We start from the raw sequence: 138,226 nt of genomic DNA on the forward strand, positions 1-138,226 counted from the left end.
TATATATTTTAGGTACCGGGCTGAGGCGTGTTGTGCTGGAGGGTGACAGATGACTGGACAAGGTAGTTTCCTAACAGCACATTTGCTGCAGAAACAAATTATTTCCACCATCCCCCCACTTAGCAAAGGCAGCTCCCTCCAAGGCCACTCTTATTTCCCATATTGTGAAATAGTTAAGTACCATTATAGGGCCTATTTTGAAATCTTCGTGTGCGTGAATCTCCCATTAGCAATAATCGGACTTGCACACAGTGTGTGGTGGGTAGGCGCGACTCCTTTGTTTTTCAATCAGCTGCAAGCTTAGGAACGTTTTAGTGCTCTTTCAAATAAAAGGAATAAATATCTCTCTAACCAGTGGAGGGAGAGCTCTGTTCCCGCTGGGTCGGTAATTCAGTCTGCTGTTAGCAGCAAGGTGAGTATTTAATTATGGGCCAAACTTTTCAGTCCTGCTGCTCCTTGTTTGTGCGCTTGCTTTCTCTCAACAACAATGCGAAGCCATATGGTGCTTCCAGCACTGGGATTGCAGCCATTGGGACAACAGATGCAAAACGGCCCCTGACAATAGACTGACGAGTTGGTCGGTCTGTTTTCTCTCTGGAAGAGCTGAGGATAAACAGGCCTAACAGAAAATATGCAACATGCATGATGAATTAAAGTCTGGATGGAGGAAAGGGTAACATATCAGTGCCCCGTGGGTGAAGCTTAGGAGAATCAGAGGCTGCTAGTCCGGCGATGAGAAGGGGCAGTGAGATGCGGGGTCATGAGCCCCGTTTCCTTGCAGTGTGAATACAACACAAATGGTTTGGGGGTTTCCCCCCAGAGTAGTGCCACATGCTCAGAGCTGGGTGAGGGTCTCCTGGGAGCTATGGGCAGTACTCGACGTGGATAAGGCTGTGTTTCCCCTTAGGGACCCCCTTCCCAGACATGTCTGCTCACCTGTGGGCCTGCTCCAGTCCAGCCGTGGCGTAGCAGGAGTAGAGGAGCAGCACGTGGTCGGCTCCAAGGGTCGGAGCTCGGTTTCTTGGTCTCCCTGCTCTACCATCACAGCCTCGAGCAGGCATGTGTGTGTGCAGCTGTCACAGCACATTGCTCTCCATTGACATGGCAGAGGGGGCAGAAGGACACAGGGAACCCACAATGCCAGATGTAGCCTAGGGCTAGGCCGAGAGCTCCCAGCTTGGTGCGGAGGACCAGGGAAAAAGCCAGTCGTGACCCGCATTGCAGCTCCTCCAAAACAGCCCGCTGCAGCTGCCGGCAGACTGGGGCACTGGATCTGCCATAAAGAGCTGTCTGTCACCTGCGATACTTCCTGCAGCGCCGAACGGGCTCTGGGCCGCAGGGTATTCGCCGCAGGGTGCTTCTCCATCACTGCCTCCTCTAAGCTTTCCCGCTCCCTGTCCCCAGTGGCGAGGTTGGCTGCCTTGGAGGGCAGCCTGCTGGGCTCTGAAGAGACTCCTGCCCTGCTCTGCTCCTTCTCACCGAGCAGTTAAAACCCTGGAGATGCTTGGGGAAACCCTTCTTGTAGCCCACACAAGGGCTTGCCCTTGGAGCCACCTGCTGCAACGAGCTCGGAGAGCCAAGGAGCACATGCTGGATCCAGCATCGCCAAGGGGCATGGCGGGGCTGGCCAAGCCTTCTCACCACAAACGCTGCCCTTGGCATTGTGGGGCAGCTTAATTTCCAGGCCTGGGCCACTTGGCCCCTTTCCTTTTGTGGTCTGTAGGTCCCGAAAGCAAACAGGGCAGTAGGATGCAGCAGCTGAGGTCCTGTGTCGCAAAGAGCAGGTGAAAGCTGTCCCCAGGATGCTGCCTCCGGCCACCCTGTTGTCACTGCTCTGCCTGACTCGTGTGTGGCTGATGCTGCTAATTAGGAAAGACATTACAAACGTGACTTACAAATGATGCCACAGTGCTACAAATGTCGTTTGCATCGAACTGTTATTAGTTTATTGATTGTATTAAACAAGTAACTAATCACTCTGTCGGCAAAGCAACAACACTCTCGTCGTAAAGTAAAAGAGTGTTAAAGTGCATGTGGCTCATTAGCACATTTATTGTGCATTGCTGCCTTTTCCAGGACTTGAACCAAACCTTATCATTATATATGCATGCTCAGGAACCTGCTCAGCTGAGCTCATGCGCTAAATAACTGGGCAGATTCACTCTGAGGACTTGACCAGCCGGTACCTGAATTTAGGACCTCCCCAAATTTGCATTTACCAAACTAATTTTGCCAAATCTCTCAAATACCAGCAGTGGGAAAGGAGGCAGTGTCTAGGCATTGTGTAGACATGGGACAGCTTGGGCCCCAGATCACGAAAACAAGTTGTTGCAGCCGTCTTGGAGTCAGCATGGCGGGGAGAGGCCGATGAGCTGATGCTTCACTGCTGTTGGAAATTTGTGACCTGGCTCAGACATGAAACCCAAATGTGAGAAGCCGGATGGTCCCGGGCACAGGGCAGTGGGGGCAGTAAGCAACGAGAGCAACCGCTGACATGCTGCTTGACCTCCCTGCTTCCTTCTCTGTGCAGCACAGATGCTGGCCAGTCCCTTCCTGGGCCAGGCGCTTTGAGATCTGTGAAGGAAAAACCTCTGAGGTGCAAAGTCCCCAGGGTTGTGCAGCTCTGTCCTCAGCCCGAAGGACAGAGGGGAGGTCTCCTTGCAGGAGAGACAGGGAGATGAGGAACGCTTCGCACAGCCTGGTTCAGGGCACAGCCGCAACTTTCAGGCAGCGCATGAACAGCCGGGAACCCAGCCCATCCATCACTCACTTGTCAGAGGACGGGGAAGCGCGGGGGTTTTCCAGCCTCATGATTTATGTTACAGGTCCCTTGGGGAGGGGTGCATGTCGTCAGCAGGCCTGCCCCCATCCTCCTCCAGCGCGCTGCTCTGAGCTCGGTCCCCGCTGGTGGGAAAACAGAGACGAGGCTCCATTTAAAACTCACTTCCACTCGGCCAGGGTCAGCGTCCTCCCTTCCTCTCTCTGGAGCTGCCTGGAGAAGGCTCCAGATTGGGAGTGTTGATGCTCCAAATGGGAACCATCCTGACCTGAAAGGCCATGGAGAGCAGGCTGGGCCTGCCCGTCCTAACATCTCTCCTGCCCTGACCCTGGCACATGCGGAGCAGAGCCCGCCACGGCCCAGAAGCGCTCATTTGCAGACATGCATTTTGTCCTGCGAGCCCCCCCGCTGCGCTGGGAGACGTTGATGTGACAGCTCCCAAAGCGGCGGCGTTTGTTCCTGCTTGTTGCTGATACGCAGCGCTTTGTACTTCCCCTGCGCTTGACAAACACTCTAATTAGCCCTGCCAGGAACGCCGGCCTGCCTGTCTCCGTTCGCCGCGCAGACCCAGAGGTGCCCACGAGCGGAGCTGGCGTCAGCACTGGGCTTACAGCTCAGGACAGCCAAGGGGTATTGCCATGGAGTGGTGGCTCTGGGGCCAGGAAAAGAGGGACATTGAAACCTTTGGGGACCCAGGGTCTGGAGGGCGAGGGTTGAGCAGGTGGCCGGTGAGGCTAGGGCAGCCTGCTGGGAGCAGGACCACTTGCCTTCAGCTAAGAGGGAGGCTAAAGAGCCAGACTCACACTTAGAGACCCTGCCAGCTAGCCCTGCTGGGACCAAGGACGTACCAGAGTTTTAGCGCATGGCAAACCAGAGGCTTTGCAATGACAGGAGGACCTGGCAGGGTGAAGCTCCCCGGTGCAAGCCATCATGGGCACACAGGGTGCTTGAAAGTGTCCCCAGGGCACGAGCCTCTCTGCACGGGCGCTCGCTACACAGCAGAGCAGTGGGCTCCCGCAGTCCCTGCCCGTGGAGCCGCAGGGCCCTGCCTGCTGGCAGCGACAGTGGAGCTGCCTCTTCTTCCCAGCAGGTCACAGACGCTGCACGTTCCCAGCGTGCAGACGGGAGGAGACAGAAACACCTGGACCTGCTCCCTGCAGGCGCACAGGCATCACCCAGTCCATAGCAGCAGGCGCTGTGCTGGGTAATACATAGCGTATGTTGTGTCCCCAAGTGCCATGCAGAGGTAGCTGGAGCAAGGGAAAGGCGGTGTATCTGCCTCTCTGGTGTGGCTGAAGGATAAGGAGAGAAGGCAGGGCCTCCGCCGGGCAAGAGAAATGGGGGCAGCAGAAGCCGCGGAGCCCCCAGGCCCAGGAGAAGCCCCTTGTCTTCCCCTCTGCCTCCCCTGCTTTATCCATGAGTATCCCACTCTTTCCTGGCTGGGAGCCCCAAGACAGGCAAGGCCCAGACTGCCCTGACTGGGCTCTTCCCCACACCAGGTTTTTAAGCAGCACCAGCACTTCTGCTTGAATGACAAGGAAAGCCATGTAATGGGCCCAGCCCTATAGCGGTGAGGCCAACGGGAGGTTTCCCAATTGCCCCAGTGGAAACTGGGTCATGCCCCATGTTCCCATATCTGACCCGCACTCCCTGATGCCCAGATACGAGGGATGATAGGCAGGCAGGCAGGTGATGGCACTGGTGAGCCATTTACCTCAGCATTGCTGTCTATAAAATGGGGGGATGCTTCCACTTCTGGACTGGATCCTGTGACCTTTGTTTGCAAAGGACTGTGGCCAAGTTGCAGGGAAATGGGATCCAATACAAGATGCCTTTAGGGGACCTGGTTCTTCACACTCCTGGGTCAAAACCTTATAAACCAGGCCCAGCGTCACCCCACAGCTGCAGTGCCCAAAATCACTAGTCATTTCTGAAAATCACAGCCATAAATAGAACCGAGAGGTCACAGAGAACAACAGGTTTTTTGCCTTTGGCTTTATATTTCCATTGGTTTCTAGAATGACTACAATTTGTTACTCCCCCCAACACACACACGCAGGTTTTCAAACCTGGAGAAATTCCCTTTGATGTTTCTGGCATCAAAATGTATTTTCCTTCCAGGAGTTTGCATTGTGATATTGCTGGAAGGTCTCATGAGGCGCCCTTCACATTGCAGCGACCCTGGGTGTGAAGCGCAGGGAGCCTGGCAGGGGTTGCAATGGGTGGCAGAGTCCCTTACGGACCTGCTCGTTGAGCTTGCCAAGGGAGAGCAGCAAGTGTGCACGTGCTTGGGGGGTGGCAAGCGAGGTGAGCAGGCTTGTGAGCATGTGTGAGCAGTCACACTACCGGGTCTGCAACATAAGTTGGGGGTGCCCCGCATGCAGTTTCCTCCTGCCGTCAGACAGTGACACCTGCTTCCTTCGCAAAAGGAGAAATCAGGACCACGCTGAGCTGGCCTAGCTGAAAGGCAGATGTGTCTCCCCATGCGTCGGCCTCTCGTTGCATCCCCTCTGCCTGAGATTTCCCCTTCAACCCAACAGTCCTCCTGTTGGATTTTTCTCCCCTCTTTTCTCAAAGGCGGAGCATGTTTTATTCATGCCATCCTGTGGAGAGGCCCTTGCCTGTACTTCTTATGACATCTGGAGGGCCTGCAGGTATCAATCAGGGTCTAAAAAAAGCAGTGGAAGTGTCGTCAAGGGGTTTCAAATAACATCGCTGCCAGTTAATTGGTCACATCCCCTCCGGGATGGTGGTTTCATTCAAAGCCAGAGCCTCCTACCACCCATGAGCTGGGGGGGGGCTGTCGGAAGAGCCTTCCCGGGGTCAGCTCTCGCTCTCAAGAACCTTCTGCCTCCACCCTCTCTCACCAAGAAAGGATTGAATCCATTTGTATTGTAAGGGTTGAAGGAGCTGAAGTGTCTCCACCCCGTGCAGAACCAGCCGGGCGAGATGAGAAGTGATTTCCTTTCAGCCTTGATGCAAAGTCAACATCTGCACTTGAGACAGAGCTCACAATGCAACAAACCTGGAAAGGGCTCGTCGCGGAGCAGGGGAAGAAATGCCGGTTAGGTTTTAGCCGCCACGGTCCTAGCAGCTGCCGCTCCCTCGGCCCCCTCAGGCCTGCGCCGTGCTGCAGGCTGAGGAAGGGGAAGCACGGTCACGTGGGGAGGTCACCGCCACTGTATTGAGCCACTGCCCCGAGTGGGATGCAGCAGTCAGGCCCCCAGCTCAGGCTGTGCCGCAGCAGGGCAGCTTGGTGAGGCTGCCCAAGGCTGCAGATGGGGCGAGGTCTCCGGGAGCTGTCTCCCGAGGGGGCACGGAGCCTGGCCGTGGAAAGGCGGCCGGTTCTTGGCCTCTCTGCACTGGGGTCCATTGCAGCAGCCACGTTACATTAGCCCAAGCAGAAGAGGGGGGGACAGTGCCAGGAGGTGCCCGGGGGGAGCAGCTTATGAAATGCCTTTGCAACCGCTGGTGCCCTGCTGCAGACTGGCACCGGCAGCTGGACACCCACCTGCTGCCGCCCTCGTCCCCTGGTTTATTGTAGCAGCGTCCGCGCTGCCGTGAGCTGGGTCAGACCTCAGGTCCATCCTGCCCAGTCTGCTGCGTCGCACGGAAGCTGGAAGAGAAAACAAGCTGGGTCTGAGCAGGGTTTTCCCTGCGCCTCTCCCACTTGCAGCCTCCAGCATTTCAGGTCCAGGCAGAGGCCGTGCCCCTCACTCAGGAGCGACTGCCTCCCCTTTCCTCCCAGCACGCGTCCGATCCCTTTTGCAACCTGGCTCAGTGTGACTACCCATCACTGCTGGCACCTCGGCCCCAGCCTCGACACTCGCTGGACCTCATCCGTGCCCATACTCGGAGCACCAAGGAAAGGCTGCAACTGGATTCATGTCGTGCCAGGCCTCACCCAGGAGAGGGCAATAGTCTGCCGGAGCTCCCTCCATCTCTCACAGACGCACGCAGGCACTTATGCTGGTGCCAATCCGTCCTCCCAGCCCTGACGCCCAGCCCCATTGTGCCCTAGCTATCTCTCCCCCTCTCTCGCTGTCCCCCTCCTCGCTAAGCCAGGCAGGCAAATGTGCCAGTGGTTTGTCAGGTCTCAGCCGGGGCTCGGCGTCAGCTCCAAGGTGGCAGAGCAAGATGCAGCCGAGGCCTTGGCTTCCCTAGTCGCGCAGCAGCAGTCAGACGGGGGAGCTGAGGCTGAGCCCACGCCCACCGTGCCTGGCACTAATTGGCGTCCCCTTGCAAGCCCTGGGCACTGAAGCATAGGAGCAGCAGAGCCCCAAGGAGGGGGGAGCTTGTCCAGCCAGCCTGAGGGAGTCCCCCAGTCCTTGCAGAGCTGCGCCCTGCAGAGCAGCACGGGGGCGGGCTGAGAGTGCCCTACAGCCAGACAGCCTCCCCGTCTCCTGGGACAGGCACTGCTAGGCAGCAACATGCCAATACAGAGTCCAAGACCCCTGCTGACCTCCCTGGGCTGGAGGTGGACGTCCTGCTGCAGAGCATGGAGCACCCTGGGGCTGGTGGGGCACCGGCAGGGAGTTCGCTGCCAGTCCCAGCTGGCCCCGGGGATGTGTGATGGGGCTCAGGGGAGCTGGGTTGCGTTGGTGTTGAGGGGTGGTGACTTGAGCCCCAGGGAAGCAATGGTGAGGTTCCTATGGGACGTGACCTGCCCTGCCCACACCCATCCCAAATGCCATCCTCTGAAAACCAGGCAGGTCCTTTGCCAGGAGCGCTCTACTCTCCCTCCCTGATGCTCTGGCTTTCCCCTGGCGAGGAGGCCCGTTTGCAGGCATGCGTGGTGCAGCAGAGACACCCAGTGCCTGCCGAGGGCCATGGCTGGCTCCTCGCGCCTGGCTTCCTTCTGCTGCAGCGGGGAGCTCGAAGCATTCACCTAGCGCCAACACGTGCCCCCCACCCCTGCCCGGGGTATAAGGGCTGGCAGAGGCAGGGCAGAAGCTGGGTGCAAACTGCTGCCTCCAGGCTGGCAGCGGGGAGCTGTGATGCCCTATGGCCCCGATCCTGCAGCTCTGGCCTGTGCCCTTTGTGCAATGGCAGATCAGTGCCTAGAGCAGTGGAGGAAGCAGCCCCAGTTGCAAACCCCCAGCAAATGTGCACCTCTGGGGGTGAACAGCAGGTCCATTGCTGCTCACAGCAAGTAGGGCCATCAGCTTAGGGAAGGATTTAAGTGAAAGTCCCACTCCAGTGCCAACTGGGGGCAGCCTCCCGGTTACCTGATGACCTGGGCAAACGGAGGGGGCACAAGCAGACTATTTAACCCTTGGGTTTGAGGTATTTTTGTTAACAGGCCAGTAGCTGTTAACAAAAACAGATTTCCAGACGAGTCTGAAGGGGAGGTTTCCTCCTGAGCCAGGGAGGGGAGCCCAGGCTTGGGACTGCAGCATGCTTCAGGAGGCAGCAAGGACAGACAGCAGTGCATGGGCTGGGCCCGGCTGCTTTCCCCCCCGCGCACAGGCCGCAGCTGCGCACATAACACCCAGACCGTCTGGCTGCAGCTGCAGCAGCTCGCTCAGCCCGCTAGATGGGAGGCTGCGAGCACAGATCAGGGCCAGGAACTCGGGACGTGCCGGGGAGAGCAAAGCTGAGCAGGCAGCAGGTTTTCTCCTAGCCTGCCCGGGGTCAGGCAGAGCTGGGGCAGGTCTGGGAGGCTTGGGATTGCAGCCACCTCTCCTTGCTAAGACCATGACCTGTTTTCTCCTCTGTTCCCTCCTGGCAATTGCAGCCTGGAGTTTCCCATCCAGCTGTTGGGGAATAAAGCCCATCTGGAGTGGGCGTGCTGCTACCCATGGGCTGGAAGTCAGGTCACCACCAGCTGAACAGGGACTGTGCTGCTATCATCTGGGTGCCAGGGGGTGGGAGGTGTCCCATAGGACTTAACTGCTGTGTTTAAATCAGTGACTCAACCTTTTTAGACTCAAGGCAGCAGCTTTCACTTCTTTTTTGTCTAGGGAAAAAATCTCCAGCAGTTCTTCCATTGCAAAGATCTCAGCCAGCCCGCAACTGAGCATAGTTTTAACTCTCTGGGTTCCTGTTAGAGATCTCTGAGTTTGTCTTTTGAATGATATTTGCAGCCTGGCACCCTGCAGCACCCCTGACAGGATCTTAAGGCATCCCAGCAGGTCACAGCATCCTGGCTGAGAATCGCTGGTGCAAATGCATGTGAACAGCAGCCATGGTGCAGAGAGAGGGGCCAGCTGTGCTTCTGGCAGGGTTTGCTCCATTTCCTGGGAGGCCTAGTGACTTTCTTCCAGAGAAAGGGCGTGCACCGTGACTCAGCTTTGCTTCTGAGTGTCAGTACAAGATGCTATTGTTCACCTCCAAACAGCAATCCCAGGGCAGCTCTGCCAGCTCCTCCAGCTCATAAATCACAGGCGAGCTCTTCTCTGACTGCACTTCAGTTCCTTCGGGGATGTCTAATAACCCCGATATGACATCCTGGCAGGGACCAGGCTCCTCCCTCAGAGCTGGGGGAGGTAAAAGGCTGCAGGGAGAAAGCATGCAATCTAGGACTACTTGGCAGGGCTGACACGCATGTGAGCTATGTGCCTTACGTTCACACCTGCAGCAAATCTGTGCACCGCCAAAGTGGGTTCACCTGCAGCAGTGAACAGCAGCCCCTCCACTCTTGCATGCGGCTGTGATGCCTCTTCACGTGTCTGCACCGAGCTTGGGCCTTGCATGGGTCGGTCTCGCCTTGTCTGAAGTCCAAGTCAGCGTGCAGAGCAGGCTCCCCTCAGCCTGGGACAGGACGCCTGCAGCTCTTGGGCCACGTCTGTGCTGCAAACCTGCTCCCTGAATAGCAAAGGCTCCCAGGCCCTGCCCCCAAATGCCTTCCCAAGGGCTGCCCAGATGCCACTTGCATCCTGAGGAAGAGGGGACACACTGAAGCTTTTAACTCGGTTTGACTGACCCATTTTGGAGGTTAATTGGAATGAATGGAGTGGCTCCGCACAGCTGAGCCCTCCCGCTCAGGCTGCCCTGAGCTACAGTCCACAAGGAAGCTAACTAGGGCCAGGCCTGTTCTGTTGGCCCCACGGCACCTGGGGCAGAACAAGGCAGGGGAAGTAGGCAGGGAAGAGCTCAGCCCAGCTCCGGTTCTGGCTGTGCCGCAGGGTGGCTTGGAAGAGAGCAGTTTCACCCAAGGGTGAGCTGATCCTGTACAAGGCAGGCGGTGACATTGGCCGCCCCTAGAGAGCTCAGGTGGGTACCAAGGGATCCAGTGATAGCAGGATATCGGGGGCCTCTGTTCAGCCCAGCGAGGGAGTCCGGGGGGATTCTGCCTTGACCTAGAACGACCTGGCTTTTTCGGGACCTTGGCCTTAAGCCCACAAGCAGTAGGTCCCAGATCTAAATTTGGCATTCAGTAAAAGCCAGGTTTCAACTCTGGCTCCGGCCCGTTTGGTTACCACGTGTCCTCTGTGACACACAAGCATCCCTGCAGCTCTTGGACATTTCTTCTTTCCAGGTTCAACCTATTGTGGACAACGGTCCTGAGAGCTGCTGTGCAGCACAACAACATGCCAGGGTTGGTGGGGGAGAGACAGTCTGTTCTCCCCAGATCCTAAGTTCAAGGGCTGTAAACTCTGTGTCTCCGGGGCTTGGCCTGAATGTACCACGTGTGCTAGTGGGATGAAACCAGAGCAATGCGGCATCTGCAATTAAACCACCACTTCTGCATTCAGAAAAGCACCAGGAGTCCAAGACTCCTCCATGTAATTAGCCAGAGCTGTTCTCCCACAGCACAGCCTGGGCTGGCTCCTGTTCCAAAGGGAAGGAGAGATGGGAAAGTCCCTGCTTCGGCCCTGATCCAGTATGTCATCTTTGAAGTGAATCTCAGGCCTGGCTGGGTGTGTGATTGGCAGCAGTGAGCTTTACCGCGAGGCTGGGGACAAGGAAAGCACATGTTACAGCAACCCCTCCATGGGTTTCTGCCCCGGCGAGGGCTCGTTTGCATGAATCAGCCTTATACTTCTGAAAGAAGGTGGCTGCCAGCTTGCTCCTGCAGGCACAGGCCTGCACCCAGGCCGGGAGCAGAGGCAGAGACGCCCAGCTTCTCGTAATTCGTGCAACGCTGCCTCGGTTTCCGTGCTACGTGGTGCCAAGTGGTCCAGAGCTGGTGAAGGGCAGAGGGGGAAGAGGAGCTCAGCTGGCTGGGGGCTTGGGGCTGCAATGAATGATTTCATTCTAGTGTCCGACCCGGGACAACCGGGCCAGCGCAGCCAGGAGCTGCAGGTGACAGGCTTGAGGGACATGTGCCTTTTGCAGCCAGCAGGAAGCCTCTCGGGGAACTCCCTGCAACCAGGACCCAGGGAAGTCCTAGGGATTACCACCAGCCAGCCCAGAAGTGCCACTGGCAGCCGCAGGAGGTGCAACCTGTGTCCCGTGTGGCGGTGCCACCCAGCGTGGGCTGCAGGGCAGGCGGCACAATGCAAATGCAGCTGTTTCACGGAAAAGGAAGGAAACCAGGGGGAATCCCAAGGAGAGCTGAGAACTGGCACAACAGATCAGATGCCTGGGGTGTCACCCTAGTTTGGGCAGGTGGGAAACATGGAAAAATCCTCCTTGCCTCTCCTCTGCTCTGTGCCCTCCTCGTCCCCACTGCCATGTCCACTTTGTCCTTAAATGTCCCCTGATTCATCCTGGCTCTGGGCGTTGCTGTTCCCTGGAAGCTGTTCTCTGGAAATCTCTTGGCAGCGCCTCGGCCATTTGGTCTTCCAAGGAAGCCAGGCATCTCCTCCAATGCTGGCGATTAGCTTGTGACGTCCTGAGGGCAAAGGTCACATTCTCTCTTCGTTTTAGGAGGTGCCTAGCGTGAGGTCCTGACTCACTCCTGACACTAAATTTCAGGTCCAAAATAGCCTCCCCCCCCCGAACGCAGACCAGCTCACAAGTTGCAAGCGGTTGACAGAGTCGGAGTGAGCAGCTCGCTGAGCCCCACTAGAAGCACCTGCTCAACCCTGTGATTCATAACAGCCAAGTGTGTTAAGTAGGGCAAGAAGCAGCAACCCAAAGGCAGCCAGGTAAGCATGTAATGGTAACCAGATAAGATCCAGATTAAAGGCTGTCCTTAACAGTAACCAGGAAGAAAATGGATTAATTTAGCAAATGAGCACACTTATATGGGCAAACCTTCCTTATTGCAAAATGATTTGCATAAAACCCAGGTGTTCTCAGAATAGGACCTGTCTCTACATCCCCTGATATTATCCAACAAATAGGCACCGCAGCCCGCTTCTGGAAGGCACCCAAAGGGAACTGAATTAAATGAGGGGAATATCTTTTAAGCAAATACAGCAGCGGCCTTAACTGGTTTCCATTCTCCTTTCTCTCCCTCCTCCCTCACTTGCATAGCGCTACATGTCCAGAGCGTGAAACCCCAATTCCCACTCCCACTTCCAAATCAAGGCTTCCCACAAAGCACATGATGCCCTGATCTTACACAGGCTTGGAGGCTTAAGGATATGGCACACGTCCTGGATGCCAGTAGCACAGGCTCCGGTCCTCTCCCTCTGCTCAAAGGCAGGCTGGCAGAAAACACAGGAGGGCCTCGGATCTGCGGGAAGGGCCTGAGTTACAGGGGGAGATGACAAAGCCATAAGGGCTGTGCTGAAACACCGAAATTCCCCCAAAATAAGCAGCCCTGAGCTGCAGGGTGAGTGGCTGGAGGAGCAAGGGGCTGTCTGCTGTGGGGTAGGGGAAGGGGAAGGGGAGTCTTCAGTTTCCAGCCTCCTGGATTGTGGCCTGGCAAGAGCCCGCAGCAGTGAGAAAAGCAGCCCTGCCCCCTGCTCCACACAAGCCATCTCTCTCGTACACAGCCTGAAATGAAGCCCTCAACCGGCGAGGCTGGCTTCCACAGTCCCCGACTGCCTGGGGTGACATAGTTGGTGCTGGCCCTGCTCTGAGCAGGGCGGTGGACTAGATGTGACCTCCTGAGCTCCCTTTAACCCCAATTACTATACGATGCTATGAAGGGATGATTCAGACCGGGCCAGTCCTGCCTGGAGCAGGGGCTGGGCCCTCCAGAGATCCCTGCCAGCCAGACTTTTCTATGCCTCGCCCCCCGGCCCCATCACTGGACTCGAGCCCCGCCCAGACAACGCCAGGCCTCCGTCTCCACTCCTTTTGTGACAACAGAAAAGCATCAGAGCCAGTGCGGAGACGCCGGCAGGGCTTACAAACCGGGGGTGAAGAGCAAGTCCGCAGGGACGTATCGGGGACTCCCCCCCGCCAGACAAGAACCAGGGTCGCGGCGGGACACGAGCAGGTTTCAACCAAGACAAGGAATTTGCTTTTCACCCAGGGCCAGATTAACCCTGCCGTGGGCCCTGGGCAGACACAGTCGCGGGCCCCTACTTCATACGGTCCAGGCCGTCCTCGACTTCCAGTGTTTCCAGTTACAACGTTTTGCACTTACAAGGGTTATAAATTGATGCCCAGTTTCGACTTCCTGACCTCAGTTTTGGCTTTGCGGCACTCGACCGACGCCACGCCAAGCTGGCTGTGTCGCCCGCCCCGGGGGGCGCCTCGGACGCTCTCTTGCAGCCAGCCCGCGACTCAGGAAACCCGGCAGCCCGTGGGGCTCCAAGAAGGCCCCAGCCAGGAGCCCGTCAAAAAGTCCAGCAAAGTGACCTCAGAGAAGTCCTTCCAAACTAGCCCGAGTGCCCTTTACGACAGAAACGCGCTCATGCGGCGCACTGCTCGCCCGAGTGCACGGTTTTGGGGGGAACTAGGGTGCTGCACTGGGCCGGGCTTGAGGAGCCAGCCCCCCCGGACAACGGTGTTTCCCGCCCGAGTCACAGCGGCTCGGCTCTTCGGGCCGGGCCCGTCCTCGCTTGGGCCCGGGCACGTGCGGGGCTGGGCCCGGGGACGGGCTCGGCGCCGCAGGCAGCCCCGTGCGGAGCGTCCTTGGGCCGGGGCCAGGGCCGGGGCCGGGGGCGGGTCAGGAAGCGACAGCGGCTCCTCCCCGCCCAGCTTCCGCGTTGCTGCAGCGCCCGGGCCCGGCTATAAAGGCCGGCCGGGCCGGCCGACATCGCCTCATGGAGCCGCCGCCTGGTCGGCCGGTAAGAGGCCGCAGCGCCGAGCACCCCCTCCCCTCAGGCGTGGGGCCGGGGCGTGGGGCCGGGGCCGGGGCCGCCCTGTGGAGCCCCCGGGCCCGCGTGCGGGGGAGGGGCGGGCCGGGGGCCCAGCGGGGAGGCTTGTTCCGGGGTGTGGGGCCGGCCCAGAAAGGGCGGAGGTGGCAGCCGCCCCCGCCCCCGCCCCGCACGGGGCTAACGCGCCTGCTGCTTCGCAGGTGCTGGGCGTGGGTGACCCTCGGAGCCATGGACGTGGGGCGTGCCCCCCCGGCCCCGGGCTTTCCCCGCTGGAGTGAGACCCTCCCCAAGGCCCTGCGCGGGAGCTCGGCAGACATGTACGAGAGCGACTACCTCAGCCTGCCCGCCCTGGAGGGCGAGGCCGGCGCGGCCCCCGCGAGCCCCGGGCCGGACAGCGCGGAGATGAGGATGAGAGTGGACTTCTTCCGCAAGCTGGGCTACACCTCGGAGGAGATCCGCGCCGTCCTCCAGAAGCTGGGCCTCGACGCGGACACCAACGCCGTCCTCGGGGAGCTGGTGAAGCACGGGGCGGCTGCGGCCGAGCGAGAGGCGAGCGATGCTCCGCAGGAGGGCAGGGAGGCCCCGCTGGTCCCTCGAGGGGGACTTGCCAACAAGACCCCGCAGCTCGTGCCCACGCTGGAGGAGAAGGAGAGCAGCAACCTGAGGCCCGTGGTCATTGACGGGAGCAACGTGGCCATGAGGTAGGCTTGGCGTCTCTCGAGGCGGGCAGCGCTGCCTCGGGCGCGGGGTCTCCGTCCAGCTGTGCGGGAAGGAGCTCGGCCGCGGCAGCGTGCGCCCTCCCTCGCCTCCTGGCACCTTCCTGCGGTTGCCCCGTCCGAGCAGGGCGGCAACCAGCAGCCGCCTGGGCACCCCCGAGACCTTCGGTGCAACTGGGGAGCCGAAGTGGGCTCCGTGATGAGCAGCTTTGTTACCTAATGGTTTTACGCGAGCTCCAAAAGCAGGAAGTTGCTCAATAAATAATTAGGGGGTTAATAAAGGGAGGCTGTAATCCTGAGCTGGCTGTCTCGCTGAAGGCCTAGTGGCTTGAAGCACAACTGCTGTACGTAGCGGAGACGGGGAAGGGAAGGGAAGGCATTGGTCATCTTCAGCGGCTCTGGCACGCTGATGGAGCCAGCCTTTCTCCCAGCAGTGCTGCAACCAGGAGCCGGCCCCGCAGGGCATCTGACCCAGGCCTAGCATGGGCTTCCCCATGCTGTCAGTGTTGGTATTCGCATCTCCTGGGATGGCACAGACTGCCGTGGCCTGGTGACTCTGGACCATGTTGATGCCCCGAGAGGGCTGGGAAGGGCCTCTGCCCTGGGGCGAAGCTGGTCTAGGGCTTGTCTGAGTGACCTCTCTGGGTGGGGATGCTGCATTTCCCCTTTCCTTCATGGGAGGGAAGGCACAGCCCTGTGGGACCAGCTGACCATGGGACTGCGGCAGGATGTGGGCACTGCTTCCACCATGCTACTTCCCAAGCCGGCTTCTCTGGCAGTCTTCGCCTCTCCGGTCTGGAGCTACTGGGATGTGCACACAAGCCCTGCTGCACGGATTTCACCCAGGGCAGCAGAAAGCGCTTGATGAAGGCTTAGCTAAAGCGGTCCATGCCAGTCCTGGCTGGCAGGAAGGAGCACATCCCTCACCCGGTCCTGCTGGGCCCAGACTGAGTGCGTTCTGCTGCGCTTGCCCTTTCACCTGGGAGCGTGTTGGGAAGGGGCCATGGGCCTTTCCAGTAGGGAAACCCCAGCGAAGTCGCACTTCCCCAGGCCTGGGTGGTCTGACCTCATTTTAAAACGGGCCTGGAGGCATAGCCGACCTCACTGCCAGAAAGCAGAGCAGACTCCTGTCCGCGAGACCTTGAGCTGCAGCAGCACACGCTGTCTGTGGAGTTCGGGGGAGGCCTTTGCCCTGTGTGCTGCCCCATCCCGTGAACAGGGAGCTGTAGCCAACCTGGCTGCGGACCGGTGAGAAGTGGGTGCCCTCTCAGGGTATCAACATGATGCTCTGTGCCTAGTGTGTCCCTGCCGGACACGGATTCGCCCACATCACTCGCTTCCCAGCGGACACTCCAGAGTCTGGGACAGCTCCCTGGAAAGCTGATTTCATCCCCATAAAGCTGTAGCTTCATGGCTACTCCCCACACCAGTGGTCCACTAGCTGCCTTGACATCAGAGCTGCTAGCCCTCCAGCAAGCCTTGCTCGCAGAGGCAGCTCTGCCGTGTGCTTCCCATGTCGGAGCGGGCATGTGTGGCACCAGGAAGCCTCAGGGCAGGGGCTTGGCCAGCCCTCCCCCTCGCATTACCACCTTTGCAGCCCCCGTGGCACCTCTCTTCCCCACCTGCTGCCTAACATGGGGAGAGAGTCCCCTTGCAGGTGTCCTCTCTCTCTCTGTCTCTCTCCCAGCTTGTGTCGCTGGTTGCCTCTTGCAGGGGAGCTGTCAATGTGTTTACCCACACTTACGCCCTGTGTGTGTTATTAACAAACCCCCTTGTTACACACCACAGTCGCCTCATGCCACTTGTTATGAGTAAACTTCAGAGCCGGCCCTTGCAGGAAAATCATGCCTGGCTCTCCTCTAAGCCCTTGATAAGCCTGTATCGGAGGGGACGGAACAGCACAGGCTGTGCAGCGCTGGGAGCCGGCAGCTGGGCTGCTTGTGTTGTCCTTCCTGTGATTGGTTTCACACTTTGCATAGCTGCCATTTTAAAGGCATAAATAACCTTTCTCCCCAGTTCCTGCGAAGTTGCAGTAAAAACAGGGCAGCGGGAGCAAAGTTTAATTTTGCAAAGCCGTCGGGTGCCTGCCTTTTTGAAGCCCGTTCACCGCGAGGGGAATTCCGTTCTGAAACTTCCTGTATTAATAGCGTGCGGTCCCTGCTGATTCACTGGCACAGCATGCAGCAACCTCCCTGAACCGCTCATGGCAACCGTATGCAAATCGTGGTGGAAATTAGTTTCTACTTCCTTCTAAGGGAATTTTTCTTGGCAGTTACCAAATCCAAGCAGCCCATTTCTCCTCTCGTTACAAATTCGGGATTGCGAGCTGGGACTTCAGAGGGCAGAATGTCTCGGTTTCCTTTTGTCTTCCCAGGGCTGTGATGTTGGCATATGTCTGGGTGGATTGCAGCGTGCCTATTTAGGAAAAATTCCCGCTGGGTGTGTTCCTTCTGCACGCGAATGGAAGGGACTCCTTGAAGCTTAGTTTGGTGACATCATTTCAGTGTCAAACCTTTCTCAAGGAAGAAGTCTGGCAGGCATCTTGTAGGCAGAGGCCCTGGCAGAAATGTTCCATGAAGTCAGTCTTTCACATCAGCTTTGAGGGGGGAGGGAAGGAGATGCGCTTTCTAGTGGTGTGACACTTCCCTGTTTATCTCAGGGCCCAGAAGGTCTGCAGACCTGCTCTGAATGACTTAAATCTGACTTCCCTACTGACTGAGGGAGCAGCTGTTTTGAAGGAGAGAGCATTGATTAGACTAGAGAATCCCGTTATGTTTTGCGGAGACGTAACACTTCAGATACGTGCCCGTGGAGGACAGATGCAGCTGACAGGCTTGATAATGTGGGAGATGGGGAGCATAGAGCAGTAGAAGGAATCAGCATTTCTTGACACCCTGACAGGAAAAATGCTGCTTGTCGAGGTATTCCTTTGATTCCCGTTGTTGCACCGAGGGCGGGGGGTCAGTTGCATTATCCTCTATTTCAGGAGTTTTAGAAACTCAGTGTTCTTTCAAGGCTGGTTCTGGAAATGAACCGTGACGTGTGGGTGCCGTGCTCTTCAACCCTGTGTTACAGAAAATAGAAACGGCTGGGCTTTGTTGCATGGAGGTGGGTGGGGGGGAAAGGCTGAAGTTTTCACCTTGGAACTGGCTATTCAACATGCAAAGCAAGCTCTGGTTGCATAGTGAACAGTCAGAGGGTGCTTAAGAACTGGCCACGGAGCTGGGCCGAAATGACTCGTGGGGCCCACGCTGGCGTGAGCACGGGGATAGCGTCAGCAGCCTCGGCCCTTGGAGCGTGCACAGGTGGAACAGGAGTACCCCGCAGAGCCGCTCGCCCTCTGAGCTGGTATTGGGAGGATAATTCGGGTGCTTCATTCCTCCTCTTCCCAAGCTCTCGGTGCTGTGAGTGTCCCGAGCCTCTCGCTTTCGTTTGCTGGCACGCAGGTTCTGGACACTAGAAGCATCTCTCGGCCCCCGTGTCTGTCTTTCTGTCCTACGAGTGTCTGATGGTGAGCAGGGCTGGGAGGAAGGCCCTTGGCTGTAGTGCTTGTCACGCATTGGCCCTGGGTGTAAGAGGGTGTTCTCCAAAGTGGCCAAGTGATTTGGGAGCCGGTGTGCTAGGGAATGGGACACACGCAGGCAGGAGGGCAGAGTTCAGGGGTGGAAGGTGCAGAGGCTGCTCTGGGAGGATTGGGTCCACCACACAGCACCTGTTGCTGCCCGCTTGCTGCGGGTCCTGCTACCCAGGCAGGGATGGTAGTGCCCTTCAAAGGCCCCTCCACCACACTCGGGCCTCACCTCCTCCCCGTCATGCCTCTGATGGTATCTTTCCACATCATGTGATCTCATGTCATTCATATCACGGAGACATGGCTCAACCCTTAACCCTTGCTGACACCTTCCTCGTTTGGGGCCAGGCACTGGGCTGATGGCTCCTTGTACCCCTGCCCGGTTCCCTGCCTGCTCCGTGCCCTGTGTCCGATGCAAGCCCCTGTCCTCTCTTGCTGCTGCTTTGTGCACCTGTCTCTGTCCATCTTCCAGGCTGCCCCCTGCACTGGAAACCTGTCTGTCTGCCTCCTCGGAGGCCTCTGTTCAAGCAGCTTTCCTTGGGAGCTGCCTGCTGCATTAGGAGCTAAGGGATAGCTGTGCAGTAGCCAGGGCTCTGCTTGGCATCGGGACTGCAGCCCTGACAATTGCACAACACCTTCAGGTCACAGATCTCGTTCGTGATGTGCCTTTGCCCTCGCTGTTCTGAGCTTCCGGGGTCATTTAAAAAAAAAAAGGGGAGAGAGAGACGGGTTTGGCCTGAATAGGTGCTGGGGCTTTTCCACAGAAGTCGCTTCACTTTCATATTTAAAAGCTCTGATAAGACTTACAGGAAGCGCTTGCTGGCAACACAAACATTTTGTGTCCTTGCACTGCACACTCACAGAGTATGTCTTCTTCGTGGGCTGGCCCCAAGCATGTGAAAATGGGGAGTCTCTTATCTCGAACGAGCTGGGGCAGCTCCGGGCAGGAATGCGACATCTGCTCGTTGGCACTTAAGCGTTGCACAACTGTAGTTCTCTGAAACAGCAAGGGAGACTTAAGGAAGTGCTGTGTAATTACCCAGAATAGAAACTGGCTGGGGCCTGGGCGTTGGGAACCTCGGGTGCCAAGATCTGTGATGTCTGAGCCCTGAGTCCCAGCCTGGGCACTGGGCATGGCCAGCCACTGACTACACTTTGCTTCTGCTCAGAGACCAAAGAAACCCCTACGCAAGGCTGAGCACTTGTCCCTGTCAGCCCATTGCTCAGTCCTTGATAACACGCATTATTTGCTTTTTGACCAAAGCTTCAGCTCTGAACGTGGGCTGGGAAAAATGACAGCAAAAGAAACTAGCAAAGAGAGCTGCTCTTGGAAGGCTCATGTCCTTGGCAGGGCCTTTAATTGCCAGCAAACCTGACCTTCTTTCTTCACTGGTTTGTGGCCAGCTGTGAGCCTGTGGGACAGAGGGGTAAGAGGTGGCAGGCAGGGGGAGCAAGGCCCGGGGCCCACGTGTGCATTGCTCCGTGTTGGGCATTGGGTCTCTGAGAGCAGTTGGTGGCTGGTGAGACCAGTAACTTGGAAGCGGTAGATAAAGTTCCTAGTTAACGTGCAACATCAGTGCTGATTAATGCTGGATTTGCAAAGAGATGGTCACCTGGTACATGTTGCATAAACTCCGGAGCTCTGTGACTAGAGCGTAGCAGGCTGCTCTCTCGTGTTGCACCAGGTGCTGGCCCCTGACACATGGGGCTGACCTTTCCTTCTCTCGATAGCCTGCCAACATCCAAGAGTATCAGGCTGTCGGGGGTTTTATCAGGTTCAGACCCCATAAATAGTGCTCTGCGCACTGGGCCGTGTGTCCAAGGGCAAGGGGAGGGCAGCCTGTCCTTCACTAAAGGGTTAGCGATGTGCTCCCCTGGTACAGATGTACCTGTGCCAGGACTCTGGAGCTTGTGAGTTACAGGAGCACGTCATTCCCTTGGGCGTAGCTTCCTGCCGGATGCAGCTGCATTCCTTGACTCCAGCTGCGGCCAACACTGTCCCGGGACGGGGGCTGGGCTGGAGGTGCTGAGCTGGGATGATGAGGCAGTGCTCCAGAGCTGCTTGGCACAGGGCTGCTGGTGGCAACACCCTCTCGGGCAGGCTGCCACGAATGCACCGACTCGGCACGCGTGAAGCAGCAGGGTCAGAGCTGCGGCCCTGTTGCATGCTCAAAACACGGTCCCATGATGCAGCACCGCAGTTTCCCCTGCCACCAAAGGCCCAATCCTCTCTCCTTTTTCTTTTGCGTGCAGCCATGGAAACAAAGAGGCGTTCTCCTGCCGGGGCATCCTGCTGGCCGTCCAGTGGTTTTGGGACAGAGGGCACAAGGATATCACGGTATTTGTGCCATCCTGGAGGAAGGAACAGCCACGGCCAGACATGCTCATTACAGGTGGGGAACTAAAGACCGGCACTAAACCTCTAAGGTCCCCAGTGGCCAGGGTCCATCAGGCTAGTGGGTCACTGTCTGGCCAGCGAGGATTCCTGTCACTAGCCTGTCCCCTCATCTGCCTGGTCTGGGCATGTTCAGCAACAATATCCACCTCCTGGCAAGATGCTTCTAGCTTGGGCTCTGCCTCAGAGGACTAGTGGTGCAACTCCCTGTATACAGACTGCTGCATGGGGCCTTGCAGGGAACACTGATAGGCAGACGAGAGCCGGTCAAGCAGGCCCAGGCAGTGCTGCTTCCTGCCCTGCACTTGCAAGCAGCTGTGCTTCTGACGCCAGCCACCCTGCTCCAAGGAGAAAGCCAGGCCTAGGGCAGGGCCCTACAAAAGCTCCACCCTGGCTGCTTCAGCCCCATCAGAGGGGGGGGAGCACTGTGTAATCGAGTCTCACTGACCTCCAGCAGTACCTGGAGGCTTTCGGGATGAGGCCAGGGTTGTGCTAGGTGCTGTATAAGCATCCTGGGCCTTCCAGCTGCGTGTAGCTGGAGCGCTGTGGGTTTCCTCCGATCTCGCATTGTGGTGGAAGGCTTCTGGGCTTGGGCATCATTTCATGGGGGTCGTGCTTTATTCCAGACCAGCACATTCTCCGTGACCTGGAGAAGAAGAAAATCTTGGTCTTCACCCCTTCCCGGAGGGTGGGAGGCAAGCGCGTGGTCTGCTACGATGACCGCTTCATCGTGAAGCTGGCCTTCGAGTCGGACGGCATCGTGGTGTCCAATGACACCTACCGCGACCTGCAGAATGAGCGCCCCGAGTGGAAGAAGTTCATCGAGGAGCGTCTGCTGATGTACTCGTTCGTCAACGACAAGTGTGTTCCCGTTCCCATTCCCGGGGGAGGAGGGCAGGGCTGTGGCTTCTAGCGAATGCCTGCATGTCCGGGAAGGGGGTTTGAGCAGTGGCTGAGTTATGCCAGCGAGGTGCTGGCATGTGTGGGCTGTGGAGGGAGCAGACAGTGATGTCAGGTGAGCGCCTTGGGGAGGAAGTGAGTCAGTTGGGGCTGCATGCTCAGAGCCTCTCCTGGCCCGGGACCAGGCGTGGGGTCCAGACAGCAGCTGCCGTCTGCTTGCTGATGAGCCCGAGCCCATGCCGGCCTGACCCTGAGCCCTTGCTTCCCCTCCTCCTCCGATGGCAGATGGTGGCCAGGGTGCGGTGGAGACCACCTGTCCTGGCCTGCTGCCTCGTCAGGCTGGCCCACCCACCCCTCGTCCTTTGCTCCCGTTCTCCTTCCTGGCTCTGACGTGTTGCCCTGGGAGGGGTTGGGGTCTGGTCCAGGGGTGCCTTGTAGCTGGGGTGTGAAGGGGCTCTAGACCCAAGGTGGCTTGTCCTGATTGAAGCTTATTGCCCTTCTCCAGGTTTATGCCCCCAGATGACCCCCTGGGGCGGCACGGCCCCAGCCTGGATAACTTCTTGAGGAAGAAGCCTGTGGTCCCAGAGCACAAGAAGCAGCAGTGCCCTTATGGTAAGGCCCAGCATGTGCGGGAGGTGGCTACCCCTGGGGTCTTGGGCTGCGTCTTATGCCAGGCTCTGCCCTCTCCTTGCAGGGAAGAAATGCACCTATGGCATCAAGTGCAAGTTCTACCACCCCGAGAGGATCAACCAGCCCCAACGCTCACTTGCGGATGAGCTTCGGGCCAACGCCAAGCTGTCCCCCACCAGAAGTGCCTCCAGCACCACCAGCCCTGCCAAAGAGGAGAAGAAGGGCAAGAGACCTGGGCAGGCAGAGCTGCCATGTCCTGCCTCCACAGATATGGACCCCAGCTGCATGCAGAGAGCCTCAGCCGAGAGGAAAGGAGCAGCCCAGAAGACCAAGCCAGGTGACAGCCCCCTCCTGGGGAAGGGCTGTGCTCCAGGGCTCAGCCCGCTTCACAGCAGTGGCCATAGATCTGGCGAATGGCCCCAGCACCCTGCCTCGTCTCCCCACATGGACTCTCTCTCCTGCATGTCTCAGGAGCCCCTTGACTCGGGCTTCTGCTCCCTGGAGAACCAATTGTCCGGGATGTGGCCTTGCCGATCCACCAGCCACTGCGAGCATTGCCCCCCTGACCAGGTAGCTGTCTGCAGCTGCAGCTGCGGGCAGCCGAGACCCCTGTACCAGCCCTCACACAGCCTGGAGCCTGACAGCCTCTACAAGCCTGGCTCTCACAACGCCGTCTCCTCGGCTTGCTCTGGGGCCAGCTACATGCCTTACAGCACGGAGATGTCCCACGCCAGGCCCTCCCGAGCCTTCTCAGGCTACGGCATGTCTGTGCACCCAGCCAGCGCTGGGCAGTATAGCCTCCCGAGCGAATACAATGGCCCACCGGCGCCTCTCCATCCCCGTGAGTACTGGTCTGAGCCGTACCCGCTGCCCCCTCCTTCTGCAAGGGCCAGCAGCACGCAAGACCCCCACCCCTTGCAGAGAGCCCCGGGCCCGGCCTACAGTGACCCCTGCCCATGGGCTTTGTCAGAGCAGTTCGCCAAGGAGCGGGCCAACGTGCACGTGAAACTCTGTGGCATCTTCCACCCCCACCTCGTGGATGCAGTCATGAACCGGTTCCCGCAGCTGCTGGATCCCCAGAGACTAGCAGCCGAGATCTTAACCTACAAGTCCCAGAACCCAGGCCTGTGAGGGGCTCCCCGCATCCTGCAGGGCTCTTGGGGAGCCTGGAGGGTGTGAGCTGCTGGTTTAAACTCGAGTGAGTGGGGCTTCTGCCTCTGGCAGCGCGTGTCCCCGTCACTGGCATCTCTCGGGGAAAGGTGACACTAGGGTCACCTGCTTTCTGACCATGCCTGGGACTTGGCACCACCGCTCAGCTTGACTTTGAACGTGCGGGGAACGCTAGCCCCCTGGTCCATAACTTCAGGTCCCTTTTTAGTCACGCCAGCTTGCTCGTAAGACGCTGCCTTCCCGTAGCTGGCTCTGACCCCGCTTGGTTTCACAAGCTTGTTTTGCCAGCTTTCCTGCCTGTGCCCTGCCCACGCCAGGCACCTGCCCGGCAGGGTCGCTTTCTGGAGCATACCAGCAATGCTCGCTGGGTTGCAGGACCTAATCGTCCCGCTGCCAGGATACGTGCTTGCCTCGAGTCCTGGCACCACACCAGAGTTCCCGGGGACCCTGGGCTTGGAATCGCCTGGCCGACCTCTTGCCTCCCCACCCCAAAAAGCCACGTGCTCCACACAAAAGCTTGAGGAAGGGCAGGCTGTGGCAGCTCTTCCAGCCTGGCTGCGTGGCAGAGCAGAGGGCCGGGACACAGGTCCCTTCCCTTCCATTGTGCGAGCGCCTGGTAGGAAGGCGTGTGGTCATAAGGGCAGGTAGTGAGGCCCGTGTGTGCCGCTCTGACTCCCCCGGCCTCTTGGCAGCATTCGAGACTGGTCTCTGGTGAGCTTGTCTCCACATTTCTCTCTTCTCCTTTTCTCCACATCTTTCCCCTGCCCCGCCAGAGGCTTCTGCTTCCCCGCAGCCCCCTGCAAGCTGCGGTTTAGCCCTTGTGGGCAGTGAATAACCCCCCTGGCCTGTTTGTGGGAGATTTTCTACCTTTATTTTGACTTGTTCAAGAACACATACTGTAGCAATTGTTTCTGGTCCCAGTGTTGGGCTGTTCTGGGGCGTGAAGGGAAGCTTTTTCCTCGCACCCAGGCCAGAGGCAGTTGATTTGTTGATACACATTGTATCTGTGCGTTGGATTTTTTTAATTACATCCATCTTGTGGCTTGAATGAAGGCCGTTTCTAGCCGCCAACCTGTGGGAGGGCAGAGCTATGGGGCCTGTCATGTCTCCTGGCTCATCCCTCTCAAGTTTGGCAAGGGCTGGCCTCGTCCACTCGGCACCATGTGCCGGGGCAGCCGCAAGGACACAAACCCTGTACGCCTGGTTGATGATGATGCATTACAGCAACTGTAATGTTTCATGTTAGTAAGCAAAATGCTTCTTAATTGTATGTAATCTGAAACTTTGCCTATTTGTAAATGACGGGAAAAAATGTTGCGTTTTTAATGATCCATTGTCTAGAAACTCGCGGGCTGGGCTTTCACTGAATCCTCGGCTGTCGTGTTCCTGAGAGGCTCTGGGGCAGGGAGCCAGCATGTACTCATCCTGTTGTAATCAGGACTAACTTCTTCTTTTTTTGTAGGGACAGGTTTTGTATTTTACTAGAACTTGCTGTATTGCATGTCTTTGCAGCCTGTACGTAGAGCGAGGCGGCAGCCCTGCGTAAGAGCTGCCGCTGCATCAATAAAGATCCCTGGTTTCAACGATGCGCCAGCCCCGTCCTTGGGTGGGAGGTTAGGGAAGATGGCCTGCCCTTTCTGCTGTGATGGCTAAGGCCGGTGCAGGGAACTCTGCATGCCCCTTGGCCTTAACATCCCAGGCCTGCGTGCAGGGTCCCCCCCCATGCCACCAGCACTGGGTCTCGGCCTCTTCCCTCTGCCTTGGAGCTGGCGTTCTCCTTTCCAGCTCCTGAGCACCCGTGGTCCAGCTCTGCCTGTGAATTTATGCAAGCAGAGAGGAGTGCTTCCTCAGGCAGGGGTGGAATAGAGCACCCCTGCTCTGCTCCTGGGCATGGCTGCTTTCAGCAGCAGCAGCACAGGAGCCTGGGTCCCTGCTGCCTGGGTGCAGTTTCACAGATGCAGGGGCTGAGGCTGTGTCTCAATGCCCCCCCCAGCTCGGGTGCATGCAGCAGCACCTGCCAGAGCCCTTGCTCCCCTCCTCCCTGACTGCTGGCAGGTGCACCAGGGCGGAGGAGCCCATAGCCCTGGGCTGTGCATGGGGCAGTGCCTGTGGTTGGCAGCTTCCAGTGGGGCACCAGCGCCCAGCTGTGAGCTCTGTGCTCACCCTGCAGGCTTGCAGCTGGGCCCTGCTGAAGTAGGCTGGTGGATCTGCTGAGAGTAGCAGCAAATGGAGGTCACGGAGCTTCCAGCTGGTCCAGATGTGTTTATACTACGCCTGTGCTGCTGCAAGGGGCTGGAGAAGCCGTCCCAGGAGGAAGGGATGAGCAAGGCCCCTGCCTGGCTCCAGAGAAGCAAACAGGAGGGCAGAACGTGCCTGGCGCGATGCCCCAGTGTCTGGTCTGTCCTCCCGGGGCAGAGCAGGGTCCCCTGAGCCCATCCTATCCCTCTCAGTGCTGGAAGGAGGTTGCAGGGTCAGGCTACAGCCTGGTGGTCTCCCCCATGCTGCACAGGAGTATCCAGCCTGCCCTCGAGCTGCAGGTCTTTACTCTTGGGGTCTCTGGCCTGCACCTGGGCCGGGGGGAGAGGGTCCCTCAGCCCCTGCCCCAGGCTCCCAGGGGCCATCTCCCAGGACCAAGCTCCTGCCTGGTATCAGGGGCGGGTGCTGGCTAGAGGCTCCTGCCTGGGGGAGAGGAGGCCATGGGGGTGGGACACTTGGCCCTACAGGCACAGGGTCATGTGCCCCCCCCCCCCCCCGGGGACGCCTGGCTCCTCTGCTGTCCAGGGCGCTTCTCAGGCTGCAGCCGGGGCCCTGCTCCAACACAGCAGCCTTGGCAGGTGCCTGGTGGGGCGGCAGCACCCGAGCAGGGCTGCGTGCTGGAGCCAGGGAGGAAGGAAGCGGAGGCAGCAGAGTAAACAGGGCAGCCTGGCAGACAAAGGAGTGTCGGCAGGGCTGGGGCCAGCCCAGGGGAGCCCGCAGCCAGGCTGAGACTGTGCGGGGTGGGGGGGGCTACAGCCTGGCCAGCGACGGGGGCCTCTAGCTGCAGCTCAGCCCCTGCCCCTTCCAGCTCAGGCATCCCCAGCACCCCAGCCCTAGGCTCAGCCCTGGAGGGGGGGCAGAAATCAAAGCAGGGCTCATCTTAGTGGAGTGAGGGGCGACTGCTCCTCCCCCCCGCCCATAGCCTGCGTCGCACAAGCATCACAGGGAGTACTAAGGCTTGCACCCTGGCCCAGCGCAGCTCCAGGGACAGCCCAGGCACTGATCCCTGCCGGGTGCCTGTGGGGAATGTGTGGGTGGGGGGGGGGTCCCAGCTTGCCCAGAGCCTCAGTCCAGCAGGGGCTGAGGGTGGCAGGCCAGTCCTGAGCTGCTGGGTGGTGACACGGGCCCTATATACCCACTGGATAGGCTGGTCCTGCAGGCCAGTGTGTCCCAGAGGCCTTCCATGTTGCACGTCGCTGAGCCCCATGTGGCCCCGGACAGGCCCCGGAGTGGAGCCACGTCAGCACCCTGCAAACATGGCCCAGGAGCCGGGCTGCGGGCACCAGCTGGGGAGGGCCAGACCCACGTGGGCCCTGAGCTGGGGGCAGCGTAGGGCAAGCAGCCGTGGACATGGGTATGTGGGTATTGAGGGGGCAGTGTGCAGAGATGTAGGTGTGTGTTTGTGCAGGAGTGTTTCAGGGGGTGGGGAGCAGGCACAAGAGTGTGTGTGTGTGTGTGTGTGTGTGTGTGTGTTGGGGGGTTGTTAGCAGGTATTTGGGATGGGTGTTTCAGGGTAGGGGGAGGCTGGGAGGGTTGCAGCTGTGTGTGTGTGTGTGTTGGGGGGTGTTTGGAGAGTGTGGGTGGCAGACACCTGCAAACGGTGATGGGGTGGTATTTGGGATGCCCCCTCCACTCCCATGCCAGGCTCAGGTGCAAAGCAGCGCCCGTCCCCGCTGGGCACATCCCTGCTGGCCCCTGCCCCATGCAGGCACCACGGCCAAGGGCAGCACTGGCACATGGCTGCAGCACCGAGGGGCTGGGCTGGGGCTCAACCCCCATGCCCCCCAAAATCAGAGCGATCCAGTGACTCAGCCAAGGCCAGATGGGGAGGCAGTGGCAGGGCCTGCAGGGTGCACTGCCCCCCAAGCATGGGGGGACCTGGAGAGACCCTGTGCTCTGGGGCCAAGCCAGCCGGGCCCCGCGGCTGCCCCCCTGGCTTGCTCCGTGGCTGCGTCTGGAGCGGGGCTGGTCCCGCTGGCATCCCCAGCCCAGCCCAGCTCACTGCCGGTGCCTGGCTGGCATCAGGCTCCAGCAGACTCAAGGCAGGTGCTTGCCCTCCCAAAACAAGTCCCTGGGGAATGAGCAGGGTGAGCACAACACCCCCGGGGTCAGGTGTGTCCCAGCAGTGGCCTGCCCCTGCCACCAACCAGCTCAGGAGCAGAGGCCCGGGGAGGCTGCGCCAGGCCTAGGGGGGACGCTCACAGAGGAGCCGGCTGCCTTCCTGGAAGCTTCCAACAAGCAGCCGGAGAACAAGGAAGCGACTGCAGCGGGGCGGCCCCCGCCTCAGGCCAGACGGAGCTGGGCTAGGAGGGGACTGGGAGCCAGCTGGGGCAAGGCCGTGATGGAGGGCGCGGTGTGGGGCTGGGGCTGGGCACAGGCCTGGCACGTGCAAGCGTGTTGGCAAGCGCAGCTGCAACCTGGGGGTGCGGCCGCGGCCAGCCCCTGCGGCAGCTGTGGCTTGGGGGAAGAGGAGTGGGCAGGCGCCCTCCTGCACACCTGGGTGGCTCCGTGCACCTATGGGACCCACACTCAGCGCTTGCCCCTATTTGCAGCCTGTCTCCCGCGGCCTCCCTGACTCCTGAGGGAAACCCCAGCGCGCAGAGGGGGAGCAGAGCTGAATGGAAAACCCCGGGCCGCGTGCAGCTCCGTGCACAGCTGCCCTTTCAGCTGGCAGGCTCCCCATGCCTCACCTGCCCCACCCGCACATTGGGGCTGGCAGCGCAAGGGGAGCTGCTGGCTGGAGCCCCACTTTCACCAGCTAATTGCAAGGATCCAGGCCTCGGCACTGAGCTCATGCGTGAGCCAGGGCCCCGTGTGCCCGGCGGGGAAGCTCATGGGAGCAGACGGGCACTGGCATGAGTCAGGCTTGCACAACAGCTCCACACCGCCACCCGGGACACAGCTCCTCTGGGCCCTGCTGGAGCCCCCCCGTGCCCTGCCCTTGCACTGAGGCCAAGGCCACAACAGCTGCCCCGCTCCCTGCTGCATGGCCGTGACCACAGCCTGGGACAGCACTCCCGGCCCCGGGTTCAGCTCGGCTTTGCACGCAGAAGCAGGCACGTCCTGGCCCCCCTGCTCCAGCGGTTATCAGCCGTACACAGAGGAAGGGGCTGCAGGGCAGGCAGCCACCGTGCACTGGAGCGAAGGGCAGGCGGGATGGGGATTTCCCAGTTAAAGGCTAACAGCCAATGCTAGGGGGCCAGATAAGCCAGGATCTAAGAGGCCTGCTGCACCAAGCTGGCTAGAAACCAGCTGTGGAGTTGTTACTCACTGTCAAGCACTAGCTGTACAGCTGGATGGCTCTTCTTGTCACAGGACAGTCTTCTTTAGCCTGTGATCATTACTTTGCAGCGCGGCAGCCTACATCTATTGTGATCCAGCAGTTACTTGTGTAAGGTATGTGATGTGTAGCAGGGACCTCTCCCTCCACTGCTGCTTTCTGCACTTCCTCTCACAGCATACAACAAAGGGAGCTGCAGCTCACGAAGCTTGTGCTAGATCCCTAGGCACACAGTTAGCTTAGTCTATAAGGTGCAACTCTACCCTGCTCCCTACAGGCAGGTAACAGCAGCAGGACACCGGCACCATGGGGAAGGGATGTGACCGGAGCAGGCCCTGGTGCAGGGCTAGCCACTGCAGCAAGCCAAGACGCAGCCAGCCCAGCCCACAGGCAGCCGCAGCGTCCCGCACGGGCCAAAGGTAGGTGATGTACCCGGGGAGCAGGCGGGGTCAGGGGCCTGCGAGGCAAGAACGCTCGCCCCTGATCTCGGCGCTAGGCTGGACTCAGCCGCCCCTACCCTACCAGCACCAGTCTCTCCGGGCACAACGTGGTGGGGGCTGCTGCCCACCGCTCCCTCGGCTGCAGGGTGACTGCTGCCACCCCTGCTCCGCAGCCCACTTCAGCCGCATGGGCTGGGCCCCTGCAGCCAAGAGTCGGGGGACAAGAGGTCAGGAAGCAGCCCTGGGGCAGAAACCTCCCTGTCCGTGCTCGGTGTCACCCCCAGCCTCCCTCTCCCTGCAGCTTGTCCCTGGAGACCTGCCGGCCCTGACCGGGACTATTCGATGTCCTCACGATGTCGCAGTGTAGACCGCCAGTCTCTGCGGGTCGCCTGCGGATGGCAGCCGGCGGTGAACACGCACCCCGCACCCCCGATGGGGCGCAGGGAGGGAACTGATGTTAAAACCACCCCCGAAGGTGTGCATCCCGCTGGTTGTCGTCATCAGTCGGCATGTTGCTGCGGCGAAGGACGACCAGCACCCGAAGACATCAACTAAAAACAGTATGGATAAGGGTAGCTCGCTGGCGTCCAGATCTCCATATCTTCCTGGCCGTTTTCTAAAAGGCTAAAAGCTTTAAAGCGTAAAAAAGCTAAAAGCCTAAAACCGCCACGGGGCAGCCACTGGGTAGGACGACCAGCACCTTAAAAACACGAATAAATTACAGTGGACAACAAAAGAGAAAACAGGGTGTGCCTGTGCGGGTCATAGGGTCAAAACTGGTGCTCCCCCGGGGGACACCGAGCAGACACCCCGGGCAGCGCCCACCGGCTCGCGAACTGAGGGAGCTCACCAGCGGCTACTGCCTAGTGGTGCTGTGCCCGGAGACGCGCGGACACCGAGGAAAAACGGCCCGAGGGCACCGGGAGCCTTCCCAGCCAGAGCCTCCTGCCTGGGCCGCCAGAAGACAAGCTTGACCAGCGCCAGGAGGTGGTTGACCAGTAGGTCCCGGGCCTTGGTGGGATGACAGGAAGCACCTGGGGCACTGCTGCCGGCAGCCTTGCTGCTGCAGCTCCTTGCACACACAGTGCCAGGGGCCTGCCCCCTGCTGGTGCCTCTGGGGACCTCCCCGGTCCCTGCCAGCCCCAGCCCAGCCTCACTGCAGGCTTCCCCCTGCTTGGGTATCCAGGGTGCAAGGCCGGTGTGCTCTGGGCCCACCCGCACAGCGTCCCTTACCTCACAGCAATGCTGCCTTGCCCGGAGCCTACCTGCAGCACCAGGTATTTACTCCACAGCAGCATCTCCGTGGTCAGCGCCAGCCTTTGGCTGCATACACCTGTGCAGTGTCAGCCAAGTCTCCCCGTGGGGCCAGCCACCGCACAGCGCCCTGCTGCAGGTCCCAGAAGCGGGCCCACTGCTTGCCTAGGAAAGCATCCAGCCCAAGGCAGGCACCACCACAAGCAACAGCTATTAAAACAGGGGTCCTGCAAGCTCTGGCACACAGCAAGGAGGGACTCCGGGGCCAGGAACTTCCCTCCGAGGTCACCTTGCCCTGGAGGAGCTGCTCGGCAGGGAATAGCCAAGCAGGGTCTTGGAAGCGGGGCTCTAAGTACTGGCACGACAGGGCTGCAGCATCCTGAAGCTAAGGGTGGCAGTACCCTGGAGCCATGTTCACCCGCGCAGGCACCCTTCATGGCAACTCGCCCATGCCCTCCCAGGGGAATTCCAGCAAGCAGCCCCGAGGGCAGCGTCAGTGCACGTGTCCCCATCACCTGCGAGGGGAGAAAGGCAGCGAGGCCCAGGGAAGACCCCCAAGACGGAGAACAGAGGCCAGGCTCCTAGGGGGCTTGGAATGAACTTCAAAGCAAACCAGGAGGAGACGCAAACGTGGGACTTTTATTGTTTTATATACAAATGACAGAAGGTTGCATTAAAAAGAGACTCCACCCCTTGCCCCCCACACATCACCCAGAGGAAAAGGGCTTTGACCTCCAGCCTTCCCATCGCTCAGAGCCCGCAGAGCCCTGGGGAAGGGAGGAGAGAGAGGAAAGGGGGAGCCACTTGCTGCTCCACGTCAGGTAAGAACTGCAGTGGAGCAGTCCCCAAAACAAAGAGCATGCCTGCCTTGCTGGGCTTGTAGGAAAGGAAAAAGATGAAGAGCCAGTTTGTCACTTTGGTTAAAACAACCCCGAACAAGAACAAAACACTAACGAGCCGTATTAAAAAAAAAAAAAAAAAATCATGTAACAGATTTACAACCCGCGCGGACAAACAGGCCCATCCCCCGGGAATGGGAGCGACGATGATGTCTCTCGGCAGTGAGGACAGATGATGGCGGCGGGGTCAGCCGGCTGGAGGGTGCCTTCAGCCGGGTGACAGCGCAAGCCCTTGGGGCCTGAAGATCGCCCATGCCGCGGCCCAGTCCAGTGTCCCAGGGGACTCACAATGACACAAAGTACAAAGTACATCGGCCAAGACGGTCTCCCCCGCAGCGGCGTGACAGAATTGGCTGCTTCCGGCTGCAGACGTGCGGCTGCAGAGCTGGCAGCCCACTCCTGCGCTAGATTGGCATTTTCCTCGGTGGGGACTCACGTGGGGCCCACATCCTGGAAGCTTCAGTGCTGATGAGTCTAGTAGTCCTGCAGAGAGCGGAGAGCACCGGTGTTAAGGCCCTCCACACACCCAACCCGCTCACTGGCCTCGGACACTCCCTCAGACGTCTGCTCTCACCCCCACTCCCACCCCGTTCTCTGCAGGCAGAGCGCGCTACAGTAGTGGCACACGTCCAAGAGCAGGCCCCTTCCTCTGCACCTCCGCTAAGGACCGGTTGCCAGACCCCAGCAGGTCTTCACAGCACCAGGAGGAAGGGCGCAAGTGCAGTACTTCTCAAACAAACGAAGGGGCCTCTACACTGTAGCAATACCAAACCAGCAATGGATGAGCCCACCGCGACAAATCCAAAAGGCACCTGCTGCCTTGGCACTAAACTATCCCCCTGCCATGACAAAGAGAGATTTGAACCACGGCGGAAGCAGAGGGTCACCGGTGTGTACAGATCAACAATACAAATGAGGACGGGGAGGACGGATACTTACGGCTCTTGGCTTTTTGTTTAACTTGAGATCAATCCTGCGATGAGAAAGATAAGAGAAATGCCCATTTCAATACGCTACACCACAAGGGGGGCTCCAAGAACCAGCTACCGCATACGGCACAGGCTACAACAAAGACTATTTGGTTAATTCGGTCAGTCTCCGATTCAGCTGAGCTGAATCAGTGTCCCAGTGTTACTGGGCAAGGAGCAGAGACAAACAAGAGTGGATTCTTCACTCCTTGCCAAAAGGCATATTCTACCCACTCGGTCACAGAGAGTTAGCAAAGGTTCAGATAAAAACCAATCACAGAGAAGTTATGCAGCATACAGATATAGGATTAAAAATGCATGCTCTATGTTACTTGGTTAGAGGTGTAACTATGCCGTGTGTAATTAATTATTCAGCCATTGCGGTAACGACAATTTACTTGGAATACAGAGAAAGAGAGAACTTTGAGACAACAGGGGTTACAAAACTCATGGGTATTGGGTTTATTACATTCAACCAGAAGACAATATCCAAATCTACACTAATCTCTTTAGGAAGCAAAGCCAGGAAATCAGGTTTTAACTATGTTTTAAGACAAAGTTTATCTATTTAAAAATAAAGTAAGAGAGGCAGAAGAGTGAAGTTGATTTAATTTTGCTTAAGTTATTAAATAAAAATGTTACCTCCGTCACGTTTTTCTGTTTTTAAAAAAAACTTCCCAGCCTAACCTAATATACATACCTACAATTAAACAGATAAACTATGGGTTAGAAAGGTCTCAAAAGGCACATTGGTGTCTACACACTAACAACACAGCACAAGTACTAATTCAAGTCAAACTTACTCAAAGTCATAATCAAACATGCCAGACGGGCTGAGGGGCAGCATTTGAAAGGAAGAAAGCAATAGAAATTAATATACTAATGAATTAAATAAATTAGTTGATTAGCCACCTTAGTGAGATTACTGAAATAATAAAGCCAGTGTCCAAATGTCATGATAAATATATTTATTTTTTTTAACCAAAATGTGGCATAAAAAGCACTCCAGACTCAGCAGTCCAGAGCCCCCCTCCCCCAGTGGCTTTCTGGGTAAAGAGGCGTTAAAGAGTGGAGTAGTGGTTTTGCAGAAGGAATTTATGTATGCGGAGAAAGGAAGCTATGGGGTACTTGGAGCTGCATGCTAGCCCACAGAGACAGAGCTCTCTTTGCTTGCAAAAGCAATCAAGTGGGAGCTCAGAAAGCAGAGGCTCTCTTCAGATTATTAGCGCCAAAGCAAAGAAGTTTGTTCAGGCAGAAAGGCAGAGGCGGTCATAGAAATATCTGGCCCACTTTGCATTCAGCTGCTCTCAACACACACCCCCACGCAGCCCCCTTACAAACCTGGACAGAAAACAAGGTGAACTGCTTGAATCTAGTTACAGAAACCTTGCACAGCCACCAGCCATCTCAAGCATCCACACACACACCACAGCGCTCACTCTCTAGTGCTCTTCCTGGAAGCCAACAATTGTCTTGGTTAAAAAGAGGGGCGTCACCAGGACATTTCACCAGAATTACACCCTAGCGCAGGCACTGTCGCAGGACGCTTTAATCTCAGGAGTTGCACAGCACTGGAAGTGAGGGCCCCCGAGAGCGACATCCCTGTGTTTCACCTGGTTCCCAGTGTTCAGATGCCAAGTGGAGACTTGCGTTGGGTTTCAGCTGCTTTGGAGCCAGCAGTCAGCACGGCCTGCAAAGGGCTGGTCCTTGTGGCAAGCCGTGTTCATCATGCCCAAAGACAGCCAGTTGCCAGAGGCCTCTGCTGCTCCCGGCAGAGGCAGCAGAGCTCCTTTGAGGCAACTGGCAAGAAGAGTCCCTGGAACAGGGGCAGCCCCACACCACGGACAGCCCGTCCCCCCTATCAGCTAGGGGCTTCACCCAAGCACATCTGGGGGACAGGGGTGGGCCAGAAGGGCTCTCCTGTCAGAACCTTCCTTGTCGTAACCTGGGGCTAGCCCATGGATTTGAGGGGCCTGGGACATTTTCCTCTGCTGGAAAGACCTCAGGAGTCAGTAACAGCCGTCATTACAGTTAACTACACTGAACTCGGCCAGACATTCCCAGCCTGGCTGTGAGAACGCAGTACGGGACAGCTGGTAACTACCCGAAAGAGACCACCTGGCTGCTTTCTCTCTGAGAGACACAAGAAGTACCAGACCAGACCAGAGGTTGTGCAGTCCTGGACCCTGTTTCACTGGTTTCAGAGAAAGATGAGCAGAGGAGTAGTTGATTCCTAAGCTCCATCACTGGAGGCTGGTTTATGTCCTTGGTCTGAGGCTTTGCGCAGTCTGTAAATGACCCTCCTACTGCCCCTCTAAAGGCACAGTCCCCTTTGAACTGCACCAAGCCCTTGGCTTGAAAACTATTTTGTACAGTGAGCTCCTCAGGGTAAACAGACAAACCTACTTCCTTTGGCTTGGTCTGGGACAAACAATGGAAGGAAGGGTCTGGAATAAAGTTTGGATGAAGGCACTGGGAATTTCCAGAAGCTTCAGAATTTGGGGCCTGCCCAGACATTTTGCTTTATCACTCGGCCCTTATTCCCCAGACGCCAGCCAGCAGCCCTACCTCACTCAACCCCAGGCAGGCCTCGTGGGAGCCAAAACGTAACCTTCCCCTAGGGCAGAGGCCAGATGTATTCTGCCCTATGGCTGGAGAACTTGAAGAGGCAGAGAAAAGCAGGAGAACCGCTCCCAGGATCACTCAGACTGCCCTAACAGAGCTGGGGTTGAAATCAGGGACGCCTTCCTGTCACTCCCTTGCTCAGGCCACTAGTTTACCTGCTTCCAAGGGCCTCTCCCTCTTGGCCCCAGCCCCAAGGAACCCCAACAGGCCTCCTCAGGCCCACCAAAGGCACCTAACAGTTTCTCCCCACTGCCTTGGAGACTGGCAGGAAAGTGATATCAGCCCGTCACCCCGGTCAACCAGCAGCCTGTCCCTCCCGCTGCTCTAACACACATGGCTACTTCCATGGGACAAAGCCTGTTCGACACCAACCCCCACGGCTCGGAGGGCCTGCCAAGGGCTGCTGGCACCACTAACCTGTGTCGGTTTTTGTTCTTCCGTTTTTTGTGGCTGCTGTGGTGACTCCCCGAGGAAGTGGAGGAAGCAGCTTTCTGGGGCTTCACGCCCTGCACAGACCCATCCAGATCATCAGCGTCCTCCTGGCTGGGCTCATTCTCCTGATTGTGGAAGTCTGGAGAAGTGTCGCTCTCCGTTCCACTGCCCGGCTCCCCTAAAACACAACAAACCCAGGAGAGCACAGCTGTTAATTCCCAGCTGTTCAGCTCCAAGACAGACCATGTGTGCCCAAGCCGGGTCCCAAGGAACAGAAGCAAACCCCATCAGCACAGGGCACGTGGCAGCCTCAGGGGGCTGTGGAAGTTCTCTAGTGCGCAGCACATTTCTGGAGCAGGACAAGTTATCCCCTGCAAGAGGCATCCTGCAGGCAATCCCAGGCAAACTCTGGAAGCAGGAACAACCCCAGAATGTATTTACTACATGCCATATCCTATAGAAGGGGCAGCAAAATGCCCTAAGCACCACAGAAAGAAAACTATTAGAATTAGACCAGGCAAGAAGTCAGTGCTACAGCTGGAACGCTGCCCGCCCCTGCAACCCCTCTGATCAGCCAGGAATGAACTTGAAGCGAGTCAATGCAGGAAAACAAATAAAAATAACTCAACCTTTAGGTCACACAGGCAGGGGAGGACCAGGCAAACACAGGAGGGAAGGTGTGAAGAAGCCCCACAAACCTCACACCGGCTCCAGAGTCTGCACTCCAAGCATGTGGCTCTAGGGGCAACTACTGACCAGGAAGTCGAGCAAAACCTGACCCTGGACTCTTACCTCCCCTGGTCACCAAAGCCACACACCTACATGCACGTCTCATGCACAGAAAGCTTTAAGATGGACACAAAACTAACCTTGCTTTTTCGGAAGGGAAAGGCACTGTAATTTCACTGCACACGTTACTAATGGCAAAAGAACTGAGAGCGGTGGAACTGCTGGGGTACAGACACCCCCCGCCCCCGCCACCACACACACATGCAAGGAGGGCTAGAGGCAGGGAATCAACCGCAAGCATCAGAAGCAGCAAGCACCCCCACACGCAAGCACTGCAGGGAGGAGAGGACACACAGGGAGGTGCCCTCTTTCCAAAGCAAACGGTTGCCTTCTTTCCACGTCAGTCACGCAGAGACGGGTAACAGGCAGCTACTTACGCTTCTCAATGAGCTGGTCTTGAACTCCGGCCAATGCACTGACGGCCTACAAAACCAGAGGGGACACTTATGGAGACAGATTCCCATTTATCACGTTTTACTGAAAATCGTGCAAGGCGGTTTCCAGACGGAAAGAGAGAGATGATCTCTGCCTCCAGGAATTGGCAGCTGAATGGCAATACAGCAGGGCCAGAGAGGGACTGGCACAGGAGCAGAGCGGGAAGGACAGGCTTGCAAGGCACAAATGTTTCCTGCTTGTTCTGCTCCCTCCCCCCTCGCTTCTGGGTGCCGTGGCAGGTGTGAGCGTGCGGGGGAGACTGCACCAAAGGAAACTCGGAGATGCTTGTGAGAGGGGAGACAGGGATGGACACCACTGCGCCGCCCTCGCTACAAACAGCAGGAGGGCACCGACCGTGTCAGGACTTGCCAAGTATCAAGCTAGAAGTGCCATAAGGGCAGGGAGAGAAACAGTCACCCCAGCTCTGCCCTCAGTCAGTCCCGAGTAAAGCTGAGGAAACAGGCTGCTAAGGGAACAACCAGAGAAAACTATGAGGAGTGGTTCAGAGCCACCTGGAAGAAAGGAGAAGAGCGAGATGTGACAGAGGGGCCACGCGCAGCCACAGGTGCGTCCCACCCTGCCCTGCCCCGGGCCTCGGACCGCCTGGCTTCCAGCCCGGGCTGCAGCTGCCTTGTGGTGTGCGCGGGGGAAGCTCAGGGCTGGGGCTGGCGCCGCGCGCCGCCCCGTCACGCATGCGGTACTCACGGCTGCCGAGGTGACCGAAGACTTGCTGAAGAGTCGCTCGGCCTCCTTGAACTTCCGGTTGCGTCGGTCGTTCTTGCTGTTGGAGTTCCTGAAATACAGAGCGTGCTCTCACTGCGCCGGCCCAGCCGCCTCGAGGGCCGTCCCTGGCACGGCTCCCCTGCGGCCGGCTGAAGCCGCGACCCGGAGCCTCGGGACGAGGCACGGCTCCCTCCCTCCCGGACCCGGTCGCCACCCTAAGGGATGCGCTCGCTGCGTGCGAGGAAGACCGTGCCGAGATCCTGGCCGCCAGAAGCCCCTTTCGCATCTTCCTACCGCCCCGGGGTCGGGAGGGGAGCGAGGTGCTCAGCACTCAAGGGGCGAGTGCCACTGCAGCTGGCCCACGCGCGCAGGACCTCTGACGGGCTCGAGCGTCCGAGGAACCGGCCCGGCTCTCCGGGCACGGCCGCACACTCACTTCTGGTTGGTCAGGTAGCGGTCCCAGCCGCGGATGATGTTCCCGTACATCTGGGTGTCCTCCAGGTAGCTGCCTTCGAAGGCGTAGATCTGCCGCTCCAGGTTCGCCAGCGTCTCCTGCCGCGGGAAAGAAGCACACGACAGAGCGGAGCCCGCTAAAGCCGCCACCGGTGGCGGGGAGACCCGGCGGCCGAGCCGCCACCCCGGGGACGCCTCCGCCCGCCCCGGGCCGAGCCCAGGCGCCACGCGCCTGCCCGGGCCGGCGCCCCCCCGGGCCCGGGCCAGGCCCCCCGGCACTGAGGCCCCGCCCGACCCCCGCGGGCCCGTGGGGCCGGGCCGGGCCGGGCCGGGCCGGGCGCGCACCGCCAGCTCCTGCTTGCGCTTGACCAGCTCGGCCAGCTCGCGCCGCGTGTCCGGGATCTGCGGGGGGCCGCCCGCCTTGGGCTGCAGCGCCGCCATCATGGATCCGCGCCCCGCCCCCTCGGCCCGGCCCGGCCCCGCCCCCTCGGCCGTATTTATCCGGCTACGCCCGCAGCGCCCCGCGCGCCCCCACCTGCGCGCGCACGCCCGTCCCGGGCAGAGGCGGGGATCGGGGGACGCCCCCCGCCGGGGCGGGGTCGGTGTAGGGAGGCGAAGCGGCCAGGACGGACGGACAGAAGTAGCGTGGAGGGGCAGGCGGGCGCCCGTGTTCTGCTAGACACGCACGCAGCTACGCGTGGCGCACTCGGCTCGCATCTGCAAACGCTGCTGTTAACTGAAAACCCCCAACACGACAGCCGCGCTCGCTCCTTCTTCCCTCGGGGCTGCCAGCTTCAAGTAACCTGCCTGAAGCCCACGTCGAGAAACGAACACGTTTCCGTGGGTCTATTCGCAGATCCTGTTCTGCGGGTTTTTTAGTTGAACGTAGTGTTTCTAGATAGCATTTATTTTTTTTTAATCAGTAATGGGATGCGAAGCCTTTGGGGAGGGGAGTGAAAGAAGCAGCATCCATTGGGAGGAGCCACGGGCGCGACGCACCGGGGAGACGAGCCGGGCAAGGGGCTAAGCGCCCGTCTCTGCCTGGGACCTCTAGGGCATTTACTGACGTGGCAGCCGTGGGTCACCCGCATCAGGTCCAGGCGCGATGCCCCGTGCCGTCTCTTACCGAGAGTTCAGGTGGTGGATTTGTACAGGATGATCCTGCCTCAGGCCGAGGGTTGGACTGGCTGCGGCCTCTGGAGCTCCCTGCCAGCCACGCAGCTCCCAGATTTGGACTCTGATTAGCCCAGGATAAAAAGGACCATGCAGCTGTAAGAAGAGCCAACAGCTATAAAGGTGGCACTTGGAAATGTGCAACAGCTCTAAGGCTGGTTTCTATCCAGTTTTAATCCGAACATGTAGCAGGTGCAGTGCGATTACCAGTGTGGACAGAGCTACACTGCTAGCCAAGTGTATGGTACTAGGACTGGTCCTAAGCAAGAACACATGGGGGGCGGCAGGACTCCATCCCCTACAGCAAAATAGCCCCTGCTCCACCCAGCATAGGCCAGTTCTTGGACACAGGCTTGTTAAATGCCTCTGGTCACTCAACATGGAGCAGTGGTACTGAAGTCTGCAGCCCAAAGTGGAGATTGTTTCCTGCACTCACTAGATCTCAACTTTTTGCACTCGAGGCACCCCTGGGAAGATGCCAGAGCTTCCATTTCACTTTTTTGCCTGCAGAAAAATAAGAGAGCTGGGTTTTTTTCTGGTGCAAAGACGTCAGAAAGCAGAGCTGTGGATTTGTTTGAAATCTCTGGGTTGTGCCCCCCCCCGACAGATCTCAAGGTACCCCAGGCTACTTCTGCACTCACTGAGCATCACCGCTCCAGCTGATTGCATTACCTCACCTGCAACAAGGTTTTTCAGCTGTACTCTCTAGCCTGCTCCTGCCTTGTGTTCCCATTTGATCCCAACCTCAAGTCCCACCTCTCTCAACTCAGACACCATCCACCACTGTAAGTGGAAGGGTGTGAAAAAATTTCACCTATTAAAATGTATGTTCAGTGGTGCTCCCCATCTCCTCCAAGTCACAAAGTGACAGTTGTGAGCTTGTTTGTTCAATACCTAGCACGGTACAGCCCTAATCCAGACTGGGGTCTCTGCACTAGTGCTGCATGAATAATAACACCCTTGTATTTGCCTTTTTGTTGATACCATTCAATCATAACCATTTAAAACTAAATTATAGAATTTTAATTTAAAATTAGTTCTATACATGTCACTTGATACAAACAACATACATTGGGAGCTTACTGTATGCCAGATAATGTGCCATTCATAGCGAGATGTACACACAACCAATCAAGGAGGATACAACTGGTGCACGTTTCCGCATACTGTGGCGAAACAAAAGCTTTTCTGTAAGCAAAATCTGATTTCAAATGGAAAAAACATTACAAAATATACATGCCTGTGCTGCTTAGGGTTAAGGTTAGCAACCAAATGGAACTACCTTAGAGATCATGTTAAAAAGTACGTGGTGTTAGTCCATTTGACATAAAACAAAGAGATGATGTTTGAAGCAATGCTTTAAAATTGCCAACTGCAAATGCCTGAAATGGAGCATCAGACTATATTGGCAGTTACCGAGTTGGCATGTGCCCTGACAGAGACAAGTCTAGCTCATACAAAAACAAGAGCAGAGAAATGGAAAAAATGACTGCAGCAGGACATGAAGGCCCAGTCTTCCAAACACTTAAGCACACCAGCTGCATAACAGTATGCAAAGTAAGGACTGTAGGTATGTGCTTAAGTATACGTAGAATGACAGCTTAAGTATTCAGGACCTAACATCAGGAGCCCTCGAGATTTTATACTGAAAAATAAGGCAAGAAAAGCACTTGGTTCTATTTGGGATGTTGCATTACAGCTAAAAATAGGGCTTTGGTTTTTATCACCATCCTCAACATTGGTGTACCGCAGGCCTTGAATTCCACCAGAACCAGCCACTTCGATCTAGGCTTAAATATCCCAGTGCAGGACAGCAATACCAGAATGGTAGTTTTGTGCTATTGTACACAGTGGTCATCAAGTCAGAAAAGGATTGTTCACAAAATAACCTGGTACATTATCCAGTGAAATTCCTAAATCTAGTACTGTACGCTTACGTTGTTTCCAGCCCCAGGACTGGACATTAATTCAGCATGAAGCCAGTCAATACCACTCCTGAACTAGGCTGACAGGGTCACAGTTGAGCAACTCATTTAGGATGTGCACAACAAAAAAGGAAACAAATCAAAAGAAGTATGAAAAGTCCTTTTTGGATTAGACAGCAGTTTCCTTCCCCTTTATATCACAGCCATGAATCTGTGAGTACTATGACACCTTTGGGAATGAGTAATGTATTCAAACAGGTTACGTTCATTAACAAGACAGCAGTGCTGAGCTACATTAAGTTTTACGCGTTCTGGTTTTTCCTAATGAGACAGAAAGCTTCAGCTGATGTTTTAAAATTTAAAATTAATTTAAACATGCTGATGATACCTGCTGGAGTGGGGAAGAGGGGAGGAAAAGGTTTAGAGGAAAATAGCTCATTTTTCACAGTGCCGTGGGTCAGCCATTTCGACTGTCCTTGGGCATGCCTACGATCCAGAACACATCAAGCAACACAGCCAGAAATCAGACGTGTGATGTTCAGTTAGCTGGGTGTAGCCACCACACTGGGGATTAAGCTACAAAAAATTATTTTGATTACCAAGTGACACGTGTTCCTGCTTAACCACACATCTCTTTCCCGCTTTTCCTTGCTAATGTAACAGTGACAGACAACGTACATGCTTTATATTAGCTTTTCCCCTCTCCATCTTTGAATTCAAAGGATTTCCTTTAAAATATATTATATTGATTTAAGGGAATATAAAGAAAAACCAGCATGGACACTAGAAAAATGTTACAGCTAAAAGCAGGTAGGGAAAAATTTACAAAAATTCTTTATTTAAAAACCCCAGAGCATATAAAGGTGATCCCACTATTCAAAACACATTCTTATACCTACCGTTTGAAAATCTGCATCACAACCCATATTTACACCATAAACCTTAGTTTTATGTGCATAATACACAACATAAGTATATACATAAACATATATATGAAGACCATATGCACCCATAGAACACAGATACAACTGAGGAAAATTAGTAACTGAAGTTATATTTCCTATATCACAAAGTAAAACTCAGGAGAGAAATGTTTGAATATAAGCAAATCTAAATGTTTCCAAGAAATGGACCTTTTTCTAACAAATTTCACAATGATAAAGTATTGACTGTTTTCTGTTTCATACAGGAGATGAAGAGTTATTTCAGACAAATGACGGTACAAAGTTTTCGTAAAGAATTTTAAAAAATAGTGCAAACTATGGTTGAAACACTGTTGTCACCACCTCAAGGAAACTATCGGTATTTAATGCAGCATCCCAGTGAAAGGACTTGTGGGGCAGTGGAGATGTCAAGACAACAATGTGATTAGTTTCAAACAAGACAGCCTCTGCCAGCCACAGTTTCAAGACACAGTGGCAACATGCTGCAGTAGACACCATGCCACAGTATCATAACCGAAACCCAAGGAAGCATTTCCTTGTTGTTTCAAGCTTCATTGCCTATTGCAAGTATTCTGGGGAAACGCCCATTCCTGAAGAGTCCTTTCAAAGCAAACTGCCTACTCAAATGAGAAACAGAAAACTGTGCATCATACCTGGCCTTTTAATAAACAACCCAGTCAATTCCTCTGCTACGAGATTAGTGTAAGCGTGCGATTCAACAAATCGTATCAAGTAACTGGATAGGTGACAAAGAATACCACTTTTTTCTACCCAGGATTCCAGTTAAGTGGTGATTTCAAATGGGTTGTTGACAAACAAATTTGTAAGAATAGCCAAAAAAAATTGCTATTTTGTTCTATAGCTTATCATTGTAGGACCTTTTTTTTTTTTTGTTACAATCTGTTAAATAACTTAGGCCCCAAGGCCTTCACTTCCAGGTGCCCACCTTCTTCGTTAGAGATAATCACCTTAAAACAAAGGTGGATTTCTGGATAAGCTTAACAAGGTTCTTAATGACAGAATACAAGTCAGTCAGGAGTTCCCCAAAACAAATTAAAACAAGAACTGATGAGCAACAAAGGAAAGACTTTAAGGCAATAAGCAGCATCAGTGCCATGATGCTCCAACATTCGTTACCAGTTTCAAGTTCTACTGCAAAAAAAAAAAAAAAAACCCAAAAAAATTTCTGGAATCTTCCAGATCCGTTAACTGTTGTCAGACTTCTCCTCTTCCTCCACTTCCTCCTCCTCCTTCGCATCTGCCTCGGATTTATCTGAAGATTCATGGAGAAGAACGTATTCCCTGCTGCTGAACCCAAACTTCAGCACATCCTTCTCCTTCAGTTCGTAGTAACGCTGAGGTTCAATCCGTTGGTTATTTAAGAAAGTACCATTGCCGGAGCCAAGATCTATGATATAAGGCCTTACTCTGCGGCCAACTGTACCATCAGCCCGTGTATACTCCACAAGCCTGGCAAAAACAAAAGACACCTCTTTACCTACAATCATGAAATGCATCCTGCCCTCTTCATGTACTCACATTTGGCCAACTGTTGCTAAAAAGCTCCCCGATTCCAGTGCTACTCCTTGCCTGGGCAGGGGTCTCCACGCCACTCTTGGAAGTGCCATGTGGAAGCGTGCTTTGCCCACTTGCACCAACCCTCAAAATGCAGCATCATCACCATCTTAGAAGAGCTCCAAGCGCTAACCAATGGGCGTGTCCCAGAGCAGTACTGGGCCACAAGCTGTGGGCTCCTCTAACATGGCAACATTGGATCACTTCCAGGACGTGGCTAATCCAGAGGGGCAGGACAAGTAGGCGAGGCATGTTTCTTGTATCACAATTCCCCCAAGCACAGCATGGAAGCAGTATAGACACACTCCAGCTACTGCACCAGCTCACGTGCATGCCCTATTTACAACCTGCCTTACTTAAAAGGTTGCTTGTGGTTAGATACAAGGAAAGACATGACTACTGCTTAAAACAGCATAGACTATTTGGCACTAGCATTCAGCTATTTCTGAAATAGGAGGTATCATCTGCAGATTTACTTGGATGAAAAGGATCTTGACCACCGACTGCTTTCACTTCTAGCCACCAGCATAAGCCTTCCCCCTAGATGGGTGCAGTGAATACATACCGATACTGAAACACAGCATGCTGCTTGGAGCAAGATGGATGGTCGATGGGGATATCGGCAATTCTTCGGTGCCGGCCCAGCAGGTAAGCACTCTGCCTGTGAATGTACATGACTGGGAGCACCTCGTCATTCTTAAAGGGGTAGAGACGCCATCGTTTCTTTGGAATCCGAGCTTCTGGGGGCTCACTGTATTTAATCACGACGCCGCGGAAAGTGTTTGAATCCTCTAGAAGTGCTCCAGACAGTTCAAAGCTTGGTTTCTCTTTGTTTGCTGGCTCCTTGTCTTTAGTTTTACTGTCTGATCTGCCAAGTTCAGGGTTGCTGTCCGTATTGTTCACTTCGTTCTTTTGTCTATTTTCCCGTCTTCTCTCATCGTAAAATTCCCTCTCTGCTTGCTGCTCACGGAGGTTCTGGGAATCCCTCTCTCTCTCGTGACTTCGACCTCCAGGTCTTTCACTGGAATTTTTCCTTCTGTCTGAATGGTCTCTGTGTCTGTCTCGCTCTCGTCGGTGTTCCTGTTCGGCCTGGTCTCTGTGCTTTCGTTCATCATGTCCTCTGTGGGAATGATCATCTCGCTCCTGGAACAAAAAGACATTAGAGTGACCTATTTAAAATTAAGGGAGAAAGAAAAGGCAAGGAATGTTGTTTAGTCTTTAGAAAAACAAATCACAATTTAATATGAGAAAACATAGAGACTTAAACACACGCTATATACAGACTTTTGCTGAATTAAGTTTTGATAACCTGACTGAATGAATGATCACTAAATAAAAATCATGAACTCAAGCTTCATCGATACAATACAGGCAGAACTGGTTTTAAATTAGTTTACTCTAAAATCGAAAGTTCCTTAATTCTTAGCTGTTCTGTATTACTGTAACTCATAAATGATTCAGGTGCCATCATGTTAGGTGCTGCGTACACAGAGGGCAAAAAGTAACATTGGCCAGCAGTTTGAAGTCTCAAAATAAAGTACTAGGCAACAAACAGCTCTGTCACTTCCACACATGGTAAAACACTAATTCAGCCAAATTTAACAAGTGTTAAATCACTGATATGTACTAACACAACACTTAGAAACACTCTCACATTTCTTTATTCCTTTTTCTTCTCATTTCCACACTGCAGAGACTTGCAGAAATCACGATTCCTTTCAGAGGTCTTCTGGCTCATCTTTTTACTTCCCACCACAAAACTCAGTAGCACACATTTGCTTATTATCCTAATACATCAACAACTTTAAGAGAATCTATTTGCGAATCACCTCATCTCCCCATGCACCAAATCTTGGGTCTCACACAAGTGCCACTGTTCCGCAATTCCAGTTGTAAATGTGATTAATGATTTAATCAACAGGACAAGAGAGGGAAGGATCTCCTTTACAAGAGCAAGCACATGCCTGTTTGGAAGCATCCTACTACTTTCTGTTGCTGTTGAGAGGCCCCACCCTAAGCTACACGCTGTGCTGTACCCCTACCCCCGTGTCAACACTATCCTGGAGAACTGGACCAGCTTAAAGGGAGAGGCTGTATGAGTGACAGAGGCCAGATTAACAGATAATCTCTGCAAGCACTCGAACATTCGAGGCAGAGTGTGTGATGGAGTTGGTTGTAGTTTTGCCCACTGCTACAAGACAACTACGTTCTAAACTTATGAACTATCCAACTATCACCTGACCCCCAGGTCTCTTTCCTGCTTGGTGCAGGGGACTGGACCCAATGATCTTCCGAGGTCCCTTCCAACTTTACAAACTATGAAAAAAAACATGGTAATCAAGTAAGAAACTAGTCGCCCCACCTTCTTCAGATCCTGTTCCTACAAATTAATCCGCACACCTACTATGGCTGCACAGAATCCCTGGGGCTTCAACAGGTTACAAGCAAAGTAATAAGCAGGATCAGGACCTCCACATTAAATATATTACCTGTTTTACTTTGACTACAACATGATGAGGGCTTCTGCTTCTTCGACTGCGAGGAGACTTGCTTCTTCGACTAGAGGATTTATTTTTTCTTTTGCCCGGTGATCTTAACAAAACAGAACAAAACACAACACAACTGAGCTGTTTGGCCCACGTCATGCAGAGACAAAGGACATTTGTGCAGAGGTTAAGCAATCACTGAAGCTTGACCTAATAAAATGGGCGTTAACAAACTGGAGGCTTCAGAGCAGAGGAAAGAGGCAGGTGAATGAGACAACCATGGGACGACAAAGCTGTCAAGGCGGCCGCAAAAAAGGCGACCATAAACGTCTCTCTCAAACGAGGCACTTTCAGTTGAAACAGAGATTTCACATGACTGTAAAGCCTCACCAGCCAGAAAGAGATCAAGCACTCCTGAAAAATGCATCCACACCGGGGCATGGCCAGGGAAGGACTTGGGCAAACCCTGGGGGCTGGAAAGCACCGTCGCCTGGCACTGCCATGGCCGAGAGGGCACACGATGACAGATGGGGAAGCAGAACAGTGCTTTGAACGGAGCGATTACAACTCACCTGGAAACCGGGAGAGGGTTTCTAGCCGCCGGGAGATGCTGGCCTCTTTCCAGTGCTTGACTGAGACCCACCCCCCGACACCTCTCCACAATTAAACGTTTTAAAGAACAATCGAGACCAGCGGCTCCTCATCCATGGCGCCGCCCCCACTGACAGATTTATTACAACGCCTTGACACGAGAAAGGTACCCAGGGGGTGCTCGAGATGGGATCGTTTTAAACCGGTCAGAGTCAGGGAGCTGCTGATCAGCGCAGTCCCGCGCACTGCTGATCGCTACACGACTGACGGATGGGGAAGGAGGGCAGTGCTGTGTTCAGTCGGGAAAACATGGACGAGGGGACAGGAAGTGAAACACGTCCCACTGCCCGGGTGTCCCCCCCGACGTAGACCTGCTCTGGCGAAACACGCGAGAAACAGTCTGCGGCCTCCGTAGCCACAGCTGACTCTCTGGGGGAAGGGAGGGGGGGGCGGCCCCGGGCGGTACCTGCTCGCCCTATCGCGCCTGCGGGCGGCCTGGTGCGGGCCGCGCCCCTCGTCGGCCGGCGGGGACTGGCTGCCGCGGGCCGAACGGGTGCGCCGGGGGCTCCGGGTCTCCTCCCGCCGCCGCTTCTTGCGGCCCTGCTCCAGCTCCGCCGCTTCCATGGCTGCGGCCGCGCCGGGCCTAAACACCGCGCCGCATCCGGATGCTGCTTTCACACTTCCGCTTCCGGAGGTGAACGGCAGCAATGGCCCATTTCCGCTTCCGGGGATGCCCACCGACCCGGAAGCGCTCCCGCTTGACCTCCCCCTTCACGGCGCTTCCGGGGAGCCAGGCCCCGCCCTGCGGCCCTGCCACAGGCCCCGCCCTCCCGCCGTTGGGGAGGGCAGGGCGCGTTCCGCCGCCCCCCGGAGAACAGCGCCAGCTGCAGCACGTGTGGACAGGGCCGCATTGCGCATGCGGCCTCTCCCATTCCCTCCCGGCGCGCTGACGTCACGGCGCCAGGGAGTTGCGACGCGCCCTGGCTGGCGAGTGGGGTTGTCATGGTGACCGTACACAACGCCGAGGCCTGGGACCGCCGCCATGATCCCCCCGCCCGACTCGCTCGTGCGCTATGAGACCCCCGCGCTCATCACCCGCAACGCGGACAAGCGGTCCCCCAAGGTGGGCGTGGAGGGGGGAGAGGCAGGAGGTGCGTGGGGGTGGGGGGAGTCTGAGGGTGCATGGGGGAGAGCACGGGGGGTCAGGGAGAGGTCTGGGGGGCAAAGGGAGGGGGCAGGAGGTGCATGGGGGGGAGGTTTGGGGGGGTTAAGGGGCCGGGCCCAGCCGGGGGCATAGTTGCAGCTCACACCCCCGTCCTGTCCCAACCTTTCCACAGGCACGGGCGCTGAAGACGAGCTCGCAGCCGCCGCCGGCGCCAGGCCCGGTGCCGCCCCCGCCCAAGCCGCGGTCTCCGTGCGCAGCAGCAGAGCAGGCGAAGCAGCAGACGGAGGAGGTGCTGAACTCGATCCTGCCCCCGCGGTGAGGACCCGAGGGGTGGGGGCTGGGCCGGGCTCTGGGGGGGTCACTGCCTGGCGCTCGTGCTGGTCCTGGCACGTGACCAGGCTTGTGGCCAGTCGTTCCTGCAGCTTGGCCAGTATCGACTGCATGAAGCATTTCTCACGGGAGAAACCTACGCCGGCTACTGCCTCAAGCAGGACACGTCCCTGGGTGAACAACACAGCTGTGAAACGAGCGGTTCCCATTTGCTCAGAGATCTGTTTGATTAAATCCCTTCAGGCAGGTCCTGAGCTGCTGCTGGTAGCGGCCAGTGTTTTTACTGGTGACAGGGCTATAAAGAAGGCAACGAATATGTAATAAACAAACATGTGCTGCTTTTGTGGTGCAGAGAATGGGTGGAAGACAATCAGCTCTGGATCCAGCAAGTGTCATGTACACCCAGCACTCGGATGGACGTGTTGCATCTGCAGGAAGAGCTGGACCTCAAGCTGCAGCAAAGACAGGCTCGAGAAACTGGGATCTGCCCTGTCCGCAGGGAGCTCTACTCGCAGTGCTTTGGTCAGTGAACTCCTCCCAATCCCTAGAAGTGCAAGCCAAAGGCCAATGGGATTGAGAGCAAAACACTGGAGGTGGCCAAGTAGATGAGCATGGGGGAATGGCAAATGGAGATCTCCCAGTAATATTATGGGCTGTAGTCCAGCCTTGGCCAGTTGGGAATGAAGGTTATTACCATCTACTGCATGTTGGGTCACCTGTTGGTCTCAGATTGGTTCCAGGTGTGCATGTGTTCCTATCACAATGCCCACATCTGTTTCCCCCTCTCATCTTCACTTGCACCCTTTTTTGCTTAAAGATGAACTTATCCGTGAAGTTACCATTAACTGCATAGAGCGGGGAATGTTGCTGCATCGGGTCCGAGATGAAATCCGAATGACCATTGCTGCCTACCAGACCCTGTATGAGAGCAGCGTTGCCTTTGGCATGAGAAAGGCATTACAGGCTGAGCAAGGCAAAGCAGATATGGAAAAAAAGGTAACTGGGGCTGCTCGCTCCAGTGTACACCTTTCTGCAAGCTCCAGTGTGCACCTTTCTGCACGGGGAGAAATGAGCTAACCATCATACCTTGTCTTTCAGGATCAGTAGATCACATTCTCCCATAGGTGTCTGACAGGTGTTTTAAAATAATCCCCATTTCTTACATTTGAGTCACTTTTCCATTTCACAGATATACATGTTATTTCAATTTTCCACTCAGTTCAGTTTTTTCTGGGTCCACTGGATGGCAGTAAAGATCATCCAAACAAACATCTGAGCTAAGGAGAATAGTCGGGGAAGCACTGAGGTCATGGAGGGGAGGGGAGCCAGGTGCCCAAGAAGAGTGGTTGTTCCTTAAGGAGACGATCCTACAAGCCCAAAGGGAGGTAATCCCAACACGGATCAAAAGGAGCAGGAGGGCACAAAAGCCTCCATGGCTCACCAAAAGCATCTGGGAATGTCTCCTAGCTAAAAGGGAAGTGCACACCCAATGGCAAGGAGGGGCCATCAACAGGGAGGACTACACCGCGGTTGCTCGGGGATGCAGGAGGGCAGCCAGGAAAGCCAGGGCAGAGATGGGACTGGGACTAGCTTCCCGGATCAAGGACAACAAGAAGTCCTTTTTTAAATACATAGGGGGCAAAAAGAAGGTACCGAGTAACGTGGGGCCCCTGCAGGACACGCTAGGAAATTTGGTCATCACACCAGGCGACAAAGCTAACCTATTTAACGACTTCTTTGCCTCCATTTTCCTGAGCAGGGACCAGATCAGCCCCCACACTGAGCCCTCCTCAGGCCCCAGGGTAGGTACACCCAGGCCAAGGGTCAGGGAGGATTTAGTCAGGGAATTTCTGGAGGGACTGGATGTATTTAAATCAGCTGGTCCAGACGATCTCCACTCCTGAGTGCTGAGGAAATTAGCTGAGGTCATTGTGGGACCCCTGGCACAGCTGTATGAACACTCATGGTGCTCTGGTATGGTGCCAGAGGACTGGAAGAGGGCCAACGTGGTTCCCATCTTCAAAAAAGGGAGGAAAGAGGACCCAGGGAACTATAGGCCAGTTAGTCTTACCTCCATCCTGGGTAAGCTTTTTGAGAGAATTATTCTGGTGCATGTCCAGAGGGTCTGGGTGGGAAGATTATGCTTAGGGGAACCAACACGGGTTCATTAGAGGCAGGTCCTGTCAGACCAACCTGGTGGCCTTCTGTGACCAGGTCACCGAATCCTTAGATGCAGGCGTACCAGTGGACGTAGTCTTCCTGGACTTTCGGAAGGCCTTCGACACTGTCTCTCACCCCGTTCTCATTAAGAAACTGGGGGACTGTGGTATCAGCACCTACACAGTCAGATGTGTCACCAGCTAGCTGGAGGGCCGCACCCAGAGAGTGGTAGCGGATGGGTCATTTTTGACCTGGAGGAATGTGGGCAGTGGGGTCCCCCAGGGCTTGGTCCTCAGGCCCGCACTGTTCAACATCTTCATCAGTGACTCGGATGAGGGGGTAAAAAGCACCCTGTTCAAATTTGCTGATGACACTAAGATGTGGCGGGATGTGGGTAAGTTAGAAGGAAGGAGTAGGCTACAATCAGACCTAGACAGGTTACAGGATGGGTGGATGAGAATAGGATGGGATTCAACACTGACAAGTGCAAGATGCTGCACCCGGGGAGGAAGAACCATCACTATACCTATAGGCTGGGGAACTCCCTTCTTGTCAGTACAAAGGCAAAAAGGATCTTGGAGTCATCACTGATGCTATGATGAACATGGGCCAGCAGTGTGGGGATGCAGTCAGGAAGGCCAACCGCACCTTGTCATGCATCCACAGATGCATCTCAGGCAGGTCCGAGGAGGTGATCCTCCCCCTGTATACGGCACTGGTCAGGCCGCAGCTGGAGTACTGCGTCCTGTTGTGGGCGCCGCACTTCAAGAGGGATGTGGACAACACGGAGAAGGTCCAGAGGAGGCCACCCACATGATCAGGGCAGGCCCTACAAGGAGAGGCTACGGGACCTGAACCTATTCAGCCTCCACTAGAGAAGGCTGAGGGGGGACCTAGTGGGCTGTTACAAACTAGTCATGGGGGACCAGGTGGCATTGGGAGAGTCCCTGCTTCCCTGAGCACGACCAGGAGTGCCTAGAAATAATGGTCACAAGCTGGCAGAGGGTAAATTCAGATTAGACATCAGGAGGCGACTTCACGGTCAGGGCGGCTAGGATCTGGAACTAACTTCCAAGAGAAGTGGTGCTGGCTCCTACCCTGGGGGTCTTTAAGACAAGGCTAGACAATCACCTTGCCAGGGTGTTTTGACCCCAGTACTCTTTCCTGCCCTGGCTGGGGGTCAGACTTGATGATCTGCTCAGGTCCCTTCCAACCCTATTAGCTATGAAACGATGTACTCCCAAAGTGTAACAATGAACGCAAGCAAGATCTGTGTTCATTTCAAAGATTGCAGAGTTGGAAGAGGAGAAGAGAGAGCTGGAAAGACAAGTGAATGAGCAAAAAGCTAAATGTGAAGCTGTTGAAAAACGTGAAATTGAAAGGCGGCAGGTAGAGGAGAAGAAGCATGGTGAGGAGGTCCAGTTCTTGAAACGAACCAATCAGCAGCTGAAGGTCAGTAAAGACACCCCCACTCTCAGCTGCAAGTGCTGGTGGGAAGATAGGGAGACATGGAAATATTGTTTGCGTCTGTTTCGCTTTCTTATTAAAAAAAAAAAGACCCAGTTCCAATATAACTGACACGAACATTGTGCTTTCCCTGAACCGTCAAACCTCCCCGCGCTTCTGTAGGAGGAAGACGATTGCAATAGTAGCTCAAGTGAGCCCAGCTTTCTGATGATCAGTTGGCTGAGTATGGAACACATTAGGCCCAGCTGGGGCTGAGATACAGAGACAGTTTAGGCCTACGAATCTTTAGGTGAACTTAGAGTTTGCACTTTAGCACTGACAGTTCCTCAAGGTCCAAGTTCCTGCATGCACCTGACTTGCGAGTTCTTAGGTGGCTGTGAGCAGAAAATACCAAGTCGCTGAGAATGCACTGCTCCCTCAAAGCCATTTAAGAACAGAACAGGATGTCCCATAAAGTCAAACCAGGACCACAGCGTGACTTTCTTTACTATTGGTTTGATACCTTGCCAGTTCTCTTTGCACCAAGAGACATGGTAAAGTGGACAGTTGCCAGCAGGATGAAACCCCTTTCTTTTGGTATAATAGAGCCTTTTCTTCCATCCTTATCCAAGACCTCACCCAAGAAACAGCAGGCAGTGGGAACTGGGTGCTAGGTATCTCTGGCAAGAGAGGCCTTGCTGTATGTTTGCAGGTCAGGAGGATTCTTGTTGCAAAGAACCTTAGAAAATATACTGTAATAGGGAACAAATCATAAAGTGACATTCCTTTAGTCCTTTGGTTTCCAGATAAGGAAGGGTACCAGGAGCAAACCCTTCTGCCTGGTGCATGCTAGAAACTTGCTGAGTGTTCAGAATGGTGCTTGTGCCACACATCTCAATTTACCTTGTGCTTCCTTCCACTAGCGGCCCAGGTAGGAGAGTAGCTCAGGTCTAAACGTATCCCATGAGTGAGTCACCACATACTTGTCTTTTCCAACCCTGTCTTTCAACAGCAAGAACCAAAATCCATGTGGGAACTGTCACTGCATTGTCTTAGGGCTTCCAGGCTCTATACATCATAAGGAGCACGAAGGCTGGAGCAGTGCAGACTCACCACCTAGGTTCCTAGGGTAGCAAGTGTTTGCTTGGATTGGTTCAGAACATATTTCTTGTGTTGTCATCAGTAGCATCCTTCCTCTTCTCCAGTTAGCTGCTGGTGAACACTGTCAGAGTAGGGCTGTAATGAAGACATTCTTCCTTTGGCTGTTGTGGATCATGGAAATCCCGTTCTCAGACAGAACAACTGTGTAACACAGTGCTCCTGTTTTGGCAATCAGGATGAAAGCAGGGCGTGTGTTAACTACTCCCAGGATAATGCATTTATTTGCATTTGAAAAATTAACTCATGCTTGTGGCAAAATGGTTTATTTAAAACAATGCAAAATCTTCCTGGACAGATCTAAATCTGTTTACTCAGCTCTCTGAGCTACTTGTCTTATCTTTGGCATTCCTTTGCCTTCTCCCGCCTACACCCTTAACTTGCTCAGACAATATCAGTTAACTTCAGACCATCTGGCACTGTCTGTGGATCCAAAGCACAGCAAACATTTGGCCAAGGATATCTTGCCACTAAATCCACGCAGCTCCCTTCAACTAGACTTACTTGAAAAGCTGTACATGGACCACTCACTGGTATTCATATCCTGCATGGCTCAGGAATGAGGGTAGTCTATGGGTCCTGTGCAGTTTTCAGCACAGGTTCCCTATGCATTGGTAGCAAGTTCCTTTACCTAGTATAGTAACTTATCTCCATGGCTTTAAAAAAACAACTTTGTTGTTCCCAGATACTTCTGTCCCAGAGTCGGAACTTGCATTCCAAACCCCACAGAGCCAAACATCTAACTTAGCAAACCCAGAGCATTATTTCAACAGCTTTTATTTAATTTCCTTTTCAGTGCTTTACATTATAAACCAAGCCTTTCATTGTATGAAAACAAGGCCAGCTCTTTTCTACTCATAACGCAACAAGTCTGCGTGCCAGGAATGAAAACCTAATTTATAAAACATGGAGCAAGGAATGAAATAACTAGGAATTATAAAGAGCCCTTTGGCTTGCTTCCCTGGGAGTATTGCAACAATCCCCCAGCATCCTCACTGTGGAACTAAAGCAGACAACTGATCGCTTTTCAACAGCATGGGGTTTATCTTTTAGATTAATTTTAATCAGAATTTAGGGTAGAGACAGATGTAACAATTGTTTCACTATCAAAGAATCCCATTGCAGCTGTTAGGTCTGCACGATTCCGTAACAGCACAAGTGCAGCAGAACTGCTTTAACTTTAACCTCACTTCATTCAGGATCAAATTTAGGTCAATTTTGCTCATATCACTACAGATACAAGTCAGATTGTGTAACAGTGGTTGCGCTTCTCAGCAGCAGCTCCCCCATCCATTTTCATATAGCTAAAATGTACACTTGTCCTTACCTTTAATATCCTTTTGTTTTGTAGGCCCAGCTTGAAGGCATCATTGCACCGAAGAAGTAAGTGCCATCGTGGTGCCCTTCAGAAAGCACTCACAGTTTGTTTTGCAAAACAAACAGTTCGTATTTGGTGACCAAGACTTGCCTCCTTCGGAACACGACCCTGGCTTTCATGCTGAAGGGTAACTGGAAACATTTTTGCTCATTGTCTTATAAGTTAAAGATTCAACTGTTTTTCTAATTACTGTGACCTCATTCAGCAGTGCCTGAGCATGCAGGTCTTGGAATGGGGAGCTGTCTGGGAATGGTCTCTGCGATTCTGTAGTTTGATCTTAAAACAATGTTTACTAATAAAGTTTTTTACCTTTGTCACTGCCTCTTCCAAGCTCTTATCCAGTATGTTTATACAGCATCCAGATGGAGCATACACAGACAGGATTCCTAGTAAGTGGGGCACCATTCATGTACTCATGTTCACAGAGCTAAGTATTGCTGTGGGTGGTGACAGATCCAAACTCAGGCCCCTGCCATTAACTCAGCACCCTGCAGCAACGTGCACAGAATGGTAGAGGGGCTGTCTTGCTTCACACTGTCTTCTGAGCTGAGTGTGTATTTTGGGGTGGGGATGGGGGACGGGAACTCTTTCAAACATGCTCCAACGTTGCTGTCTCATGGTATAAGCCCACTGCTTCGCCACGCACTGGTTCATTTCCTTTCAAGCAGCATGCCACCCCGACGCCTGATTTTGGCACTGCTGTCATTACTGAACCTTCTGACAAAGGTGCTTGTTGCCTCAGCACCTCCTTGCTTGCTACTTGCAGTTGCTACAAATGTAGTTTTGTGTATGACACCCAGCAAGGAGCTCTACACGCTGAACAACAATAGCACACATGCTGGCATGTGATCAGCCACAGCAGCAGCTGCCCTGCTTGACACGAGATCAGAAACTCTTCAGTTCAGGGAAAGGTGTTTGTACAGGCCCCAGAGAGCTCAGCCTGCATCTGGGTACCACTGCCATAACACGCTTGGACAGCCACTGCGCCAAGACTCCAGCAGCCAAGCCTTTAAAATCTGACTTAAGGACCAAAAGTAAAATCCTCAGAACTTCCAGTAACACCTGACCTTAAACATTGTAGATGACTACAGCTACCAGAAACATGCAATGCCTACAATCGTCACTGCAGGTTCTACCTGAATTTTGTTTGGGTTGGACCTCTCCTCTTCTACCTGCTGGCTAAATGAACTGTTCTAAATCTCGAGTTTGGCCTTGGATAATACTTACAGGTAGGAATCAGATGCTGGAACTAATCTCAGTGAAAAGTTAAAGAAAACTGGGAAGACATTTCTCATGAAGTTGGGCTGGATTTTCTTCCTCTAAAACCAGAAAAGGAAGTCACAAAATTAAGCCTCAAAAGGAAAAAGGCAAATTATGCAGGACCCAAATTCAGTGATTGGCACTTTCCATGGTGTGTTGAAAGAGTTCAATGTTAAAACTCAATTTGGACTCGACTCTCTCTTGGTGCCCATCCAACTATGTGTCGTCTTAAGTGGAGCAATTCAAACTTTTGCTTGAAGTGCTTGTATAACCCACCAGCTATATACAACCAGATGCTGGAAGGCAACTGATTTTAGTCATATGAATTTGATGGGGGGGGGGGAGAAAAACTTTCAGAAATTGCCAGATGACTTTTTAAGCAGGTCTTGTGACAGTCTGCTGAACACCAAGTTTCTGGTTACACTTTGGTAATAAAGAATGTCCTCTGTCCAGCAAATGAAGAATGAAAATTACCACAGGGTAAGAAAGCTAGTCATCCATACCTAGGATTTCACAGCACAGTGATATTTTCATCTCAGCTGAGGCCTGAATTTTTACTTTCATCTCTTATTTCTAATGGCAAAAGCAGAGGTAATTTCCTCAGAGACTGTTGAAATTGTGAGAGTTTTCTAAAGTAGTGAAAAGTCTGCATAGCCTTCACTTCAAACAGAAGGATGGAATAGCTTAGGGAAGTAGTTGTAAACCTTTTGAGACTCAAGACACCCCCTTGGAAAATGCCAGCTCCTTGCCTTCACTCTGAGTGCAGAAAAATGCTAGAGGAATTATTTTCTTGCAGAAAACTCAGCCAGTCCACCTCAGGTCAGAAAAAATGGTTTAAACATCTTGGATTCTTGCTTGAAATCTTAGGGTTTAGCTTGTGAATGACATATGCACACCTTATGATGGTAACTTTGTGTTACACCCCTGAAAGGATCATGCAGCACCCTGACTGAGGGATACACACCTGCATTGCTTTTGGGAGAGCAAACCTAGCATTACAGTCCCACTGGCTAAAGGTCCCGTGTGCTGATAACAAGTTCTTTACTCTCCTGCAACATCCTGAGGTCCTTTCTAGCCCTTTCTTCCAGAGTCTAAGACAATTCTTAGTCATTTCCTATCCGTTTTATCAACCTGTTTTTAAATGCCTTGCCATCAAGACAGTGATGTGTGTGCAGTCACTTGCCTTCTCCTGAAGTCATCAACATAATTCTGTACTAAGTACTGGGATTGGAGTGCTGTTGTAGCCATGATGGTACCAGAAACATGCAAGAGGCATAGATTTATTTATTTATTGGAGGGGGGTGATGTCTTTTACTAGACCAACTGTAATACTGTACACTTGGTCTAGCACTATAAAGTACTTTTCACTCTGAAAGGAAGCGGCAGCGTCCTGCAGCAATTGAGCACAAACTAACCTGGGAAGTTTTTTTGAAGAGATATTGAAAACCCAAACCGCCACTGGACAAGGGACAGCAAGTACCTCTCAGTCACTCTCCACGTTCTCTGAAGGGCTAGCCTGATCATCCAGTCTGTTCTGTGCTATCAACTGTTTCCTAGTGAATAGTGGCACGAGTCCAGCTTGGAGATGGAAATCTCCTTAGGGGACTAACAAGTCATTACTGACCTTATAAAACAATACTTCCTGATCGATTGCCTCAGTTTTTCCTTGCTCAGCTCTTCTCTAAGTCCTAATGCTTCCCAGGCTCCCATCTTTGCCAGAAATGCTCTGGAGTTCAAAGTTCCTGACAAACTGGCAGTGCTGAGCCTGGTTCACTAACCAAGTCACAGTCAACACGTGCACTACAAAGGGACTTGAGGTGTTTCGTCCCTTCAGGATCGTCCATGTTTCCAGGCCTGTTCATTGCAACAAAACCTAACAGCATACACAGGAACAAAATGCAGCTGGGGCCATCTCAAGCCCATCACTTTGGAAAGCTCCAGAGAACAGGAGTCCCACCAAGTTTAACCTTCATTTTGGGGCCAGCTTTCCAGAAGAGTCGCTTCTCAACCAGTCATGTTTTTCACCTTGAAGACATAAGAGCAAGCAAGCAACCTGAAAAGCTCTTAGGTTGAAACCAGCAGGGAAATTAAGACGAGATTACTTTAAACACCAGCGCCCACGCATCAGACAGCTTCCAACACACCAGAAGGCACGTACCATTCAAGAATCGTGTTGCCAAGTGTCCTCAGCAGCAAACACATGCTTTTGCTTTTTGCAGTAATGGGAGCTCCTGGCAAGGCAACTTCCCAGGCCAAGATGACCGTTTCATCTCCCATCTAAACTATATGCCATGTCCACTTTTAATGAAGCCTCTGCTCACTGCAACAGCTGAAGGCATGAACAAAACAGTTTTTGGCAGAACAACTAGACCCTAGGCACATCTGTCCTGCCCCTTGTCAAATTCATCTTAAAAAAAAAAACAGACAGACAAGAAAGGCTGTAGCCTGGAAGCACTGTGAATGCCCAACCTACAGTAGGCCTCCCCTTACAGTACTCCTCCCCTCTCCTAGATTTCTTCCAAAGAAATGTTTTGGGCAGTGTCCAACTGTGTGCTCCTTTCACAATCCGGAAAAATGGCCAGGAAAGCAAGCCATGATTAATGAGGTTTGAGACAATTATGTATCCTGAACATGTGGCTAACTAAAGAGCGATGGAAAGACTTAAGCTATATAGCATGAAGTCATCAAATCTAAAAAAAGAGACAAGACTGGAAGGGCCCTCAAAGATCACTTACCCCTGCACTGAAAAAGGAACCACCCTTCCATGAACTGCACACCACACAGGTTTAACCTGTTCTTAAACCTTCTAATGAAGATCCCCCAGCGTCTCCAGGCGCCATGTTTCATTACTTCACTACCCTGGTAGTGCAAATAGCTTAGAAAGTTTTTCCTAAATCAACCCTCTCTTCTCACTCCCAACAGTTTAGGCTGTTACATACACAGGAAGCTGTTTTCCCCCACTCTCTTCTGACTCATCTCCAAATAGGCTCTGGAGGTGTGTACCTGAGCTTTCATGCTAGACTACAACATGGGCTAATGCTGGCAGGGCTCCTCTTAGTCACTGTGACGGACGTGGCTGGCTGGGCTCTGAGGTTGGAAATACATGCTGTACAGAAAGAAAAAGAACTGCATGCTACGGGAACAGGTTTGGGTAAAATTTAATCAAGGCACCAGCTGTTACTGCTTGTGTTTGGGTTTCTTGTGCTTTGCTCTCTGTCCCTCCAAGTTTCTCCTCTTCTTCCGGTTCCGGTTCTTATTTTTCACATTGTGAGTCTCATAGTATCGGACCCCAACTTTTTTGGAGCGCTGCTGTCTCTCCACTCTTCTCCTCTGCAAAGAGGCAAAAGTAGCCATTAGTGAAGCCAACCCCCTTTCCACAGAGTGGACTTGAGAAAGTCCAAACAGCTGGGACCTAGTTCATTTGTTTCATACTGTTCTTAAGGAAAGGACCCCAAATAACTTCACGCTAAGCTTTAATGGCATAAACAAATTTAGCTTTTACATAGTTTTCTTGTAGAGATCAAACAATGCATTGCAAAGGTGGGTAAGTTTTACCACAGAAGGGGAAATGGGGCCCAAGGACCCAGCAGACCAGTGCACCTTCACACACCCAATCTGCAGCAGGAATGGATCCCAGATCATCTGCCCCCTGTTCCATGCGCCCAGTTGACAAGGATGGTTCTGAAGGGACTTGGTTAAATATCTGGATTAGTCCAGAAGGATCCTTTCGGCTTGACTCCGGCACCAAGAGAAAAGCAGTGGAAGTGTACACTGGGGGAAATCAGCACATCCACTGACTCCTCTTTAGTTACTACCAAATTCTTCCCCCAGTTACAAGCAGAACCATCCCTTCAACCCTCTCCCTCCCACAGAGGTCTGCAGGCTCCTTACATATACTGTTAGCAGTCCCCTTGGAGCCTATCACTACTGCTGGGGTCATGTTCCTCTTTCAGCCAGTGGGGATGGATGATGCTGTCTCCACGTGCCCAGAGGTGCTCTGCTCCTTGCACCTACCCTTCAGCCCTTCCCAAAGCTTCTCAGTGGGGGATCTAAAACAAAAGGCAGCCAGGTTTTCTCCCACCCCGTGGCAGGATTATAAGTCACTTACTTCTTTGGATGTTAGCTTCTTGCAGGGCTTTTTAGCCTGGCGGGTGGAGAGGTCCTCTTCCTCCTCCTCCTCTTGTACTTTCCTTTTCTTCCCCTTTTTCATGCACCCTGCAAGCAGCACATTTTACAGTCAGACACGCCCTCCAAATCCAGTCTGCCTGCTGGCTTTGGAGGGGAAAGCATCACCTGGAAACTCAGGAGCATGGCACTATTTTCAGATACTCCCCAGAGGTGGCAGGTGAGGAGCAAGGGCAGAAGACCTTGAATACCAGAAGGGCTGCTTGGCCTGGTCTAGCGTTAAGTCCTACAAGTGCCAAGTGGCCACAACTCCTCTCTAGCCTGGACCGCCACAGGGCTCACGCTGTGACTTGGCCCCTACTTGAATGGCCACAGGGGACAACACTTTACACCCAAGATAAACCACTAGCAGCTCTGAAGCAAAACTTAGTTGCAGCTCCCAAGGCAGCCTCTGAGTCAGATTAGCTCACCAGAAGGCTTTAGGTAGCTTTTAGGGGAAGAAGAAATTGACCCCGGAGATTAAAAACAGCTTCTCTGCTCGCTCCGTGCATTACCTTTATCTCGTACTTCTTCTTTGGATTCCTCAGACTTCTGCTCAGATTTCGCAAATACTTGTTCGCTCAGTCCTTTGGGGATTCTACAAGCAACAACACAGACAGTGAGGGAGTGTTGCGGGACTGTGAGACTGTTCCCAGCACAACAGTACCTCTTTCCCACACACTTCACCTGCTCACAAACAGCATGCAGCACAAAAACCAGCAAGAGCTCTGAGAAGTGCTAAATCCCCCACAGAGCCTAGCATCAAACACACCAGTAATGCTGTGAGCATCAAGGAAACCTGAGATCAAATTCTGCCTTTATGGCACAGAAATGTACAATCACACCTCATCCCCACCCTCTTCACCCTGTACAGACCTGGGGGGCATGTGCCTAGAACAAGCCATGCTAACACCGGGCCTGTGCTACCCACTGCCAGAACTCAGACATAGGCAAACCCTGGTGACAACAGTCTGGGACTCTTGGTTTCCTGCAGATCCAGGAAGAGCTCATTCAGGAGTCAGGGTTACTACTCAGGCCAGTTACAGAGTGAGAACTCACAACGTCCAAGGAGCAGACTCCCAGATGGGTCTGAATATCAAAGGTTTCTAAGAGGCTCCTTTGAAACTCCACTGTGAGTGCATTTGTGACAGCAGGTCATTCAATTGCTAAGGATGTTCTGGCCCAGCAATGGAAGCCAACATGAATCGCAGAAGGAGGCAGCAGAACTGGTCTTTTCCCCAGCGCAGCTCCTTACTCTCAAGTGAGCAGAATCCAGTACCTTACTGCTGAGAACCGCTTGGCTTTGGCCTTGTCCAGAAATTTTTTGTATTTCGCAATCTTCTCCTCTAAAGCCTTAACAACAGCCTTGGAGCTGCCCCCGGCACTTTCTTGGGGGGAGTTTGACTCCTCAGCCAAGTCTTGGGGCTTCTCCTCCTCCCCTTCTGCAGAAGAATCACAGTCTGTCTCATCGATGTCCGACACATCAACAGGGACCAGGTCTTCTCTGGAGAACTGCGGAGCCACGTTGATCTTCCCAAAGTTTTGCTGAACCTGCGACACAAGCTGCTTCATCTTTGTGTTCATGCTGCTCTCCCCTCCCGCTGCCGACTCCACATCCAGCGCTGCAGGCACAGTGCTCTCCTCTCCCTCGTCAGCTTGAGTTGCTGCTGCAGCTCCTTCCAAAGACGTAGGGGGCTAGAAGCAAGAGAAAGAAAAAGAGAGACTTACACCACAGCCCCCTCACCTCCAGGCAAAGCCATGGCAACTTTCCACTTGAGGCACGTACATCTCAGGGGACCCACGGTTTGTCCAGAATCAGTCACTGGACTTGTGTTACAGCTGTTGTCTCCAGAGACAGAGAGGAGCAGGAGGCTGCCTCAGAACTGCTTAGCACCTGCAGATGCCACTTTGTGCAGTCAGGACACACTCTAGTCTTCAGCTAATGCAGCAATTCACATTTACCTGCACATCTTAAAAGCTGGCAGCACCAGCAGGGCACACACAGCCCAGGGGTTTCCCTATGAGGAGTAACAGGAACCACACACACGCACACCATCTCTGCAGGGTTTGTCCAGCACCTGCAAACTTGCAGCAATACGAGTGTGATCTTAATGCAATGTCAGAATTACCAAAGCAGGCGATTCACACTCCGCTTACTGAGCTGCACCTCAAGCCACAAGGAACAAGACCTAATAGGCTAAAAAGACGGGAGTATGTCACTGCTGTGCAACTGAGTCTCCTGATAGCAACGTGCCTACCTCTCTCTGGAAAAGCAAATTTGTTTGCCACCCAGATCAAAGCACAGTGAATGCAGCTGTGACATACTATGACAGAAGCTCCTGAAGGCCTGGCAATAAGGAGCAGCTCAGAAAACACCTGTCAGTCAGAGGGGGTATGGCTGAGCTCTGGCTGTACCTCACTGAACCTCACTGTCCTCTACCTCACTGAACTCAAGTGACAGTTGCCTGAGGCACCAGGACAAGAGAGGCAGATGTATGCTGGCAGAGGCTGCTTGGAGCACTGGTCTGACAGCAGCAGTGAGCAGTGCAGGGCTGCTAAAGAACAACGTGACAAGGGAAAGCAGCAAGGTGCTGGTCTCACCTGCGGGCCCGGCTCTGCATTGGGTGGTTTCACAAAGAAAGGTATGCGGCCCCTCTGCCAGTCATTGAGGACCATCTTGCTCACAGTTGGCATGTCTGGCTCTCCACCCTGCAATGACACAACATCGATTGGGATCTCTGCTGAGGCAGACCTCTCCAATTCCCCACAGACAGCAGGCAGATTTGCCTTCCCACCCGCAGGCACACAGAGCCTTGGGAGTGCCGAGGGCTGGACAGCCTGGCTCACTTTTAACAGCTTCCCAGTCCTAAAGGCTAGCTTCTCAAGGAAATCCTCAGTGTCCTTCCAGGAGTCAATCTTGTAGGTCTTGCGGATGTATTCTGGCTTGGCTCTCTCAAGCACTGCACTAATGTGGTCTTCAGGGCTCTTGATTTTTTCAACTTGGACCTAAAAAAGCAAACGGTAAAGAAGTGTTAGTGCCCGGAAACATCCCTGTAGGTCCTCGTGCCAACGGACAAGAACAGCTGCGACCCAGTCCCAAACTCAACCCCTCTTGCTGCTCCTTCCTCTGGTAACTCTTTTAGCTTGGCTTTAAAAAGGGGAAGGCAGCACTTTACCAAGGAAGAGAACAGATGTTCCAGCATCCCAAGGCTCCAGGGAGCCTAAGGAAGGGGCTGCATTCCCCACTCCCCTCCCCAAACACTTCTGCTTTCTACGTGCGATCCTTCCTTCTCTATCCTCACGCTGAGTGAACGCATGTTTGCAGACAGCTCAGACTTCTGTACATCCAAACCACCCCAAGGTTGGACCAGCACACTGACAGATCCTGCCTAGAGTACAGACCCTAGTCATCCTTGCAGGATGGGGGACAGCAGAGGGAAAGGATTGGCATTGGTATTGACAAGCCTCCTGGAGCTTATACAACCCAGCTCCCAGCATGCTCTGCTCTGTGGGCACTCACCACTCCCTTCAGCACAATGTCAGTTTCTGTGTCTCCTGATGGATAAACCACACCGGGGCAGTCGATGAGAAATATCCGCCGCATCAAGGTGATGTACTGCCACACCTGAAAGAAACCAGCCCCTCCTGGGTCACCTTCCTCTACCAGCTGCCCTGCACAGCTCTTCCACAGTGGATACAGCTGATGGGAATCTACGAGAACAGGTCTTGGCATTCCCTTGGCTAGCACCACATTACTGCTCCTAGCCATACTGCTTTGGGACATTTTGGTTTTTTTTAAATCATCCCTGAAAAAAAGCCTCATCAATCCAGGCTCTTGGGCTGCATGGACTTCACGACATGGTTCTGAATGAACCCAGCTCCTGTGGTTCACTCCCAGGATTACACTGCAACCAAGCAGACCTACCTTTGTTTCACCTGCAATGGGGGCCACGTTGCAGACCTTCTTAGACCGTAACGTATTAATCACCGAGCTCTTGCCAACGTTTGGATAGCCAATGAAGCCCACGCTGATCTGCTTCTTGTCCGTGTGCAACTGTTCAGAAATGACACACCATTATAATTGCTGGGTAGAAAGAAGCTATTAAAATTTGGAACTTTTAGTCCCTTCTTTGTAACACAAAGCAAATGCATGTCTAAAGTAGGTCAGATGGTAAGAGATAGTTCTCTTGAATAAAAGAAGCCTAAGTATGCAGCAACAGGCCTTCAATGAATTATCCATGTTGGAAAGTCTTGCTTTTGCCTTTGTTTGAGGCAGAAGTGAGTCACTTGGATATTCAGTTGTTGTGACATTACTTGTGGATGCTTTAAATTAAAAGGCATTTGGTTTGAGAAACCCAGCAAATATGCACAGATTTCGTGGGCAAGATAAAGACACAGATGTTGCCTAAAGAGGAAAAAAGTCCGTCATCTACCCAGGGAAAGTGCCCTCGATTTGATAGGGGTGTACGTTGTAGCCGTGTTGGTCTAAGGATATAGGCAGGCAAGTTTCTTTGGGTAAATCCGATATCTTTTATTAGTCCAACTCAAATATTTATTTGAGTTGTTCTAATAAAAGATATCGGATTTACCCAAAGAACTTTGTCTGCCTTGATTTGATAGGTCTCTCTTGGAAAGACAAAGAGTCTTCCGCAAACGGTATTACAAGGGGACAGTGCCAATCTTCAGGACACGAACTCCCGGGCTGCGCATTCCTCCCTTCCACGTGTTCAAGCGTTACCGATACCAGGAATGGGAGGCCAAAGAGAATCAACAGCCTCAGATAGGAGGGATGTAGAACAGATGACACCCATCACAAAATGGCTCTGTGTTTCTGCGCAGAGCTTCGTACACATGTCAACAGCTCCTGACAGAAGGGTCCCAAGGTTTCCAATCACTCCCAGCAACAGAGGCTTTTCATAGTCAACCACTAACACGGCACCAACTAGGAACAGAGAGAGATGCCTGGCTTTGGGATAGAGACTTAAGGAAGAAAAAACCAAACAAACGTGTGTGCAGTACCTTTCCAAACTGTCTCAAGAGCTGTATGAAGTCTCCTTTGCCAAAGGAGTTTGTGAGACTGGCGTGGAAGGCGAGTGTCGGATACTCCTGGGACAGGACAGCAACCCAGCGTTTCTGCAGAGGAAGCACACTGCTAAGCGAGACGTCTATGCAACAGACCCCAGCCACATAGCACGCCTACTTACAGCAGAACACAGCTTCTTGGCTTGCTGCAAGGGACTGGGTTTCAAACCCAACTGTCTAAAGAAAGTGCTAATTAAGTGCTTTGAACGATTAAAGTTCCGCCTATTGTTTTAGGAGATGAACAATTTTCCAAAAATGCTCTCATGGCAGCTAAACCCAAATTAGCTTAATGATATAAAACAGACCAGCTGTGGCGGATGTGCAACTGAAGAGGACTAACATTTAGCGCACCAGAGACAGCAGCTGAACTGCGAGATCCAGCCAGAGGAAGCAGAATTTATGGCTGGCAACTGCTGCTCCACTGAGCCAATCTTGGCCATGTTTCCCATCTAGCTGCTAATTCAGTGGCAAGCTGTCAGGGGAGGAGGTCCCACTGACCCAATTACACTTTGCCCTCTGCCAGCAGCATGGGCACTGGCACAGCACTAATGTAGAGGTGACAAAAAGAACCACCCCAGGGCTGTACTTACAGTGGCCCAAGTGGGGACAAGGTCACATTTGTTCAAGACAAAAATGAGGTGTTTCCAGGGCTTCTCCTTTTTAAGGTAAGATTCTACATGCGGAGAGCGGGTCCCCAAGGGATCTCTGGCATCGAGGACTTGCACAACCACATCTGACGAATCGATCACCTGAAAACCCACAGAGAGATGGTTGTGCCTTCAGGCAGAAAGCAACACCACTTTTGAAGAGACATGCTCAAGCTAAAAGCCTTTCCCACCAGGAATCCAAGCACAGTCTCTAAGATTATTCAAACTCAGACTAACACCACAGGCATTTAACTTTTCCACTGAACCAGCCTGGACAGCAAAATGACAGCAGACAAACATTGACGATGCTCCCATACAGAAACACTGCAGAGAAAGAAAGCTTCCATTTAACACAATCAGGGATTTTCCACAGCATGCTTTCCAATTATTCAAATTCATTTTGTATTTGCAAAACTTTGAACCTATATTTTCAGTCTCTCCTGCCTGATCATGTTTCTTCAAGACATCGCTTTTCCCATACCCTGTCCAGTTGGGAAGTGCCCTTTCCACAGCAAGTCACTGCTACCGTTTTACAGAGAATCACAGAGTGAAGGTATTCCCTAGACCTTCAGTAATGTGTGCACAAGTGGAAACCTGCTGTCAGTCCACTGGGCATCTACAGCAGGGAGCAGTCTTCATTGGCTCAATTCAGGCAAAGTGAGTGTTTCACAGCTATTTCTTGCCTTTTGGGCACTCATTTTTGGAAGGCAGTTCAGAACTGAGTTTGCTTTAAAGACCCAGGAATGCTGAGGACAGTAAGCAGAGAGGAGCCATAAGCTGCACTCAGAAATTTGGGCCAAGAAGCAGGTAAGCAACTTCTCTGGCCTATCTCTGGGACTGGAGATCAAGAGTCTGGGTCCACCAGTACCATTCTTGGGAGAGGGAGGGTCTCTATTCTTTTCCTGCTCTTCTTCTTCCATGGTCCAGGTGCATGGTTGCACCACACCCACCATTTTGAGTCAGACTCTTGAAACAGGCTGACAAGGAAGGAGGCAGGAAAGCTTTAAACCTGGCCTACATGCTTCCCAGGGAGACACCACCTGTTAGATGGCCCCAGCCAGCCTGGACTGTGGAAATGCAAGGGCACTGGAGGCTGGTTTTCTTTACAGGCTGGGGCTGACCACACAAAGCATAGCTGCTTTGTGGACCCACCCATCTGTGCAAGGCTTCTGTGCTGCATCCTCCAAGTGAAAGGGAGCGCAATCCTTGGAAGCTGCATACGCACCACCTTTGCACTCTGTAAGGGGCACCAATTACCTTGTAGAGCTCTCCCCAGATTCTTTTGGACTGGCCCTTCTTGTAGATCTCTTCTTGGGCTTCATCCCTAGAAGCACATCAAAGACTTCAGCAGAGGAAATGCCAGGATGCCACATTCTCTGAAGCCCTCTGCAGGCACAGGAGCAGAGGCCAAAATGACAGACAGGATGCACCATGGTATGTGCTTGTACCTGGGCACTGGCCAATGCCCCAGCTACAGTTATCCAGCAGTGGTGTCCAACCTCCATAGAACATGAAAGCAACCCCTAGACCGAATATGCAGGCAAAGATGAGCCAGCATTCAAAATCCAAGTCTCATACTAAGCTCTGTGCAACTCGTCTCACTCCTTTTGTTCCCTATGTCTATAGAGTGCCCAAATGGGCAGTATTAGCAGCATGCTGCACTGCTCAAAGGGTGAACTACAGCATGCACCACTTTTCAGAAATGTAAATGCTAACTTGCTTCAGCTTTTACCTCACTCCAGTGTCTTCTGTCACCAGGTCTCGGTCCTTGCCCTGGATGTAGGTCCCAGCAGAGGCCTCAGCGGTCTCCAGCAGAGACTGCACATCACCTGCAGAGAGGTTTGGTTTCTTCCTCTGCGATTTGGGGCCAAACGTCGTTTCAAAAGTTTCTGTGTCAAGGATGTGAACTTTGGAATTCTGTGGGTAGGCAGGTTGGGAGAAAGAAAAAAAACATGTAACATCCCTATGGCTCCAGACATACGGCACACAAGGTCAGGGCTGGTTCCAAAGAGCCTGCAACAAGAACTGTATGCAACTTCCTAACAAGTCATGAGGTTTCTTACGTTCCTTTAAGAAATACAAAAGTGTTTGTTTAATAAAAGGCAAAGCAAACACACATGGTGCTGTACTTGCCAAACAAATGGCACTTCCTTTCTTTTATCAGACGTAGTCAGATATCGTTAAGGCTACAATGATGAACATTAACTCTTATCATTTATTATTTTTCAAACAAGGGCACAGATCTTGCCAAATTCACAGATTTTTGTCAAGGATAATTATACTCAACAGGGTATATTTTAAGACTAGCTGCAAATGCTAATGTTTTCTTGGAAGGACATCTATTCCATGGCTAAAAAGTATCGCTAACATAGTAATGTGCTTTTTAGCTTCAAATAACATTTTCCTTAATTTAGGTAACATTTTTATTAGTTGCACATGGAAAGTCTTCATATGAAAACATCTAACACGTGTCCAAAAGAACAGTGTAGATGCGATAAAAGGAACCTGATGCTAACTAAAACTCGATGTGCTGGAGAATAGGATTATATGGCCAGGAATTTTTGACTCAGGATAAAAGCACATATTTGAGTTAGGATTTATCACGCAAGAGGATGTTAGCAAGGCAAAACTAGCATCCTCAAGAAACCAGCACCAGTTTGTCACTAGTGCCATCAGAAGCACCAAGATGTATGATGGCTAAATGTCAGGATAGGACCACAATGATAACTTATCTTAAAATGCTTTAAAGCAAATTTCCTGCCAAAAGAGATTAAGCCTAATGAATACAGACCTCCAAGGCTGCAGGAGCAAATACACTTGTTTCTTTATGGTCATATGCAACATAAGTGTTTCTGGAAAACATTCAAATGGTGTTACACACTCCTAGCAAAGTCAGCTGAGTTCCCAGAACAGCAGCACTGATGACTACAAAGTGCTTGTACAAGCAAAAACTTTCATCAGCAGCTTGCTGTAAGCCCAGGGTCAGTCACTCTCACCAAGCGCCTCAGAGAAGACTGAGAAGACCATCTCCTAAAGCCATCTCAGTCTGTCACTAGGCAATGAGCATGCTTATTTTGCTGCAGGTAGAGGCAGAGCCAAGAATCTTTCTGTCTGTGGGTCTGGGTCAGCATCTCTTCCCCAAGCACCAAGATGCAGTGTCTGTGACACGGATGCTGTCAGGAGCTCCTCTGCAGTATAGTCCACTTTTTGTGATCCCTTTTATTGGATCAACTTTTCATGTCTGGGAAAAGACCCAAAGAAGGGCATGTTGTATCCGTCACCTCTCCTATCTACATCGTCCATTAAAGAGATCACAAAAAACCTCTGCCTCTTGTACACTTCCTGGACTATCACACTACACAGCACTCCAACCCTACTACTATGCTACTAAGGGTGAGGGCTCATACATTTGGAATATCTCAAGAAGAACAGGTGCAAAAGGGCAGCAGCTGTTATGTTCTAAACCTTCCTGGTGGGCAAACAAGGAATAACACAGATGTGGCAAAACTGCTCCAGCTTTTAACACTGCTTCATCCAGAGATAACACTGGAACAGTTTCACTACGTCTCCATTATTTGTGGTAACCACTAGAACATAACAGTTGCTGCTGTCCTGGCTGGTCCCCTTTAGAAATGGCTCCAAACAGATGTGTGTCCACACCCTAAGCCTCAGACCATTCCCCGAGTTCAGATATAAGAGCAAGGCTAACTGGCAGCCATCTCTGAAGAGGTATGATACCCTAATGTAGGTGGGGGCACTTTCCCAGCACATGCCTCCCACAGACTCTCTACCGGCTAGGCAGTAAGCTCTGCACAGCTCCAGAAAGAGCTGGATTTTGGAAAAGCAGGCTGGTCAGGCATATTTTCTTCAGGCAAGCAGTTAGGACTTGATCCCAAGCAGGCAGGAGATGGCAGTGCTAGTGCAGTTACACCTACACACCTGGGGCCAGGAACAACTGACTTCCCAGAGAGATGTGACCACCTACAGTCCAGCCCCTAAAAAACCCCTGATCATTGGACAAAGGGGCTTTCATCATGGCAAAATATCATGGTCAGAAGTGAATTTCATTAGGCCACAGGAGTTGGACTCTCCCAGAGACCTTTGCAAAAGGGAAGCTGGGAGATCTTTACCTACCAAAAATACAGAGGGCCTTCCTTTCAAATCTCATCTGAGAGATAGCGTGTCTAAGCAGCACTGCACACTGTCCCCAGGCTAAGATGTCAGCTCAGCACCAAGCCAACCAGAAAAGTGGCCTGGACAGTCAGCCGCTGATGCTTTCTGCAGTACCACAGGCTTTCTGCTCAAAGTGACATGCTGCTCAGTTTGCAAGACCTAAGCTCAAAGATAGAAAGTTGCAAGGGAGCCTCAGACCCTTTTTTGGGGTCCCACCAGTCCTTGCACCGCAGAGAAGACAGTGATACACTCTGGTGATGAGCAGAGACTCTAGGACAGTCTATACCCAGCAATGCATATCAAGGAACAGCAGAGCCACCTGCATAGATGAAATGCAACCACCTCAAAATAAACCTAGCAAAGCTCTGAACAGGAGCCTTGACAGGCCTCTGGTCTGGAGCAAGGAACGATACTCACATGAGGTCTAATTCGATCGTGGAAAAGGGACATGGGCAGTTTGCTCTGCTTCATGACCACTCTATATGGGTCCTTCATAACCGTCTCCATTTCCTCTTGGAACTTCTGAAGGGACGACTGCTTGATCACACGAGTGTTCCCTGTGGGAAAAGCAGGCAATGCATTTCCCACATTTATCAGCGTCACTGATCAGCAATGCACTGTCTGAGCAAGCAGCTGTACTGAAGCTCTGCCTGGAACCAACAACTGGGGCAAAGCAAGGTGATTTCACCAGGCTGACACATGGTGAGATACCCACTCTTTTCCTTCCCATTGCTCAAAAAGGCTTTTAAAAAGCACAACTCTAGGAACAATATAGCCCAGGCAAACCCATACTGAGAGCATACTCTTGTGTTACTGAGAGTGGAAGGGAGACCTGAAATCAAACCCCAGATGCTAAAGACAGAAAGAGGAACAAGCTCTCTATCGTGTCAGCTTTGGCAGGGTCCATTGCAAGGAAGTGCTGAACAACACTTGGACCCAGATTCTCCACCACGCCTGCCTGAGGAGATGCTTGGTATGAAATACCTTGGAAACAGAGCCTACGCGAATCCACTACACTTTTATATTCTGCATTTCAATCAAGTGCACATGACCCCTCCAGAAATATGTGAAGCCATGACCCCGGGAGGTTTCCACAGAGGAGCTCTCTCAGTTGGTCACATTGCCTGGGGCAATTCCCAGAACATCAGGGAATCCCAGCCATCAGGCAGAATGCCATATTCCCCTGGTGCAAACACAGCTTGTATGCGAGGGAAACCATGAAAAATGGCACAGCAAAATAAGCCCAGTGCTATCCAGAGTGCAGCGTGAGGCCTGAGGACCAGACGTCTAAAGTAGGCCCATCACAGCTACAATGCTGCATCCCTGCTATGATAGGCCCACAATTACCATTAAAAATCCAACTAGGTACATGAACAGCTTTAAAAAAAATGGGCCCTAACACCTACCACTGGCTTCTTCCACTAGTTTTTCCACAAGTATCCATTAGAAATCAGAACACAGTAAAAAGAACAATAAAAGGGGCTGTATTCCCATAAAACCCAGGGTATTCACTCTATGAAAATTAGGCCCGCTTAAGGAGTTGCAAATGAGGCTTTCTAGCTCACTAGTCACTTTAAGAAGCCTTGCCAAACTCATCTTGCGTCCCACAGAACAGGAACTGTGCGCACCACCCCCTTCAGAGCACCCAAAACCCCCTTCCCCTGCAAGCTCATTGAGGGGGGAACACAGAAAAACTCTCACCAAACCATTTAATATTTGGCTCCACTCTTGCTACTGTGCCTGGTGCCACTGTGGACTGGTACTGCAGAGGCTTGATCACTTTGCCACGCTTGTTCCTAAGTGCAACAAATGATAACATATGTAAGTATCCCGAAGCAGCACACAACCACCTAGCAAGGGGGAGAATCTTTTTTCACAAGATCACAGCTCAGCCTTTCCAACGCACTAGATATTCAGCGTTCGCCTGGACCTTGCATTCAGACGGCCGATGTTGTGTGTTTGGACACCAGACCAGACACTTGAAACAGTGGGGAATTAGTGTGTGCTGGCAGACTTCACCCATGCTGGAACGTGGCCAAACTGCCAAGGCTACCCTTGCAAAGGGTGCCCAGGTGACTATGTGAATAAGGGCTCACCAAAAAACAACCAGGCATGGCCCTGCCTTTCCTAGAGGTAAAGCTCCTCACCCCGAGTGACATGACCTCAGGTAATCACACTGACTGCAAGAAACATCTGGATGGAGGCAGCATCTGGGCACAAGGAATGAGCACAAAGACATGTGGGTCTGCAGCCAGCCTTTCCTCCTCCATCAACTGATCACCCTACGTGCACACTGAAAGCAATAAAACCCCCTGGGCTCACTGCGAGATGAGGGGGCATCCCAGTCACCCACACAGCAGACAACAATGTGACTGACTGGAGCCCAACACTTTTCCACGGACTGTGCCAAGCAGGGGAGGGAGGGAGGCCTCTGAAAAACACCTTGCTAAGAGTTTTCATATTTTTGACTTGGTCCATTTTCACAAAGATGTTATTAAAAAACCCACTGTGGCTTCTAGTCAACACTTGCTGACAGCCATATAAAGGCACCTCTCGAGCGGTGAATGGAAGGAATGCTTCCAGACCAAAGGGAAACCAGCATTCCAGCTTTCCAAAATACCACTGCAGCAGACAGGTGACATCCACAGCTGGTTTCAACAAACCATATGAAGCTTCTTACAGCTTGCAGCAGTGGTGCTCAACAGACCAGCTTCACAAGGACTCTTTCCCTCTTCCAACTATAAAAAGAATTAAAATTGCAGTAAAGTGGGTGAGAAATAAGATCTTGCAGGAAAATGCCATGGTCCCTTCTCAGCAGTTGACATTAAACTTCCATCAGCTGCATCAATAGCAAGCCACCAGCCCAGAAGTTTTGAACGTTAGGCTTTTACGCTCCTCCCTCAAATCCTCTCTGAGTTAAGACTTGGCGTAAGAAAAGTGTGGTTTGAATAAAAGTAAAAATCCCTAGCATCTTCCATCAAAACAAAATGAAACCTGGCAAATTCTGAAATACCTAATTTGAACCAGCATCCCAAGAAAGCTAAGGGCACCTCCAACACAGCAGATGCACACGTTCGTGGGGTGGTAGGCAGAGCCCTCCAAACAGACAGAAGCAGTGCTTAACACTCAAAGGGACACTGTGCAATAACAACCCTCCAGACATCTTTCAGACACCAGATGCTGCAGTTAAAAATGAAGGTGTGAAGCGTACCCTTGCTTTCCTGACCCTCAACCAAGATCAAATCAGCTACTCTCTCCCTTAGACTCACAGGCCCATGCCTCTGGCCTTCTGCTGTGGGCAGAACTGAAAGGAAAGCCTCAAAGCAGAGTGGCTAATACAGACTATGGGCTCCCTCCCACAGCAAGGGGCTTGTGTCAGCAAACCAAACACCATTTGGTTCCATCTTGCAGAGGAGACTGGACCTAACATGTCCCACCGGCCACATTACACGTGTGACTAGATCAGGCCTATGGCACTGTGAACAGGCTGGCTGGAGTGACACGTTAGCAGCGTGCGTGCAGGAAGGGAAATCACTGCAGGTTTGGTGTGAACTTTCTTTGGTTTATAAATATGAAGCAGAGACACAGGAAGCCCTGCCCCGCACGCACCGAAAATGGGAGCATGCCCACCGGGCATGCAGGACACAAACGGTGTGGGAGCAAGTGAGACCCTCAACACGAGGCTCCCGAGGCGGTGGAAGGGGAGCTCTCAGGGCCCGCGCACGTCCCAGCCACCCCAGCCGCAGGAAGGGCAGGCACCAGGGGACTGCATCTGCCCCAGCCCCAGCGCATGGGTAGGGCCCGGTGGGGGCTGCGGATCTCACCTGCGTTCTTTCTGCCGGTACATGTTCAGGCGCCGGATGGTTGCCCGGTCCCGCATGTTGGTGCCGCCAGCACCCTGCACCCGGTCTGTGGGGAGACGGAGGGTCAGCACCGCCGGGCACCCCGGGACCACCTCGGGGCAGGGGCAACCTCCCCTCGCCCAGGAACAATGGCACACCCCAAAGCAGGAGAGCACCCCCCAACCCCAGCAATGGCACAACCCAGGACCAGAACACCCCCCCCAACAGCCCAAAGCCAAGCGACCCCCCCCCAGCAGTGGTACAGCCCAGGAGCAGGAGACCCCCCAACAACAGCGGCACAGTCCAAGGGCAAGAGAAACCCCCCGGCACAGCCCAGAGCCGGAAGACGTGGGGCAGAGCGCGGGGCTGCCGGCCGTACCGGGGTTGGTGCTGGCGCGGGACGGGTTGAGGCTGGCGCGGCCCTTGTAGCGCGGCTTCACCATGCTGAGGCCGGGTGGGGGGAGCTGCTCCCGGGAACAGCGGCTCCGCGGCTCCACGCGCTGAGAAAAACCCGGACGTGCCTGCCGCAGCACTTCCGGTGCCAAAGGGCACACGAGGGGTCCGTACTTCCGGCCGCTCAGCGGGCTTCCGGGTGCTGTTGCCACCCCGGTTGCCTTGACAACTGACCCTTCGTGCTCCCCCCACCACACGTGTGGCAAGCCTGTGGGCCCTTGACCTCACCCCTGTAATGACCTCCCAGGGTCATGACATCACATCATGACATAACCGCAACCCAGCCTGATACTGGATCACGATATTGCCAGGGTGACATCACGCACAGGTCCTGAGGTGTGGCTCGTGACATCACGGAGCGACCTCATCCTGCGGCGCACACCAGCCTGCCCTGGGGCAGCTGGGCCAGGATGGCGGAGGCCCAGGAGGGCGCTGGGGCCAGGCTGTGCTGGGTGCGCCTCCCATGTGGTCCTCGGGCAGCCCGAGCCACTGCCTCACTGCTCTGCGTTGGCCCTGAGTGCCGATGGTGCCACGTGAAGCTGCCCATCATGCTCCTCGCGGTGGGGGCAGACCTGCTCCACCTCTTCGTGGCAGCTTCTGCAGCATTTAAACACCAGGACCATGTCCCACCACCCCCTCATCTCCTTCCTGCATGCCAGACGCACCCAGATGTCTCCAGCAGCTGCTCCCAGCATCCATCGTTCTCCTCTGCAGCCTCACCATGTCCCTCCGCACATGGAGCCCAGACGTGCGCATGGTGCTCTGCATGAGACCTGCCTGGTGCTATCCCCTCCTGTGTCTTACACCTCCTATTCCTGTTGATGTAGCTCAAGATTATGCCAGCTTTTCTCTATGACTGCATGTCACCAAGTGACACCATTCAAGGGTGCCCCCATGATCACACGGGGCTGAGCAACTCGGACAAAGAGCCAGACACTGGTGGGGTTTGCCCAGTAAGGGCAGGAACAGGTCCGTACTTACCTTCAGGTGCAGAGCTGGCGAAGATGGAACAGCATGCAGCACTGACACTGTGGTTTATAAGTACTTACCAGCTGCAGCTGAAGAGGGGAATGGGTGATGATGGCAGGATCCTGTGCCCATCACTAACGTTAAAAAAACCTGGGAAGTCGGTGAGAAAAGATGAAGCTGGCTGCCCACATGCACCAGTCACTCCCAGCCATACCAGGGCAAACAACCAGTATGCCCAACTGGAGACCTGCAGGGGTCTCTAGCTTTCAGTCAGGGCAGGGCCACAGCGCCATGAGACAAGCAGAGCCATACGTTCCCTGCTGCCCACGGACAGTGTCTTGGACGACGCATCAAAAGGCACCTTCAGAACAAGGAGCATCAGGTGAAGACTTCCCAAGAGTGAGTTATAGAATTAGGGCCTTAGACCCAGGTGAGGGCCAACCCCATTGTAATTTAACTGGAGAAATGTTATTGATGAAGGGGTCGGATTTCCCAAGTGCTGGGCACGCTTAAGGCAGGATTAATCTTCATATTTTGAAGGTGGTAAAGATTGATGCGAGCAAGAATTGATTAGATGAGTTAATCAGCATTTAAGTTCAAGAATTCATGAGTTATTCCAGGTATTTTGATGAATTGATACGTCTTGGATTTTCGGAACCATGCATGAATTTTGTGACTGTTGGGCGAGTATCTGGTTATGATATAGATGGACGGGTCTAAGTAGCAAAACCCTGCTAAGGATAGAGAATCAAGTTATAAAGGACAAGCTCCCACCTCAAAGGAGGAGTGAACAAAATGCTAAGAAAGTCCTAGCCAGTGCTTCCTGCAAATTTAGGCACCTGGAACCAGCACAACCCAGTTGGCAAGTGGATGGGGTGTAGGGGAGGCGGAGTCCCAAGAAAACACAATTAGTAGGGAGCTGCTTGCGGTCGTCTTCACCATCATTGGAACCTCTCTTTCCTTTATTCTTCCCTGAGATCAAGACATGGCGGGTAAGTTAAGGGAGATTTCCCATAAGCATGTGGCCCAGAGTACCCAGGATCAAATAGTAGAAGACGGACAGGTTTAACAACCCGGTCTGGGGCAAGACATTGCCTGTTCTGGTCCCAGCAGGAACACTGTGTCACACTGCTGTCTCATTCAGCCTCTCCTCTACCAACCCCCCCCCAGACCTCTCTCAGCAACGCTGCTACCCAGCCACTTCTCTCTCATTTTGTATTTGATTATCTTTCCCTACTAGGGTTGTCAACTCTGTTTGAATCTATTCTGGGAGGTTTCATTACATGGTGTAATTATATTAAATAAAGTGCGTAGACTTTATGTCACAAAGGCAAATGCACATGACCATTACATTTTAAAACCCACTGGACTACTGTATAAATCAGATTCAACATTTAATATTTATTTTAATGAATGCCCTATCATTTATCTCCCAGATGATTTTCATCAGCCTCCTGGAGATTTATATCTAATTCCTGGAGACCCAATCCTGAAGGGTTAGCCACCCTATTCCTTAGGGGTAGCACCTCACATTTGTCTGCATTGAATTTTATTCTGTTGTCTAAATAAACACTCTCTCCAACCTACCAAAATCCTTTTGATAAATAAGCAGCTCTCTCCAACCTACCAAGATCCTTTTCAATTCTATCCTCCAGAGTCTTTGCAATCCTTTCCAGTTTCATGTCATCGGCAAACCTGACCAGCACATGGAATCACCATGTGCTGTATTGCATGGTTAGGTCTGTGCCAGAGAATGACAAAGCCAGCATGTCTTTCTGCACAGGGTTTATTGCCTTTCACTGGCACAGAGAATGTAGTGATGATATAAAAATGATGTTTATTCACAGAAGTCAGAACAAGTTGTTGCTTGGGTTAGGAAGGCATGCGTGAGGTCATTATCTTTGAAGCCGTAACAGCTCCATATGAAAACAGTCATGCACCCATCAAAATATTAATGACTTCTGGCTGGCAAAAGACTGAAAGTTTGCCTTTTGCTTCAGGGTTAACAAGCTCTCTGGGGCAATAGTGAATTGCAGAAAAACAAAGGGGTTCAAACAGTGCCTAAAGCTGGAGACTGGTAAAAATCAATATAAAAAAAAAGAATTGCAAAACTTCCTAGAAACTTCTTTGAACAAAGGAGAGTTTGATTTCATCTGAGGCTGTTGTGAATTCCAGACTGATCTTTTCATTTTTCCAAATGATAGGGTGTGTGGTTTCCTTCCAAACTCCAGGATGCTTGCTGGATTGATTATGCTTGCTTTCTAGCCATTTTTAGTTCTGAAAATCTGTCCCTTTACTCTTGCTTTCTCCAAAGTAGTTACCTAACACCCATTAAACCACACAAAATCACTGGCAGCCAATCAGATCATTACATACCTGACTGTTAATTATTGGTTTACAAACAAATGCTTCCCTCAGTATTTTCTGACCAGCTCTTGTATCAGGAAATTGTTTCCTGGATGGCCACAGCGAAATAACCCACCTATTGTTCAACCAAGTTAACTGAAAAAGTTTCAAAATGACAGTCACAGGGAGAGTCCCGGGGAGCGTGTCCTGTCCCATCCCTTGGCTCCCAGGTGGTTGCCCGGATTTTAGTTTCACTTCCTTGGTACAGCTGTGTGGTGTCCCAGAGGTGGAGGCACCTCAAAGGAAGAAGTATATGTTGTCAGATGGAATCTCTTAGAAAATACTCAGATAATTTTCTGTCTGCTGTTCCCATCTGCCCATTTGGAGACCATCAGGATTTTATTGAGTCATGGTGTGTGCCCAGCTCTTGGGCAAACAGTCTCATGGAAAATTGCTTACAGAGTAGAACAGTATTGGTGTGGGGTACTCTGAATGAATGGGAGGGAAAGCCCACCTCCTTCCCCCAAGAGACCCCACTAGAGCCAGACTGAAAACCACCCTTTGGACACCCTCTGGTCCCAAGCATAACCAGTATTTTCCTGGCCTGGGAAGGGAGGGTCCAAGTCACCCAAAGGGGACAGAGGCTGTGTATAGTTTCATAGTTTCTAGGGTCGGAAGGGACCTGAGTAGATCATCTAGTCCGACCCCCCGCCATGGCAGGAAACAATACTGGGGTCAAACGACCCCAGCAAGATGTTCATCCAACCTCCTCTTAAAAACCCCCAGGGTAGGAGCCAGGACCACCTCTCTTGGAAGTTGGTTCCAGATCCTAGCCGCCCTGACCGTGAAGTAGTGCTTCCTGGTATCTAACCTAAACCTACCCTCTGCCAGCTTGTGACCGTTATTCCTGGTCACTCCTGGCGGTGCTCGGGGGAACAGTGACTCCCCCAATGCCCGCTGATCCCCCCTGAGTAGTTTATAACAGGCCACTAGATCCCCCTCAGCCTTCTCTTGTGGAGGCTGAACGGGTTCAGGTCCCGTCGCCTCTCCTCATAGGGCCTGCCCTGCTGCCCCCTGATCATGCGAGTGGTCTCCTCTGGCCCCTCTCCATGCTGCCCACATCCCGCCTGAAGTGCGACGTCCAGAACTGGACGCAGTACTCCAGCTGCAGTCTGACCAGTGCCACATACAGTGGGAGGATCACCTCTTTGGACCTGCTCGAGATGCATCTGTGGATGCACGGCAAGGTACGGTTGGCCTTTCTGACTGCCTCCCCACACTGCCGGCCCATGTTCATCTTGGAGTCAAGTATCCAGAAGAGCGAGGGAGTTCTCATTGTTTTTCATATCTTTCCTCCCACGGTTTGGGATTCTGACAGTGTGGGGTCCCCTCCATGTACCCTGCACGCTGCTTTGCTGTGATCGGGGGGCTGATGGGTGCATCGCTGGTACGTTTCCCCAGGCTTGCTGACGGTCACAGTGGGCTGTTTTTCCAGGGTTGCCCACAGTTGTTTTGAGGTTTTGTTTTGTTTTGTGTTAAGTAAAAACAATAAGATCGAAACATTTTCCAAAGAGGCCTGTTAACAATTACACGGATGTTATGAACAACTGCAAGAAAACAAGTTTGGGTGAATTGTAGATGCGGAGTCTCTCTGTATGTACGTGTGTCACTGCCAGATTGTAAAAGATATTAAACAAAAGTGTAAATCTGAGCTAGTGTAAATCAGCAGAGTCTCGCTAAAACGCTGCTAATTTATCCCAGGGGTTGGTTGGAGGACATCCAGAGTGCTCAGCACTCAGCAGGGTAAAGCGCTGAATGAGGACATAGCTGATCCTTGCTAAGTACCTCTTGTTAGCAGTGCGTGTTCTCTCTTGGCTTGTGAATTCTTTTAATTTCTGCTAAGGCTTTCTTACCAAAAAAACCAACCCTTTGAGATTATTTGTTTTTCTAAGACTTGCAGCCCTGTGCTTTTAGATAATGTTTCGTCCCTCTGGCATGAAGTCATTTTAATGCACAAAGAACTCAGAAGTGATTTGTAAAACAATGCTAATGGCTTCTAATTTTCAGTCTGTTTTGGATAATCCTGGGATTTCTGATTCTGCTGTCTTGGTGGAATTATCTGTGCCTGGAGCATTTTGAAAACACACATTGATGTGGGAATTTTAAAAAAAAAATCCAAATTGTAGATAATTGTTTAAGTTATCAGACTGCCGGCTGATGTGAAAGAGTTTTCCTAGGACCGGCATGTTTTCTATTAGAGCTGATATCAATCTGTCAGAGGATCCTTTTGATTTTCAATTTCTTAGACTAAATAGTTGAGTAATACTTTCCCTGCTCTCTCCTCAATCCTTTCCCTTTTCCTTAGGAAAACACTCTTTTTGTTGTTAAAATAAAAAATCTTGGGACACTTCCAGAAAATCAATGTCATCTTCTTTGTAAAGGATACAAAAAGCTAGGTTCAGAAATGGAGCTTATGTCATAGAGACCTCCTGGGTGAAGTGCTTGCTACGTGCATAGTGTCTCTGACTTCTTTTGCTGGGATCATTTCTGCTGGTGCTAAGACATACCAGTGCCACCCTCCCCAGGCTTGAGATTGGGCAGCTCTTCCATTCACATCCAGACAAACTGAGTATTCTTCCCCAGAGAAGCTAGCAGGGAGCTTTATTCATTTTTTTCTTCATCTTCAGAACGCAATATCTCATTTTAGCCCCTAAGCAACTATCCATCTAGGGAGCTAGTTAGCTAAAGTTTTCCATACCACAAGCATTAATGACTTGACATTAGGAAGGCAAATGCATATGACTATTACATTCTAAAAACCCACTGGACAATTGTATAAATCCGAATGAACATTTATTATTTATTTTAACGAATGCCCTATCATTTATCTCCCAGGTGACTCTCAGCAGTCTCCTGGAGGGTTAGCAACCCTACTGAAGCCAGGGAAGAAATAATCCCCAAGTTTGTCCTGGCTGGAAAGAATGAAAGCATCCAAGGTAGCTGGACTCAAACCTCTAGCAACAAGTGATCTAGCTATTTCTGCTTTATAGAACCTGCTCTGTTGACCTGTGTGTTGACACTCCCTGCACTCGGAGTTTCGACTCTGCATTTTCTCAAATGAGCACAGCAGTGCATTGCCTGCAATAGTTCCCAAATCAGAGAGGCTTGGCCAGGACTGCCGGCCAGCCCAGTCACATCTGCTAGGCCCCCTTAATCTCACTGACCAGACTGGCCTGACAGTTGCTGATGTTTAGTGATATTGAAGTTTGGTTGCCCCCTTTCTTGCCGGCATCCCGGTGAATGGGGTTGTGTGATGCCGTTGGAATGATTCATTGCCACAATGACACGTGTTGAAAAGGGCTCTTTTCATTCTATTGAAAGAACCAGCGTTGACTGATTTTTGGCAGAGGTTGTCTGCAGTGCATCACCTCATCTGCTTCCTGTGACTGACAGGTTTTGATAATTAAATGGGGAGAAAAATTAGATTACAAGGGCTTCACTAAAAGACTCATTTCTCTTAAAAAGCACTTCTCTAGCAAAGTGCAGAGCTACAATATATTTGTTAGTTTTATGCTGTTACAATAAGGGTGACACCAGCTCTCCTCTTCTGCTCAGTCCATTGGTTGCCCATGAAGACATTTCACTGCTAGACTTCAACAAGACCCTCTAAGGAACTGCTAGAAAATACCAGATACCTGACTGCCACTGCTTCTTCCAGCAACTCAGCTCCTCCACAATGATGAGGCTCTCACCCTGGAGGATGAAATGGGTAAAAGGAGGAGATGGTGTTCTCAGGAGCAGAGTCCAGGTTTAGTGACTCCTGAACAGAGTGACCCAGCTCTCTCAGGCTGTGATGTCTTGTTCCCAAAGTTGCAGTCGCAAACAGTGATGCACAGGAGGAAAGAATGAGGTGAAGTGAAGGCAGCAGAGTGAGAAGAAGAAACGGCTGACTTAGGGAGTTGAACATACCTGATACAGGTGTGAACTGAGCCCTTGAGGTCCTAGCCATGATCCCTGGCAGTTGGCTTAGATTTCTGCTCAGTGATTGACTTCTGTATTACTGCACGGAGTGACACCAGTGGTGTGAATTGGACCCATGCAGTTTATCATACCTGTAACAGATTCATTGGGAATCCAGAGGATAAAATATCTGCACATAAATCCTCTCTCTGAAAACGAAGGGAGGCAGGAGGACATTTATGATCTGAATTTCTTAGGCAGAAATTATGATTTTTCTTCCAGCAGACTGCGAAGAACATCTGCTGCATTTTAGGCTCTAGCAATCAATGTCCTGTGATTTCACGTTCCCTGTGAAGTGTGCACCAATCGCACCCTGGAACACACTGTCCATGTGCATGATGGATGGTGGGAAGTATCCTCTTTGCACTGGGTGTAAATAATAATAGATAACCTACCTGGACTCCCCAGACTGCGGGTTATTTTTCAGCAGGGTTATGTTGCTCTTCGGAAACAATTGCAGTTCTAGCAGCCTGCTCCATCTGAACTGTAATGTGGTATTGAGTTGGGCATAATATATTATCCTGTATATAAATGCCATCAGAGTGATTTATTTGTGGTGAGCGGTTGTAAAGATGGGACTTCTGTAGTTTGAACGGAGATTTTTTAAGTGTTATGCCTCAACCTTCTTGATTTAATAAACTTATAAAAATCTCCTCTCTGACATCCTTAGATTCTATTTAATGCTCTTATTTGGATTATATTATCTATTATATCATCCTAATATCCTTCTTTAACCCAAGGCTAGGATTTCTTCTGAGTGAAAAAATCTCTTCAGCGTAAACATGAGCTAAAATAAATATATACATTCCCTGCTTTTCTATGGGAGTCGCAGACTTGTAAATTTGAGGATTCTTTGTATGTACCCATTAAACCTGCCTGTGGCTTGTGAATATGTGGATTTACATTAAACACATGGGAAGGAAGCATACCATTTAAAACTGGTCTATGTATGGTGACATCTATCTGCCCACAGCCCCAAATCTCAGCAAATGAGTTAAAAATTAAATGTTTCCCAAATGGAGTATTGTAAACACTGGATATTTATTCCTTCTTCTTTGGTTTCCGTCATGACTAAGAAGCACTACCCACAGGATAAGCGAGTTATCTGGGAGCCATCAGACAAATCTTCAGTAGAAATCTGCCCATTATCTTGACATGTGTGCAAGTCTCCAAAGATTGGTTCAGTGCAAGAAACAAGAGTTTGCAGGTGTGTGACATCAGGATGTGAAAGCATCAGTGTGCTAGCACCTTACAGCTACCTGCAGTATTGGTTTGCCTGGGATTGCCCGGAGTTTCCCTTTTCTTGCCTCTTCTATTTTGCCCGAAAAAAGAGAGAAAAGCAGAAAGAAAAGACACTCAAAACAGAAAGGTTGTCAGCTTCTTCTGAAAAAAAAAAAAGACTCTGAAAAATGAGTTTTAAACCAAAGGACAAAAGGTCTTTTTTCTTTGACCAATGTCTTCCATCTTTAAGTGGGTTCAGATCAAACCTTTGGTGCCAGAGCTGCTTCCATGTGCTGCTCAGATAGTCAGCTCCTCCCAGCTCCATGTGCGAGGCTGGGATGGTTTAACCAGCTCTGTGCAAATTGTACTAAGTGTCATGTATCTGTTTTGAATTAGTAACATCATTTCTTACTTAAAAGGGGGAAAAAAAGGTGGCTTGTTTTCAAAGCGATGTAACAGACGGCATCGGGAACATTTGCCAATAGCCAGGGACAGAGGGTCCCCTCTCCAGTTACCAGACCTGGGGGGAAATTTGCTTGAGCACAGGGCTTATACTGGAGATTACAAAATAGGGGGTAAGTGCCCTGGTCCTCAGCACAGAGACTGTTTTTACCCCCTGGGTAGCAAGAAGGATTTGAGAAAGAAGCAACTGCACACATGTGCTTGGCTGGTTTATTGAGGCGCAGCTCTGTTTTGAAATATTGGTGCTAATATTCGAGTGTATTATTGTAGGGAGCCCTGTCGGGTCAGGGAGATCTCACGGCACTCGCTGCTCTGAGCCTGGGCTGCGAGCGGGGATCCTGTAGCAGGTGCATGAGTGTGTGAGACAATGACCAGGCTTGCAAAGGAGCAGAGGGAGACCAGGGAAGGGTCAGTGCCCTCTGCTGCTGCCTGCACAAGGGAAAAGGGCCCTGCTGCATAGTGCCAGGCCACAAGGAACTGCCTCTCCCCCAGGTATGCTGCAAAGGGCAAGGCAAGGAAGAAGAGGCAGCAGCATGTGAGCCCTAGCCAGTTCAAAGACCGGGTTTTGGGACCCTGTGTCTCGCTCTTGGCTTGGGAGGCTGCTCATTTCTCATCCTGCTGACTCAGGATCCCTGCAAACAGCCCCGTGGGTACTCACACACCAAGCAGCTCACAGGTGCCCAGGCCCCACCATCAGCAAGCCCAGCAAGAGAGCGTGGGACGGCCCCATGGATCCCATGTGCTGCAGTCAGCCAGAGTTGCGCCGTAGCAGAGAGGCAGTTCTCAGAGAGAGTTCAGTTTTTCTTGGAGCAACAGCTGCATGGGCTTCCAGGTGCAGTCCAAGTGCCACTGTCCCTACCAGAAGCAGAGCCAGCCCTGGGAGGGCAGTGCCCCTCTGCACACAGCGGGTACAGGCCTGGTGCCAGCACCTATGCCCAGCCAGTGACCTCTTCTCGGGTGAGAAGGGCAGCCAGGGACAGCACTTGTGCCTGGTAACTAGAGGCTTGAACGGGAGATTCCCCAGGGTCTCAGTGGAACTGGGAGGCTTATGGGGAATTACCACTGGTCTGTGCCTAGGATGCAGCTGGCAGCCTGGCCTGTGGCTTTCTTACAGCTCTGACAAGTTTCCCCATGCACAAGCAAGTCCTTGCCCCCTGGGCTCCAACCTGGCCAGGGCTGGCGGTTACTAGCCATGTGCACAGAAACTGGGGGTGTTGGGTTATTTTCCTCTATTTTAATTTGAAATAAAGTTTGGAAGCAGTGTCAGGGCAGCTGCCACTGACTCGTACCACAGACGTGTAACATGTATTCTCCATGAAGAAGTCATACAGCTCAGAACACGAAAGGAAGGAGGGAAGGGAGGGGCAGGCTGCTGCCTCCGGCCACCCCAGAGTCCAGGGCTCAGGGGAGTAGGTGGCCAGTCCCAGTCTCAGCCCTCTGGCTGGGGCCACGCTATCCTGGGCTTGCACGGCTGACTGCCCAGTGAGACGCTGTCCTGTGGATGCACGCCCCGCTGCCCTCCACGCCGCACGCCCCAGTGCCCGCTGCTAACGCCATGGGGGTTCCCTTACTCCTCCCCTTAGCAGTTCGCACCCTGCAATCCTGTGCTGCGTCTGCGTGCATGGCAGGGAGTCGCAGGGCATGTGGGTCCCATGTCTGGGTGGCTGCTCCATGGGTGTGTAGGGGTGTCTGTTCATCTCTGTCGGCCTGGCAGGGAGTGTTGCGTCGCAGTGCTCTGGTTTGATAAAGCTTTCATATACATAGCAGCAACGAATCTTGCCATCGCGCGCCTGCGAAGGGGCAGCTATTGGACCGGGCTAGCCGACGTCATGGGAACCATGGTGCCCCTCTGCTTGCCTTTCCTCCTTTTGGGGCCGGATTTGGCATCTTTGGTGTCTTTCTGGTTCCTGTTCCCATTTGTCTTATCTTGCTTGCTCCGCTCTTCCTTTCTCTTCCTTTTCCCTGCAGTGTAACAAGGGGGCAGCAATGAAGCTCTCTGGGCAACAGGTGGCTCAGGAGAGCTGCCGCTGCCCTGGGAAGAGCTGGTGGCCACCCCTGTAACTCTCCCTGCCATGCAGCAGGAAAAGGTGCAGTCCCCATGAGCAGAGCAATGGGGACCCAGCTCCCGGCCTCTCACCCCTCTGCTGCTGGGTTCATTTTCCCATTGCTGGGCAATCTCAGCCTAGCTGCTCGGAGCCTGTGCATCTGGGCTCAGAGGAGGCTGCTGGCCCGTGGGCTACAGTCCACCTTCAGCACTGCTGCTCCAAGGACGGGAGGCAGCTGAAATCTGGATGCAGCAGTGTGATTTTCTGGACGCTCAAGCCAGCACTTCTTGCTCCAAACCAGGCCCCCAACTCTTGCTGGACAATATACCCCATGCACCACAGCTGCTGAGAGCCAGCATTGGCCTTTCCACTTTCCCCTTGGCTGATCTCTCTCTCTGCCTCGCTAGACGCTGTTCAGAACTAATTTCCCTCCAAGCAGCCAGCGCAACTGCAGTCTGGCTTCGGCAGCCAAGGGAATGAGCAAGTCCCTGGCTGCATACCGCCCCCCAAAATGACCCAGACCATTGCCTTCCGCTGAGGGTGCGAGAGGAGATGAAAGCTCCAGCTGTTGCATCAAGCACTGGCTCAGCCAGCCAGCCCTCTGCTCTGCTCTCTGTCTCTGGCGCAGACATTAATGGGCTACGAAAGTGAGCGCACAGCAGGCGCAGCGAGCAGCATCCCAGGGCTGCTAGCTCTCCTTAATCCTGTTAGGAGACAAGCTGCCTTCCAGGTTTCTACCAGGTGCTGCGTTCTGGTCCTGCATATGCATGGTCTGCACTGGACAACATAAGCAGAGCTGGAAATCTGCTGGCAATGGATCGCGCCTTGCACAGGTTGGCTCAGGGACCCAGCCAGGGAGGTGCACTGGGGGGCAACTGAGGAGCACTAAACCCAGACAAAACGGGGCCCCCAGCAGAGACAGCAAAATGCCGCAGCAGGAGCCTACCCTCAGGGCACTGGCTTTTCTGCACCATGCACCTCCGGACCTCCGTGGTGGCAGGACACGTAGACACGTCCCCGGCGGGTGCCTGCAGGATCCTCCGTGTTCGGTCCTGGTTGCCCTTCTTGAAGCCGCACACCTTCCTCTTCTTGGCGCATGGGCCCCAGGGGCCCCACTCACTCATTTCACATTGTGCTGCCAGGGGATACGACACGAGAGGCTGGAAGATCCATCCCCTCACCCCCTCCTGCCCCTCTCCGGATCCCGTGGAACCGCCTTGTGTCTCTGGATGGCTGCACCTGACAGAGCTCCAGAATGAAGCCTCAGGAGCTGGGCAGACCGCTGCGGGCCAGCCGTAGCCCCTGTGATCCCTGCCCTCCATCCAAAGGGGCCAGACCTTCCCCATGGCAGGCCAGGCTTTCCAGCAAAACTGGGCAGCAGGAGGCAGCTGCCAGCATTTCTTGCCTACAGGCATGAAGCAGGAGAGTGTCTTGTGAGACTGCATCCTGTGCCAGTGTGCAGGCTAGGAGAGATGCAGGGCCTGCGTTTGGGCCCAGGGGGAGCTCTGAACTGCGGCTGCCGCACCCCAGAGGGCTTTGCCCTGCGCCTCGCTCCCTGGGACACCGCTGCCCCCAGCCTTATCCTCTGCAGGGTTTTCTGGCTTCTCCCAAGCCACAGCTATGCCTCACCATGACCCAGAGCTGATGGCACATTTTGCAACTGCTAATTACACTGCCGGGGCAGGCTCCCCGCAGACCTCAACGCCCGAGTTTCTTTTCAGATGCAAATATGCAACCGCTGGAAAACAACTGAACCGTCAGATTTTTTTCTGCCTGGTCTTGCCAGCACAGCAGAGCCCTAGTCAGGGGCTGAGAGGCATCTCTGACAGGCAAAACCCAGCCCATGCTGAGAGGGTTGTGGGGGAACTCCCTCACACCCAGGAGCAAAGCCTGAAAACTGCAGTCATTTCCAACAGTGCCCTTGTAGGAAAGGGACACCTTTTGGACCATGGAGCTGTGAGCCCCATGGCCATGTCCAGGTCAGACATAACGGAGCAGGCTACAGCTCACCAGCTAATGGATGCTTCTTGCTCTCACTGCAGTCAAGCAGTGTGCAGCTGACCCATGCATCCCAGCACATCATGGCTGTACCGGGACATCCCTATCACACGGCAGGTGCAGGTGACAGCAGGTCTGAGTGCACGTGGGCAAGTTAAACCTGGAGGCCACAGGACCCAGCAAACCAGCCAGGGGCACTTACCAGGACTGCTGCATTCCATGGTGCCGTTGGCGGCAGCATAGCCATCGGGGCAGGTGACGTAGCACCTCCCTTTGTGCAAGTACAAACCCTCCTTACATTTTGTGCAAAAGTTGCGGCTGAAGCAGGACTCACAGTTCTCAATCTTGCATTCTGCGGGGAGCAAAGGAGAGAGAGAGAGAGAGAGAGAGAGAGAAATGACACCAAGACTGGCACCCAAAGCCTGTCTGGCTGTGAGGCCGTGAAGCACAGCAGTAGGGGAACCGAGAATTGCTAGGGTGGGCGAGATGGACCCCTCCTGGACCCAGAAGCTGCAGGTGCTCCTGGTAGTGCCTGATATAAGGAGCCTATCTCCAGCCACTGCCCCTTGCTGCCAGGCACAGCCACTCTGCTGAGGCCATCACACATGCAACAGGTGCCTGTATCTCCATGGTCCCCCAGTGGGATGCCCACAGGGGGGAAGGCTGGGCTGCATGCAATGATCTCAACCCTTCTCCCAGTTCACTGGCCAGAGCTCAGCCACTCACAGGGGATGAGCAAAGCCAGGCTGACAGCTCCCTGTTCACCACAGGGGAGGGAAGAGGGGGCGCCTGTGCCCCCAGAGGCAAGGTATGACCCCTCAAAGGGAGTAGCTGCTGGCTGGGTGTTCACGTAGCTGAACGACCCGTGTCTCCGGGGGATGGCTGCACTGGGCTCACCCCACACCTCTCACTAGGACACCACGATACTGATATCCCCCAGCCCCTGGGGGAACCCTGCTCAGACCACCTGTGGTGCAAAGCAGGAGAGCTGCCAACTAGCAGCTACCTGGCACAGGTCGTCCCCACACCCCGACACAGCCCCAAGCACTTACTGATGCACTTGTTCATGTCAGGGTTGCGTAGGCCAAAGTAGCCGAGCGGGCAGGATGGCAGGCAGATACCGATCTGCCGGATGTCGTTGCGCTCCAGCAGGATGAAGAGCTTCGGGGAGCACTTCAGGCACCCATTGAACTCTGAGCACAGGTCGCAGCCCTTTGCACAGCCCTGGCTCAGCTCAGTGCTGACTGCAGAGACAAGGGGGACATGCACGGGTCAGCTCCAAGGGCCCGGTTGGGCGGCTGCAGAACGCCTGCTGGCTTCAGACCTGAGAAGAGCTACTGCCTCCTGGCTTGACCTCTGCCTTGAGTATGCATAAACCATGCTCATATGCCCAGTGCTTTCCAGCCTGCTGTTTGGAGCTGGCTGCATCCCCATTTCCTCCCTCTGCCCCAGTTCATCCTCTCCTGCACCAACCTGGGGCAAGGGCAGGGGTAGCCTGGAGCACAGCAGTGCCATCGTGGCACAGGAGAGCTGCCAGGCAGCAGCTGGGGCAGGGCCGGCGCAAACTTTTCCCCTCGGGTGCTGCAGCAGTTGCTCATTTATTCCCCCCCAAAGGCTCCATCATCACCAGGGCTGTGTATGGATGGGGTCCGGACCCCTGTGCTCCCTTCCAGCCAGCAAGTGGCTCACCCAGCCCAGGTTGACCTCGGAGGAGCCTTGGAGATAAGGCTGTATACTTCTTCCCAGCAAGCAACCCCCTTCCTCCGGGAATTCAGTGCACAGGGCAAAGCCACGTCTTAGACACAAAGACTTAGAGCCACAGCCCCACCTACCAGGCTCTGAGGCCAGGCACTCCTCCGTGGCATTGCCAGGTGCTGGACTGGGCAGACAGGCAGAGGCAGATGGGCTCTCTGCTTCCCTGGCCCTGGCTCTCAGCTGAGCATGGTGCAAGAAAGGACCCCAAAGCAAGGAACTTGAGTCCACATCCCCGCTGCTTTTTCAAGCCTCATTGCAGTTGCTGGGGGAAGAGGGGGGCCGCTCCAGGACTGTCAGGCTGCTAGGGCTGGCTGGCATCAGGTCTGGGTCAGCTGGGAGGGGGCAGCCCTGCACCTGACAACCCTGGTTCAGCAGGCAACAAGCAGCACAGTGATGACTCCAGCCCCTCGGGCCTATGTCCCAAAGGAGTGACCAAGGCAGAGGGCAGCGGGGATGGCAGCAGGGGAGAGCTCACTACCTGGCACACAGATGCATTGTCAGCCCCCAGGAAGGCCAAGACAGACATCCCCTCACCAGTCTGCACTCGTCCTGCTTGCAGTGATATACATTGGGAGCAGGCAGCATTCTCTGCAGGCTGTGGGGCAGGCTACCCATACGGCTTTACCAGGCGAATCATTGCATTGCCAGGCCCACTGTGCCCAGCCTCCCGGGATCTGCCTGGCCCTGATTCACATCAGTGCATTCTGGCAGAGAAGGCTTCTCTGCCCACTGGCCGTAGGAAGAGACAACAGATGAGGTGGGGTTCCTGGTTAGACGGACCAAACCCCAACTCCCATTGTGGCAGCAGCCTCTGACCTGTATCACTGCACAGCCACATGTGCCAGGAATCGGCCCTTCCACTGTGCTGTAGATTGGGCCAGAGTACCAACTCCAAGTGCTGCCTTCCCCACACTAAGAGCAGCCGGGCCCTTACGAGAGCACACCCGCAGTGGGGAGCCCTGCCAGAGCCCCTGACCACACTGCATTCAGGGCGTGGGTCTGAGAGGCACCCCAGACCCTCTCTGGAGCTCTGGGTATACCTGGGGTGGGTCTGACAAGCTGGGCGGCCTCAGCCTGGCCCCGCTGGCTCTGCACAAACACTGCCCGGCTGGCCTGTCCTGCTGCCCCCAGCCACCTCTCTGCATGGTGTAATAGGAACACTGGGTCTAAGGCTTACACTGCCCTGGGGCTTGACACACTGGGCTAGCCGTGCCACGGGCATTTCCCAGCTGTGTTTCTGATGGGAACTCTGCAACTACAGCTTTAATCGCAGACCATTTGGCAACCATAACGCAGAGCCCTGGGCTTGGCTTGACTCCTCCAGCCCTGCTACTTCCACCCAGCTGTGCCCCTCAGTGACCTGTCAGGGCGCAGGTCCTTGGTGATGCTCGTATTGGGACCAGCTGGGCCGAGGCCCCTGTGAGATGCAGGGCTTGAGGAGTGGTGCTGGGCTGGGCACAGGTGCACACATCCTCCGGGAGAGGCCGGTGATTGCTGCAGAGTAATGCTGGCAGCTGGGCCCAATGTGCTCTGAGCAGGCTGTATAGGAGGGGCGGGCAGCTTTGGGCTGCATGGGGGGTGTAATGCAGGGGAGGGGGTTATGCTGCTCTTAGCGAGGTGGGTTAGGCTGAAAGTGCTATTGTTTGTGCCAGTGGTCAGTGCAGGTGAGCATGGATGCTGGCTTTGTGCCTGGGGCTGACCTGAAGAACTGGGGAGCTGGATGCAGCCTTCTGCTCCTGTCCAGGGGGAGGTGGAGAGCTGGGGGGTCCCTCTAGCGGCAGGGGCCAGGGTGAATGAGGCCACCTGTTTTAGCTGAGCCTGGCTGGGGCTAGGGCCCTAGAGGAATTGGCTCCTGCCCTGTGGGCTCAGGGGGTAGCAGAGTAGTGGGGGGCAAGACTTGGCTAGGGGGTAAAACAAAGATGTACTTAAATAATCCCCATGAGGAGCAGTGGAAGGGGAAGCTGGGCTTGGGGATGGCAGGGCTGCCTATGGCTAATGTGACCTGGTGGCTGGGGGGTCTAGGGGTACTCATAACCCTGCACAGCCATGGCCCTTTGCACACTTATCCCCAGTGCCCCTGTAGACATGCTGGTGGAGAACACAGCCCTTGCCCACCCCAGAGCCTACCGAGGCATTCCCGCTCCCTGCACACGTGTCATACATACTTCGCCTTTGCCTCTTGCCCTTTGCTGCTTTGCTGCTGCCTGTTAGATTCATTGAGCTCAGAAAAACCACCACCGCAAACAGTCCAAGCCGCATAGTAACTCTCCAGCGCCACAGCCCCTAGAAGGCAGGGTGATGGGGGGGGTCAGTCCCGTGGGTGGGTGACTGCTAGTGTGTCTCAGGTGGGATCAGAGCTGTGAGTCTGCAGGTGAAACTGGGTACGGGACCATATCCACGAGCCGCAGCGTCAGCCCCCGAAAGCTTAGGTCGCGGATAACATGGCTTCGCCGTCAACCCCATAAGGAGTGCTGGAGGCTGGGTCCAGGCCCATTGGGGGGCTCATGTGTGGGGCACGCTAGGTGCTGGGAGTTTCTGAACGCACACGGAGAACCTGGGAGGAGAAAGGGCAGAGGATTAGCTTAGCAGTATAAGAAAGTCTTCCAGTTCTGGGCTGTGGTATAATAGCCAAGCTGTGGCACATGGTTGCGGGCAGGGAGGCTGGCACTCCCCCCATGCTCCTGCCTGCCTGGGCTGAGGCACTATGCCACCCAGCCTGGCCCTGCTCCTTGGGCAGTTATGAGACCCATGCCAGGCTCAAAGCTGTTTTGAGCCGCGTGGGCATCCTTGACAGGTAGTAGCCTAATGTGGCCATTGGCACAATCGCAGCTGCTGGCATTTCCTCGTGCGTAGAGAGCCCCCACTGCCGCCTTCCCCCTCCACGTGTGCTCAGGCTATTCTGGGAGCTGGCTGCAAGTGCCCCATGACTTCCGTTTGCCCCAAATTGCAACCAAAGGCCGGTGTGGCCAGCAGAGCAAGATCCCCCAGGTCTGCTGCCCATGTGTTGCAGTGGTCTCTTGGGATTCTTCCCCCAGGGGAAAGCTTAGGCTAAACATTTCCACCCCTCAAAGTGCTGCCATGATGTGGCGACTGTCCCATTGATTCCAAGGTTGTTTTAATTGGGAAAAGAGCTGATCCACCAGGCCATGGTCAGGAGTCGCTGGGCTGAGGCTGTTGCACGGGGGTTTTGTGACTGGACTGGCCCCTCTTGGTCAGTGGAAGCCCACAGTAGCTCGCCGACACGGCGCTTGCAGCGGCATGGAGATTGCTAGTGAGTAGCAGTGCATGGACTAGAAAGAAAGGGGAGCAGAGGTCTGGCCAGCTCTGCCCTGGCTCTGTGCTGGACAAACCCAGGCAAGGCAACTTCTGTTCTGCACACGCGGCTAGGAGAGGAGAGGGAGTCACCTCTCCCAGGCACGCGTCCCCTCAACCCTCCTCTGCGGTCCCAGGGCTTGGAGCCTGCTGCCTTACCCAATCCTTTGGCGCAAGGCACTGGAGAAGGGCAAGGCCTGTCTGCACCCACCTTGCCCCCGCACCGCAGTTCCCATGGCAAAGCTGGGAGACCTGAGCTAGCCTGCCTGCAGACAGCAGTGGCTTTGCCTGGGACTGCAGGTCAGGACTAGGAGGAAGCTCTGACATTCATCACCTGCCTCTGGACTCGTCTCCGGCAGACAGACCAGCAGACTGGCCGTTTGGTGCTGCCGGCATGGGGAAATGGTCTCAGAGCCAAGTGGGGGGAAGTCTCAATCCCATTGCCCCTGAGGGGGTCTGGGCCAGCTGCTCTGTGAGCTCAGTGTGAGAGGGGCAACAAGGCACTGGTGATATCCATTTCAGGGGGACAGGCCCTTTAGGCCGATGGCAGCTCAAAGCCCAGAAGCAGCCTGGAGAGAAGGGCTGGGGTTAAGTGAGGCAGCTCTGCCCCAGCACAGCCCAGCAGTAGGATCAGGCCCCACTGCCAACACACAGGCATCTGCTGCCCTCACCCAGACAGACCACCCGTTAGCCGGCAGCAGTGGGAGGCTGTTATCCCCTGGCAAGGGCACGCCCAGCTCCTGCTGGCGTGCTGCAATAGCCCGTGTCCCCGCCTGCGGTCATAGCAGGCGGCAGTGGGGAGAGCGCAACGCCGCGACCTCTCAGCACCTCCCGGCTGGGGCTTCCCCGAGAGCCGCGCTCTGCCACACTGCCCACGTGCTTGTCGTTATGATGCGGCTGCCGCGTCCACCGGGGGATTCTCACATAAACAATTAGCCGCTTGTGTAAACAGCAGCGTGCGCTGCGCTGGGAGGCCTGTGTGCCAGCTGCTCCATAAACACTGTCTGGGCCTGTGTGGGACCGCTCACAGCATTCACCAAGGCAGGGGGCTGGGGTCAGACCCAGGGCAGCAAAAGTCCCGTCCCACTGCCCCCCATGCATGCAGGGGGACATGCCAGCCCATACATGTGCACATGCACGTGCCAGGAGGAAGGAGCCCTTGGCATGTTCCCCAGTGATGTGTGGCCTGGGAAAAGGCAGGTGAATCTGAGACCCTGCTGCTCAGAACCTCAAAGGCCCCGCAGGCTCCAGCCTAGGTTTCTGGTGTCTGTTTTACACCAGGAATGGGAAGGCAGAAGCAGATGGAGCAGGAAAACTCATCAGCTTCCAGGGACTAGGGGCATGAATTATGCCCCCGCACTGGTGAAGACATCTGCTAGGCTCTGGTTGTGACAAACGATTCCCAGTCTAAACACACGCAGCCTCTCAAGAGATTTATGCCATTATCCCATCAGCAGGAGGAATCCAGGGTAACCTGAATTGCTCCATGCTGATTCCTGGACAGCCTTGGCCTGGCGTCCAAGATGACATTAAACCTACTTGTTTGCAATTCTAGCAGGATAAATGGGGACTTGAGAGCCCGAAACAAACCCCCAAATGTAAACCATGCAGATAATCCACCATTAGTGCCTGCACACGAGGTGAGAAAGACCAGCATTATATGACTGGGGAACTAATCCATAATAACCATATTGCTGATATATTGCTTCTTACTGAACATATCGAGCTATCAGTAATGTAAACGGGCTCTCCGAAGGTTTACTGAACCTGGCAGAGAAGGACCAGATGCTCGTGTGAGGACTGGAGACAGGAGAGGGGAGATAATATTCAAATTACAGCTGCAGCACGGAGTCCCTGAGAGCCTCTGTGAGCAATCCCGCCTGCTCGCAAGCCCAGCCGTGGGCTGGACGAACCATCTCGCACACCAGCTGCCTGCCCAGTCCCTCCTGGGTAGGCTGTCCCGGTTGTCTGCAAACAGGCCAGGTTTCTGGAAGTGCTGCATTCTTCCAAGTCACTCTCCCCATCATTTCAATGCCATTTTATCTGCTCCCGGTGCCCAAATTCCAACCTAGTTTGCTTGGACATGAAGGTCGCCCTATGCAGATCTGCTCTTGCGCAGAGGACAAAATCTGTAGCGCAGACTGATGAGCTTCCCAGCTGGGGCCATCAACACTTTGCAGTGTGCATTTCAGCTGTGATGTCCTGCCAGATGGTCCAACCTGGCACACTCCCTGGCTGGGAAGGTGGGGAGGGGGGCACAGAGCAAACCACAGTGAAATCTGGAGAGTGTTTGCCAGATACTGTGGGAGACTGCCCCATGCAGAGGGCCCGGCACCCTGCCAGGGCATCGCACAGCTGCCTCTCAAGCCTGGAGCAGACCCATGCCAAGCCATGCCCCACCAAGCACACTTCTTTGCACCCTCCACCCAGCAGCCAGGGACCTTTGGGGCTGGAGGGGGGCCCTGCATGCCCCACTGTGCTCCCTGCAGCCAGGGGCAAATCAGGCTCCACACGGACCCAGCCCAGCCAGGCCCAGTCTGCAGCAGTCTTTCCCTTACTGGGCCCCATGACTAGGGGTCCTGATCCTCATTGCCTCTGATACGTGGCCCCACCAGGTCAGTGGGGAGCAGAGCAGAGCAGCAGCTGTTCCACGGAGCAGTGTCAGAGTGGGGAGACCGCCTTTCTCTGGCTCAGGGAATGGGTCCCAGGAAGGGCTGAATACCCATCAGGAGCAGGAGCCAGCAGCCAGTTGCCCGCCGGGCACTGCCCCAGCACCAGCTCAGCTCCTAGCATGGATTGGTGATGGCTGCAGCCAGATCCAGCCTGGAGACAGATCCCCTAACCTGTCTTCGTGTAATCTTTCAGCAGGCCCGTCACGGAGCAGAGCCGGGCAGATGATCGGGGCTCCTGGCAGGGGAGGAGGAGCAGGAGAGAGGGCTGCTAATCAGAACCAGGCCACCCCCAAACCAGCGAGGTTGAGGCTGGCTGGGGCATCACCAGAGACGAGACCTGATTGCTGAGGTCACCTGCTCAGGGGAATGTGGCCCTGTGGTCACCAGGGGTGTCAGGACCTCAGCGTCAGGAGTGGGAATCAGCTGCAGAGGAAGGGCTCACTGGGGAAGGCTGCTGCAATAAGGCAGCCAGTCCTGCCGTCTGCGATGTCTGGGACAGTGCGGAGTCCCTCCCTGCAAAGCTGCAAGCTCCGCGTGCAGCCCAGGGTTTGCTGAGGGGACGTTGCCACCTCTCGACGGCTGGGCTGTTCTGCCCTGGACCAGGCGAGCAGACCAAGACCAAGGCACCTGCCCCCAGCTGTTGCGGGGTGGGAGACAGGAAAGCGGTGACCGTCCCACCCAGCAGAATTGGTCTATCTGAGCATCCCCCTGCTCCTGGCCTCCTGCCCCTCCACCAGGCTGGGACCCTCTCCACAGCCCTGCTAGAGACTCTGGAGGCTTTTCCAACCTCACATGTTTACCTTACTTGAAACCTTGGCATCCTCTGGCAGGCTAAGCTTCCTCCAAGCCCCCGCAGTCTGCAGAGGCCTGGGGTGGGGCTCTCTCCTCTTCCCCCTCCCAGGGGCTGGGCCCGGCGGGGGCACACCAGTCTGGCAGGCCCCAAGAGGGCTGGGCCGGGGCATCGGCGAAGAGATCTCATCACTCCCCACGCATTTGCCCGGAGACGAGAGTGTCAGGAACCACCCCCTCTGCCTGGGCGTATCTCCCAACAGCTAGTGCATGCCCGAGCTATGCATAGCATCCGCTGTGGGGGAGGCCGAGGGGAAGCAGAGGCACAAGGCAATCCCAATGCCATCCTCTGCCCCCCAAAAGTCAGGGTCAGCCCCAGAGCATTTTGCAAACCGCCATTGGGCACATTATACCGATGGGGAAACTGAGGCTTGGAGCTGGAGCTGGCAGCCAGGCTGCTCCTGAGCCTCAGGTCCCTCTGGCCCCACTGCCTCAGCATCATAGGCTCACAGGGCAGCCGGGCTGGCAGAAGCCAGCCTGTGGAGCCTCCCTCATTGCCCCAGGCTGGGGGGAGCTCCCAGCCAGGTCCCCACGGCAGCCCTGCTCATATAGGACCCGCTTAGTGCGGACAGGCAGCTGCCATGCCGGGAGTTTGGAAGAGAAGCCCTGCTCCTGCCAGGAGCGCCTTGTCCTCAGCATTGTTAAATAAACCTACTGTATAAATACAGATTAAAATAAATCTTCACAAGCTAAACAAAGTAAAACCCCCGCCTCGCACACAGCCGTCTGCCCCCTGTTTATGCTAACCCAGCTCCAGCCTGCAGTGCCTGTCTCCCCCCAGGGAGAATGTGCCATGAGGCTCCATGAAGCTTGGCACCGGCATGGGAGAGGCCCTGAAACCCCTCTCCTTGGGCAGGTAGTTTGATCTGAGCTGGGAGAAGTGCCCTGAGATTGCCCCAGAGATGCACAGCTTGACCATCAGGACTTCCGCGAGGCGCCGGCTGCCTCCAGCCAGAGAATCTCCATCCCCGTGCACATGCAAACCCACTTTGTTCTGCTCCATCCTCCAAGCTATAAAAATAGGCTGCATTAAGTCAGATTTCCTAACCAGAAGGTCTTCATTTGATCCTATATTCCAGTGCCAAAGTTCTGCAAGCTTCTTAAACCATAAACTTCAGCAGTGAATATATATATATATATATATAAAAGAATCTGGCGATGGGTTCCTCTGCAGCATTGCTGAGGTCTGCGTCTCTCCGCCGGCTTCTGTGCCGCGGATCTGCCCAGTCTCTGGGATCTGCCCAGCCTCTGCTAGCCGGGGGCGCATCTCAACCCCCTCTCTGCCTGTGGGGCATCTGTCATCCCTTGCGCGATCCAGCAGGGCTGAGGCCCTGTGGGGCTTGTATGTCGTCCTTACTCTGAGCCGCCTCCTGGTTCTCCACTTGCGGGTCCAGTGCCTAATGGTGTCACAGAGAGGGAGACCCTTGGGGGAGCTGGCCTTAGCCCTTAACTCCGTGACCTTTGGCAAATCTCTTTGTCTCCTCAGTGAACTGGAGACCCTGGACCCATCTCTCCTTTCGTATGGGCTATTTAGGCCAGAGGCTCCCTGAGACAGGAGCTGCCTCTCACCATGTGCCTGGTTATATTTGTCAGGGATGCTCCCCCTTGTGAGACCCCAGTGCTTTGACTCCTCCTGCAGGGCAGAAGAGTACCTGGGGGGCTTGCCTGCGTCAAGAAAGAGCTGAGTGACCGGGGCCGTGCTCATACCATGAGCTCTATCCACTATCGTGAGTCAGGTAGCAGGCTTTCAGCATGCAGCACAAGCGGAGGAGGCAGCTGAGGGAGCAGAGAGGGGCTTGCCGGTACAATGCCAGGTCCTTGGGAAGCTCTTGCAGCCCTAGATGCTCCATTCAGCCCTGGGGAACATGCAGCGGAGCCCCTGACCCTGAACACCAGCCAGAGGGGCAGAGCCTCTTGCCAGCCTTGCCCCTGGGAGAACAGGAAAGGGAGAATCACAGTTTCCCTCTGACTAACTGCCCTGCCAGCCTGGCTGCTCCAGGCCTGGCATGCACCTGCTTAGCCAAACCCATGAGAGCGCCGCAGCTTCCATGCACGCTTGCACCCCAGCACAAGCTTGCGCCTCTCGTGCCTGCCTGGAGCTGCAGCCCCAGCTCCAAGACACCCGTGCAAGCCAGCCGCAGCGCACTGGTCCCTGTGCCAGCCAGGCGTGGGCTCTGAGGGCAGCCTGCAGCCCACAGTTGCATGCAAAGGCAGCATCTGCTAAACATAAGCTCCCTAAAAGGGTTCCCAGTGCATTCACTCTCCAGCCAAAATGTCAGGCAGCCAGAGAAGGCCGAGCCCTGCCCAGCGCTGCATTCCAGCACTGGGCCAGGCACGCGGGGAAAGGCACAGAGCCCTGGGCTGGGGCGGCCAGACAGGCAGCGGATGCACCTGCAGCTCCCCTGACAGGAGTTACAGCAGAGCTGTGCGCTGGGAGCACGGAAAGTCTGCATTCATCTTTCTGTCCGTCCCCAAGACCAGACTCTAGATGCCTCCCAAAAAAGAAGAAAACCTTTCAGCATTCAAGTGAGAGGTCAGCAGGGGCCTTGCACATGCCCTGCCTTTGGGCCAGCTCCCTATAGCCCATGTGTGGAGTAGGGCTGAGCCATCCACCTGCTGAGCTCTCTCCGAGCCATTGCTGCCCATCACAGCCCTTGGCAGGACCCATCTCGGTTGCTGCAGGACACTGATGCACTGTGGAGCAAGCACTGGGCAAGAGGCATCTCGGGTTTGCAGGTCCTTCAGCCACCACGGGCAGGTCTCAGCAGCACTCTGTGCCCTGGAGCATGGGGGTGAGAGGCTGCCCCATGCCCCCCAAGCATGCCACATCACCTCCGTGGGCTCCTGCTACTTACTGTGAACCGTCTCTGTTGCCATGGCATGCAACCAGAATCCCACGCAGAGTCTCCTGAGGCACCACGGTCTCCAGGGTGGGGCCAAGGCATCCATGCCTCAAGGGGCTGGGCACCCCAGAGATGGAGGCGACAGATCCCCAAAGCCCCAGAATTGAGGGTCATGCCCCCCACGCAAAGGTGGGAGGCACCTACTGCCCTTCACACCCCAGGTGCTCCCCAGGGATGGGACTGATATCAGGGGAGGTCCCGCACCCTGTTCTCCCACTGCCCCAGTGCAATGCTACCTTTGGGGAACTTCCCCTACACATCTCCACGGGGTGCAGACTTGGGTGCCTCTTGGTCACCCTTAACCATCTCCCCACTGAATGCCCAGTGAGACCCACCCCAGACACTCACCCAGCACCCTGCCAGGTCCTGCCGTGTTCCCCCCTCTCATCCCCGTGCCAACAGGCTGAATGACACTCAGCCACAGAGATGCAAAGAGCTGACTCCTCAGTTCACTCTTCTCCCAGAGGTTCACTCACCCAGATGTTTGCTCCTCTCTCTGCAGCTCAGGACGGGTGGGCCTGGCCAGGGCAGGGCAGCCAGTCCCCAAGTCCCGAGCTGCAGCTGCTGGGGTCTGGTAATAGCCCTACTCTTCAATCAGCATTTCTAAGTGTTTCTCCTTGTGCCCCCCACAGTTCAAATGCAAGCACAACGTACCCCCCCTTACCCCTTCCCCAGAGCACGGCTGACAGAGGAGGAAAGGAGATCCCTCCAGATTTTGCTATAATTTCGCACAGCTCTCACTGTCCGAGCTCGTTATCCCTGTTGCGCACCAAGCCAGGAGCTGACAAGGCTTATGCTCCTCTCCAGCTGCCTGCCTCACAAAAGCCCCATCGTCGCAAAGGCACTTACCTCAGAGCTGTCAGTCCCCCCCGACGGCTGGAGAGGCTCTGTGAATAGCCCACTCCAGGCGCAGCCACCCAAGTGCCTTGCTTCTTCCACGCGCCCGTCTGTCAGAGGGAAAACCCTCACCGCCACTTTGGGGAGATGCCAGGAGCTGCAGGCCTGGCTGCAAGAGCAGCTCCCAAGAGCTTCCCGAACGGTGTGGAGGGGACCTGGCCCTTCTGGGGTGTGCAGGGTTTCAGCTTGTAAAGATTGCCCGGGCGAGTTCACACTCCAGCAGCCCACACTGTTCCCGACATATGCAAAGCAACACGCAGGAGATCATATCTGAGCTGTCTGTACATTAGTAACTCCCGGGCTCGAGGCTGCAGACTCCATCCCCTTTCGTGGAGCAGAGGCTTTTTTTTATTATTATTATTCCCAGAGTATCCCGCTTTGTAAAGGCATCCAGTGCACACTCCAGCATGAGGGAATTCCACCCTGCTAGTACCACCTCCTAAGACAATATCCAGCCAAAATATTGTGGCTGTTGCAAAACCCGGACTGGAGCTCGCCACAGGACCTTCGACGTTACATCCAGAGCTGGCGGGACCTGGCGAGCCTCTGCAGAGTGACACGACATTCGGCACTCTTTGCAGTCAGCGTTATTTATGTGACCACTCATTTTGCACGACTCCTGACATTTCGGTGGTGACCAGTATATGAAGTCATCAGCAATCACAACCACCTCTGTTAATAAACATGTCAGGCATCAAGAGCAGTTTAGGATTCCTCCCCAGAGGGGAGAGGTCTTGGGCATTGGTTATTTTTCAGGCTGTGACTCTGCAGGTGTGGGAAGCATCGGGACTTAGGCCCTTCAGCAAGGGTCTCCCTAGGAAGGCGGCCTGGCTGTGGCTTGGAGCTGTGCTTTCCCACCTGCAGCTCCCCTGCCTCTTCATCCCTTTCAGCTGCCGTCCAGCCTTCATTACCCCTCACTGTCGTTGACAGGTAGAGAGAACAAGTGAATGAGTGAGCTCAGAGCTCCTCGTGCATTTACCCACCACTGATCCATGCCTGGTCTAATAGGCTGATACGGCCATCAGCAAAGCCAGAGGAGGAATGCCACAGGCTCCCCTGACCACTGGGTCACACCAAGGGCTGCCACAGAGCTGCATCGGTGTGGCCCAGTGCCATGCCAGCCTGCGGCAATCCAGCGGGCTCTGCAGGTTAGGCCTGCTTCGCCTGGGGGTGAGCGCCCGGCAAGGCCACATAGACGGGAAGCCCTGGCAATTTGTACTGATTAAAACGCTCATGGAGCATATTATGCTAGCTCCCTGGCCAGGCTCCAAATTGGGCAATCACATGCTGCTTACCGTGCAGCCCAGGCACTAGTGCTGCAGCCAGCCCGTGTTCTCTCTCCCAGTCTGGGCAGGGAGCAGCATGGCTGCACCTGCTCGTGGGCACGTTCCAGGAAGGGGCAGAGCACCCGATTGCACCTGGGTGTGTTGTGGGCATGAAGCCCAGCCGCCCCTCGGGATGCAGCCCCGCAGCACTGGGACACATCAGTAGCATGGCACGGGGGGGAAGCCAGGAATGCCTCCATGCTTAAGAGCATGGCACCAGCCTGGCCTGGCAAAGCCAGGGGTGTGTAAGGGCATCCCCGTAGAGCTGCTTGGGAGGGACACAGTGTCCCCAGGAAGACAGCAGCGAAGGAGCCCTCCAGCCAGGAGAGCCAGCTCCTGGAGCTGCCCAGCCCTCTCAGAGCAAGGCCTCGGCAGCTCCAGGGCTGGTGGCAGGGGGTTAAACCACCCCAGCCAGTCCCGGTGCTGCCGTTCCTAAATTATACACAGTTATAAACACGGAGTAGTGTTTATCTGTTTCCACAGCAATGGCTCGTGGTGGTATGGGAGGCAGCAGTGGACACCCGGTGCTGCCACGCTCCTGCTTCTCCACTGCGTGGGCACACAAAGCGCCACGAGATGCCCCTCTTGACCTGCCACGGCCAGGGTGGTCCAGAGCCCGGGATGGCTGCGCTGGCTAATGTGAAGGCAGAGAGCCTTGGAGCTGCCATGTTGCGAGGCACAGAGAGCAGATCCACCCCTGCTGCAGTCACCGGGGCAGACACAGGGCAGCAAGCCTGCCCCACAGGCCTGGCGCAGTGCTGGAGAGCCTGGCTTGCTGCACCGTGCGCTGCCAAGGCACCAGCCTGGCCCACCAAAGTCAGGGATGTGTAAGGGGAGCCACATGGAGCTGCCAGGGGGCACACTGTCCCCAGAAAGCCACCAGCAAATGAGCTCAGCCCTACCCTCTTCCAGAAAGACACTGCTCCACCTCCCCCTGGAGTCCCAGATCCCCCCACTTCCCCACTGTCCTGCCCTCGGGCATTTGCTGTGCAGGGAAGAAGAGCCTGGAACTGCCGCCCGGGCCTGGTGCAACCTCTTCCTGGGCACCCCCATTTGCAGCGCCACATCTCTGTCTTCCTGCAGGCCTCAGTTCTCCAGTCTGTAAAATGGGGTGAGAACCACACCCACCCCGAGGGACACCCCCCACATGGCTCGATTCCTGGGCTGTGCCCCCTACAGTCCCCAGCTGTTCCACACCACCATCCATCCATCCCCCTCGCTATGGAGAAGTCAGCCTTGTTTCTAGCCGGGGTTTGTCCAGCGCCCGCCTCCAGCTAGAGTCTGTCGTCCTACTTCTCTCTGCTATCTTACCCTCCTCCCAAGCAGGTGCTGGCCGGCTGGGACCATCTTGCCTCTTCACCTCCCTCCCCAAGAACACAAAGGCACCTGTCTGGGATGAGCCGAGGCTAATGCAGCACGCTTTGGGAAGGTTGGAGGCTGACCTTGGCCATCCCTTCTGTGACGGGCTTTCCACCCTTGCAAAGCCCAGGCTGCAGAACTGCACCCGAGCCCAGGAACTCCTGCTGCACCTAGTGCCTCATTAGGCTGATTTTAACCTCATGCATGCGGACAGGCCCCGGGACAGCATGAGGAAGACCCTGGGACAGCGAACCAGGGTGGGGAAGAGCAGCCTGCCCTGATGTCTTGGCTGAGCTCGGGCTGAGGGCCTTGGCGAGCGCCTGTCTGCTGAAATGATTGGCAGGCCAAGCCATCGCTTCTAATAACAGCTGAACACCTGCAGGCCGTAACGCAGCTCTCCCGAGTACTGGGCTAGCTGCACAAACAACGGCTCCGGTTGCAAGAACAACTCTTGCAGTCTTCGCACGACCTGCTCATGCTGAGCCGGGGGATCGGACGCTGGGGAGAGGGCTCTGGCTGAGGTCTGGCCAGGGTCCTGGCCCGAGCGCTGCGTTTGAGCCTCAGGCCCTCGGAGACGCTCCTCATTGCTCCTCGCCTTCTGCGTCTGCCCCTTCCCCCCATCTGCAATAGCCCGGCTGTGCCTTCTGGGACAGGACCCAAACTCAGCCAAGGCCACGAAGGTGCAAACTCCTCCCAAGTAAAATTGGGGATAAAGAAAACACAGCTTGAGTAATTAAGGAAAAGCCACTACCACATGCCCAGGGAAGATGGAAGATAAAAATAAAGGCTAGAAAGATGCAATCTCCTAACACTTTCCACCCTCAGCCCTGGCCAGGGCTTTCTTCTCAGTCCCCGGCTGGTTCCAGCACTGACGGGAATTGTCTCTGTTTCTGCAGCAAACTCTTCCTGGTCCCCGGAGGTCTCGGCTTCTCTGCTGCCCTGAACAAGTGCCCCAAGGCTCCCAGCTTTTCCCCCTCCATCGCTGTGCTCTGGAGCTTCACACCAGTAGACGTCAGTGGACTCAGAGGTGCATGCACCTCCGGCTCCTACCTCCTCCCCCAGAAACTTCCAGAAAGAGCTGGAGGTCCCTGGGCAGGGGTCCTTCCAGCACCGCAGCCTCCACAGCATTTCCCCATGCTGGGGTCCCAGCCCCGCTACTTGTCCATCCCTTGGAGATCAAATGCCCTGTGCAGCCAGGCAAGGGCTTGTCTGGGAGAGACCAAGCTGAACGCAAGGCCTGGCCATGCCGCCTCCACCTCAGCATTAACCGGGACCCACGCAGGTCCACAGCAGAGCACAGAGAACATGACACGGCCGACAGCGTTTGCAGGAGGGACCTGGCAGTGTTTCTCTGCTGTGCCAGAGGCCTCGGACACAGGACACGGCTCAACAAAAGGGCTGCAAAGACCACAAGGCATCTCACACTGGGCAGTGTGTGCCAGGCACAGGGCACGAGCATCCCTCCTCCCTGTGCAGGCAGCTCCAAAAGCACACCCTCCCACAGCCGCCACAGAGCCGCTGTGCTCTCCTGGGCTCCCTTGTGACCTGGGAAGCCGAGGGGAGGGGGTGGGCAAAACAGGTCTTGCCATGTGCTGGAGAGTAGGGAAGCATAGCCCCTCCGGCTGGGATCCAGTGGAGCAGGCCTAGTGCAACTCAAGGGGGTGGCATCAGGTCCCATCCTGACCCGCTCTGCTCTCCGGCCCTGGGAGCTTTGGGGAACATTCTTTCCAGTTGACGTGTCCCAGGGTGAGGACAAGGAGGGCGGAAAAAAAGACACTTTTCAGAACAAAAATTCTCGCAACATTAAAATAATACAATAGCTATAAACCCCGATGTGGGTTGGGGAGGGTGTGGAGAGCCAGCGCCTCCCAGCTTCTCCAGCCCCAGAGGGAAGACGCTGGTGTGATGCAGACCCAATGGCAGGGTCACGCAGCACACTCCGGGCCCCCAGCCCAGGACAGGAACAGCGGTCTGCAACCTTAGCCCCGCGATGGTTCACTGTGATGTCCATGCTCTGTAACAAGAGCAGCCACCGCAGTGAGTGGAGTCAGGGGGTGCCATGGGGGCCAGACGAGAGGCATCCCCGGCTGTAAGTAGCTGCAGGGAGATCTGGTGCGTCTTCCACGGAGCAGCAGCCCTGGAGTTCTCCCAGGCCCACGAAACGTGCAAAGGAAGGGCACGCAGCCTTGGAAACACAACGCCCATCCTGTGCCTGCAGACTGACACATCACTGCCAGTCTTAGCTGGGATGGAAGAGACATGGTCACGACCACCATGAAACCAGAATGCGGCAAGATGGTCTTTGTAAAGCAGAGGCTGGAGAGAAGCATACCGTCGTGTGCATGGTATGGGACATGAGCTACCTGGGCCGAGGCTGCAGGCTGTATCCCAGAGATGATGTGCATACTGTCTTAGCTTTGCCATTCCCTAGCCCCAGCCCCCAGCCTCAGCTGTGGCCAGCAGCCAGTGCTTCTGAGGAAGGTGAGAAAACCCCAACACCTGCAGCAACAAGAGGGGAAGCAGTTCCTTCCTGGCTTCACACGGGAACCCACAAAGCCCACAAGTTTGGAAGAATGAGGCGCCATTCCTTTCGTATCGCAACCTGGGGATGGCAAACACAGCTCCACATGTCACACCTGACTGGGGCCAGGACTCCCCTCTCTCATCAGTGCATGAAGGGCTTGCACATGTTTAAAGCAACCTTCAAGCTAACAGCTCAAACAAGGGAATGGAATTATTCATGGGTTTACATGATGGATGAACAAGGAGCAAGGGGCTAAAGCAAAGGAGAAAACTGATTCTGAGCCAGGACAGAGGCCAGAAAAGTCCAAGCTGTGGTTGCAGAGATTGCGGATAAGTCAGATAAGCCATGGCAGCGAGCATGCTGGCAGCTCACAGGCAATCTGCTGCAACAACGTGGGGGTCTTTCTGCTTCACATTAGCTGGGAAATATGCTGCGTAGCCTCCCCCAGGAGGGACCCGTGCCCACAGAGCTCCCTTTCCGCTACATCTTCTCTCCCTCTGGCTGTTATGAGCTGGCTGCGCCACAAAACATTTTGTTGTATGGATTTTTTTTGCTTTAAAGCACTTCTGTAGCAGGGCAGGATTTCAGAAAGCACCAGAGAGAGTTACGAGATCACGCCCGACCGCCTTCCATTGACACTCAATGGGACCCGCATGTCTGACTCCTTCACGCGACCCTTTGAACATCCCACCCTGAGATCTGGGACATGGCACACAGAGGTTTGGCATCAAATAGCGTGCAAGGGCATGTGTGCAAAGGCATGGAGGGTAGATAGAGCATTGCACCAGATCTTTGTTGGTGCGATGTGGCACAGCTCTGAGGACTCGAACTCAGCCACACCAGCCCACACCAGCACACACACAGAGATCGTATCGCCGTGAGCCCGCGTGGGTTGCAAAGGCATGATGGACGGTGAGCAGCTAAGAGGTGCTGAGTCTCCATCTCCCCTTTGTGCCCTTGAAATGTTAAAACCCAGGTCATGTGGCCTTTCCAGGCACAGCGTGTGCGTGGGCAGGCAGCTGTGCTCAGCATGGAGGGTTTTGCTCCTTGTGGAAGAGCTTTGGGTAAAAGCTTCGGTTACACTGAGCTAACCTCTGTATTGCAAACTGCTTCCAAATTCTGTTCCCAGCGAATACACACGAGCTATTTTCTTCCTCGGGGAAGCCTCTTGCTTTACAGAGGGGAGGGAGATGGCTTCAGCAGGCAAGATATCTGCAGGAGAGCTGCCACCGGCACGGATGCTTTTCAGAGTGCCTCTGTCTTGGGTGCTTTTGGGGGTCGTTCTCAATCCGCTGTCCATAATGCAGAGTTAGGGACCTCGGTTGGAGACGGGGCTGCTTTTGTCTAGCACAGAACATGCTTCCGCAGTTGCACTGGGCCTGGGATCGAGCGCTCCGCTATGAAAATATCATTTAATTTATCTCTGCAGGTTTTTGCCATGACCAAGCCTCGCTCCAAGGAGCCCATGGAGGCGAGAGCTGCACGATTAAATGTACGTGTTAGGAAGTGGAGTTCTGGCATCCTCTGATAACCAAATTTCTTTTCCATCCTCCCCTGTATCCATCATGATAAAATCCCCTGCCAAAGCTCTAACTCAAGCCATGCTTCTGGCAAACGGTGAAACGAGCGTGGGGAAAAAACACAAGATGCTCTAGTCCGGTATTTTTTTAATCAAAAGCTCAAGGATGTTGGTGTTTTACCTCATGAGGTAAACACGTGAAGCCCCGTGGGGTTCCCAAGGTTAAACCAGAAACAAGTGTCTATCTCAGGCTGCAGCTAATTGGCTCCAACAGGTTCGACCCGCCTCTGAATGAAGAGCCGGGAGGCCACGGCACCCGCGAGCGGGCACCCGTGGGATGCTGTTGGCCGGCTGGGGACCTCTCCAGGGTGACCACAAGTCTTGCAGCTGGTGGCGGGTCTTGCGGGGGGAGCACCCATCCTCTAAGGACTTGCTGAAGCTGCACGTCCTTTGGGGCAGGCCATTGTGCAGGCAGCTGCCATGGGTTTTTCCGTTCCCTGGTTGCTGAGCTGCTTTCAGCTCAGAGCCTGTCTCCCTGCTCGCCCGTTCTATGGACCCATTTCTCATGCACTGGGAGACCCCAGCCTCCCTTCAACCATACACCCGCTGCCTGCCTTCTGTCTGCCAGCCAATGCAGCCAGTGCCAGGAAAAAGAAATGCTCGCAATCTCACTGCTGGAAAATAACCATGGCTTAGACATCCTGCAGCGAGCGCTGCCTGCAGACTCCTGCCTCCGGGAGACAGAGCTTGCGTGTCCCTCTACCTGCCCCTCTGGGAGCAGAGCTGGTCCAAGCTCTCCATCTCTGGCGTGCAGGGAATTTGACCTTGGGAGCCGTTTCTTTGTTCCAGGTCTGAACGTGAACGCTCACTCCCAAACATCGTGGGAAATGGACACTTTCAAAAAACTTCTACAATCAAATAAAAATATGAGCCTATTTCAACTCTCAGACGATCTCACAGGAACTGTCATGGCACGTTCTGCATGGCTGCGCCCAGCTCTGTGAAATGATAGAACGTGTCCCCCACCCCAAGAAAAAACACCGTGAAACTGGGGGAAAAAGGTTGAAACAAAAATTTTCCCAAAACGAACATTTTTGTTCGTGTTGCAATTACTTTGGCACAGGGAATCGCTCCGATTTCTAGAAAAAAAACATGATTTCATCTAACCCCAAACTGTTCCGATGAGTCTTCCCCAGCAGACGGCATCCGGGACTCACCACAGCCCCAGTGCCAGGGCTGCGGTTTGCAGACGCAGGCGGCTGGGTTCAGATCATAACCCTGCCACCACCCTGCACTGGCCGACCTGCTCTCCAGCTTGTTATCTTGTTTACGAAAGGCTCCATGCAAGAACATTCTTGTAGGTCAGAGCCCTGCAGAAAGCTCCAGATATTTGCTGTCTGCAAGTGCAGATAAAACCAAGATGGATAAGATGGGGTCCTGGGGTTAACTGGAGAGGACGGCAGCCTCCAGTATAAAGCTAGAGGAGAAGATGTGTGGTCTTGGTTTCTCCCGTCCCAGGCCGGGTAATGTATGAAGTGATGGCTGGAGGGGTGACAGCTGGCCTGCGGGCTGCAGGGACGGGCGGGGGGGACACATGCTTCTCATTCTTAGCTCAAAAGCCCACCTCACGCCCACTCGCACCCCTTCTGCCCTGCGCCTCTGCCAGGAGCAGTCCTGCGCCTGGTATCTCAGAAACTGCAGCCGCCCCCTGGCTCTGCGGGGCTCAGCTCTGCCAGGTGAGCTTGCGAGCCGTCCTCCCTGCACCAGCACTTTCTGCTCGTTTCCTTGCAGCTCTGGAGATCACCAAAGGCACGTGTTAATGAGCACGGGGCTTACACGAGGATCCTATAAAGCAGCCACCCAAGCTCCCATCCTCTGTGGAACCCATCAGAACGTCCCACAACATTAACAAGGGAAAAATGAGTCACCGACGGCACGTGGCTCACGACTGGATCCTTATGATTAAAATAAGCATCTACTGAATCCAGCCAGGCCGGGTATTGTGAGCAGACTCTAAAAGCTTCCAGCGGCCTGGAGGCCTTTTGCAAAAGGAGCCCAGCTGCTGACCAGCACGCTCTCAGAGAGGGTGCTTCTGGTGGGGACCAGCTCCTGGCCCATGTCTCACACTCACCCCAATGGGGTCAGTGGCTTTAGTAACGAGAGCCAATTTGCCAGCCAGTGAAAATAGGGTTCAGTTCTGTTCCACATCAAGCTGAGCCCTCAGCCTGCCCCTGCTTTGTGCAAGAAACCAGAGAGAGAAGCCAACAGGTAGGCAGTGGGGAAGCAACAACGTCCTGAACATGGGCCCCCAGAGAAAGCCAGCCATGCGGTTGTGGAACACAAAAGCTCAGGGTAGAGTTCACTGCCACTGCTCACGGATGATTTCAGCTACACCCATGAAAACGGCCTGGGCCAGCCTCTGCAAGCCTGAGCTCCCCCTGGGCCTGTCTGCTGGGGACCAAGTCTCAGGGCCGTCTTTTTCCCCTCATCTCTTCACCTGCTGCAAAGTGCTCTATTGCCTGCGCCAGGTGCCCAGCCTCAGAACAGATGATGCACGGAGCAGCCAGCTTCTCTGCTGGAATGAGCTGGGCATCCTTTCCCCAGGCAGGGGCAGCCCCTCAGTGGGAAGCTGGAACCGCTCTCCTCTCTCACTTGCCAGGAGATGAAGCATGTGTGGAGCTGATGGGAAAATACCACGAAATCCCACGGCACAACAGTAACAACCAGCAAACGCTTTTTTCCAAGGCCTGAGAGTGCCCTGCCAGCAAGCAGATGCATACCAAGCTGGTCGGCTGAATTGGGCCCAGACTTTGCCTTTGCTGCTTGTCACTCTGCAGATGTGTAGGATAAAGGTCCCTGCTCCATTGCTAGTCAGCACCACAGTCCAGCATGGGGCTACGTTAGGAGGCATCAGCCCCTTTCGAGCCACACAGTTGGTGACACCTCTGCCCCAACTGGCCAGGCACAGTGGTCAGAGAGGGACGGGAACGTCCCATCCCTTGCATAGCACGGCAAGGCACGACTCTCCCTCTGTCCCTTTGAGTTTGCCCCTGGGCTCTGACCTCCCCACAGGCACACCTCTGGGACCCAGCCTTCAATGCAACTCCTCCTGTGTACCTCGAGCAGGTTTCTGAGCCTTCCTGGCCACTTTTGGAGCTTCGTGTGACCTCTCCCTGTCTGCCCCTTGCCAGCTGCGCTGTTCCAACCGTGGGCCCTTCTCTGTCTCTCGAGAGCACAGGGCATCCTTTTCCCCTTGCCCCTGCTCCTTTTGCTCTCTTGGATCCGTCGCATGGGGTAGAGACCAGCTCTTCTGCTCATGAGATGTCACCTCCTGCAGGTAGCAGCATCTGCAGCACTTGGCTCATGTCTGGCCAGGGGAAGACCTGAGCTCTGCTCCCTCACCTCCAAGAGCCTCTGCTCTGCAGCTTTTCATTCCTGCCTTTGCCCCAGGAGAAGGGGTGGCCTCGGAGGGTGGGGGGTGAGACCAGGCACCCTGGGTTCCTGGCTGGGCATGCACAGGGAGAGGGGCTAGGGCAGGGATGGCCTAACCCTGTCCCAGCCCCGCAGAGAAGATCTGGGGCTCACCGAAGGCCTGGGCCTGCATCAGAGCTGCTGGGCACCAACACACAGCTGCTCCAGGGGTGTGCAAGTGTTCTCACCTGGCGCAGGGTCACAGCCCTGGCCCCGGCACTGGCTAAGAGCCCACACACACAAGGCAAGGCACTCCCCAGTGGCTGAGCCCACGGCTCCTGGGGGCAGGCAGAGGTGCCCGACTCTCCTCCCCCAACACAGCCGAGCGCGCCCGGGGGCCGAGCAGCTGATTCCGCAGGATTGCGCGCACGCCCGGCACAATGGGCTGGGGAAAACAGGCTGCCGCACAGACACACTAATCCCCGGGCGATTGTGCGGCCTCTGGGCAGCTCAATGCGGGCTCTGCAACCCTAGCAGAATCGCTAATCTGGGCAGGAGGAAAATGTGGCGATGACTCGGTGCCATGGCCTGGGGCTTTTGTGAGAGCTGCAGTTGTGCTTAGTAATGCTCCATGGGAAATATTACCCAGCACAAACCCCCCCGGGGGGGAGCATTGCTCATGCACGTGCGTGTGTGTGTGAGTGTGCGCACTCAGGGCTTTGGAGCCAGGCAAGCCTGTGGCGGGTGGAGGAGGCACCCATATTCTGCAGGCCATGACGTTGCGCTGCCCTCCTCCGTGTGCCCAGCAATTGCTCTGTGGCAAGAGGATAAGACGAATTAGCAGAGGTCCCTGCCACTGCCCAGAGGAAACGGGACCCTGCTTGGGGCTGCACTGTGTGCATCATGGCTCTCCAATGCCCAGGACGGTCAAGAAGATCCCAAATGATGCAGAAGTCAGCAAAACCCCTGGGGCGTTCCCATCTCTCCCAACAGCTCAGCGGAGCCGCGACGTTGGCATCTGCCTCCTTGCATCGGCTAAGAGTTGGCATGCACGGTGTGAATGGCGTCAGCCCTGAAAGCGTCTTGGCACAAGGTGTGCCCACAGGCCATGTGCAAAGCATGTAGCCTGTGCGTGCGCATGTGCCGATGCACACGCGTGTGCATGCCTGACAGCATGTGTGCACGCATGCAAGTGCGTGTCTGAGTCGCTCACGGCTCAGTGGAGCTCGGGACTGCAGGCAGAAAGGGCAATCTGCGTTTCATTAGCACAGCCCTTTGCAATATGACATGCAGGAGCTGGGGCTTCACCCCCCCCCCGGAAGCCAGCCACTCGGGCCTGGGCCCACGGGGGCAGGGGACCCAGGACCAGGAGCCCGCCAGGCTGCGCCTCTCCGTGGCTCCGTCCCCCGGAGGCAGGCCCAGTGGGGCTTTGCCTGAATGATACAAACATGCCAGTTATACTTAAGGTTGACAAATAATGTAAACCACACAATCTGGTTTGAGGGAAACGGCTTCACCACAATTTATTTTAGTGCTTTAAACATCACGCCAAACTCTGTAGCAAAATGCTAAACGAATGCCGGCCTGCCATCGAAGTAGACATCTTCAGATCACAAGCATGTTATAGGGGGAACGCTTTCCTTTGAAATACTTCCCACAGCTTAAAGGCTGCACAGAGAAAAAATGTGCCCAGGATTCAATTGCTGCCAACATGTGGTGGCCACATTTCCGCGCCGCTATTGGTCTAGATGCAGGGCCAGGCGGAGGAAGCATCATCTGAGGTACATAGATAACCCTGCTAATTGCAGGGAGACAAGGAATGTGCATGCCACAAGCTGCTTGCTCAAAGGGAGAGGCATGGAGCAGGAGGGAGCTGCGTTTCAAGCCGTGAGCCTCGCATGAGACACGAGCTGCCTAGGGAGGCAGATGGCTGTCCCAGCCACATGTCCTCCAGGCTGTCGGGGCCTTTGGTTATGCTGAGCGGGGTCCCCACGGGGTCTTCCACTGAGGGAAACCACATGGCCGCACTGACTGCACTGGGACTGCGCTGGTTTGCATCAGCTGAGGACCCAAATGCAAGCCAAAGAGATGCTCTCTGCCCCTCGGGGCTCAGCCCATGTGCCATCGCCCTTGAGAAGGGCAAGGAAGAGCAGGCTGATTCAATGTCCCGACCCGAACGATGCAGCAGTCAAGTCGCAAAAGAGCCTGTGCATGGACATGTGTGTGCGCACATGTGCCTCTGGGCACGCACAAAGGCATGCATGCCCGTGCTGGGCTGAGCAGGAAAGTGATGGGCAACGGTAGTGGGGTGAGGCCAAGAAAAGCCGTCCATGCCTGACCTCCCCTCCCAGGTGGAGCCTGCCAGGACCAGAGCCCAGGCCTCCCTCTGGTATGATGCTGGGGGCCGTGGGATCTGAGGGCCATGGGCAGGTGCCTGGGAGCTGGGGGCTGTGTTGGAGAAGGGGCATGCAGGGGAGTGAAGATATAGCCACAGGAATCCCAGGCAACCCCCTCTCTGGCTCTTCTCCCCACTGGCTCCGTCCATGGCTGCCCAGGGGTCCCTGGGGACAGGAGCGCTGTTCCCAAAGAGCAGCCCAAGCCTGGCTCGATGAGAGCACTGCAGGAAGCCTAGACCTGCCAGCAGTGGAGATAGCAGCTCTATCCTCTCATCGCCACCCCCAGGCTTCACCTCATGCTCTGGGCAGCTGTGCAAGTCCCCCCGTCCCTGGGGCACCCAGATGTGCAGCCTTCCCTTCACACCTGCCACGGGGCCAGTCAGCGCTGGAGGGTGACGGGACCTCAGCCGGGACCCTGCGCTCTCCCCAGGCCCTCAATCAAACCCCAGGAGCGGGGCCCCCATTAGGACCCATTCCCTAGCAAGGAGCTCAAACCCTGCTCCCACACAGCCCTTCCCTTCCCCAGCCTGGGAGGGAAAATGGCCCCTACACTGATCTCAGGGGCAAGGGAGAGTTAATCTCACCTCAGACAAAAACCAGGGTGCAGGGGGCTGTTTGCACCTTGCAGCTGCCCCTGGCCCTGCCAGCCTGCCGGACTTGTGCCCCATGAAAAGGGGCAGTGCGGGCAGCAACCTGCCCCGTCGGAGCTGGCATGGGCAGCCTGCAGCAGGGAGGGTGCGATGCCCCAGGGGAGACGTGCCCTCTCTAGGTCACACATGCATCCAGCCCACCCTGTGCAGCTGGAGGCTTTCACTGTCCCTCCCTCATCTGGTCCTTGGCACGGGCACTCTGCTCGCCGGCTGCCAGGAGCCACACCCCCATGGCCGTGGCCGAGTGCTCGAGAGAAGCCAGCAGCTGTTGCAACTTGTTTTGTTTCCTGCAATGACCCGTTTCCACAGACAGCCTCTGCCTCCGTGCCCCTCTTGACGCCCCCTCGCTGACCTGTCACTCACAAGCAAGAGGCCTTCCTTGACGGGCTCTGACCTGCAGCCCTGGGCATCTGGCTTCAGAAACAGGCAGCCCTGCTAAAGCGGCAGGGGACAGCGGGCACCAGCCCCATCCTTCTGCACCCGAATGCTTCTACTCTGTCTGCTGCTCCATCCCAGCCGCTTTGCAGCTGCGGGGACCATGATGGAAAGCGGGACTCAAGCAGGCATTTGGTGGTCTGCAGCACATGCCATGTCTCTGCGTTAGGACAGGCCAGCTCTGCCCATGCCCCTGGGGTGGGGACAACCTCCCCTTCAAACTGGAGAGGGAAACAGAGGCAACAAGCTTTCCCGGCCGGCAGGCATTATGGTCCTGCCAGGGACTGGGCCAGGCCTTATCCCACAACAGGCATGTGCAATGCATGTGTGCATGCATTTGTGTGGAGCAGAAAGCAAGCAGGTGCATGCCTGGCCCATGCATCCAACATGCAAACATGCATTGCAAGGCAGGTGTAGTACAATACCTAGGGGTACGCTAAGGTGTCAGCCTGCAGGCCCTGCCAGAGTCAGCCAGCCCCGGTGCCCGCTGGCCCCAGCCCAGCTGTGGGGTTGCAGTGCGAACAACCATGTGATGAGCAGATGACCCAGCAAGTGCCCTCTACCCAAGCCCAGGACGGGCGCTGGGCTCCCCTGGTGCAATTTCCCCCTTGGCTGCCAGGCTGCACAGGCCAGCCCCATTGATGCTGGGAACAAGAAACTAATGCAGGGGAACAAGAAGACAATGCAGGCTTGGGGTGGGAGGGCACAGGTGGACAGGGCTGCAAAGACATGGTAGGCAGCACTGACAAGTGAGTGTGAACACTTCATCCAACACAACGAGCCACCTGGGCTTGGGGGGCCACCTGCCCGCATCAGACAAAGCCCATTCAGCCCCTCCAGGGCTGGTCGACAGATGCTGTTGTCCCAGCTGTGCTGAGAACATGGACAAATCAAAGCTCCTAATGCCTCCTGGCTGCTCCCTGGCCATTCTTCTTCCGCACACACTGCAGGGGAGGAGCACATTGAAGGCGAGTCCTCTTCCAGTCCCTGCCATACGGCCGGGTGCTGCACAACCCCTTGGGGTCTGTAAGTATCTGGGGTGCTCTCAGAGCTACGCAAGACCGTCCAGCTGGCAGCGAGGCCCCAGCAGCAGAGGGGAGCACGGGCTGCTCGACTTCCTGCCCCTTGGCTCGCCTGCCTGCTGGTTGCGTGATAGGTCATGAGCTGCAGCCTTGAGACCATGCCACATGGCTGGAAGATTCCCCATGGCAGGCAGCTGCGAAACGGCTCTCTTGCTCCGGCAGGAGGTTGTTCTCTTCCGGATTCCCTTCACCATACAATGCGGGTCACGCCCAAGAGTTCCCTAAATAAGAAGGAGCAAAGACATCTGCAGGCCAGGGCTGCGCGCTGCATCCTTCAGTGCAATGTAGCTTGGCTCGGCATGGGGCTGTATTCCCAGCGGCACAAGCATTGCCAAAGCATGAGGGTGAGCCCAGCTCCTGGGCACATATCGGCAGCAGCTACAGTCATGGGTGGATCCAGGATTTGGAAAAGGGGGTACAGGTGGGGTGGCCCCTCATCACATACACCACAACGCACGTTTGTCTCCAGTTGAAGAGAAACTAGAAGCTTTGCCCATATGCTACAGGGGCTTGCACTGTATTAGGCAGTTTAAGATCAAAGCAAGAACAAATGTAACTCTTGGAATATGCTGTAGTTGGCTCAATGATATACACGTTTTTAAAAAAACACTACAAACTAGGCAAAAAATAGTAAAAAATTATTGTCATTAGTCCTGCAGCCATTCTAGTTCAATGTCTGTCTCCTATTCAGATTCATCAAACAACATCTAGCCTTCTTTAGCATCCCAATGGTCCCTCCAATACTTCACTGTTGGTCATTTCTACATCTGAGTTAATATTACCACCCAAGTTCAGTCTTTTAGCTAAAGGTAAAAACAGTCTAGAGGGCTGTGAGCTAGTGAGGGATCTTACCAGGAAGGGCTAACAGACAGCAGCACAGCAAGAGAAAGGATAGTTGGAATAGTGGAACAACAAGATCATTAAGAAGGAAAAATGGTCCTTAACACTTGTGGAGTAGGGAGAGATTAGCAGGAATCAGGAAAGTGGCAATGAGCCATGATGTCAAGTGACTCTCTCAGCACTGCCTGAATAGAAATGCTGCTGCCTGTCCCAGGTACTTGGTTTTAAAGTTTGGGTGGAGCAGGAGTCAAAGGCAGGGTGCAACTGCCTCACTGCCCCCCAGCCCGCTGGATCCACCCTGGCTACAGTCCTGTCTCCAAAACAGTTTGCACCTTGCCCACCTTCGTCATTCCTCTCCGTCCCTGGTCCCTCTGTCCTGGGTGGCTGGCCCGGGAGCCTGTGCAAAGGGAGGTCTGCTCAGCCTCCTGGCCTCCAGCCCACGCAGCCAGACCTTGCAAGGTGGTCAATATCACGTTAGAACGGAGAGAGGTGGGCTCAGCTGCACCCACAGGTGCTGGTCATGCATCAGCTTTGCAAAACTGTCGAATGAAACCTATTTAAATGGCAGGGCGCTGCCAGCAGCTATGAGTGTAATTTAGGGCTGTCGCCAGGGCGTTCTGTTCCATAGCAATGCATATTTTACAGACCTAAACCGCGCTCTTCCCCATCTCCCATCATATGGGCTCAGGGTGGTAATTCCTCCCAGCTGTTCTAATGCACAGGGCCCTAATCATGCTGTTCCCGATAACAGGGCCGTGAAAGCATGTGTCATGCAAATGCATGGTCTGGTCCTGCCTGTGGTCATGGCAGCCCCTTGGCCCAGCTGGGGTCTTGTGCCTGGAAGAGCTGTGGCAGGAACTCATGGGATGCAGTTGGGGGTTTTCAGCAGCAGTTTGGGATGTAGCTGGAAAGGATCCCCCACCCCAGCCCGCCTTGAGCTCCTTCCATGCCAAGAGCAGCACAGCCCAGCAGCTCCCTCACTGGCTTGTGCAGGTGCCCCCTTGCAAGGCATTGCCCAGGCGGGCCTGGGTAAGCACCGGCAGGGCTTGCATTCAGACCTCTGTGGCTGGGGAAACAAGGCCAGGTGCAACCCTGGAGGCTACCAGGGTCCACAGAACTGGGTCGCTTCATGCAGCAGAGCAAGCCTCCAGCCCCGCACAGACCCTGTGCCACCATCCCTTGCCCCGGTGGAAACGGGCTGAACCCTCCCACGCGGTGCCCTGGAGCTGCACCTCAGCATCTCCACACCCTCATCCATCCACATCTCCCACCACCACTGCAAGGCCTGACCTGCTTTTAACCCCCACCCTGCCCTTTCTTTCTCATGGACCCATTTGCTTCCAGTTCAGCTGGGCGCTGTGCTGCAGCACCTGGCAGTGGCTTCCCACATCTCTCACAGCCTTCCTTGCAGCAGTCTGGGCTCTCCTCTCTCCCGTGAGGGCACCAGTAGAAATTCCCTCTCCCTCCTCCTTCCGGGGATGTTTTTGATCACTGGGATGCTCTGTTTCAAGCTCGAGGAGAGGAGGAAACATTTGAGCAAAATATTTCACCAGAAAACACGCAAGTGCCTCTTTTTTTAATAACAACCTCCAAACGAGAACAAGCTGGGCTTCAAAGTCCATCCCAGGGATGCACCTTCTAGTTCATGGGGTTGTTGAAAAGACTATTCCTTGAGGTGCTGGGGGGAACGCACCAAAAAGATACCAGCCTCTTCCTCTCCTGCGCCCGTGATGCCACCTCCACCTCAGCTCACTCAGGCCCAGCAGAGAACCAGGACCAGGAATCCAAGCTGTCTGAGCGGCCTGCTGGCCACAGGGCCTTGGAGCTGTTTCACATTGCTGTCACTTGTGCAAATTAACCATGTCGCAGCTTCCTCTCCACTGCCAGTTGCCAGCAAGGGGAGCGAGCACCCGCATGAGCACCACAGCCAGCACTGTGGTTGTTCTGGATCCGGTTTTGCATTACCCAGACAGAAACGCTGATGTCCCAGATGGAGATAAACTGGACGAGGGATGCCAAGGACGAGAGAAAAAGCCCAGCTCCCTGGAGAGAGCGGCTGTTCTACTTCCGGCTGTGCTTGCGGCAGCTGGAGCTCTTGGAGGATGTTGTTCCAGCTGTGGTACCTTTGTTCCCTGAAGGGACCACGTGGGCTCAGACTTGCTTAGGTTCTTGGAGGGCCCAGGGACGTTGCACTGGCAGATGGGGATGGGCTGCTGGGCCGTCACAGCAGCATGGCTGTCTCTGGAAGGTGAAGGGGACTTTCCCCACTGGCTTTCAAAGAGCAGTCGAGCAGGCCAAGCCTGCTCTCAGGGGCTCCTCATTGGCAGGGGTGCAGCGGCTGGTATCCTGTGCAGCCTACGCAGTCCGTGCAAGCTTCCCCAGGCTTCGTACTGTTGTAAACCAATGGCGTCCAGGACCAAAGGGTTCAGCATCCTCCTTGGAGACCTTTGACTGCAGTGCTCAGCCCTCCCCACAGGTTTGGGGCTGCCCGGGGCCCAGACACCATCCTGCAGACAGATCACATGTGCCCGTGTCTCCTTTCAGGTGGGCCGTCACATGTGTTCATGACAAGGCATGCTCATTGCTCAACGGGTTCAGGTGGTGCTTCCCAGACAAAGACAAAAGTGTGTGCCTTGCCCACGGTGTCCAACTCCCGATGGCTAGTGCCTCTATGTCTCCAAGTACAATGTCACAGCTGGCTGCTGTGGAAGTGAGGGCGAGGCCACAGCCGTGGGATGGCAGCGCAGACTGGTACAGCTCTGAAGGCAGCACAGGCTTTCCCCTGCTTGATTCCAGCACTTTTCTGCCCCTTGTGTTGTCTACAAGTCAGAGGAACATGTGGAAAGGGAAGGCAGGCCCTGTTTCAGGATCACTGGCCTGTGGAGTGCAGGCCATTATTAAAGACGCCTGAGCTGAGGCCTGTCTCCTCCTTGCCAGGGATAAAATTAAAGGCAGCCTCATTAAAAGCTAATATCCTCCCTGGGCAGCTTATTGTGTTGTTCAGCTGCCTCTGATCTCCCTCTCAGTACTCGCCACCATTGTCTAACATTTTCCAGCCCTTCCTCCCTCTTCACACCCCTTCTTTATTTTTTGCAGCCTGGATTCACCCTTGGCTGCGAGCAGCAAGTCACGCAGAGGGTCCCCGCGCACAGCTCATAGGCAGGATGGATGCATATATGCAGGGCCTAGCCCCAACCCCACAGGTCTGGACACTGCCAGGCACGGGGGTAACGCAGAGGGTTTCCACCCCAGCCTACGTTGGCTGAGCGGAGGTCACACAGGTATGGGCTAAGCAGCTGTCTGGAGCTGCACATGCCAGGGTAAGGGCACAGGCGAGATGGAGGGAAGGTGCTAGGTGTGCCAGGCCCAGTACGAGTCTGGTCTAAGGCTTTCAGACCAGGTACTTTCCCTGGCTCAGAGGTGGTGTAGCTATACAAGGACACTAGTCCGGGGAAACGCTGCCATCCCATCCTGGGTAATTCCCCAGGCTCTAGCAGAGGGACACAAGGAGAAGTTCCTTATGTCAAGGGGCCAGAAGCTAGGTCCAGGCCTGCATCTCCAGGGCCCCCGAATGCTGCAGCAGCCCCAGCCCAAAACTGAACAGCTCCAAGATGCGCATCACCCCTGCCCTGTCCTATTCCTGTCCCCCTTGCAGCCACAAGCTTGTTTTCCCTGCAGCTAAAGTGCCACGGCATCTGATTGGTGGGGCATTTTCCACCCAGGAGCATCCAAGGCAAGTGCAGCATTTCCCTCTGGATACAGGAGAGCTGGGCAGCGCACACTGCTGCAGTTCAATCTTCTTTTCATTACCGCTATCGAATGCAGACGAGTCTTGAGGGTTACATGAAACAGATGTGAAGCTAATTTGTTTTTACTCCGCCACATGTTTTTACTCCCTGCATCATTCAATTAGCTTTTCTTTTCCTTTTATCATGTGCTCAACAAAAACTCAATGCTATTTTAAGCAGGGGAGGAAAGTGAAAAACATATTTCCTGCGATGGCGAAGCACGGTTTGTGCAGGACCCCCCTGCCACGATCATTGCTGTGACAGGATAACAGGACATGACGTCGTTGCTTGATGATGGCAATGGGGCCATTCACCACCAGTAGCCACAACATCCGGAGATTTGCAAGGGGGATTTGTCAGTTCTTATTGGTCCTACTGGGCTAGTGCTAGCAGGGAGGCCTTGCAAACCCAGTAAAAGAGATGGGGCAGGGCACTGCCAGCCTGCCTACTTTTGCATGGGGGCTGCAGCCTGTAGACAGGGATGGCACTGGATCTCATCCCAGGGGGCATGAGCTGATGGGCAGTGCAAGACTACAGACCCACTTCCCTCCTAGCTTGTGCAGAGCTTGCTGGCACTTGCTGCAGCAGCCAGGTGCCAGCAGAAGAGCTGCTCTCCACACAGGCAAACTCCTGGCTCTTGCTAGCCAGAAATCCACTGCCCCGACTGCGACCAGACAGGACCCACCACTTCAGTGCCAGTGACCCAGTGCCCGGGCATGCACTGACCATGGGGGGTGTCATGCAGGGGTTGGCACAACCGGGATTCCTGCTCTGGGCCCAGGCCATCAGCAGGATACACAGCTCTTTTCCACCATGGTGCAGGTTTGAGTGGTAGTCTGGACACCTCCATGGCAGATGGTGAGCCCAGAGCTGCAGGGGACACCCAAGGAAACAGCCGGGATGATCCAAGCCACCTGCCAGCCTCACGGAGGAAGCACCGGGCAGGTGCAGACCGGTTGCTTCGGGACAGGGGGTGTTCCCACTGCCCTGGCTGCAAACCAGCTCCTCTGTAGAAGCTGCAGCTGCCTCGGAGGGGAGGTTTCAAGGCACCTGCCAGAACACAAGGAGGGCAGGGGACCCTTGGGCTCGAGTCACATCTGCACTGACTAAGGGAAGCAGCCAGAGATGCCAAACGGAGGTGAGGGCAGAGGTCTCCTGCCTCTGCCTGAAACAGATGGCTGTGTGGCCAGGAGGCAGCAGTGCCCACTAAGGCCAGGTCCTGCTTGCCAAGAAGAGGGTGCTCCGGAGGCTGCCCTGGAGAGCAGGGGGGCTGGCTTGTCTGCTGGGAAGAACAGGCCTCCGGATGAGGCCAGACAGCAGAGCCCGGCAGGAGAGGGCCAGGACCCTGCCCCCAGCACCGCCGCGCAGAACATGACGTGACCCGGCAGAGATGCTGCCACACGCGGCGCTTCGTCATGCTCACACATGGGCCTCGTTAGCGGTGTCAGGAGCTTCCAGCATGTGGGTGACTGCTAACCACAGGCACCGGCATTAACCTCCTCCTCGGGGTCGTTCACTACAACCCACAAAAATGTCTCCAAGTTGGACCGCATTGAAAGAAGCTGGTGGGGACCTTCCCTGCGCTCAAGCCTCCAGGCAACCTGAGCGGAGATCCTAGGGATGCTCCGGGCTCATTTGGAGACACCCACCAGCACTCCCAGGGCCGAGACAGTGCCCTTCACCATTGCCCAGGTGTGCGCCGGGCTCTGGCCTGGCCATGCCCTGTCCCCACGTCCCATCTCTGCCCCTGCTTCAGGCGTGCCCTCCAGTATCCCTGCTGCCCTGCAGCCTGGATGGATCCAGGCTCCCTGTCAGAAAAGCCCTTATGCCCGCGTCTCTCTACACCAATCGTGCCGCTCCCTGGGCAGTGCGAAGGGGGCCCAGCAGCTTCTTGGCCAGCATCTTGCCTCCTGCCCGCATCTCTATCCTGGCAGTTTTCAGACATTGAAGACATCTTCCAAAGCCCGTGTGCACCACGGGTCCCAGGCCCACAGCCTTCCCAGTCCCAGGGGCAGTGCAGAGCTGGATGGCACCCACTACCTCTTGTTTCTGCTTCCTCGACAGCTTCATGAAAGGCAGGGGCTGACCCCGGCTGGAAACATTACATCTGTGTACAGAATAACTGCAGGGAATTGAGAGTTAAGGCGTTCCCAGTCAGCAGTGAGCAGAGGGCTTCTAAGGTGAGTGGTGAACTACTGAAGATGGCTGAGACATCCCGAGCACTGCACCTCTGTAGCAGGGGTGCAGGCTGCAGTGCTCTGCCAGGGGGTTCCTTCCTCTCCGCTGTCTCCCATCATCGCTAGCTGAGATGAGCCCCCACACCACACATAGAAACTTAAGAAAGCACAACAGCTTCCAGCTGCCCTGGCTGGGCCAGGACGTGCTGCCAGGGAGCTGGAGTGAGGACAAAGGGGTGGACAGAGGAGCCAGCTTCCTTCCCCCCATGCAAACCACTTCCACCCTCCAGGCCAAGACACATGGTCCAGGCATAGAGCGATGGCATGAAGAGGCTCCTCCATGGCAGTGACCTGTTTGGTGGAGACAGCTCCCGCAAGCCGGCCCGGGGGGCACCAGCTCCTGAGAGCCCTCAGAGGACCCATGTACCCAAGCATGCCCTCCCTAGGCATGGGAACAGCCGCAGGCAGCCGGGATGGGAGCAATTGAGGCTCAAGGTCCGTGCAACTGCAGCCTTGAGCCCTCTGCTCTCGCTTGCCCGGGTCTCCTGCCAGCTGGAGGCGAGAGGCTGCCTGCGAGATGTTTTGCGGGCATCTGAGGAACCCGTGCAAGAAACATCCGAGGCATGCCGGACAGCAGGTGCTGGGGGGATTGTGCGCGGCCCATTGTCAGGAGCTCCCTGCGCCCCGCCATGGAAACGCTCACTTTAATTAAAGAATCTCTGCCTCGCCCTGGAGGGCGGGGGGGCAGCGCTGCCAGGACCGGCCTGCCTTTGCCCAGGCCCTAGACAGCCTGTCTGCCTCTCGGGATTAGCCGGCAGGAAGCTCGCGGCTCTGCGCCTGGGAATGGCAGGGCGGCTTCTGTGCAACTTTGAAGAGCGCAGTGCAATTAAGTTTTCCCACTCTCCCCTGGGCCGGGGGCAGGCGGCGCTGAGCGGCTCAAGCCCCAGGCAGGGGACAGGGCTCAGGATTAATTAAGAAACTGGCATTCCAGGGGCTTCCTCGCCCGGGGCAGCAGCCCAGAGACCAGACGCCTCGGCCGTGCTGCGAGAGACCGGCCCTGGTTCCCGCGGTCCCCGGGGCGTTCTGCACCGCCTCGTCTGGTGTCCTGGGCACCGGCAGCGCACACACCGAGGACAGTCACGGCCCCAAAGAGCTTGCAGGCTACACAAGCAGGGATGGGGGGCAGCAGGGCCAAGCCGTCCCCGTGGGGTCCTGTCAGCACCGTGGGAAGAGACTGAGCAAGGGAAAGGCAGGATGTACTTCATCCAGACCATGCACTGCAGGGGCAGCGGCATCCGAGGGTGGGACAAGAGAGCCTGAAAAGTGATGTGGACGGAGCTGGGAGGGTGGAGAGAGAGCAGCTGGGGCAGAAACAGCGTCTCCCTGGACCTCGGCTTCGGGGTGAGGGTCACAGCACCCATCCTCGTCCCCATGACCTTTCCCACTGTCAATGCGAAGTGGTGCAGAGGGGATCCCGAGGCCAGCTGGGGACGAGCCAGCTCACTGCCTCCTGTTGCAACAGGCTGGATTTCACCAGAACGTCTCGGGGGAGAAAACCGGAAAGCGAAGCTGCGCCACAGTGGAAACACCCCACTCTGACATTTCCAGGATGAAGCATTTTTGGTCCGGGGTTCTCTTTATTATTATTATTACTAGGTATTTGCAACAACTTTAATTTTTCATAGCCGAGCACGGGGTAATTTTTAAATGAAAGCTGAAATGGAAACAAGATGATTGGACTGTGACTAAATTAAAGATTTTTATTGACCCGAAATGCATCTTTTGAAATGTTCTGGGTGGAGGATTCCTGAGCTCTTCGTCGGGAGCAAAGCCAGATTTCAAAATCTCCTAGGCCCTGGCAAGCAGCACCTCCATCCTCCATGCAGCACAAAGAGGAACAGCCCACTGCCACCACCGCTGCTTCCCGGGGCAGGCTGCCTAGCACCTGCTGCCGGAGGATTTCATGCCCTGCCTCTGCCACAGCAGGTCCTGCCCGTGCAGAGTCCACGGGGTGAGGTGGGCCCTGGGTGCAAGCCAGCCTGCACCCACTGTCTTTCTGTGGAGCCCTGAAGTGGGAAGACAGTGCCAGGCCAGTGGGAGAAGCCGGTCAATTGTGGTGCAGGATCTGGGCTGGGGGACCTGGCTTTCCATTTGCAAACTGAGAAGAGGACATGAATCGTAGGCGTCCAGTCTCGACAACGCCTGTCCCAGCAAATCATGGTCATGACTGGGCCATTTCAGTGGCTTCTAGCAAGATCCAGTTTTTCCCTTTCCCTCGCCTCAAATATCTGAGAGCAGGATGGGGCCCAAGCAAGCACACGGGCCTCCATTCAGCGATCCGGCTCTGGTGCCAGCAGGGCATGAAACAGCTCCTGGTCCCTGCCATGAGAGGGCCCCATGTACCAGGCCACAAAGCGAAGGTATCTCCAGCCCCAGTTGTAACATCCCTCGGGGTAGCACCTGAAGCCATCCCTCGCTGGACGTCGGGTGCTGGAGCTGGCGAGCTGCAAGTTACCGGTCTGACAACTTGTCGGGCTTAGAGGGCGCATCCTAAAAGTCTCCAAAGTAAACACGGGGTTTTTGCAAGTTTAGCTTTCCTGCCCCAAGCAGGAACAGATGTCTGAGCGGGTTGATGAATTGGAAACATCTGAAACAACTTTCCAAGCTGAAGTACAATAAATATACCTTTCATCACGAGCCTGTAGGAGTGTTTTAGAAGCAAAAATCACCAAAGGGTCCAGCAGGGCCCGTGGCAAAAAATGGCCACAGCGAGGAGCCCAACTCCACAAGAAAGTGCCCCTTTCTGTGACTTTGCATGCTCTGAGACTCCTGACCCCACCGCAGAGCCCTGCTCCTTTGCCTGATCACATCACACCTCCGTCAGGTGAGCCCTGCTAAGCTCCTGCCAGGACATGTCCTGGAAACTGCACTTGATCTCCGGAGCAGGGGCCTCCATCTCACAGGGGATCAGGACCAGCAGGACACCCATGACACACGGCATCTCCTCAGACACCCACGGGTTGCTGGAGCAGGCTGGGATCAAGCACAGCAGCAGCCCTGGAGCCTTCCAGGGCACCTCGTTCCCTGCACTCCCCCCACACCTGTTCAGACAAGGGGAAGAGTGCAGGACTGCACCCCATCACTAGACCCTGCAAAGCCCTCCACACCTGGTCCCTGCCTCAGCCATGGCATGGGTCCTGCCTGCCCTGTCCAAATGGGTGAGCAATTAGAGCCCATAAGCTCACTGGGTCCAACGCAAGAATGAAACACAAGCAGGACCCTTCTTTCACTCATTGTTCTTCCTGTCCCCCCACCCTGGGTAAGCTCTGCCCCTTCTGCTGGTGGGCACCAGGATTGGCATCCCCTATTCTGGAAGTCGCCTGATGCTTCCCAGTCCAACATCTTGTTTCCAGGGGCTGACGCCGGTGTCCGGCACAGCCACACAAGCTGACATATTCCATGCCGGCATCTGCCTCCAGCTGGACTTTCCCTTTCTGTTTCCCGTTTTTTTTTCCCCCTTAATTTGACTGAAGCAGTTCAGCTGTTTCTAAGAATGAAGCTAAGGAAAAAGACACAGTTTTGCAATATTTAAGCAACTCCAGCAATATTTTCTTTGAGAAGCAAGAGCGTCCCGATGCCTGGAAGCAGGCAGGGGTGGTGGTGGGATGGATGGGTCCACCGCTGCTTTGGTGAAAAGCTTTTTGCCAAGTCAAAGTTCCCATCCACACACTCTCCGCGGAGACGTCCAAGCATTTAGCAGCTAAAATCTCCCAATGCCTGGAGCATGCATAGGCCCCTCCTAGCCTTTAGTGCAAGCAGATGCATGGAGGGTGTTGGCTGGCAGCGATGGGGAATGGCAGCAGGGAGCCTGTCTCCTCCTCTCTCGTAGATCCTGTGCTGGCATCCCAGGGCAGCTGCCTGAGACAGACCCAGGGGGACAAGAGCACCTGCTGGAGGAAGGGAAGAGGCAGGTTGAAAAGACGGGGCACTTGTACACATGATGAAGGCAAGGGGACAAGGCACCTGGGCGCACTGGTTCTGGAGGTGGAAGGGAAAAGCTGTGAGTGGTTCTTGCCATAAGCCTCCCAGTCCCGGTCCTGCCACTCGGCCCCAGGGTATCAGTGCAATGCCATGCATGGGGTCCCTGCTGCTTGCTCAGAACTCACACGTGCAAACACGTGCACAGGAAGTGGCCTCAAAGTAGCATGAGGGAACACGTGCAAAAAAAATGACCTCAAGGGGACATGAGGCAGCATGCACTAACCATTGCTCAGAAACAGGGAAGCAGCCTCACCCCGCATAGTTGTGCCACCACCCTGAATGCCACGGCCCAGCGCTGCTGTCTGCAGGACCCCGGTCTTGTGCAAGGCCCAGGTCACCCCAAAGAGAGTCTCCCCGTGCTTGACTGTGACACAGCTCCCTGCAGCAGGGGCTGCCTTCTCTGCGTGCACAGCACCTATCACGATGGACCTCTAGGTGCTGCTATTATAAAATAAATCCTAAACCATCCTCACGGCTCCTCTGTAGCTCCATGCTTCGTCCCTGGGGCCGTGCAGATGGCAGGCAGGTTGCACTCACCTTGCCCACACTCTTTGCCCTCTCAGCTCTGCTCACCGGCACCGGGTTCTGCAGCCCTGTGCGAAGGAGACACGCGATTGGGACAACACGCAGGGCAATGTGCATCACGGGCAGGCGATGCGTGTATCGGAGCCCAAGCACGCCGGGGTGAAAGCAGACCCCGGTGCGGCTCCTTTCCACCCTGCATGCCCCAAATTTTCAGTCATCCACCCTCCTGGTAGTTTTTGCAGATGGGGAATACGTGTTAAAAGGCCTTTCCTCCAGCCAGGCTGTTGGCCCAAGCACCTTCCCTGGGGGGCCTATTAGAGAAAAAGACCCCCCCAACCCTCGCAGTTCTCCCGTGACTCCATCGGACCTTCCCAATACCCCAGCAGCGCTTGAAATTTCCCAAGACGTGAACTGGCTTCGCCGGGACGGTGGCGGAGGGGAGCGAGGCCTCTGCTGCCAGAGTAATTAGATCAATGTGGCGCGCGGGGTTTGTTTTCATTAGACCCTTTCGGTTCCAACGGAGGAGCTGGGCCCCATCTAAAAGTGGCTGCAAGAGAACCAGCTTGATCTGAAGTAACTTTCCCATTTAAAAGGAAATATGTTGGAAGCCACCAGCTCGCTCGCCGTGCCAGCGGGTTTAGGGTTTCATAAAGCCCGCGTGGTAATAGATTACAAATGTACCTATCGTTTTTACATTTGTTTTCATTCAGGCTCCGTGAACGCTCCACAAAATCCTCAGCAGGGCTGAGGGAAGGTCCCAAGTATGCAGAGGCCTTTGCCCTCGGCTTGGCTGCTCTCAAGCGCGGGCTGCGAGCGAGCTGTTCTTCCCTCCTCCTGGCCAATGCTTCTTCTTGGCAGGCTGGATTTCAGTTGCACCCGCAGGCTGCTGTGCAAACCTCCCCCCAGGCACCGCGGGAGAGGACAGGCCTGGAGAGGGAGCTGGTGCTGGGGTGGGTTGGCTCTGCTCATGTTAGGAGGAGCTGGGCTGATGCACACCAGGGGCAGGAGCTTGGGGCACAAGCTAGAAAGTGCGTGTCCACATTGCCTATACACAGTGGCCCTCAAACCAAGCACTGCTCCTAGGAAGGCTAGGTGACACTTGTCAGGCTGCCCTTCCAAACCCTGGCTCCAGATTTGGTGCTCAGCATGGCAGGTATTCACGGCCTGCCAGATGAATCCTTCTCCATGAGATGAGCTGAGAGACCTCCTCCCTGAAGCAGGATGAGCATGAGGTGGGGTGGATCTGAGGCCACCGCCACCAACTGCTCAGAAACGCAGCATTTCTGTTGTACAGGAAACACCAGCCATTCAGAATACCCTTCCTCCCCGTGCTGGAATGTGGAGACCAAGTTTGAAAGCTTCCCACTAAGTTAAATTTTCAGGAACCAAAAAAATGGCTCTGGAAACATTGAGATGACCTCATTGAAATCTTTGTTTGAGGAAGTCAGAGTATCGTATCGTATCGTATCGTAGCACTTCTGTCTTCTCAGTGTGGGCAGATGACAGGACAAGGAGCAATGGGCTCAAGTTGCAGCAAGGGAAGTTTAGGTTAGATATTAGGAAAAACTTCCTCACTAGGAGGGTGGTGAAGCACTGGACAAGGTTACCCAGGGGGGTGGTGGGATCTCCATCCGTGGAGGTTTTGAAGACACAGGTAGACAAAGCCTTGGCTGGTATGATGTAGTCGAGGATCATCCTGCTTGGAGCAGGGGGTTGGACTAGATGACTCCGGAGGTCCCCTCAACCCTCATTGTCTATGACTCTGTGAGTCTATATCATATCATATCATATCATATCATATCAAACAAAGCCACTGAAATGAAACACTTCCTCCTGGTAAGCATCTCTCCCTCACCAAAACACAACGTTTTGAGAACCCATTGTCAAAATTCCTGATCAAGTCAATGCATGCCTACAATCCACTTTGATTTTGTCAAATTAGCATTTCCTGTTAATTAGCCATTTGAGTAAAAAGGGAAATATTTTGGAAATGGTGTCTGTGAAAAGGCCTTGTAATGCTCTGGGACTGGGAGAGTCCTTTGGACCTTGCTTCTTCAGGAGGGTACTTGGATCTGAACTCCCCGGCAACCCCACCAGTTGGGATTGAAGCACAAGACCAGCAAGGAGTTAAATGCATCAGCCTCAGTCTGGAGGTTTATCAGACTCATCCACCTAAAATCGCAGTTCCAGCATGGCACGGACAATCCAAATAGCATGAAAAATATATATTTCCATGAGCATTCCTAGGCCTTTGAAGATGTCAGTCAGCCAAACAGGTCTTGTCTGGATGATGTGAAACTGAAACTAAGCAAAGTCACCCATCGCTAATCTAGTTACATGCAGATTACATGGGTTTTCAGCTGAAAGAACAACAAGGGGCTTTATTTTCTGTGAAGATGGAGCTGTTTTAAGTGTCTGGGGTAGCAGCTGGCACACACCTTGGCATTCACCAAGAGGGCAAAGCCAGGAGAAAAGACATCATTGCTTTTAGTCCTGGTGCTTTTGATGCAAAGCTGTGGGATACATTTCAACAGTGCCTATGACCTGGAAATCTAAGTCGTACTGCAAGGGGTTTAGACTCCTGAGAGGTTTTCAGAGGCACCAAAAAATGCAGGAACACCCAGCAGGATTTCCCTTTGCTTGGCTATTAAAGGAAATCTCTCTGGACCCGTACTTAGGCACCCAAAAACTCTTGAAAATGTGTCTCTAGGCTCTTTGAAGTCATTCAAGCCCTTTGGAAACATTTCCCCATGCTTGGCATTGCCTTAGCAGGTCCCTAGTACCAGTACTTCTTACACCTAGCTTTCCCACGTGTGTGCAGGCATAAAGTGAAGACAGTCGGCAGCTAAAACGCACCTGTACTGATATTCCCAGGAGAGCCGGCATGTGCGCAGTCCTTGGGAGATGCACTCTCCATCACGTGGTGCTCAGCACCTTCAGAAAGCTGACTAATGTCAACCTCTCCAGCCTGAGCTCAACATCAGACAAGTGCATAAAAGCCCCATTTTTGAAGGTGCCCTGGGCCAGACTCTCCTGGCAGCTCATGAGCAGCTGCAGTAGTTGCTGAAGGAGCAAACTCTGCTGCTCCACCCAGCACTGGTGAGGCCTCACCTGGGTCCAGTTTTGGGCCCCATGCTTCAAGAAAGATGTGGACAAATTGGAAGAGTATTAAAAATTATTAGAAGCCGGGGGAGCAAGGTGGATGAAGAAGGGCTGAAAGCACTGAGGATATCCAGCCGGGAGAAGACTGAAAGGGGTTTTGATAACAGCCTTCAGCTATCTGAAGGGTGCTCATAAAGAAGTAGATAGACTTTCCTCTGTGGCCACAGGAAACAGGACAAGGAGAAATGGTCTTAAACTGCAGCAGGGGAAAGTCATGTTGAGTATCAGGAAGAACCTTCTCACTCGGAGGGTGGTTCAGCGTTGGGACAGGCTGCCCAGAGGGCGGGCGAAATCTCCATCCTTAAGAGCAGGTCATGCAGACACTTGACTGGGATGGTTTAGACAGGGGCAATCCTGCCTTAAGCGGGGGCCTGGACTAGATGTGACCTCCTGAGGGGGCTGCCAGCCCGACCGCCTTGTGATTTGATGACTTCTGAAAACCCACAGGGCTGCCTGCAGGTGTCTTCATTTAAAAAAAAAATTGGCACGGCCCCTCAACGCCTGCCCAAAAGCTGTGGAAACTGATTCAGTCTGCCTCAGATGGAAAAATTCAGAGAGATTATCAGTTCCAGCATGAACTCCAGTGGAGAGTTCACAGATGGAAGGTGTCTGTTTGATTTTGTGTTCTGGTCAGGATGGGAGCTGGAGAGAGCGCAGCCCTATTGCTTTCAGCTGGAGACAACTGGAGGAACGATTCCTTTGCTGCCGCACTGCGAGAGCCCGTGTTTGCAGGGACATGTAGCACATTACAAGTTGATAGGCAGCCGGGTACCAGCACAGGTGATCATTGGCAGGGATGCCTTCGATTTCAGCATCGCACTTCTGGTGTTATGGGCAGCCCGGCACGGGGAGAGACTTCAGAAAGGTGGCGTCTGCATTTCCCCATGCTGATCACACTGCCCTTTGACTTCGCCCTGCCAACTCTGGGACCTGGCTACAAGGGCCTGGCTAGATGTAGCACAGCTGCCTGCCTGGGCTACAAGCCATTTCAGGTGGGCACTGGAAAGCTACAAAACCAAAGCTTCTCTGGTATTTCACCTGCAAATCCAAATACCAAAGCAAAGTCTGAGGTGGCATCTGGGAACCGCTGCTGAGGCTCAGAGAGGACTGCTGCCCCCAGCTCTGGCATGGGGCTCTGACCAATGGCGGGCAAGTCACACGCTCCATGCCTCGGAGGCCATCTGTACCGGAGATGTTTCCAGGCTGGTCTTTCCACTGCGATCAGGATATTCAGATGTGTGTGCCTGCATAGACATAGACATGTACTCATTTAATCAAAAGCAAGACCCGGTGAAGGGAGTTGATGTCCGGAGGTCATTGCATGGGTCACGGGAGGAAATGAGCAGGGTTTCCTTCCCCACCTTGTGCGGCCTTCTCGAGGCTGACGCTCTCCTCTCATGAGTGCAGGCGAGCAGAGCGAGGTCTCATTTCACATCGCTCCCAGCTGAGCACAGTGGACCTGTCTCAGGACCCCCTCTCCTAAATAAAACACATGCACGCTTGGCCAGGGGCTTGTTAATCAGAGAGCTGGCGCAGTGCATTGCCCAGCCCCACCAGTCTCTGCCCGCGGTTACTCATCGGAGGGAATACTGGGCAGCTCCGATGTGGAGGGGCACGGGCTGACGTAGCTTCTGGCACATGCTTAAACAGAAAGAGAGGTCCTTCGTGTATGTGCAAGCCCAGCCTTCATTCATTGCCTTTATTGGATGCTCACAGATCACCTTGTAGCAGCGTAATCAGATCCATCTTTCCTTAATCAGACACATGTGTCATCCAAATCAATAGCTCATAGGCTAGGACCATCCATGATATGACTGACTCATGCACTAGGAGGCTCTGAATCCCAGCTTTGTCTCAGGCTGCTTGGAGCTCTCTCTGCTGGGTGTGGGTTTCCTTGCTGACAAAACCTATCAGGGAAAGTAATGAGAGATTACCCTGAGGAAATGCAGGGCACCGACACGCCAAGGCATGGGAAAGATCACCCCTCCGTACCCGGAACTGCCTCCTGCCGTGTCAAGCAGGGGGTTAATTACAGTAATAACCCCGTGTTATTTGCTGATTACTAACAGGGCAGTGGGTGCTGTGTGAGATGAAACCAGATCGAATTTGGCCTGTTAAATGAAGAGTTAACTTTAAACAGAGTGTGCTTTTCATGTTATTTATTACTTAGTGAGTTGCCAGTCCCAGCTCCATCATGAAGCCCGCCTTGGGTTTGGCACTTGCATCAAGGCTTCAGTCGCTTTGCTATAGATGGGAGCCTCTCCTCTCATTTGGGTGCATTTAACAGCGAAGGAGCTACCCCAGAGCTTGCAAATCAGGCTCACAGTGAGTCCAGTGGTTCTTCGTGGGTTTCCTGGAAGGAGAATGTGTCATACGCAAATCTCTCCTACTCTCCCTGCCTTTGTCCATGCTCAGGCCTGGCTTCTTCATGCTTCAGCTGTCGAGAAGCAAAGAGGCACGGAGTCGCTCCTTCCATTTAGCGTGGCAGAAGGCTGCTTAGCACATCCGTCAGCCTTCAGGAGATCCACGAGGTCCGAGATGAAAGTTCCAGTGTGTGGCGGCTGTGAGCACTGCACCGAGTAATCCTTGTCGCTGCCGTCGCAGGGAGGAAATGTCCGTGTACCACTCAGGGGAGGCCAAGAAAGCAAAGAGGAGGAATGAAGGACAGGAGAGAGAGCGATGCAAAGTCTAGGATGGAGAGCCGCTGGCAGAACACACTCGCAAAGGCGTGGCGGGAAGAGAAGGGGGTCGGAGGGACCTGATGAGAATGGCTGGAGGATGAAGAGCCCTCCACAGCGGGGACACCGAGGAGACAAGGCTGCTTGTCCCAGAGAGGAGATCCGCCAGCCGTATGAATAAGAAATATGCCTGTGCATTGCTGCCAGCAGCAGATCCCACCCAGACCTTTGGGCTGTCCTGCGACCATGCCCTGGAAGTCGCGGCACCGGGGCCCCGTCTGTGGAGCGACAACCCCGTGCGCTCAGACTGTGAACGAGCAGGGATGGCTCTGCTGGGCAAGCGCGTGCAGCCCTGCGGGCGACGGCCCCGTGACAGCAGAGCATCCCACGCACGGGGGACTGCGTGATGGGGGCTGATTGGAAGTGACATGATGAATAGTCTCGTGGCTGCCGTCTCCGGTCTGCTGCCTGACACACACTCCCGCGCTCGCATGGGCCGGCCGAGTCCCCGCGCTCAGCGCCAGCGCTGATTCATACGTCAATAAACATGGTGAAAGGAAAGCAGCTTCCCCTGCCAAGCCAAACAAACAGGATCATTCTGGTTAAGCCCAGAGAATCCCTGTGCAACAGGCTCCAAAGGCCTCCGGTCTGCTCCTCCCCTCCCGGGGGAGAGCGGCTCTGCCCACCCCGGTGCTCTCGAGTGTTGCGTGTGCATTTCACACGCACAACTCCTGCTCCGGCGCCCTCAGACACGTGTGTCTGCTTGCCCACTGCATGGGTCCAGATGCAGGCTCTAGCCACCCAGGGCTGCTGGGCACTGGCAAGAGGACTCCTCGCTGCTCCTCAGGGCTGTGAGCGAGGACTTGCAGGGGGTCGTCCGTCCCCACGCCACAAGCAGGTCACACTCCCTTGCGCTCTGCTCTGGACGGCGGGGGGAGCAGGGCTGCCTGAGCACGGCCCGGGGGCAAAGCTCGGTGAAGGGCAGCATTGACCAAGGAGAGATTTCATAGATTTCATAGACATTCGGGCTGGAAGGGACCTCAGAGGATCATCGAGTCCAGCCCCCCACCCCAGGGGCAGGAGGTCAGCTGGGGTCATAGGATCCCAGCAAGATAAGCATCCAATTTACTCTTCAGAGACCAAGACAAGGAGGAATTATGGTTGCTACCCACGTCTCAAGAGCCCTGAACCAGCTCATCCTGTCCCACTGGCCCTACAGCATGAGCTGAAAAGGTCAAATCCTGGCACAGGTGTCTGGAGGGAGCTCACAGAGCACACGCCAGCTGGCCAGCTCTGGGGACCGAGTGCCGTCTTCTTGGTGACTGGCAGCTCCAACATCCAGCCCGGCTGGGTCCTGAATGCCCGGGTATGGGCACACTTGGCCACAGTGCAGCAGCCGGAGCGACGCAGCTGGGAGAGGGCCAGAGCCAGGGAGCCAGAGTCTGCACTAACACCAGTGACGGGGTGGGGACCAGGCAGGGTGCCACCGTATGCCTTCGACCACCGGCGCTCTTAATAAAGAAGGGCGTTGCTGTTGGCCCGGGGCCCTCCTGCAGCTGCAATAAAAGTCCAATGATTGGTTTCTCTTCCTCCCTTTATCTTATTTATTTCTAATTCAGATCTGCACTGGAGCCAGAATATGAATGCTTTTAACCTCGTTAATGGCCTCGAGCGCCTGGGATTGCCGTGTGGAGGAAGAAGAAGAAATGCGAGTGCGAACCAGAGGAAGAGAGGGAAGGGGAGCAACTGGGCCTAAGTGCCCTACGCTGTTTTGAAGGATCAGTCCCTCAGCGGCAGGCTTCTCTCCTCAGCTGGTGGAAATCACTCAATTCCTGAATAGAGAATGAAAAATGTTTTCCATTAACACATCTGACACCCCCTCCGGCGCAGGGCTGGCGGTACTCAAGTGCTAATGAGATTTTGCTCCTTCACCAGGGGAGATGAGACAGTAATTGGGGCATGTTTCATTTTCACGGCAGGAGTGGTGGAATTAATTGACCGGGATTAACCCTCCCGTATGGGGGGGGAGCAGATCTTTCCTTGCCATGTATGTGGTAGCCGGATGGTGCGGTTTGAGCCGATGGTTAAATGCAGGCGTCAATGAGCAGAGCTTGCCAACTTGAACATTTCCGTGGTGCTCTCTGGGCAGACAGGAGCGGGACTCGGATGCAGCGTTGTGCTAGAACAACCCAGCTCTGTTCAGGATCAGGCTTCCCCCGTTGCTCTCATACTCCCGGTATAGTCCCTGCCCCCCAAAAGCAAAGAGAGCAGAGCTGGGCTAAAAGCAGCCATCACAACATTCACGTGCGGGGCGACCTTTGCTGCTTGCGCATCTAATGACCGTAGGCAGAAGCTAAGCCGCACATGGGCCCAGGCAGACGTCTCTCTCCACAAGCCCAAGAGCCATTGCTCACTGTGTTCCAGCTGCAGTCCCAGGCTGCTGTTTCCTAGGAAGTGGCCGCACCTTGGGGAACGAGAGAGAGCCAGGCCCCTTGTCTTCCAGCTTCTGCTGAGAAATGACGTCTTCCCCCTGCGAAAAATCCCATCTCGATATCGTTGTTAACCAGTGCCCAGGAAGGAGCGTTCGTGCCAGAACGCAATTGTGGGAAGAGACGCTTGCTCACGCAGCAGAGGAGGAAAAGAAAAACAAGGTGAGCTGCTCTCGTGTTTATGCAACAGGCCGCTTAATTGGTGACAGCTGGGATGAAAGTGCAGGGTCTCCAGGCTGGAATTTGTTTTCTCTCTCAGGGCAAAGCCGTGACGTGGGGGCAAATTCCTTGGAGAAGGCCCTTTGAGTCTGGGCCAGGGAGCATCGCACATGCAATATGGAGCCTGTTAAACATGCAAATGAGACACTCGTTTATCTGTTCCTTGCTTGAGATCTTCACAGATGCACCAAAGACCCTGCCCTGTTCATGCACCCTGAACGTGTCATTTTAGATTCGTGGTTTTAAAACGAAGCGTCGGAGCCCGCCTGCTAGACGCGCCATTCCCGTAAGACACGCGATTTAAAACCACTGATGCAAAATGTTCCTGCCTCAGTCCAAACCCACCCCTCCTGGGCTTCATGTCCAGGCTGGATCCAGTCCACAGGACTGGGCTGTCTTTGCAGCAGTGAACTGGAGACAAACCAGTCTGGGAGCGCTGCCCTGACCCTGCCTCCAGGCTTCTCCGGGGGTTGTGCAAAGCCCCAGGGCACCTCTGAGCAGGGCAAGGGCAGGAACCAGGCTGGGAAAGGCCAGAGATGGAGACAGCGCCTCTGAGTGTGAAGTGGTGCTGAGGGTGATGGAGTCTGCGCTTTCCAGAGGCCACGGCACTTAGCAACTCGTAGAGATAAAGGGCCAGGGAGAGGGATGGCTGGGGCCAGTGATAGACCACTTCTCCATGTAAATGCCATGGGGTCACTTCAAACTGACCGGGGGGAGCTGAGGAGGTAAAGAGAGGAGCTGCCCTGCCCCAGAGACCAGATTGCAGCTCCCCACCTGCCTGGCCGGCTTGCTCGGCACCTTTCCCCACTCGCGTGAGCTTCCCAAAGAGCTGAAACACCAGTGTGTGGTCTTGGCCGTGACTCCGCTCCTAAGGGAGCAGGCCCTTTGCAGCCCCTTCCTCGGGGATGTCGTGGCTTCCCCATTTCACTCCAAGTGAGAGGAACTGGCTGGGGCAACACAGCCACATTGTCACCTCCTCCTTTTCCAGGGACAGCATCAGGGTAAGAGTCGGGGCACGTGGAGGTAGTAGCCTGACCAGGCGTGTGGCTTAGATCCCAGGAGCCCAGGATCCTGGGGCAGCATGCCCGCCTCTCTGCTGGCTTTGCACAGAGCCCTGGTGAGCACTGGTGCTTGCTAGTACCCCCGGCTGCTGCCCTGCCTGCTTACAGGATGCGGCCAAGTCAGAGCCACCCACCAAGCGCGGTCAGCTGTGCTGCAGGGGTGCTGACTCCTTCCATGCGTGGGAACAGCTGCTCCCAGCACCCTGCCCCCATGGGCTTGCACCAGGTGAGTTTCCAGGGCCCCGGGGCTCTGGGCCCGGGAGGAGAGCCCTGCCAGTGGGGCCCAGCACCCTGGATCCAGAGCCGAGGGGTCTCACCCCTCCCTGCTGCAGGGGCAAGGATGTCGTGCCTCTGCAGCTCCCATCAGGGGCCCAGGGCTCATCAAGCCAGGATGGGATGACTTGGGGTCAGCTGGTTCCCAAGATCCAGGGTGCAACCGGGCCCCAGGACAGCTGGGGCGAAGCCTGCAGCTGCCCCTTGCCACGGACAGTCCTGCTGCCCCCCTGCACAAGTGGAAAGTGTAAAAGTGGCAGAGAAAGGCAGACAGCCCCATGGGCACCGTGTACCCAGGCCCCCAGCTGCTAGCTAGTCATGCAAGCTGTGTGTTCCTCGAGCAGGGGAAGTAGCTGCTCTGGCGTTCACCCCCAAGGCTGCTGCCCCAGCATCATCACCCCATAAACATGTCAGCAGGAAAATGCAAACCAAATTGCAGAGGGGAAGTGCAGCTGAAGCCAGCGCAGGGCTGTGCGGACATCTGGGGGGCTGAGAAACTGGGAGCAGCAATGAAGGGAGGGGAAGCCATGAAGGCAGATGGCAAAGAGGTGGAGACAGAGGAGCCTGGAGCACCGGGCAGGCCTGTGTGAGCTGAGCCCTGCTCACGTCTGTTCCTAGGCCTGGCTCCCATCTCGCCAGCTGCGTGCTCCCACCCCAGTCCCACAGCTGCAGGGACAGGTTTATTCCCACAGACCCCGGTGCACCGGGGAAAGGGCACTATCCCCACTCACAGGCAGGGAGCCAGGGCACCAGATGCCAGGACCCACCCAGAGCCAAGCAGACCCCCCTGCCCTCCCTCACATGGCAGTCACCGCTGGAGCAGGGTGAGAGCAAGCCAGGGCCAAGGTGGAGCAGCCGTGTCCCCTCATCCCTTCCCACTGGTCCAGGGTCACTCGCTGCAGCTTCCCCCAGCCAGCCCCTCTGCTGCTCAGGGCCCAGGCAGCACAGGAGAGCGGAGACGCACGGCCCCCATGGGGCCCCCAGGGTCCTGGGACAGCTTCCAAGGCCAGGCCGTCTCCTGCACCCTCCAGCTGGAGAGGGAGCACCTGAATTGCTGCTAATTCCTCCCAGGTTTTCTTGACAAGTTTATGCAATTTTCTCAGGCTTTGTACAGGGAGGTGACTAGGGTCTCGCTTGTTCATCCCAGGGACCTCAGGAGGGGCTGGGAAGACAACCCCTATGTCTCACCCGCTGACCAAACCCCAGGCACATGCCCCTTTGTGCCATTCTCTCCCTGCCAGCATTTCTCAAGAGCAAGGGGGCTACGGCTGGGGGAGGAGGTCAGAAGAAGAGGCATAGGTTTTGACAGGGATGGTGTTAAAGACCTTTCCCAGGCAGTGAGGTGCCTGTGCTAGGGGCTGAGCAGGTGTTGCCCAGTGGGTGCTGAGGGCCAAGCTATAGATGCATGAGTCTGCAGGGCACGGGTGAGCAAGTCAGCTTGGAAAGGGTGTGGGGATGCAACGCAGGCTGAGGGCTGTTAGCTCAGCAAGGCCAGGGCTCAGCAGCTGGATCCCAGGGGCTGCAGCTTGACCTCCGGTGCAGAAACTGGATCAGCATCCCATGGAAACGCTTACCCCGCTGCAACATAACCAAAAGCCCTCTGATATCAGTGGCAAGAGGCCCACGGACCTCAGTGCCCCAACTGTGCTACCCTGCAGCCTCCACAGCTGCCAGGTGAAACTCCAGCGATCGGGAAGAGCATCGCAGCCTCCCTGGAACAGGGCACTGATTGTGGTCGATTAGCTGCCGTGGGAGCCACTCACACCCGGAGGGTTACCTAGTTCGTGCTCATTGCCATGAGCCTGTGGGCAAGGAAGCAGCCTCTGGGTGACATGAACTAGCAGGGAAGAAAAGGAACTTGCAAGCTTTAGAATTTACTTCCTGGCTCTATAAAGCTGTCTGGCATGTGCAGATGCCTGCACTGGAGATAGATCCCTGTTAAAATCCTATTCATTCTGTTAGATGAAAAGTGCCTTCAGTTTGGCAGGGCTGGGCTGCTCATGGTCTCATCACCCCATAAATTACACTAATAACCACTCAGAATCAACCAGACAGAGCCATCCCTCCTCTCTTCCCAACCCCAGCCTGCTTCGCTGGCCATAAATACCTCACCCCATGATGTCAGAGACCCAGAGTGACAGGTCCTACACCCAAATCGCTAACATGTGTGTAGCCAGGGGATTTGTTTCACCTGGACTTTCCACTTATTCCATTACGCGGCTTGGAGACTTGGCCAAGCACTCCCAGCACTAATAATGCTGCACTCTTCTATTTTTTTCTTTTTAATTAGTTACTGGTATTGGACAGGCGGTATGAACAACACACTCGCTCTGAGCACATCACATTAGTAGATTCCCAAGGCCCTTATTTATCCACTAAATAAAAATCACTTCACACTTCCTTGAACCTTTCAGATATTTATTTTAAAATCCAAACCATACAGCCACGGAAATGGGAAGGAGATGCACTCCGTTCACATTCGACACAAACCAGAGACCATATGAGGACCAAAAGCAGAAGAGTCTAATATCTCAAACCTAACTTTGAAGTGACAGTCCAGAAATAAGCCCTTTTTCTTTGCAAAAGATACCGCGCATGCTTCGTAGACTCACTGGGCTGTTGGAAGCCGGGCCAGATCCTAATCGCTTCACTCAGAGCAGTACAAACTCGCCGGCTTTCACTAGGTGGGGAAAAAAAGGTGGTTATTGTGTCACAGCCTGTTCTCTGAATAAATAAACTCAGCTGGCTGATTGAATCCAGGAAGACTGCTGTTCTCCGTGGCATTGCTAGCAGACTCATCCGTGCAGGAGACAAAGTACACACAAGTTCTGGTGTACGCAGCCAAACAGGAAAGCACCTGAAGGGCAGGGGGGTGAAGGGTTTGACTCCAGAGGTAGGAGCCCAGGCTTCCCACAGGGGTCATGGCTGCCTTCCCACCCTGGGCACCGCCCTGTCTCCTGCCTCGCCCCCGTTTGCCAGTCCCACTCAATGGGAAGGGACTTCAGGTCCAAGAGCTGTGAGCCATGGGTGGCCAGGACTGCTCCTGGTCCT

General features: G+C 54.6%; 6 protein-coding genes across 14 annotated transcripts; 2 read left to right on the forward strand and 4 right to left on the reverse strand.

Annotated features, from left to right (window-relative positions):
- The first annotated feature begins 13,740 nt into the window (after window positions 1-13,740).
- Window positions 13,741-24,849, forward strand: ZC3H12A (zinc finger CCCH-type containing 12A). Its single transcript, XM_090057788.1, has 6 exons — window positions 13,741-13,854; window positions 14,085-14,585; window positions 20,425-20,564; window positions 21,193-21,427; window positions 21,972-22,078; window positions 22,161-24,849. Exons 2-6 carry the CDS (start codon window positions 14,113-14,115, stop codon window positions 23,225-23,227), a joined length of 2,022 nt encoding a protein of 673 aa, XP_089913914.1. The 5' UTR covers window positions 13,741-13,854; window positions 14,085-14,112; the 3' UTR covers window positions 23,228-24,849.
- Window positions 24,850-31,115: 6,266 nt separating this feature from the next.
- On the reverse strand, window positions 31,116-38,316 carry MEAF6 (MYST/Esa1 associated factor 6). 9 transcript variants are annotated; one of them, XR_016443482.1, is made up of 7 exons: window positions 38,166-38,316; window positions 37,804-37,919; window positions 37,350-37,437; window positions 36,587-36,632; window positions 35,406-35,598; window positions 32,335-33,196; window positions 31,116-31,878 (listed from the first exon to the last, which is right to left on the reverse strand). XR_016443482.1 is itself a non-coding variant. In XM_090057363.1 (7 exons), exons 1-7 carry the CDS (start codon window positions 38,262-38,264, stop codon window positions 31,870-31,872), a joined length of 585 nt encoding a protein of 194 aa, XP_089913489.1. In that variant the 5' UTR covers window positions 38,265-38,316; the 3' UTR covers window positions 31,116-31,869. The 9 variants fall into 9 exon arrangements, 4 of the variants coding, with proteins under 4 accessions (XP_089913489.1, XP_089913487.1, XP_089913488.1 ...); XR_016443481.1 differs by having other exon boundaries at window positions 32,335-32,368; window positions 33,006-33,063; window positions 37,804-38,302; XR_016443479.1 differs by having other exon boundaries at window positions 32,335-32,368; window positions 33,006-33,196; window positions 37,804-38,302.
- Window positions 38,317-40,010: 1,694 nt separating this feature from the next.
- Window positions 40,011-47,203, reverse strand: SNIP1 (Smad nuclear interacting protein 1). Its single transcript, XM_090057358.1, has 4 exons — window positions 46,981-47,203; window positions 45,927-46,029; window positions 44,003-44,580; window positions 40,011-43,332 (listed from the first exon to the last, which is right to left on the reverse strand). Exons 1-4 carry the CDS (start codon window positions 47,136-47,138, stop codon window positions 43,068-43,070), a joined length of 1,104 nt encoding a protein of 367 aa, XP_089913484.1. The 5' UTR covers window positions 47,139-47,203; the 3' UTR covers window positions 40,011-43,067.
- Window positions 47,204-47,317: 114 nt separating this feature from the next.
- Window positions 47,318-54,465, forward strand: DNALI1 (dynein axonemal light intermediate chain 1). Its single transcript, XM_090058317.1, has 6 exons — window positions 47,318-47,637; window positions 47,852-47,994; window positions 48,362-48,531; window positions 48,827-49,005; window positions 51,457-51,621; window positions 54,125-54,465. The coding sequence occupies exons 1-6, from the start codon at window positions 47,557-47,559 to the stop codon at window positions 54,158-54,160; spliced, it is 774 nt and encodes a 257-aa protein (XP_089914443.1). The 5' UTR covers window positions 47,318-47,556; the 3' UTR covers window positions 54,161-54,465.
- Window positions 54,466-58,551: 4,086 nt separating this feature from the next.
- On the reverse strand, window positions 58,552-73,852 carry GNL2 (G protein nucleolar 2). The gene is made up of 16 exons (XM_090058093.1): window positions 73,699-73,852; window positions 73,302-73,386; window positions 71,179-71,273; window positions 69,895-70,034; window positions 67,037-67,221; window positions 66,562-66,628; window positions 65,248-65,406; window positions 64,595-64,708; window positions 63,501-63,629; window positions 63,096-63,200; window positions 62,423-62,581; window positions 62,177-62,284; window positions 60,855-61,270; window positions 60,091-60,173; window positions 59,520-59,626; window positions 58,552-58,741 (listed from the first exon to the last, which is right to left on the reverse strand). The coding sequence occupies exons 1-16, from the start codon at window positions 73,760-73,762 to the stop codon at window positions 58,589-58,591; spliced, it is 2,169 nt and encodes a 722-aa protein (XP_089914219.1). The 5' UTR covers window positions 73,763-73,852; the 3' UTR covers window positions 58,552-58,588.
- An 8,302-nt stretch (window positions 73,853-82,154) lies between these two features.
- Window positions 82,155-99,651, reverse strand: RSPO1 (R-spondin 1). Its single transcript, XM_090058057.1, has 6 exons — window positions 99,174-99,651; window positions 90,754-91,142; window positions 87,886-88,077; window positions 87,036-87,185; window positions 85,782-85,970; window positions 82,155-84,752 (listed from the first exon to the last, which is right to left on the reverse strand). The coding sequence occupies exons 2-6, from the start codon at window positions 90,845-90,847 to the stop codon at window positions 84,595-84,597; spliced, it is 783 nt and encodes a 260-aa protein (XP_089914183.1). The 5' UTR covers window positions 90,848-91,142; window positions 99,174-99,651; the 3' UTR covers window positions 82,155-84,594.
- Window positions 99,652-138,226: the final 38,575 nt, after the last annotated feature.

This window comes from Crocodylus siamensis, chromosome 7 (assembly GCF_052110815.1).
Source record: "Crocodylus siamensis isolate JL-2025a chromosome 7, ASM5211081v1, whole genome shotgun sequence".
In the NCBI taxonomy this organism is placed as follows: Eukaryota; Metazoa; Chordata; order Crocodylia; family Crocodylidae; genus Crocodylus; species Crocodylus siamensis.

What these genes read in the sequence shown, in the direction of transcription:
- MEAF6 (XM_090057360.1), bottom strand. Translation starts at nt 38,264, where the DNA reads ATGATGGCGGCGCTGCAGCCCAAGGCGGGCGGCCCCCCGCAGATCCCG. An exon ending in CGCTACCTGACCAACCAGAA is followed by an intron (nt 37,438 to 37,803) that starts GTGAGTGTGCGG and finishes TCTGTATTTCAG; the next exon opens with GAACTCCAACAGCAAGAACG. An exon ending in AGACCAGCTCATTGAGAAGC is followed by an intron (nt 35,599 to 36,586) that starts GTAAGTAGCTGC and finishes GTTGTGTTTTAG; the next exon opens with GGGAGCCGGGCAGTGGAACG.
- DNALI1 (XM_090058317.1), top strand. Translation starts at nt 47,557, where the DNA reads ATGATCCCCCCGCCCGACTCGCTCGTGCGCTATGAGACCCCCGCGCTC. An exon ending in CGGACAAGCGGTCCCCCAAG is followed by an intron (nt 47,638 to 47,851) that starts GTGGGCGTGGAG and finishes ACCTTTCCACAG; the next exon opens with GCACGGGCGCTGAAGACGAG. An exon ending in GCTCTACTCGCAGTGCTTTG is followed by an intron (nt 48,532 to 48,826) that starts GTCAGTGAACTC and finishes TTTTGCTTAAAG; the next exon opens with ATGAACTTATCCGTGAAGTT.
- RSPO1 (XM_090058057.1), bottom strand. Translation starts at nt 90,847, where the DNA reads ATGCGGCTTGGACTGTTTGCGGTGGTGGTTTTTCTGAGCTCAATGAAT. An exon ending in TGACATGAACAAGTGCATCA is followed by an intron (nt 87,186 to 87,885) that starts GTAAGTGCTTGG and finishes TGCTCCCCGCAG; the next exon opens with AATGCAAGATTGAGAACTGT. An exon ending in GAAAAGCCAGTGCCCTGAGG is followed by an intron (nt 84,753 to 85,781) that starts GTAGGCTCCTGC and finishes GTTACACTGCAG; the next exon opens with GGAAAAGGAAGAGAAAGGAA.
- GNL2 (XM_090058093.1), bottom strand. Translation starts at nt 73,762, where the DNA reads ATGGTGAAGCCGCGCTACAAGGGCCGCGCCAGCCTCAACCCGTCCCGC. An exon ending in AAGCGGTTCTCAGCAGTAAG is followed by an intron (nt 60,174 to 60,854) that starts GTACTGGATTCT and finishes TGTTGCTTGTAG; the next exon opens with AATCCCCAAAGGACTGAGCG. An exon ending in AGAAGAAGTACGAGATAAAG is followed by an intron (nt 59,627 to 60,090) that starts GTAATGCACGGA and finishes TGCTGCTTGCAG; the next exon opens with GGTGCATGAAAAAGGGGAAG.
- ZC3H12A (XM_090057788.1), top strand. Translation starts at nt 14,113, where the DNA reads ATGGACGTGGGGCGTGCCCCCCCGGCCCCGGGCTTTCCCCGCTGGAGT. An exon ending in GCCAGACATGCTCATTACAG is followed by an intron (nt 20,565 to 21,192) that starts GTGGGGAACTAA and finishes GCTTTATTCCAG; the next exon opens with ACCAGCACATTCTCCGTGAC. An exon ending in GAAGCAGCAGTGCCCTTATG is followed by an intron (nt 22,079 to 22,160) that starts GTAAGGCCCAGC and finishes CTCTCCTTGCAG; the next exon opens with GGAAGAAATGCACCTATGGC.
- SNIP1 (XM_090057358.1), bottom strand. Translation starts at nt 47,138, where the DNA reads ATGGAAGCGGCGGAGCTGGAGCAGGGCCGCAAGAAGCGGCGGCGGGAG. An exon ending in TTGTAGTCAAAGTAAAACAG is followed by an intron (nt 44,581 to 45,926) that starts GTAATATATTTA and finishes TTTTTGTTCCAG; the next exon opens with GAGCGAGATGATCATTCCCA. An exon ending in CATGCTGTGTTTCAGTATCG is followed by an intron (nt 43,333 to 44,002) that starts GTATGTATTCAC and finishes TGTTTTTGCCAG; the next exon opens with GCTTGTGGAGTATACACGGG.